At 36.1% G+C, this 124,662-nt stretch overlaps 2 protein-coding genes across 3 annotated transcripts; both read left to right on the forward strand.

The window, feature by feature from the left end:
* The first annotated feature begins 2,064 nt into the window (after nucleotides 1-2,064).
* On the forward strand, nucleotides 2,065-83,838 carry LOC149778380 (uncharacterized). The gene is made up of 21 exons (XM_089939208.1): nucleotides 2,065-2,174; nucleotides 6,266-6,298; nucleotides 8,063-8,151; nucleotides 14,004-14,075; nucleotides 33,112-33,211; nucleotides 35,208-35,315; nucleotides 39,139-39,252; nucleotides 44,067-44,177; nucleotides 45,284-45,394; nucleotides 46,887-47,000; nucleotides 48,888-49,001; nucleotides 56,052-56,165; nucleotides 57,030-57,143; nucleotides 57,582-57,695; nucleotides 59,046-59,128; nucleotides 60,227-60,298; nucleotides 69,294-69,408; nucleotides 69,906-70,019; nucleotides 72,001-72,083; nucleotides 72,540-72,602; nucleotides 83,621-83,838. Exons 1-21 carry the CDS (start codon nucleotides 2,132-2,134, stop codon nucleotides 83,735-83,737), a joined length of 1,998 nt encoding a protein of 665 aa, XP_089795334.1. The 5' UTR covers nucleotides 2,065-2,131; the 3' UTR covers nucleotides 83,738-83,838.
* Nucleotides 83,839-106,898: 23,060 nt separating this feature from the next.
* Nucleotides 106,899-119,782, forward strand: LOC149778381 (uncharacterized). Of its 2 annotated transcripts, none has more exons than XM_089939206.1 (8): nucleotides 106,899-107,118; nucleotides 108,216-108,359; nucleotides 109,741-110,020; nucleotides 112,227-112,793; nucleotides 114,076-114,170; nucleotides 115,829-116,048; nucleotides 118,050-118,142; nucleotides 118,524-119,782. In XM_089939206.1, exons 1-8 carry the CDS (start codon nucleotides 106,996-106,998, stop codon nucleotides 119,081-119,083), a joined length of 2,082 nt encoding a protein of 693 aa, XP_089795332.1. In that variant the 5' UTR covers nucleotides 106,899-106,995; the 3' UTR covers nucleotides 119,084-119,782. The 2 variants fall into 2 exon arrangements, with proteins under 2 accessions (XP_089795332.1, XP_089795333.1); XM_089939207.1 differs by having other exon boundaries at nucleotides 106,900-107,118; nucleotides 115,835-116,048.
* Nucleotides 119,783-124,662: the final 4,880 nt, after the last annotated feature.

Here is a 124,662-nt window from a genome sequence, read left to right on the forward strand (position 1 = left end):
TTGGCGTCTGCGTATGACTCTGAAAAAGGCAGTGGGAGGACTTATAAAAAAGGAAAAGGTCCTTGATTAGCCAGGCGTGTGCATTAAAGGCTCCTGAGCAGAAGTGGTCCTCAGTTGTGGCCTCGCTATAAAAGTGTTCTTACTTGCGATGAGAAAGTCAGTCATACATTTCTGAGGTGTCTTTTGTGCATGATAAACATGCATCGATGGTTCCCCGCATAATGGAAACTGGAATCGTTATCTTAGATTCAACAAGATTACTTGGAATGAAATGGGTCTCATACGTGGTGACACCCAATCATCTTTTGTATTCTGACTCATTTATTTCTGGGTGTAGCAGGAATCACGGCAACTATTATAGGTACACCAATAGGATATTGTTTCAGCCATATCAATAGCAACCTTTTTGTAACATCATCTCGTCTCGGCTGCATTCGCGAATACGTGTCTATTCTGACATTCTCTCTGTGGTAAAAATGGAGTCTCAATATAATTAATAAACTCTATGCTACGGCTATTGAGGATAAAATAATTAGGATGTGTTATGTATATTTAATTTGTATTTGTTAGTTTTTTCTTCATGATTATAGTTATATATAATTGGATTATTTTTGGACTTTACCTTGTCAGAAATCAAGTTCTTAGTCTACCGGACTATTAACCGTTATTTTGATTAAAAAATACACAGCTAATATTTTCAAAAAGTATGGGTTAAGAATTGAGATAATTATTAATAAAAATAAACATATTTCTTTGGGTCTTGGTCGTTGATAGTCCCAATAAAAACACAAAGCCTACCTGATGTTTATCACATCTTTATTATACTTGTAGTAACAGATGTTATCTTGTAAACAACTGTTCTAGAGTGGAAAAATTCATTAGGATATATTATTTCCAGAATATGCTAATTGTGACATAAGTCAGGTAGAAGGCTTTATAATTTTATTTTTCTAGAGATTGCTCATTCTTGCTACATGATCTTGACGCAGAATCATTTGTATTATTATGTCCAGTATTTTATTTGAGTAAATTTATTTATTCAGGTTATTTATTCAATGGAAATAAAAGGTGCTCATAATTAGTATTCTTGAACAGAGACAATAACTGGGTATTATAGTGAATTTAAATAAAGATATCTTGGATTATATTAATGTGATTCATCAAAAGACTGTTATCACATCATCACACTTCAGGCCGCTGGTACATTATTACATCCAAGACACATCTGATTACACGTCACATCAGCACTTTCAGTTTTGGATCTTATGTTGAACACCACTAAAATTTAATTAGAACTTAACCAATTACAGTTAGTGATATAACCTTTTGGACTATTTTGGGATTTAATTTCCATTACTGTAAGTTCTGTTTACATTTTCACTTTGTATTTTAGGGACATAAATTGTTTGTAAAACAAAAGCTGATTACGCTTTTTTCTGTTACTTAGTTTAATACTTATTTTATACAATATCGTTTTTTTTTATTGGTTACAGATCGAGTTCACAGTCTTCTAGCCCATATTGCAACCCGCTTGCCATGGCGCCTGTTGGTTACTTTCGCGGTTTATAATCTGCGATTCGCATGATATGAGGACATTGTCACGTGGAGTAGAAGGGTGACCTAGATCACTAACCAAAACTGTCTAAAACCTCTATAATAACACTACTATTGTATGCATAATTACATCAACGGGCAGTTTCTTTTGTCCTTTTACCATGCCTATTTTTAGTGTAGAAATCAAATATGCCATTTTTGTGATTGACTAGTATTTTCCCAGCATCTTTCTCAGATAATCAGTCGCTTCCCTTCCCACAACTACCCCATCACACCCATCATTCATCCATCCGCTGAGAAAGGAGTTGGAGATACATGCAGATCAAACGGGAAAATACACCTGCGCTTTACAAATCTTCTATAAGCAACATATTTCTATATGTCCAACAAGGCAGTAGGATTTGTATTGTACTAACGACCGTACGCCTGACAAGCATTTGCGTAAGGGGAAAGTTCTTGGGGTAATGGAATCTAACTCTAGTTTCTGAAGAAACCTCCAGAATAATCTGAACCATACACAGCGCTAGATAAGACACTGGGCGTAGATAACGAGACCTATATATCACGCACACATTGTATGAAAATGGATTGCAAATGGCCGACGGTGGAACTCTTGATAGGTAGGGCTGTCGTGATATTCATTTTGATCAATTTGGAACAGTGTCTTTTATGATCACGTCTTGCGTTTCCTTGAAACTTATTTATATCATGTTGTACTGTATCTTAAAATCTATCGAAAAATCAGAATATCTCGAGGGTACGTGAAGACTTCATATCCAAGATTTGATGTCTACTAATGATTATACATATATGTTATTTTCGTTCCTTACGTTAATACCGGATATATGTCATCGTATTGTATAAAAACATACCATTTTAACGCAGTGTCGAAAAAACATGTTGAAAAATATATATCTTTTTCGACTGATTAAAACATATCGATTTAAAGAAACAGAATCTTCGGGATGACCTGATCTGTTACAATAAAATACTTTTCTGACATTTGTAAATTATTTAACTAAATCCATCCACAACGCAAGTTAAAAGCAACGAAGCAGAGCACAGGTTTCTAACATTGTTAACAAAGTAGTATATGGAACATAACTTCGTAGAGAAGCAAACGTTGGCGAGTCTAATATTTTAGGAAAAATCCCAATAATAATAATAATAATAATAATAATAGTGTTTATTTTTAATACAGGCCACTGGCCGGTGATACATATCCATACTTCATGCGGTACAAAAAGATGTTATAGTGCGTAACAAAGGAACATCGTGTCTGTTGCAAGTAATACACATGAGAGTAATCATTATTGTACTTTTTTAAATTCGGTGAGATACAAGTATATACTACACAGTAATCACACATTTAAATTTCAGGGTAAACATAAAACCTGCATGTAGTTTTATGTCGCAGGAGCGGTTGATACAACGGTTTCACTCATCGTTAAGCCTACTATAATAAACCTTCTAAAAATTAGACATCAGAATTTTACTCGTATCATTGCATGTACAAGACCTAAAGTTTTCTAAAGTTGGATTTTTATATATTAAAGTGGGTACTTATGTTTTCGTATTTATCCATATAGCGGAAAATCAGTAATACAATTTTTGGAATTCATTTTCGATGTTAACGTTACAAATTTGACACAATCTTTCCTGATAGCAGATACTTTCGTATCTTCCCGTATTACCTCTGAGTGGGAAGTTCCCCCACTCTAAGCACAGTGATTATATATCTATGATGGCTACCATCCTAACAATTCTAAATATCTTCGACAAGTCATCCTGCAGCTTTTTGCCTGAACAAATCTTCACATCTCAGGCTGAACAATCTAAGAAATATATTTTCATTATATACGCACTGAGTACACCAAACATTTCCAAATCAAAATGTAAATATAAGTTTTTTTTTAACATTGTTAGCTCAGCAATCACAAACCCCTCCATCTTAACTGTAAATCGTAGCTTTGTTTGGGATATCTATCATCCGGCATTTTTATAAATCTTTGCTAGTATTTCAAAATACGTTTAATATCTTAAACACTGCGTACTAATTCTTCCTAATTCGTTATATACGAATGCATTTGGAATAGACTTAAGTGTATCAAGGATATATTGACAAAATGACAGATGAGCTTTTTCAATATTATTTTCATCATTAAACCCCCAAACCTCAGCCCCATAATTAAGTATGGGGGCTATCCTAGGGTCAGACAAACGAAGTAATCCAGTTACAGGTAATCTGCTAAATTTTGAAAGACTTTGCTTCAATAAAGGCAAAGTCTTCAGCGCCTGCAAAAATATATTTGTTTTGGCACATATACCAAGAGTCTTTTTTAAAAAGAAAACATGCATCCTAAATACTTATGATATGATTCAATCTTTACCTCTCTAGGGACATAGTAAATAATAATAATAATAAGAAGAAGAAGAAGAAGAAGAAGAAGATGAAGAAGAAGAAAAAGTTATGTGTCTGAGGGGTAATACAGTTTCGATATATTGATCTAGATAAAGAAAAACCTCATTTAACTTGCGAATCGCTTTTGGAGGCACACAAACGGCATGATGGAAAATATTTTACTATTACACGTGACAATGTAAAGCTCTAATTTTTATCAGTGTAGATATAGGAAAATAATTGAAAGTATTTCACCATCCATCTGAAATATTTCACACTTAAATGCAGAATAAATGATAATGGTGAAGCTGAAAACTATATGACACAACAACTTCAAATAGCCACATTAACATGTAACAAAAAGTTTGTTTTTATAAATTCGTGTTCATTAAACATGATACTTATGATACATCTAAGATACTACAATGTATCATTACATCTAAGATACTACAATGTATCATTCCCTGTTAGCAGTTCGTGGGATTTAGTGTTAGCAAAAGTTTTAAAGCGTTTTGTAGATAATTATCTCTTGACTGACTCTGTATAAAACTGTACTTGTGATATTGTGTATAAAGCTGCACTTGTGCTATTGTTCATAAAACTGTACTTGTGTTATTGTGTATAAAACTGTACTTGTACTATTGTGTATAAAACTGTATTTGTGCTATTGTGCATAAACTGTACTAGTACTATTGTGTATAAAACTGCTTGTGCTCTTGTGTATAAAACCGTATTTGTGCTATTGGGTATAAAACTGTGATTGTGTTATTGTGTATAAAACTGTACTTGTGCTATTGTGTATAAAAACTGTACTTGTGCTATTGTGAATAAAACTGTACTTGTGTTATTGTGCATAAAACTGTACTTGTGCTCTTGTGTATAAAACCGTGTTTGTGTTATTGTGTATAAAGCTGTAATTGTGTTATTGTGTATAAAACTGTACCTGTGCTATTGTGTATAAAGCTGTACTTGTGATATTGTGCATAAATGTTTACTTGTACTATTGTATAAAAAACTGTATTTGTGATATTGTGTATAAAACTGTACTTGTGCTATTGTGTTTAAAGCTGTACTTATGCTATTGTGTCTAAAACTGTATTTCTGCTATTGCGTATAAAACTGTACTTGTGCTATTGTGCATAAATGTTTACTTGTACTATTGTGTAAAAAACTGTACTTGTGCTATTGTGTTTAAAGCTGTACTTATGCTATTGTGTCTAAAACTGTATTTGTGCTATTGCGTATAAACTGTACTTGTGCTATTGTGCATAAAACTGTATTTGTGATATTGTGTATAAAACTGTATTTGTGATATTGTGTATAAAACTGCACTTGTGCTCTTGTGTATAAAACTGTATTTGTGTTATTGTGTTTAAAACTGTGATTGTGTTATTGTGTATAAAACTGTACTTGTGCTATTGTGTATAAAACTGTATTTGTACTATTGTATATAAAAATGTATTTGTGCTATTGTGTATAAAACTATTTGTGCTCTTGTGTATAAAACAGTATTGGTGATATTGTGTATAAAACTGATTGTGTTATTGTGTATAAAACTGTACTTGTGCTATTTTATAAAACTGTATTTATGCTATTGCGTATAAAACTGTATTTGTGCTATTGTGTGTAAAACTGTATTTGTGCTATTGTGTATAAAACTGTGTGTGTTTTGTTTTTGTGTTTTGGATTTAACCTAGCTTTAAAAACTGTTCTTGTGTTGTTATGTAAAACCTGTACTTGTGTCATTGTTTATAAAACCGTCCTTGTGATATTTTGTATAAATATTATGTAGAAAATTACATGTGCTGTTGTGAATAAATCTGTACATGTGATATTCTATATAAAAATGTACTGGTAATATTTTGCATAAGACTGTACTTGTAATTCTCAACATTTTATCCGTATTTCGAATAGGAAATCACGTTCTCTGTATTATATTGTTAGATATATGGTGGAATCTGAGGGTCGTACAAGTGTTGTTCATTCCAAAAAGAAATGTACAAAACAACAAAAGAAAGAACTTAAACAACGGGTTTCAAAACTTTTAAATGAAATGAACACAATTGTATGAGTTGTTATTTCAAACGGTGAAAACCAGTAATATTATTAAAGCACGCGCAAAACAGTGTGGGGGAATTACATTTAAGTATCTTTCTTACATTAAGACTTCAGTTAGCTTAACGTTATGACGGTGTTAGATACTGGTTCATCTCATGGGATAACAAAAACTTAGTGTACATTTTTACATATAAATCTCGAAAATATCGCGAAAATAAACCCACCTTGTAAACTTTTCTACTATATTTACAGCATCAATTGTGGCAGTAGGATTACATGTTGAAGGTAGGACATATACATTTTTCATTAGTCTCTTTCAATACATTGCAAATATAGACGTTTGGTAAGCAAATGTAAAAATGTGGTACAGTGCATCGTTTTCCCACTCCTATGCAAAGTTCTTACAAATTGTAAATAAACTTGATATGCTGTATACAGAATTTTGTGAGCGCGTATGTATGTATGCGCGAACGCGCGCGCGCGTGTGTGTGTGTGTGTGTGTGTGTGTGTGATAAAGGGAGAGCAAATGCAGCCCCGAACGCAGCAAAATGGTATTTTTTACTATTCTTCTTTCTTAATTAATTAATTAATTTTTTTCGGAGGCAGGTATTCTATTTGATTTTGCTGCAGAGCCTACTGCAACGTTAATCCGGCCTTATGTATGTATGCATGCATGTATGTATGTATGCATGTATGTATGTATGTATGTATGTATGCATGCATGCATGCATGCATGTATGTATGTATGTATGTATGTATGTATGCAAGTAGGTAGGTAGGTAGAAGAGGATGGATAGATCGTGGAGTGATCTATCGATTGTTAATTTTTAATAAATATTAAATTTGCATTGCATATTCTCTATTATCAAAATAGCAATGCAATGAACGTTATAACATTTTTTCTGATCGATGTATCTATTTATGTATCTATTATTATGAAAGTTTCAACTATTCGATATAAAGCAACAAATGCATGCAATTCTTCTTTCAATAAAGTATAAAGGTACAGCATCTTCGCTACCCAAGGTTCCGATGTGATAACCCTACCTACACCTTGGCTTATCAAGAATATATTTCTGTACTTCGGGTCTGTGAATTTCATTGGATGTGGCGGCAACTTCAATGGACAAATAAATAAGCAATTTTCCAGTGCCATTCCGTGTCTGCACAAATACTTTTCACTCAAATACACATGTAATGGCTTCACTTTGATACATATTTGTATTTTCGATGTTATCCTTGCAAAGTATCCTTTGTACGTCAATTGCCCCCTCCATTTTCGGCCGATGTACAATGCACCACGATACTGGTTAGTTGGCATTACATGCTAAGGGAGACAACTCATGAAAGCCAATCGATGCCACTGAGACCAATCACTAATATATATATTCTATCCGCCAAGGTGGAGATAGGGTTATCATATCGGAACCTTGGCTAGCGAAGATGAAAGGTATAGAGGCATTTTTAGTTTAAATAATTATTTGTATGTTTAGCTCAAAATAAGTCGAAGATTTGCCACCAAACTTGTCTTGTCGCTTCGGGGATAAAATTTATTTTTAGAAACGATTATAATGCTTTAGTCTCAATTCTGACAGTAAATTTGAGGGAAAATTTATTTATGTAGGACTTGAATACATTTACATGTATAATTAAGGTATCTGACATAACGAGACGTAGATAAGATTGTTGTTGATGTTTCTAATTTTGCCAGGTACGCGTGATCCTGGGAGTCACTATAATTAGAAATAAACCGGCTAGCAAAATTATTGTAAATTGCTTAAATCTGTCTGCGTAGTGTCAAGTTTTGTGTTAAAGTGACATGTTTGTCAAAAACCACTGCTTGTTGTAGACCATTTCACGGTTAGACGTAAAAATGACTTGACCAATGAAAAGTCACGTTTAATAGCAATAATACTGAACTTAGTTAAGCTGTTGATGTGTGTAATTAGTCTGTTCGGCCACTAAAGGGTACAAAATTATCAATTTATTATTGTTGCTAAACATACAGTAATTTGGTCATCTTCTCATGGGTTTACTTCCATCTTTAAGGTGTGATTGGAAGCCTCACCTGTTTCAACTGCGAATATCTTCAAAACTCGCACGACTGTAAAACATTCACCACCTGCTCGGATGGACAGGTAAAAAGCAAAGTAAAAAAGCAAAGCATTTGTTTATAACGGTCACCCAACTGCACAGCACAGATATAGAACTATCACTGATATATGTACAATAAACAGTGTAGAACCAACTTGCTGCACCTCATGCGGCGTCTTTTCGCAGTTTCATGAGCGTTATATATATATATATATATATATATATATATATATATATATATATATATATATATATAACAAGGGATCTGGAATAAAACACACACACACACACACACACACACACACACACATATATATATATATATATATATATATATATATATATATATATATATATATATATACACACAAGTTGGTAAAAATATTGCTAAATTGTTACCGAGTGAATATTTCCGGTTTGCATACTTTTATATATGGTCTTTTAGTGATGATGAATGTTCTCGACTACAGGTAACTACATTACAAGCTGCTATCTTCAGAGAGAGATATACATTTGGTAGTTAATATTGGTGATCAAATGAGCAAATTCCCATTGCTAAATATAGATGCGTGTGTGACAGACTGCTTTAATATATTTTCTCTTTTTTTAAAGACATCCACGATGTTCAGACATATCAATATACCATGCTACAAATACAAATAGTATACATGTAACATAAGTAGGGTACCAGTCAAATCAAGTTAATTTTTCATGTAAGATTGGTATATCAGAAACGTAACGTATGCATTTCAGAGGAAACCTACTGCGATTGAAGTGCATAAAATTAGAAAACAACTTCTTGAAAACGGATTACCTTAGTTTACAGAGCACGTTTAAGAGATTCTTAATTAGACCTTGAGTAAACCACACTCTTACAAAGTAAAACAAATAATTTCTAAGAATACATACAGATATTGACGTAAATGGTGTGCTCTAAAAAAAGAAAACACATAGATTACTAAAGCACAGCACGTTTACTCTAATACAAATGATATATTAGGTTGTTGATAAATTACGTATGATGTGTATCATTTTAAAGAGAAGACACAATTCTGTTAGGCTAAATTACAACTCCATACAAATTTACGAGTAAATTCCAAGATCTTGTCGAATATGAATGGCAAAATCTTGTTGATACAATTCTGTTAGACTAAAGTAGAACTCCATACAAATTTACGAATAAATTCCAAGACTGTGTCAAATATGAATGGCAAAATCTTGTTGACAAAATTCTGTTAGACTGAAGTAGAACTCCATACAAATTAACGAGTAAATTCCAAGATCGTGTCAAATATGAATGGCAAAATCTTGCTGACAAAATTCTGTTAGACTAAAGTAGAACTCGATATAAATTTACGAGTTAATTCCAAGATGGTGTCAAATATGGATGGTAAAATCTTGTTGACACAATTCTGTTAGGCTAAGGTAGAACTCCATACAAATTTACGAGTAAATTCCAAGATTGTGTCAAATATCAATGGCAAAATCTTGTTGTCACAATTCTGTTAGGCTAAAGTAAATCTCCACAAACATTTACGAGTAAATTTCAAGATTGTGTCAAATATGAATGGCAAAATCTCATTGACACAATTCTTTTAGGCTAAAGTACAACTCCATAAATATTGACGAGTAAATTCCAAGACTGTGTCAAATATGACTGGCAAAATCTTGTGACACAATTCGGTTAGGCTAAAGTGCAACTCCATACAATTGTACAAGTAAATTCCAAGATTGTGTCAAATATGAATGGCAAAATCTTGTTGGTACAAATCTGTTAGGCTAAAGTACAACTCCTTACAAATGTACGAGTAAATTCCAAGATTGTGTCAAATTGCAAAATCTTGTTGACACAATTCTGTTAGGGTAAGATACAACTCCATACATATTTTCGAGTAAATTCCAAGACTGTGTCAAATATGAATGGCAAAATCTTGTTGACACAGTTCTGTTAGGCTAAGTAGAACTCCATACAAATTTACGAGTAAATTTCAAGGTTGTGTCAAATATGAATGGTAAAAATCATGTTGACATACTTTTGTTAGGCTAATGTACAACTCCATACAAATTTACGAGTATGTTCCAAGATTGTGTCAAATATGAATGGCAAAATCTTGTTGACAATTCTGTTAGGCTAAGTAGAACTCCGTACAAATGTAGGCCTACGAATAAATTCCAAGATTGTGTCAAATATGAATGGCAAAATCTTGTTGACACAGCTCTGTTAGGCTAAAGTACAATTCCATACAATATAACGAGTAAATTCCATGATTGTGTCAAATATGAACCAGCAATAAATCTAATAATATACAGACATAAAAATATTAAATAGTAAGCAGGGTATACAAACCTACAAGTGGTCATACTTTGAATCTTCGGACATATAACCATTAAATTCTATAAAGATGACAGACATTTCATGGCTACAAGAATGCAGGAAAACATAAGCCAAATAACAACTGACATAAACATCTACTGTTGGTTGCATCTCATTATATTTTCATAGAGTTACTGGATGCGATTCGAAAGCATATCCTCAGCAAAATGATTTGGCAATAAATTCCAAAGCCTGGCTGCTTACTGACTTAAACAGGTCAACCCATACCTTGTAGTTTGCACCTGTTAAATAGTCACAATAATGATAGAAACCATAAATGAAACTTATGTTTTGATATTAAAAAAAACCCGGAGAGAGATTAAAGATTTTTAATACATATATGATAGGTTTCAAATGCTAACGTTTTTTTTACTAACTACATGTAGAGAAAGCACATCTGATTTGCATACCAGTTCTTCATATATTCCAAGAAAATAATTGTTTGCAAATCTCTTCCAGTTTTGTTCGATGTCGTCGTATTGAAATCAATAGGAAAATGACAACCTAACACAAATATATAGTTGAAGTTAGACATAATAAAATAACAGAACTAAATATAACCTGTTGTGTTGTTTACTTATCCCTTTTTAAGAAGTTTAAGTCGAGTGGTGTTTCTTTTGCACAAATCAAATCTATATATGTTGACCTTCAGTTAATAGTCTACTGTTGCATTTATAAGTGATACCTCTGTCTCATATTTGATTATATTACCATTCAAATTAAAGGAAATATTTGAATACGTTGATTGATATCTGAGAGAAAGAGTTTGTAAGTTCTCAGAATTGGCGTTCTTCTGATTTATTTGGAAACTAATTTTAAAAAATCAGTGATCATATGCATGGGATTTGATTACATTATCAGCCTTTGCTTCCTTGTCATGTGTAAAGTTAAGCTATCATTCTCATGTGTAAAGGAGTGCTATCCTTGTCATGTGTAAAGAAGTGCTATCATTGTCATGTGTAAAGGAGTGCTATCATTGTCACGTGTAAAGGAGTGATATCCTTGTCATGTGTAAAGGAGTGCTATCATTGTCATGTGTAAAGGAGTGATATCGTTGTCATGTGTAAATTTGATCTATCATTGTCATGTGTAAAGGAGTGCTATCCTTGTCATGTGTAAAGGAGTGCTATCATTGTCATGTGTAAAGTAGCGTCATGTGTAAAGTAGTGCTATCATGGTCATGTGTAAAGGAGTGCTATCATTGTCATGTGTACTGGAGTGCAATCATTGTCATATGTAAAGGCGTGCTATCATTGTCATGTTTAAAGGAGTGCTATCATTGTCATGTGTAAATTTGAGCTATCATTGTCATGTGTAAAGGAGTGCTATCATTGTCAATGGGTAAAGGAGTGATAATGTCATCTGGAAAGGAGTGCTATCATTGTCATGAGTAGAGGAGTGCTATCATTGTCATGTGAAAAAGATTGATATCATTGTCATGTATACAGGAATGCTATAAAAGTCATGTGTAAAGGAATGCTATCATTGCCATGTGTAAATGAGTGCTATCGTTGTCATGAGTAAAGGAATAAGATGATTGTCAAGAGTAAAGGAGTGCTAGTATTGTCAGGTGTAAAGGGATGCTATCATTGTCATGTGTGAAGGCGTGCTATCATTGTCATCAGTAAAGGAGTGCCATCATTGTCATGAAGAAATGAGTGCTATCATTGTCATGTGTGAAGGAGTGATATCATTGTCATGTGTAAAGGAGTAATATCATTGTCATGTGTAAAAGAGTGCTATCATTGTCATGAATACGTGAGTACTATCATTGTCACGTGTAAAGGAGTGCTATAAATGTCAGCAGTAAAGGGGTGCTATCATTTTCACGTGTAAAGGGGTGCTATCATTATCACGTGTAAAGGTGTGCTATCATTATCATGTGTAAAGGTGTGCTATCATTGTCATGTGTAAAGGAGTGATATCTTTGTCATGTGTAAAAAAGTGCTATCATTGTCATGTGAAAAGGAGTACTATCATTGTCATGTGTAAAAGAGTGCTATCATAGTCATGTGTAACAGTGTCCTTTCATTGTCATTTGCAACGGAGTGCTATCAATATCATCAGTAAAGGAGTGATATCATTGTCACGTGTAAAGGAGTGCTATCATCTGCAGAAATATATAATATGTTATAACAAAACAAAACAAAATCATGACTTTTATATATACATGAAATTAAACTCGTCTGGAGATATATATTTAGAGTACTACTTTGCCAATATATAAAAAAATACTATAATTGCAACCAAGTTTCAAACATTCTTTCTATTGCTATGGTAACTGTCTGCGAGTATTACTACCTCATTTTTGAGTATTAAACAAGTACTCTCAGTAAGCACATGTCACGGGACAAATAGTCGAAAGCCTTAAATTGATTATTCAAATAATGCATTTATTTTCATGAAGATCTACAAGCTATTCTCCAGCAAGTATTGGTCAACCACAACCACAAATTGATAGAACATTTCCAAAGGTTTATCACTTTAATATATGTTGCTGTTTCGAATTTTTTGTTGTTGTTGTAGGGTTTAACGCCATTTTTCAGCACACGATATGTTATACATGGCGGCCAGTATTGGTGGAGGAAGAACCCGGGAAAACCCCGGAAAGAACCACCGACCCTCGAGAAGCTACTGGCAAGCTTTCTCACATACCCACATTAGCCGAATCCGAGACTCGAACCCACACTGTTTCAAATAGTTTGGAGACTGTTGGCAGAACACTGGTTAGTCTATATTTATACACAGTACTGTTATTGTTGTTTTATTGTTCTCTGCTTGTCTAGGGCACACTGCAAAAGCTGATGTCAGAGATATCACTTACGTGTACAGAAATAGGTTTAATACTGACAGTCTTTACTAGTTTTACATATTTTGGAGAAACACTTTCCATTTATGTAGCTTTTTTGACAATTAATTTACCTATCTTTTGTTTACATTATCTTCATCTCATGGGATAAAATTTGTCTTGTTATTTGTTATAAAACATGGAAATGACAGACGAGGATGAAAGTCATATGGCTAGGAATGTAATTTGTCCAAAATGCATGCATTGAAACGAATGAAGCAGATAACAGATACACTGTAATATATGTGAATAGCAAGGGAAACATGCACAATCAAAGAATTTTATTAATTTACAAAACACAAATAAGGAAGAAGCATATATACTAAATTGCATCACTTTTGCAGAGAAATGTTTAACGGTAACTCTACCTCCTATACAGTTCTAGACACAAATCGGGCTGTATTCTTTCAGAATGAGATCTGAAGGCAATATGAAATACCTAAACAAGCATGCACAAGACAAACAACACTACTACATGAAGAGAACAACTTTAAAAGAAAAAATCTAAAAACATGTATGAACTTAGAGAGCTCAAACGTAAAATATGTTCCAGGACAACATGTCTGTATGTATACATTCATTTATAAATACAATGTACTTTCACTCATTTATTTTTACAGTTCAATTCATTATTTCGCTTAATTCAAGAGAAATATAAATTTATTGTTTTTCAGCTTTGTTATAAAGAACTTACCCTCGTAGCTTCGGGACATTACGTTCATAACAAAGGATGTACGCCAAAAGAGGTAAGTTAAATTTACTTACCCACCAGTTTGACCATCGAAACTGTGGCAAACGTCTTTTACCTCTGCGTTTTGAAGAAATTGAAGAATGGTTCTATCCATCAAAGTGTATCCTCTAGCAGTATTGATATGACTACCTTTAAATTGAAGGTTTGGGCTCACAGGAGCTGGTCGTGCTATAAGGATATGTGACATATGTTATTCGTAGCCGTTATTGTTTAAAAACACAGCAATCTGCATTAATTAAATAAAGTGTAAAACGACTAACAACTATTAGTTGATCTCTTGGTCGTGGTCGGGTTATCTGCCTATCTCCAGATTCAATTTGTGGTCAAGCAGGTATCGAGTTTCATTCTTAATTCGCTTGGTAAATAATGTTTCAAATGCCAACTAGCCAATCTGATACAAACAAGGAATAACGTTCCTTGATGGACGCCAGATTCTAGCTAAGGTCTAATCCTTTTAATATTGCGTCTCAATTTGGAACTGCCAAGTGGACCGTACCGTATGTTAGCTTTGCCGTTCTTATTGATTCTTCGCATGTTTATATGTTCTTTCCATATAGTGTTCTCAAAGTGGTATCATTGTTTGTCTTATTTAATGTCTATAAGTTTCTGTACATTTTGTATTCTATAATCAACGCCAGGACGGTTCTTCAAATATGTTGCCCTAGATAGGAGTTACTTGAATGCTTGCTCTTGTCAACTTTTTTTTTTACAATTTTATATTTTCTAAATTAGTACCCACATCAAAGACCTAGGCTATCATACGATGATTAAAGTTAACGGGCAGCTAAACGATATTATGATTTGTTCAACATTCTTTTTGTAATTAATAGCAAGAAGACAAAATATCCCCCAAAAAATGAATTACTAAAAATAATAATAAAGAAAAAGTATAAAGCTAAAATTTTACATTAAAAGTACCTTCTCTGGGCTACCTTCTCTGGGCTACCATCTCTGCGCTGCCGAATATAAGCATGGTTTATGTTCTTTTCTTAGTAACCAGCCAGGACAAACGTTATTTCCTCTAAAAACGTGTCGGGCTAAATAATTTGAACTTGGCTACCGGCTCATTGTTCTGCAACACGTCGAGCGACCGAATTGAAGGTTCATTCCTGAGTCTTTTAGTAAACTGTCAGAGCAGAGAGGGCGAATCCTACAACTTTTATAAGGTTCCAAATGCCGAACTAAGCCCTTTATGGAGGGCGAATCCTACAACTTTTAGAAGCCTCCAAACGCCGAAATGACGCTTTATGTAAACGCAATTGTCGCCGTCGTTGCTGCGTTTTGTTGTCGGCGCCCTTTCTGCTGCTTCCGTGAAAACCCAACCGAGGAAATAAATTGAAAATTACTTATACCAAATAATGGTACACTCAGAATCTTACACAGCTAGACTAGCCAGAGAGCGAGAAGAAGCACTTAAAAAATATATCCCTGTGAAGGAAAAGTTTAAAAAGGATGTGCAATCACAACAGGAAGCACAAGTTGAGTACGCAGCTGAGGCAAAAGAGTTATTTAAACCTGTCACTCCAGTTACTGAAAAAAGTTTTAACTGCTATTAGGGGACCAGAAGAAGGAAAAAGTCTTATTCAAGTATTAAGAGAAGAATCTGCTATGCAGCCTGGTAGAAAAAAAATGATTGATCTCAAAGCAAGATTTACTGAAGAGGGTATAAAAAAAATTAAGGAATTGAATTGACAGATACCCACAGTAGGTATGATTTTGGTAAGTTTGCTGCCAAAAGTTATCTGTCTAGAGGTCAATTTTTAAAACCCGGGTATGTTAAGGGTGTAAAGAAAGATACTTGGGGTGATTGGTTGTATAAAATAGCTACAGATGACTATACTATAGATAGAGAAGATGTTGGTCATACATTTTTTACTCATGGAATAATAGACTATAATGAAGAACAGCAAGAACAGCGAAAACAGCAACTGGAGGAAAAACGGGAACAGCAAAAAGTAATACGAGAACAGCAAAAAATAATACGAGAACAAAAACAAAAAGAGAAGGAAGAAAAAAAACAACAAAGAAAGAAACATCAGAAAGACCCTTCGCCGTTGCCGGAGGACCTTTCACTTCCTCCGCCGTTGCAACAGACAGAGAAAAAACGACGAGGAAGGTCCAATAAAGCACCAAAAGGAATTATAGTACCACACGTAGACGTAGCTGATCCACTTCTGTCACCGACTTCCCCTTCGGATTTCTCATATCCGGGCCCACAACAAGGACCTTCTTCGTCTCCGATTCTTTTGCCTCCCCTGCCTCCGTCTCCGACTCCTCCCATTGCTCCAACTCTGCCAAAACAACTCAGAAATATTCCAGCACACGAGTTTTTCACTAGTGACTTTCGTAAACGTGTTAATACCCATGACAAATTAGTTGAAGCGGCTGCACGTGGTTAAGACAAAAATTATCTAACCCCTGAGTACGCTGATATGATACCTTCTGATTCTTGGGTTGATATATTATATCTCGCTTCCAAGGGGCTAAGAGTAGTGGATCCCACAAAAAAACTTCCACTTATTTAAAATTTGTAGAGGATGTAAAAAAAACTATAAATCAGGCAGTGGTTTTACTTGCCCTGATAATATTTTCAATGATGTGTCGCGGTTAGAAGTTCTCATAGGAAGAAGACGTGCTGGAAACAACTCGCCAGAAATAATTAATGAAGCTGCTGATATTTGTCGGCGATTATTTCGAGGTGGTGTTATGGATGCTAACATATATCAAGAACTCGTCGATGAGCTTGTTGATTATTACAGCGATTAGATACATGACAACAAATAACATAATATGGTCATATATAACAGACATACACCTGTGCAGATCAGAGCAGTAAACTCACGATTACCAATCTATAGAGCAGCTTACGGAGACGGACTTGGTGATGTGACTCAAAGGTTATTTGCAGGGTTAGCATCAAAAGTGGGCCCTCTTGCAAAACAATTATCGATGAAAGCCATTAATGTTGTTAGTGAAAAAGCTCCTGGTGTAATTGTTAGTGCTGCTGGTAAGGCGCTCTCGGCAATCAAAGAAAGACTAGCTCGACTAATGCGCAAACCTCAGCGACCAGTGAAATTACCAAGTACTGAAATTATGCCCGCGGATGTTAGTAAGGTAATAAATCAGGCTGCAAATCAGAGACTAGCAGCGTTAGAATCTGACGCACAAAAAAAATATAACAGCAAATTTGATAGCAGGAAGTGGACTTCGTGTGCGACGACGATAATCATCCATTTGAAATTACACGCTGTAGTATAAAATGTTCAAACTTATATCCGACTCAGCATTTAACATAGATAAGCCGGTCGAGCGAGATAAATCGGTGCGTGATTATCAATGTTATTCCTATGACGCACGAGAGCCAAATCAACGAGGGCGTATCGAACTTCAAGTTCATGATACAAGTAGATATTTTCTGCCTTGTGAGGCGTTTATTGAAGTAGAAGGTGAACTTGTAAGGGCGGATAATAATAACCACGGTGTCAATGACCGAGTTGGTTTTGTCAATAACGGAATTATGTCATTGTTTAGTAGCGCCACCTACATGATTGATGGAAAAAATATCGAATCGATTCAGAATGATGTCGATGTTGCCACAACAATAGTTGGTCTAGCGAGATATTCTGACGACTTTACAAGATCATGTGGTCCATCAGTGATGTTTGCCAAAGATATTACCGATAACGCCGATCATATTCAGTATATTAAGTTGCGAACACCACACAATACTGCATCTAATCCACAACCAGCTGATTTTGAACATGAAGCTAGACCAGGTGCTGATTTTGATATTATAAAAGATGCTAGCGCGACTTACAACTTAGGATTTGCATCACGCCGAGCAATGTTGTCAGGAGATAATACAAGTTTTTCATGCGCGATTCCACTAAATCACATTTTTGGATTTTGCAGGGATTTTAGAAGGGTCATCTTTGGAGCTAAACACACAGTTGTGCTCGTAAGAAATGCTGATGACAATGATGCGATCTGGCGAAGAGGTGGCCATGCTGGTAAAGTAAACATAACAAAACTCTCACTGTGGATGCCGGTATTAACTCCATCGATCACAGAAGAGCCACGATTATTTTCTTTTATGAATCAAGGCGGTAAATCATTGTTATCGTGGTTTACAGTAACCACAGACGCTATTCAAAGTCAAGTCAGGGATGTGTTTACTTGGCATATAGCATCACAACAAGGAGTTTCTGCGGACAACGGACAACAAGAACCATCCGAAGATATATCATTAAGTTTTACAAATAATCATGTGGCGTGCGCATATCATCGTTGGCTGACATTTTTGTCGCGTAACACAAATATAGATACTGGAACGCAAATATCACAGTTTGCATTTACAAAATTGTACCCGATTTATTACTTTTAGCTGGAGCATCTTGATTTATCCAAGCAGTCTGCTGTTGATATTCACTTTCGAGCTCGTGTCGGCACCCCACCCCAAATTGCAGCTGGCCCTCTAGTTGTTTATGGTCCTTACAGAGCAATTGCGGTCATACTCAGTGACAAAGCGATGTTACTTGAAGGTATTAGTGGTCGAATGGGAATCGTTGATGGGCCAGTGGAAAACATGTAGACAATTAGATCAATCGCGTTTATTATAAAAATGTCATACAGTCACGTTAATGTCACTCTGACTCCTGGTCAGGTGAAAAATTAAAATCGAAAAACGCGAGCGCATGTGGGGCAACGATAACACTAAAAAATGATCAAATCGCTAATGGTGGTCCAAACAAGTTATCGCTGACTAAAACCCAACTAAAACATTTCAATAAAGCGAAGCAAGCGAAAACTGGAACTCAGCTTGATTTCGCTCCAAAAGCCATCAAAGATATGGTTGAAACCGGTGGTATATTTCCTCTTCTTGCCGCAATACCGGCACTGATAGTTGCTGCTGCCCCAGCCGTCGCTAAGGCCGCCGCGTTAGAAGCTGTTGGAACAGCTGCTGGAATGGCACTAAAAAAAGCCACAGGGAAAGGATACAAAAAAAGGGACGCGGGTTAAGACTTCCAGGAACTCCACCATCGTGGTACCCAAAACGGTTTTAGGTTGCACTCCAATGTCAAATTTTGACTTGCTTGACGTTGTTAAACAATTAAATATAAAAAATTTCAGAGGCGTCTTTAAGTGAGATCAATTACCACAACAACCGAATAATCCAGAAACCGGAATTATTAATCTTGATAACAGTAACTGTCCAGGAACTCATTGGGTTGCTTACGCGATCGATCCACGTGGAATCATCTATTTTGATTCGTATGGGTTAGCACCGCCAGTTGAATTTCTAAAATATACAAAAGACATCCCCCTGTCCTTGACAGGGACAAAAGTTTGGTACTCAACGCTGCCAACACAAACACTGACCGATCCTCCGATATGTGGTCGTGAAGTATTAAATGCCCTTGATGCGATATCAGCGTCAACCAAACCACCTCACAAAGTTGTGCACGAGTATACCACGGGTCGATTTAAACAGTTTCCTATTAAATAATGGTTGATATTTACGGAAGATCTCTTCTTAACAGAAAAGTGAAGCGCGCTGATATCGATTTATAAAAATATGCAACCAAAGATGAAATCGATAATCTTTTAAGTCTGACTGGGATAGACCCAGATGAGGTTGTTATTTTTCAGGACCGACACGGAAAACTAAAACCCAGCGATATTAAATGGCATGAAATAATTCGTAGGGTTATTGGAGCTACTCCTGGTAACATCCCTGTGTTCACTGACAGTAGAAAAATCAGAGATTCGCTGATATCAATCGCGGCGTTGCGAGATGATATGCAGAAAGTTGCAGTAAAAAAGACCGGTGATACAATGACAGGTGAACTCAGCATGAACGGTAACAAAATAACCGTGTTGAGAGATCCAACATCCCCGGAAGATGCCACGACGAAAAATTATGTTGACACAAGCGCTAGCGCCATTGACGGTAAATTATCCACGTTGCGGGCCGAGTATGATGTTCACGTAAATGCGTTTGCAAGACTTCGTAGAAACTTTGAAAAAACCGATGAGGCCATAGATAAGTTCTTTGGAACTCCTCCCGTCGTCGATATGAAACTTTCTGATATCAAGACCAACATTGACACCGTCAAACAAACACAGCAGGATATCGTAGCGAGGATTCCTTAGATTGTTAATAAAACCAGTTTGATTAAAATCCCATCTGGAGTAACTGCCGGGCATATTACCAACATAGTATACACAGTATCATCTGGATTTGCAACATGGTCTAAACAAAACAACACCATCAAATATACAGCAACAGTAACTGGAGTATACAGGCTTTCTGTGTTCAGTGCTGCTAAATTTGAAATCTTCACAACGTATCCCTGGCGACATTCCACCGACAAGTTTTCCGGGGTTGTAACTATCATATTAAACAAGGGAACCGAAGAAACATTTATACTGGAATCCGCCGACAAGAAATTAACCGCAACATCTTACTGGTGGTGTTTGGAATTTGTAGCTGAAACGCCTCAATTGGTTACTGCGTAAAATAATAAAATGGCATTAAAAAATAAGTCAGCATCAATGACAACACTGGATGCGCAACAATACAGATATGATCAAGTACGCGAATGGCAGTCAGAGTTAAAAAATACCATTAACTAATGCACAATAAAGGTAAAAAAATACAAGCAGCGTGTAATCATCCTAGACACAATAGTGTATTCGGTATCCGCGATAGTTACATCTACGGGGGTATTATTATCAGCGCTAACACCAGTGACAACTGCGATCGCGGTCACAATTACAGTTTCAACATCAACGACAATTGCAGGAGTTGCTAATATTATCGCGAAAAAATATCCTTATGCGCGCTAACAAAATTGCACGAGTATGAAAAGTTAAACAACGCGGCCACGAGCGCTTACTCGAAATTGTCGTCGCTGTTATCATCAAGTCTCAACGATACAACAATATCAGATTCCGAATTCGCGCAAATGGCAAAGATGTATGAAGACTACACCCAGAGTACAAAGTACTTCGATTTGAAGCAACAAAAGATAAATAACAATGTCAGCGACATCGAGGGAATTACTTTAACAGATAGCCACAAATTCAAGCCTGAATCGAACTTCAATGATAACAGTAACCTCAACTAAACCAGAATTCAGTATTAATTTTCCAACTGCGATTCCAGTAAACGAGATCGCGTTAGCACAATTGCGAGTATATCACAGTTGGCCCAATATCAGATCAAAATCGTTTGTGTTTGCACATAAAAATAAATCCGATGGCACACCAGACTGGAACGTCATTGGGTTACCAACCGGGTCTTATCAAATCGAAGAAATCAATGAGGAATTACAACGTCGAATAAAAAATATCACAACAAAGGAATCTAAGATAACAATAACCGTTCATGAGCCAACACGTCTTCTGCCATCGAAATAAGCACCCCAGACTACGCCGTGGACATATATCAAAGTACAGTCAGAACAGTGTTAGGATGGCCTCAAACTCCGCCACCAACGCCACCAATACCACCAATGCCTAAAAAGTCTGACTATGTCACTGACAATAAGTCATACCACGAAATTACTCCGTCGTATAAACAGCATCTACACGATATAAAAAATGCAACGTTGGATAGTGAGTTTAGCTTCTACAGCAAAGACTATATTCGGTGGCTTTTTATTTATGAACGAAATCCTACTAAATCTAGTATTCTTGACCTATTTCAAATTATTGAATATTTTAAAATCATTAATCAAGAACATAAAACACAACTGCAGCGACTACGGCAGCGCTTCCAAGAACATCTTTTTGATATAACAAGTTCACGCAGTGAAATCATCAAACACGTAGAAATATTAAATCAACTTGTATCCGACATGGAGTATATTAACCAGCGAGTAATTCAGGTAATAATTGATTACACTGATAACATAACAAATCCCTATAAACAAAAAGTTTTAACTACATACTCGCTGACGGAAGCCACGCTGCCAAATTTTAAATTTCCCGGGTATAATGCAACCGAGTTAAACAAATCTGTCAACGATCTAATCAATGAGTTCTTTGATGACATACTTGCACAGTACAGAAAAACACCACCGGAGCCAACTATCCTCAGACACAACAATAGCCTAACCGGAGAAGGTCGGCATGTGTCCCCGGGAATCGTAAACATAACTGAAGTGGTCGCGGTCAGTCTTGTGTGTGATGTCATTGATGGCAGTTACAGCACAGACACGACAGCATCAAATCAAGCCCAGCAAGGATTTGTTCTTTATTCATTCACCCCGAAAGAACCATCTGGATATCTAATCGTACAAGAGCCGATCAATCCAGTCTATCCACGATGTCATAATCCGTGGCTGACCAGAATAAATTTCGCGCTGACAGACCAACGTGGTCACCTTCTTGATTTACGGAATGAAACACTACATATTAATTTACTTGTAAAATCGTAAAACGATTTTCAGTCTTAGAACAGTAAAAATATTTTATTTTATATATATTTTGTACACACCGACCAATTTCTCAATTTTGATAGGGTATTTACTAGTAAAAATCACAGAAATCGTCCGATTTGCTAATTTTGATAGGGTATTTACTAGTAAAAATCACAGAAATCGTCCGATTTGCTAATTTTGATACGGTGTTTACTAGTAAAAATCACAGAAATCGTCCGATTTGCTAATTTTGATACGGTGTTTACTAGTTAAAATCATACGAATTCAACGTTTTTCAGTAAAAAGTAAAAAAATATTGAAATCTGCAGAAAAAATATATTTTTTACTGAAAAATCATGGAAGTCAAAGACTTCTACGATTTCACAATTAATCAATCGAGTATTATATAATGCACCGCGTAAAATGTTTTATACATAACAAAGAACTTCTTGATGAAGCTGTCAGTACCGGAAAGGTTACCCCGGAAAAAATAATTGTTGATAAATACGGCAATGACGATTTTATACTGACTGATACACAACTACAGCAACTAAAAAAAGATCATATTGTGATCGCGCACTGCGGTATACATCAAATTTTAGAGTATATACGTGTATTTAGATCTTAGATCTTTAAATATGTACCACCACATAAATGTTTTCGTGTATGACAAACAAGCGCTCGAGCAAACAGTTAAGGCTGCATTTGCCCAAGAAGAAATTAACGTTAAATTTATTATTGACGAATACGGAGACGAAGATTTCGTACTAACACAGCAACAGTTAGATAGTCTCAGACGCGAGCATATTATTTCAATTGTATGCGACCGAGATCAAATATTCAATTATGCTCACTCTTGCATTAAATCCAGCCGACTAAGGGAAATATTATCTAACTCGGACTGATACAAGTCTCCTTATGAGGAAGTAAAAAAATATATATCACTTTTTTTTTACTTCCTTGATTTTATCAAGGCGATTTCATTTCTAGGTATATCAAGGTGAGATATTTACTTCCTCGACTTCGTCATCCTTGACTTCGTCAAGGGACATACAATTTTTTTAGCTTTCTTACACGAGTATTTATTATCTTCCTTGTTTCATATTCTTGAGCTAATTCCAACCTAATCTTTTAAATTGCACGAGACAATGAAACAAATTCATTTATTTGTGCTTCTTCTATTGTAGCCAGCGATTTATATAAACTCGTCTGGATCCTTTGTATAAATCAGTACTGAGCAGGCAGAATATAACGCCCTGCGCATTTAGCTTCATGTAGTGTTTCAAAATCAGACATAATTGTTTCAGGATTTAGTGATATATTAAATCCGCGCTCTTCTAATTTTTTAGTAGCAACAATCACATCATTGATATTTTCGTAATTCATATATATATATATATATATATATATATATATATATATATATATATATATATATATATATATATATATTTAAAAGAAAAATATAAACAGTAGCCATTTTTAATAGCAACAATCACATCATTGATATTTTCGTAATTCATATATATACAAATATATATTTAAAGAAAAATATAAACAGTAGCCATTGATGAGAGGTTATCACCATGGGTCTTGCATTGGCCTATGAATCTCCACGAGGCCCTTACAGACTTGAGATGTTTTACTTCCTTGATTTTGTCAAAGTGATTTTTTATTTTGACTCAGTCTTACAGAGCTTTTCTGATAGCTTCTCGGCATCCTCGTGATCGGTTCTTTTAGCCACATTTTTTTGGACCCATGTGATGTAGAGCTTTATACATCCAAGGCTACTGTTTTTTTTTTTTGAGCTCCATTGTACATACCCCTCCCAAAATTGAAATCCCAGGGGTGGAAAACACACCACCACGATTCGACGTGGAGGAGATATGTACACAAGGCCCCTGCTGGAGCCCCCATTTTATTATAAAACCCCAAATGGGCACCGTCGACAATATGTCCGTGACGAGATTCGAAGTGATGGCATTTGATAAAGTCGGGACAAGAGTCAAACGCTTTACCACTGTACCACTGTCTAATCTGATAATACAGGGTTTAAAAATTATCATATAGGTAACTACTGACAGACAGTTAACAAGTTCTAAAACATTACTACTGAATTTAAATTCTGAACTGGATTTTAAATTTAATCTAAACACAGAATTCATATTATTTATGAAAAACACATGTACTCGCAAACGCGGAAGTGTTATAGACTGTAACGCAATTGTAAAAAAAAAAAAAAATTGTATACCGCTCTGGATAAATTTACCTGTATTGCACAATCTCAAGGAGTGTTGCGCAATCACCTTGACAAGGGGGAGGGAACTAATTGCATGAGATATGCTTAACGGAGTTATCTCCCATTTACATTAAAAAACTTCAATTTTAGTGAAGTAAATAATGAAAAACAATTTTTTGACTATATTTTTTTGAGAAGGCAGATTTGCATATATCTTTTGCCAGGGAGTGTATTGAGAATCTGTGAATATCTAAATACTTGCCAGCCTCGTACATTGAATGAAATATTATTTCTTCATTCATATCTAAATTTCTGGATACAACTCCCTTGGCTCTTTTATTGTTACAGCCAGTATTACCAAACCTACAATTTTGGCTTTGTGTGACAACCCTCAGATTGGATAAATTATTGTCGGTTTTCACACCGTTGATGTGATCGATCACAAGACCGTCTTGGATCACTCCGTTAAATACCTCGAACACGAAGCGATGACAGAGATAATGTTTCTTTCCAACAGTAAACATTAAATAACCAGCATTAGTAACAAAACCAACTGGTTGTTTTAACCTGCAATTTCTAATTTCACCGCCACGATTCGCTTCGTAATTCTTAATGATAGGATGTGGGACAAATTCTTGGCTCATTTATATATATAATGTATTTGTCTAATTTATAATTTGTCTGAAAATGTAGTTATATAATCGTGCTCACATTTTAGCGTTCATTGTTATTTTTTTTGTTATAATATCTTTTAAGTTCAAGGTATCTCTTTCCTGCGCAACTTGCACATAACTGTGTTTTACCCCTGACCCCAACACCACATCGCAGGCAGGGTATTGGTCATAAATTCCCCCTTCGGACGCTTTGGGAATGTTTCCCGCAGAATTCTTTTCTGCAGGATTTATTACAAACAGTTACAGATCCAACTTGAAGCCACTTGCACTGATTCATGATGTATAATATTTCTTATTTAAATGTTTGTCTTAAATATAATATGGAGGAGTTTGAGAGATTATCTGCCATCGGCACCGGGAAAGCTTCTAGATTCGATCTTGACAGACTAAACCCTGACTCGCGGAGACGAGCCCTGACTGATCTGTTTGATATTATCAGAAATGCCACAAAAGAATTTCGTAACGACGGTGCATCTCACGTATGGTCCACATTTAAAATTATACGCGACACTAACTCTGTCAAGGACGCTACAATGAATGATGCACGAGCGAAAACAATTATCGATTATCTGTTTGATAATCAGAAATATATTTTCAGAATAAAATTTATTGTGCAAGCAGATTCCGATACGTGGATAATCCGTGATAAAAATGACCCTGTCTTTGCTAATGAAAAAACTGTTCTGTTAAGTAAAGATTCCAAACCAGGAATGTTGACTGAGATTGATAAACCATATTACAATCGAGCGTATCCTGTGACCGCGGTCATTTATGGAATCTATCCGATAAGAAAACCAAAAAATCAATAAACTTACCCCAATGAGATTGACAAAGTCAAGGCTGAATTGTGTAGCCGAGCGAGTAATGGAACATTTCAAAAATGCAATGCGCGGAAACGGTCTAACTGATCTAAGACGCTCCAATATATCAGCATGGGCTGAAAAAGTCAAGGATACAGGAGCATCAATAAACGATGTTGCCGAGCTAGAAAAAGCATTAAGATTTCCCATAATCGTAACAACAATAACAGAGGAAGTATTATACAAATCGAAATATAATCGAAACGGAGCTCCAATAAATATCATTGATCATAACGCTCAAGCTTGGACTAACGCAGTTACGATATTTCCGCGGGATCGTGTTGTGAAATATTATTCGGGAAATATATTTGATTTTATTAACAGATAAGCAAGAACGACCCTGTGTCGATGTGGTTGTTTACAAGTTCCGAAGATGGTGAGTATGATCAATTTGTAAGATCTAAGGGCGAATTATACCGGACGAAATTTCTGCAACAACAAATGAAAAAACTGGCAGAGAATTATTCAGAAAACACTGAACAGTTATTAACTAATTGTTTTCCAGTTCCGTCAGTTGTCGCCCACGCTGCCAGAGAAAGAAATTCATGGAGGCCAACCCGAAGTAAGTTTCTTGAGGATATACAATTGAGTTGTGTCGAGTATGGACACGGCGGTTTGTGGAATACCAAGTATGACCACAGCGAGCTGATTTACGTCGACATGATTGCGTGTTTTCCGGGAAGCTTTCTTGGGATGGGCGAGTGTAGTGGATATTTTAAAAGATTTGGACATCCCACGCCCTCGATGACGCGAGTTGCTATAAACTGTCCTTTACCCGATTTTTCCCTGACAGCATTTGCTCGTGTGACATTGTTTGCGCTAGCTGAAAAGCTTCATCCGTGCTGTTATGTTTGGTTTGGCAGACACGTTAGTGAAAAGCGTTGGGCACCAATAGTGTTATTGCGATATATGCTTGACAACCGAATACTGGCCTCGTTGACTGTCAATGAAGCAATCATGTCATATCGACCGCAGACTTCGGTTTGGTTACCAACACCGGAGCGTATCAGTCTCGATGAAGTCATTGAAGAATATGCACGAGAGAATCCAAATACTCCCATGGATGTCATTATTAAAGAAGCTCCTAAAGTTCTTAAGATTAAAATCTGTAACAATGAAAAAACAGCAAAAGATCTTGGTAGAAGAATAATCGGTAAATTTGCTCAAGGTGGTGCATATGACCATAAACAACATCACTCACGATTGATTATGGATGATGCTGAATTAAATTTTATAATTGCTGATGCCGCTGCGAGAAATATATTTTGTAATCGAGAGGACACTTTCTTGTCCGACGGAACACGGCTGGGCACAATTGTAAGTTATATTAATGGAGAATCTACTCAATACACACATTTAAGATCTTCAATGCTGGCGTATGTTTCTATAAATTTACTATCGATGATAAATAGATTCCCCGACACTGCAATTAGAGTTGCAACGGATTCATTTTACTTGAATAAAACATATTCAGAATCACTGGCTGTAGCAACGATGAATCATGGAGTTCGTGGAGAATAAAAACGGAAATGCTACATTGTTATTGTGAATCCGCTGATGTTGCTATCAAAGATAATTATTGCAAATCAGAATTATCAGAAATGTTTTCTGCATCATCTGTGAATGATCCAATCACTAGACACAAAACCGTTTATTTGAAAGGACCAGGAGGTTCTGGTAAGACAACTCGAGCGATTGAATTATTTCGAAATTCAGATATGATTGTGCTAACACCTACACACAGACCTGCCAGGGAGATGAAACAACGAGGAGTCAATTCTTGTACTTATCACAGCTTTTTCAAATACAGCGGCGGTGTATGGACTCCAGATCGAATGGGAACAAAATATATTCCGCGGATTATAATTTGGGATGAAATAGGCACAGTGTCGTTAGATATATTAAAAACATTTCTCGATTGGCTGCTAACAAAAAATACTGCTGTGATAATGTGCTGCGATCACGGTCAGCCACCACCTTTTGTTGGTCCATCTCCGCATTTGTGGTTAAAAGATTTTGTAGATTATTATGAAGAAGTGTCTGATGATTATAGATCTCTTGATGCAACGTTGAAGGAATTTAAAACATTAATCAGATTACAACCGAATAAAATTCAATGTGAAATCATGCGCGGGGTGATTTCAGAGACTTCAATGAGCGACTTTCGGAAAACGTGGAAACCAAACGATTTGATAGTGGCAAGTAGAAAGATAGTCAGAGACACACTTCAGATGAAATTATTTTTACTGCAACGGGAGAGGTTTCCAATGTTGCCAGTGCCGTTGTGTTATAGACCAGCTGATACGCGGTTACAAAATATAGATGTTGATATTCCTGGGAACTTGACAGAGTCAAGGAAACAGAATTTATGACAGAGTCAAGGAAAGAGAATTTAGTATTAAATGATATTGTCACAGTTGATGTTAATGTTGCTGAAGATGCACTAAAAATGAACAAATCCCCGTGGACGCTAGGATACGCGATGACGATTCATTCATCTCAAGGACTGACTATCTCTGATACAGTTGTTTGGATTGTTGATGATCGAATCGAGTGGTCAAACTTGGTTTACTTGGCTGTGTCCAGAGTCAGAAGAATATCTCAGTTGCGGAGAATTGTCTTGGAAGAGTCAATGGCTGATAATAATGAAAACAACAGTGATATAATAAGAAAAAAATTAACCGGTTACAAACAGAGTAACAAAAATATAATCGCGATTTTGACCTCGATGTTGAATTTATCATGACATTGAAACAACAGCAGAATAATCACTGTGCGAGCTGTAATTGTATAATGTTGTGGCAGTATTCGAGTCCAAGACAATTCACCGTAGATAGAAAAGATAACAGTCGCGGTCATACACGACAAAATGTGATGCTGACCCGTCTTGAGTGTAATCGAAGTCGTGGTGCTGGCACCCTTGGTGCTAGTTAAGTGATTTGGGCGGTAATTGTGTGTCCTCGGGAATTACTTGTAATTGTTCATGTGTGAATCCACGTTGAGGAGCAGTTGAATCCAGCCTGTAGATTGCTGGTCTACCAGTGGATCTAGTTATGTTAGATATCTTGTGTGTGGTGATGCTCCAGATAGGATCAGTCGCTCTTATTTTACCACCTTCAAGTTCACCTGGTTCATATAAATATCTCACAGTGACATCACCCAGTATTGGTTGTGCTGAAAAATCACGTCGTACGGGTATATGTTTTTTGGTAATTGCATTAATAGGTTTCATGTTGGTTGTTCGAGCTATTTCATTATTTAATGCAGCTATCACGCTTGGTAATCTTGCAACCCATTCGCGCGATCTCTTGTCCTGAATGAACTCCTTCGCGTATTGATATCCAAATAACCGCTCAGCAAGTGTTCGATTAAATCGTTCAACAATTGCCTGATCACGATGAATTTCAGCATGTCCTCGTCTGATAGTGACATTATGTTGCTTCATCGTTGATGATACTGCACCCTGAAATTCTTTGCCAGGATCAACTTGCAATAGATTTGGCCATCGTAGACCACCTCGTTGATAAATTCGTTCAAACGCAGAAGCAACCTCAGATGCTGTTTTAGTCTTAACGGTTCTGCTTCTTTGTATTTACTTGCAACATCAACTACAGTTAACGCGTACTTGTATGTTTTGCGACGAACGGTATCATGTGGCAGAAATAATATATCAGCCTGATGAACTTCATTTGGCACACTAACATTAAAATGTGCAAAATTAATTTTTCTAGGACGCGGTAGATAAATTTGCTATATTGCTTGTTTGGATAACCAATCTACTGCAGTATCACGTGTGACTTTTGCTGCACTGGCAAGTTTACTAATTGCTGCGCTTCCTCTCCAGTATCCTCTTGGGGAATAATAAATCGACTCCATTATAATTAATTACCAGCGCCTAATACAAGCTTAGATTTCATTGCGGACTTTATTAAACAACTAGCTAACTTTTCTTTGAAAGATTTATCAGTAATAGAATTTAGCACGTGAATTAATTTCACATCCGCGAGATGCCTATCTTTTAGATTTTTACTTTTATAAGCCACATCATGCGCATGACACGCTTTATCGATAGCATTTATTGGTTCTTCTCCGGGTTTGGTCGATCTAAGGCATCAAGTCTGATATCAAGTCGGGTTCCAGGACCACAGTAATTATATCCCGGGAGATGTTTTTCTCCTGGGTATTTAGCCCACGGAGCCCCTGGTAATTTTCCTAACTTGGCTGCGATATCACCTCCTTTTTTTTTTAGCTGGCTTTGACTTTGGCTTTGGTTTTGGCGCTGACTTGCCACTGGAGATAAATTTAAATTTCTTTGTACCGCATGGTTCACACTTGCCTGTAAGCGCTTGTCGATTATTTTTTGTTGTAGTGGTTGTTATGTCTGCAGTTGGAGTACGTGCTCTACATTTCACACAATATAAATCCATATTCTTTTATAATATATCTAATGGAGATCACTGACTTTTCTGCTACAAGGAAACGAGAACCAGTTAAGCATCACGCAGCACTACTAAACTCTGTTCGTATGATTATAATTGGCCCATCTGGGAGTGGTAAGACGCAGTTGTTACTTAATTTAATAATGAAGTGGATGAAGTGGGACAAGTTGTATTTGGTAGCACCGAGTGTAGACGATCAGCGTTGTTATGATGTAATACAAGAGTTTAATGAAAGTGCAAAATCGTTAAAGGACGGTGATGATGTTTTTGAATTTATCACTGACATTGGTGAAGTACCAAGTATTGATGATATCGACGGGAAAATTAACAATTTGGTCGTGTACGACGATGTGATGTTGGATAAACAATCAAATCCTGCCAGGATATTTTCACGCGGCAGGCACAAAAACACAGATGTGATTTAGGCAACCCAACGATATACCCAAATTCCTAAAGTGATCAGGGATAACTGTAATATTCTTGCTGTGTTTAACGGAGTTGATACACACACGTTACGAAATATACATCAGACTTGGTGCAGTGGTGATATGGATATAAATAAGTTTAGAAATTTATTTAGTAAGGCTCAGTCAGCCCCGCACGGATTTATAACAATAAATTTACATGATCCTCGGACACGGTATCGAGTCGGGTTAAATAAATGTTTTTAATCGCAAGCAGCAGAGAGGGCGCCGACAACAAAACGCAGCAACTACGGCGACAATTGCGTTTACATAAAGCGTCATTTCGGCGTTTGGAGGCTTCTAAAAGTTGTAGGATTCGCCCTCCATAAAGGGCTTAGTTCGGCATTTGGAACCCTATAAAAGTTGTAGGAATCGCCCTCTCTGCTGCTGTCAGCCTACCTAATGTAAGACTGGATTCCTGGTTCTTGTCTCAGTAGTCATTATGGCTATATAATTTGTCCCAAATTACTAGGTTATTTTCTTTGTAACCTGCCGCATTACCTAATGCAAGCTGGGCTACCGGTTTGTTTTGTTGGCATTTTGTCGAGCTACTTAATTTAACCTCGGCTACGGGTTTATTTGTTAGTAACCTAGCAAGTGTAAGCCTGTGAAAAGGGTTTCTTTATTAATAACTTGCTGGACTGCCAGATGATTTTTATTGTGTCATGTGTTACATTAGCATTTGGTATAAAGCCACTTTTCACTATTTAATACATTAATTAAGAAATGTCATTTTCTTGCCATATTAAATGTTCTTCAGCCTCGATTTTACGACACCGTTTCTTTTATTAGTATTCATTTTTATCTTCTTTCGTCTGAATGTGGCAATTTCCATAAGTTTATTCACGTCCCTTATTATCTCGTTGACAATCTTAATGAATTTACTAGTAACAATGTTATCGTTTTCATACAACTCACTCTCTGCATAAATGGTTACCGTAAATATTCACTGTGTTCTTGTGGCCTATTGTACTTTTGTGGACTAGTCAAGCTTGTCAGCAAATGATAGTGAACACTTCAATTCTTCCTTTTAAAAACGAGTCTCCAGATTAAGGAAAATAGCCTGCCAGACTGTTCTCCATGTACATGGAATTACTCTTGTTGAATGTATATTTTCTTTAAAAATGAAATACATACACTATCACATCAAAAATGTAAATTTCATCGCACGATTTACTTGACAAACCTAAGTCACATAAGAAGGCATACTATTCACAAGACACCACTCCCACCACAAGAAATCAAACGTTTGTGACTTGACTGCAGTACAGTACCATACCGTACCATGAAACTCGCAACGGTTTTAATGCTGACGTTACCTGTTCATTTAAGTGAAGAAAGCACCAGGTATCGGGCATGTTTGATGATGCGTAACCACAGAGGCCATTGCGTTTAATGGGGTGCCAGTTTACATGAGGATTATATAATTTAGCTTGTAGTTCGGGTATATTGTTATGCTTCATAGATGTTTTCTTTTTCTTCACTTTTCTAAAGGATCAGCTCTTGTTTTCGCTTGTTTGTCTGTTTGTTATTTTCTGAGTAGAAGAGTATTTTCGTCCATCTGTTTTAGTCTTATGCTTGAGTTTCTTTCACAACCGGTAAATCATGACGTCATATTCTGACCACGACTTCATTCACTTCCCAGTTTAACCATACCCTTTTTCTGTATTTCGTTTCAGTCACGTGATTTATTTTTGGCAGATGGATCTGATTTGGTAAAAGACTTGCTGTTTTGCGAGAGTGTGCAGACCCGACGTCACACTTAACGATCTAGCTAATTATATGAGAAATGTAAACGAGATAAATCTTCTTTAAGTTAAATTCTCAACAGCGTCAAATTTTCCTCTAATAACAAAATTAAACAATTTACCTATTAATTCCATATTATAATATATTTACGAAAATTATCGCTTTCCTTGATATCTTCAGTTATGTGAACTCTCGGGTGCAAACATCAAAAGAAGCGGTCTTCAAGTTTGTTTTCAATGCTGCGACCATCACTTCTGCAACTTTGAAAACTGCCAGAAAGGTACAAAACGTGGATACGACATTTTCTGTTTTTCTTTACTTACTTAGTATTGTTTGTTAAATACCGTACCATGAAACTCCCAACGGTTTTAATGCTGACGTTACCTGTTCTTTCAAGTGAAGAAAGCACCAGGGATCGGGCATGTTTGATGATGCGTAACCACAGAGGCCATTGCGTTTTAACCTCAGTTCTACTAATAGACGTCCCACCTTTTTATTCTTTTATATAATCTTAAAATGTAGATTCAATAGCTATTATTTTATTATCAATTAAAAGTCAGAAGTATTACGCATCTTGTTACGTAAATATTTCTCAACACTATACTCAACTCTAATTAGATCTGCATGAGTAATGATTGGCTTTTTTTAGTATCATGTTAGGTAAGTATATTGTAATACCGTCTTACCCACCCATCCACATCCAGTATTGCGCAACTGTACTGAATTGCAAATACCATGAAAACATTACTGCTGGACAGGATATTCTTTATTTCTTACAGACTTTGATAGTAACATGTTTAGTATCTCATAAGTTTTGGGGTCGTGGATTTATTAATTTCTTCCATAAATATTCAGTTGTTCAGCATCGTATAATTTGAACTGATCGTTCTTTGGTAAGACTAAAATAACATTGTCCACTGTTAATTTAATAAAAGAGAAGGCTTGTAACTAACTACCATTAATACTACATCATTTAGGGATTTTCTACTAATTATCACTTAAGCGGCAGCTTCAGGCCAATCACCTGGTGCCATTCCTTTCCTGCAGAAAAAAGTCCGTAATTAATAATAATAATTTTGGCTCAGTCACAGGCATACGTACCTTGTCATGGTATGTTTCACAAAAACAACTTTGTTGATTCCTATCTGTATTTGTTCTCAAGATAGAGGAGACATTTTCGAAGACAACAATAAAAACAATGCACGTAAGTCTTGACTATAACAAGGGAAGACAAACCAACTTTCCTTTTCATGTAAACACGTGACGAAGTGCTCCTCAGATGGCACTCCCTCAGCTCTCGAAGGACATGTGCCTTTTTGGTGTATTTCAGTCATATCGAAACACGTCAGGATTGTTTAAGTGTGAAGTAACCTAAAAAGTAACCTCTAGTATATATATATATATATATATATATATATATATATATATATATATATATATATATATATATATATATATATATATATATATATATATCAATCTCTGCTGGATGCAGTTCACTCGAAACGACTGTTGTACGGTTACCTTTATATAAAGGTCACCTGGACACAAAGAAGATATTGAAGAGACAGTAAAGAAGACGCAGGATGCACAGAATAACATAGAATACATAGATAAAATGACATCAACATGCTGTATTCATCGATGTCATCACTATTTAACTATTCTGATACCTAATATATTGTCATAAATAATGAAAACCAAATTAATAACAAACTATTTAAGGAATAACTATAACCAAAACACATACAAATAAGACAAATTTTATGAACGCGAGTAAAATATATAAAATTTAATTTTAAACAACGGACTTTTACATGAACAATTAAAACATTTTAGCGTATAACAAATTGCAAGAAAATGAAACGTAAATAACAATGGATTATTGGAAAATAAACAGTAACTTACAAAGGGGCTGGAAGATAAAAGATTAAATTTGAAGACTCTTTTAATTTTGTCTTTTCATAAAAGAATACTGACAACTAAAATGAAAATTAAAAAAATTCTGAAGTTGATATAAATAAATGACGATGATGAAATTTGTAATTCTGCAATTGCTAGAAATTATTAATTGGATTAAAATTTGTAAGAATAAAAATGCACCATCGTATGATATTTTATTTAACTAACATATAAAATTTACTTCTGATATGCTTATGTCCTTATATTTCTTTTTTCAATATAATATTTGACACTCGTATAATCCCGGATGGTTGGCTTGTTTGTACTGGCTATTTATTTATAAGGTCTTGTTAAGAATTAAACATATTTTTCAGATTTTTGCTTGTCTAATCCGTGCAGGAATAATGCCACCTGCGTAAATATGGAGTTACATTTCAAATGCACATGCCAACCCGGTTACACTGGGGAACAGTGTACAACAGGTAAGACTTATTGCTGCTGTTGCTATTATTATTAATAATAGTAGTAGTAGAAGTGATATTATTATTATTATTATCATTATTATTATTATCTAATTTAAGTGCTGAGTTGGCTTGCTGCATCAACTGATCATTACTTCTTGATTTTCATGTACATCTGATTTCACCTTGTTGAACATCAGCTTATTATCCTGTGCTGCCATTTAAAACCCCTTTCCTTATTTAGTTCTCTGAAATGAAGCCGTCTTTAGGTGTTCCTTTGGCCTGTTGATCTGTGTTCCATACAAACAACTTGTCTGCCCACGGTTAGCTTTCTCTTACATTGTGATATTCCTCCGTTGCATATTCTTTGATTTTCATCATTATTTCATTGGTTGCCTTTGGGAAGGCCCTTTTCCAGAAGTAAATCTGAATTTACTCTAATTCATGTCATATATTTCCCTATGCTTTTGTTTTCTACTTCAGCGCGGTCTTCAACACTTTACAGGCAAATTATTCCTTAATCTTTATTGTAAGCCTACAGTCTGTTTAAATCAATCCATGGCTGATCTGCACAAAAGACTGAAATACGCGTGTAAGTTTTTCAACGTGTATTTTCTAACCCTTTTGGGTCCAAGATGACGGTTGAAATAAAAAACAACAGATGACGATAAAGAGTATTGATATAGTGTCGTTGTATAACCTATATTTTATTTTCATTTTGGAGACTATACTTCCTCACACATTAAAGTCTTTTTAATCATACTCTTCATCTCCTTAGATGTCATGCTTTAGACGTTCCAACGTATTCATGCTCTTCATCTCCTTAGATGTCATGCTTTAGACGTTCCAACGTATTCATGCTCTTCATCTCCTTAGATGTCATGCTTTAGACGTTCCAACGTATTCATGCTCTTCATCTCCTTAGATGTCATGCTTTAGACGTTCCAACGTATTGATACTCTTCATCTCCTTAGATGTCATGCTTTAGACGTTCCAACGTATTGATACTCTTCATCTCCTTAGATGTCATGCTTTAGACGTTCCAACGTATTGATACTCTTCATCTCCTTAGATGTCATGCTTTAGACGTTCCAACATATTGATACTCTTCATCTCCTTAGATGTCATGCTTTAGACGTTCCAACGTATTGATACTCTTCATCTCCTTAGATGTCATGCTTTAGACGTTCCAACGTATTGATACTCTTCATCTCCTTAGATGTCATGCTTTAGACGTTCCAACGTATTGATACTCTTCATCTCCTTAGATGTCATGCTTTAGACGTTCCAACGTATTGATACTCTTCATCTCCTTAGATGTCATGCTTTAGACGTTCCAACGTATTGATACTCTTCATCTCCTTAGATGTCATGCTTTAGACGTTCCAACGTATTCACGCTCTTCATCTCCTTAGATGTCATGCTTTAGACGTTCCAACGTATTCACGCTCTTCATCTCCTTAGATGTCATGCTTTAGACGTTCCAACGTATTGATACTCTTCATCTCCTTAGATGTCATGCTTTAGACGTTCCAACGTATTCGTGCACTTCATCTCCTTAGATGTCATGCTTTAGACGTTCCAACGTATTAATACTCTTCATCTTTCCTGGTTGTGTCAGTCTCTGGTTGACTGGCTTCAGATAAACACAGCCACTTGTCCTATATTTGGATACTGGGGGCAATAAGTTCATAAAGCTGCTGACATAAATATAAAATGAGATATTCAAGAAACATTGTTGGGGTCTTTTCTCAACAAGTTCAGAATCAGAGCTCGAAATCAGAAGTCCATACGAATAAGCTCTACTTCGTAGCCTCCAAAAGCTGAAGCACATCTTGAGTTTATTCCAGAGCTAACATTTAGCACTAAATTTAAAAAACACATTTTTTGCAAACATAATTCCAAAGAAGTAAATTAAAAATTTTATAAAAGGTTGACATGCTTGGCGTTATGCATATAATGATTGGATAGACTGTCCGCTACCATTACATTACAGGGTAAATGATGAATAATACGAAAATAAGGTTAAATACACTTGGAGTCGTCTTCCCCAATAGCGATGCCAAATTCATAAGAATGTTTTCACACAGATCACTATCTGTATTAGATTGGATATTTCGATACAATATCAACCCGCATGAGCAGCGCGAAGTTCCCGAACTTGAACTTCCTGGGAATTAACTTTTTATACGTCGAATAAAAACCTTAGAGACTGAAAGCAGACAGATTCTCTTTGGTACTATTTCTCCATCCGCCAGAAGCCAACCATTGTGACATGGGTTTGGAATGATTCGATTGGTACAATCATCTTACCACCAAATGGCCCATCAAGTCATTTTTGTCATTGCTGGCTTTGTTGTTAAAAGAGGTTCTAATATAGGTTGCTTAGGGCTTCACATTCGCCATTTTAATTGTTATAAAACTTTTCAACAAGTTGTATTTGGTTATTATAGCAGACATATATGCTTCTCTATGGTTTCTGGGAACTCAATATATTTTACTAACTCTGAAAACGATCTGATTACGTCCTCTGAATACAAGATTTCAGAATGTTAGTTTACCCTTACCGGCAATCACACCGATTATGTCACATTCAAAAAGGACAGGAAAAGCAGGAGGTGTTTGTCCTGCAAAAACCATTGTTAATTGTATATGGGATCTATTGGAATATAATGCCTAAGTTATCCAGTTCCCGAGACAATAATCGTATATTTGCATACCATTGGAATAGGTTCTGAGAGCAAACCCCAGGACATCAGAATCGGATAAATGCATTGTGAATTACTCAGTGTCTGTGTCGGAAGCATCGATTGGATGTACCACGAGTCCTCCGTATATTTCCTTCATTTGTAGGTGTGGGACTTCATAATAGTGTGACATAACGTCATTTCTAAATCTCATTACCACAGCTAAGCCTGTGACTGAACTTATTTACTATTCTCTTAGAAAACTAAAACTAGCTCCATCTTTTGTCAACGTATTTGAAATTAATTTTTGTTCTGACACATTTACACTTTTTGCAGAATCGCCAACCAAATAAGCAATCTCCGCAGTCTTATCTCGTCTTTTCTCTCTTGTAACACTTGTCATGAGCCTTTCAATTTATAGGGACCAATTATAACATGCATCTCATCATAATCTGTCATTCGGCTTTCCAACTTTGATAAACAGAATTTTCTTTATTCGAAACATGTTTTGATTGGTCTTTTTTTCTGAGAAACTTTATCCACATCATCTCTGAGATGTGTCTAGCCTCTTGGGTTGTTACAGCTTCTAACGCATGCGCAAGACATTTTGCTGGGAAAAAAAGTCTCACTGGTGAAATGACGCAGCGCAAATATATTTCAGTAAAATAATTATGTTAAAAATAAAGATGCTAAAGGTGCTTGCAAGGACATTCTCAATCTAAATATGCGACAATATATACTAATCTAGAGTTGAAAGGCGCCGCTACCAGGATCGACTTGATAAAGTAAATCTTTGGCGTACATTTATTATTATTATTATTATTATTGATTCATCTGTTAGCCGTTACATTATAATTCTTTATCTCAGTCAAAACCAAAGGTGATAAATGTGATTCTGCAATTTATGAAAATCCTGAGTTTGATAAACCGTAAGGAATTATTATGAAAACAGGTGTGGCTTTTGAAGATCCTAAAGTTATTTAATATGTATAATAGAGAATGTTGCAGTCCCTATTTTAATGGTGTCTAAAAGAGAACAGAGAAACTCGAGAATGTATCAGTTTAAAATGATTTTTTTAAAATATAAACCAACAACATAAAGTATAGCGACATAAAATATATTTGCTTGAACAATACATGACTTGGTAATATTACAGAAATTGACAACTGTGCCAGCAACCCATGTCAAAATTTTGGAACGTGTCAAAATTTTGTCAACGGTTACCGCTGCCGATGTCTGCCCGGTTTTACTGGATACAACTGCGAGACAGGTATACATTTTCTGCGATCTATTGTTTTCATGGCGATATGATATCGATCTACTCGCGATACAAATGTTATTTATGTAATTTTGTACTTTTCCGCGATATGACTGAACATTTTTTAAAGCTACGTTAAAAATCCTAATCACATACACAAACACACGTTTCCACATATTTCAAGCTATTGGATTTGTAGACCGATTACATTTGAGGGATTTTTTTAACGATGAAATAGACCATTGATAAAGCCAAACTCATCACAAACTATTTATAAGATTACATATCACAAAAAGTATCGTACGGAAACCTCTGTACCGAGATGCATATCATATCGAAACTTCTGTACCGAGATGCATATCATATGGAAACCTCTGTACCGAGATGCATATCATATGGAAACCTCTGTACCGAGATGCATATCATATCGAAACTTCTGTACCGAGGTGCATATCATATCGAAACCTCTGTACCGAGATGCATATCATATCGAAACTTCTGTACCGAGATGCGTATCATATCGAAACCTCTGTACCGAGATGCGTATCATATGGAAACCTCTGTACCGAGATGCATATCATATCGAAACTTCTGTACCGAGATGCGTATCATATCGCAACCTCTGTACCGAGATGCGTATCATATGGAAACCTCTGTACCGAGATGCATATCATATGGAAACCTCTGTACCGAGATGCGTATCATATGGAAACCTCTGTACCGAGATGCATATCATATCGAAACCTCTGTACCGAGATGCATATCATATCGAAACTTCTGTACCGAGATGCGTATCATATCGCAACCTCTGTACCGAGATGCGTATCATATGGAAACCTCTGTACCGAGATGCATATCATATCGAAACTTCTGTACCGAGATGCATATCATATGGAAACCTCTGTACCGAGATGCATATCATATGGAAACCTCTGTACCGAGATGCATATCATATCGAAACTTCTGTACCGAGGTGCATATCATATCGAAACCTCTGTACCGAGATGCATATCATATCGAAACTTCTGTACCGAGATGCGTATCATATCGAAACCTCTGTACCGAGATGCGTATCATATGGAAACCTCTGTACCGAGATGCATATCATATCGAAACTTCTGTACCGAGATGCGTATCATATCGCAACCTCTGTACCGAGATGCGTATCATATGGAAACCTCTGTACCGAGATGCATATCATATGGAAACCTCTGTACCGAGATGCGTATCATATGGAAACCTCTGTACCGAGATGCATATCATATCGAAACCTCTGTACCGAGATGCATATCATATCGAAACTTCTGTACCGAGATGCGTATCATATCGCAACCTCTGTACCGAGATGCGTATCATATGGAAACCTCTGTACCGAGATGCATATCATATCGAAACTTCTGTACCGAGATGCATATCATATGGAAACCTCTGTACCGAGATGCATATCATATGGAAACCTCTGTACCGAGATGCATATCATATCGAAACTTCTGTACCGAGATGCATATCATATGGAAACCTCTGTACCGAGATGCGTATCATATCGCAACCTCTGTACCGAGATGCATATCATATGGAAACCTCTGTACCGAGATGCATATCGTATCGAAACCTCTGTACCGAGATGCATATCTTCTCACCCATGCGACAGAGAAATCTGCTTGTTTTGCTAACCTTACTTTTCCTGTCTTAGTCTAGTCATCTCAGACCAATCGTCTCAGTCAAGGTGTCCACGCGCTCAGAACTACTTTTAAAAAAGAAACCCTTCTTGTCTTCTGCTGTGCCTGACGTAGTTGTACTAAAATCAAACAACAACAACAACAGCAACAAATATATAACAAAAATATAGTAACTTAACTTAAATCCATGTTTGAGAACACACCTTACAAAAACATTTAGAGAGAGACAAAGACTAACGCATATGATATCGAGCTTTTTGGTATTATGCTTGTTCGTTCCACACAGCATGGTCAATTCTATCCTATATGCAGTCCTAACTCAGTACAGTTTTAAATCAGCGTCATTAAATGTAGCTAAAGCTACTTAACTAATTTTAAATACTTCGTGTGAAACAAAGTATATACTGTTAGCTACATTTAATGACGCTGACCTGAAAATGACTGTGCTACAGATAGGATAAAATTCTCAATGCTGTGTGAAATGAACAATATAATAGGAAACACTGCTCGATGCATATAGACTATAGACCTATACACTTCATTGCCTCCCAACTCTCTTAACAACTACTGAAAACTTAGTAACAGCCAGAAAAGTCTTATATAAAACATGCTTTTTTTCTAATTTTGTTATGCATCTCCATTGTGCAACGGTTGAATAAAAAATATACCTACAATATTTAATGACAAATAATACATTTACCAGCCAGAAGGAATCATTTATCCGTCAGCACATAATTCCATAAGCAAATTTCATTGTAGCACTTGCCATATTTCCAGGACAGGAAAATAAATCTTCAAAGAATCCGTGAACTTGAAAGTTTAGCACATGGTTATCCGCTAGAGCCCGTTTTTGGAGGGCCTATTATTATACACAGAGGTAGTTTTACAATCAATATTTAGGACAACACAGGTATGTCACACACAGTTTCACCTACTCCAAAGAAAAGAATAGTTATATACGATAGTTTCCTATGAATAATCTAAAGAAAGCTGTTACTCTTCGTTACAGCTTGTACCAATTATAACTAGAGTAGAGCTGACTAGCCAATATCGTTTTATCATTTACAATATAACTTTTCAAAATTGGAACTGATGAAAATCAAACAGTTTCTTGTAATAAACATGAATTATTTATTGTCAGTTTCATATAACAGCCATATATTAAATGTGATAATACGTCATTATTATGTGACGTTTTATGTTTTTATTTTTCTTTGCTCACGCGTATAAACTGTGTACTTCGGACGCAACGGTCACACCACAGCCCTCATTAACATATTTATATTAATGCGCCGCATGTAAACATTGGACGTGAACACTAGTGCAGAATTCGTTTTACTTTAAAAGTAAATATTGGTTGAGAAAAATAATCTACGTTGAGGTTTGGACCGAGACAAGGAAATCTCAGTCGCGGGTTTATATTATATGTCTCCCCACTCGGGCAAGCCTCGTGGGGAGACAAATAATATAAACCCTTGACTGAGATTTCCTTGTCTCGGCCCAAACCCCAACATAGATTCTATATATATCGCAACTTCAGTACCAAGATGCATATCATATGGAAATCTCTGTACCGAGATGCATATCGTATGGAAACCTCTGTACCGAGATGCATATCATATCGCAACTTCTGTACCGATATGCATATCACATGGAAACCTCTGTACCGATATGCATATCATATGGAAACCTCTGTACCGAGATGCATATTATATGGAAACCTCTGTACTGAGATGCATATCGTATGGAAACCTCTGTACCGATATGCATATCATATCGAAACTTCTGTACCGAGATGCATATCATATGGAAACCTCTGTACCGAGATGCATATTGTATCGAAACCTCTGCACCGAGATGCATATCGTATGGAAACCTCTGTACCGAGATGCATATCATATCGCAACTTCTGTACCGAGATGCACATAACATGGAAACCTCTGTACCGAGATGCATATCATACGGAAGTTTCTGTACCGAGATGCATATCATATCGCAACCACTGTACTGAGATGCATATCATATCGCAACAACATTAGCACTGTACAGTTCTAGTTTTAATCTCCGCAGCTCACATTACAAATAAATTAATGCCCTAAATAAAATACCTACTTGACTCATGCAAGGTTTTTCTCCACTATGATAATGTTAAATGTACATTAGCATTGCGTTTCCTGCATTTGTGGTCTATTGGACGCCCTACCTTCCAGTGTCCTGTAGACCTTGACTGTTCTATACAAATCGAAGAGTGTCTAATCTGCAAAGAAAATGAAAGCCAGTTACACCTTCCCCCAGGTTTTCATGTCGTTTTTCTGCATGTTATGTCAGTGAACATACTCAAGATGCTTTACACACGGCCGTGCAGTAATTAGACACGGTAAATGGGGAATTGACGTAACCTCAGATCTCACACCAAATGTATACTGGATTCAAGGAAAGTGTCTTTAATTAGAACGCCATGTCGTTGATGTCTAAAATGGTATACCTTTTAGAGTGATTGGGGTAAGGTTAACTCATCAGAAAAAGACATGTTATACTACGGTACATAAGTGTTAATCATCGAACTTGACGAAATTACTGTTTGTTCCATTAAATACGTTAAAACTTCAACAATTTAAACAATAAATTACTGAGCTACAAATTCATATATGTATAAGTAATTGTCATATAATTTGAAATAACAGATATGAATAAGTAAAAATACAATTTTAAAACACGCAGAAGACTCTATCTTACGAAAGAGAAACAGTATATGACATACGACGTGCGGAAGTAGATCTGATGGTTTTGTTACCTCGCTTGGCAAATAAATTGAATGAAAGGGTGAAAATAACTAATAGTAATAATGCAAGAGAAACACATACAGCTAAAGTAGATATATGACATTCTTTATTATCACAAATTAGATATCTGGCATGCTTTATTATCAGAAAATAGATGTATGGCATGCTGTATTATCACAAAGTAGATATCTGGCATGCTTTATTAGCACAAAGTAGATATCTGGCATGCTGTATTATCACAAAGAAGATATCTGGCATGCTGTATTATCACAAAGAGATATCTGGCATGCTGTGTTTTCACAAACTTCATATCCAACTGAAATGATCTTGTCTGATATAATTTCTTTGTCATTATTTTACTAAGACGTGAATGAATGTCTCAACAATCCGTGTATGCATGGAAACTGTTCTGATCGGATCAATAGCTTTTCCTGCTCATGCAATCCTGGATATACCGGACACATTTGTGATATAGGTAGGTAATTTGCAATTCAGATATTCTCAAAAACTACAGAAGGTATATTTCATTAAATAAAACACCACTGACAATAATGGTCGCATAGCTTAATTATTTTAGCCAAGAAGTTTCTTATTTCTTAGAAATACGATAGGCTACAACAGTTGTGTATACAGAAAATTCATAATACATAGGCAGCATTTACTCCAAGTGACTGTAGCTAAAACTGTATTCATTTGAATGATTAAGGTGTAAACCACTGAAGGTCTTCTATAGTCAGTAACTCAACATATAAAGAAAGAAAACAGCAATCTAGTCGTCGTAATAAACACAAACAAAAATAAAGTTTAAAAAAAATGTTATTATTAAATATCATTGTCTAACTTATATTATTAAACATTATTTTCTAAATTTAATTACTAAATGTCATTGTCTAAATTACATATTGCCTGAGCAGTGTGATAACAGCTCAGAATTCCCCTTGCATATTATCAGCTGTCACAGTTCTTATATGAAGCGCTTAATTTTGAGACGAATGAGATTAAAGATCTATGGTGCGTTATAGCTTTTGCAGCAGAAGAAATAAACGGTTATTCTATTTTTCCCCTTACGTGAGGGATATGGTCTCACCATAAATCACAGTTGGAAAACAATTCCTAAGGGAGAAAACGATACTAAATTTAGAACATCACATGACGTCACATGATGTAATAAAACGTCGGTGCTTGGATATAGTGCCGCTTGGAAAGGGTATAATTTCTAATGTTAAATACTGTATACCGTTTATAAGAGGAAATTAATGCTGTCATAAAGTAGATCATTGTAGTCAACCAGTAAAACTCAAGAATGTATCATCTGATTTAGTAAAAGATACATAGTTTTAGCTGTAGATGATGAATGATTTTTTTATTATAAAAGACATGTACGTCTTTAAACATTACAACTTGTATCTCTACGTGTAAGTCACAAGACACTCTAGAAGGGAAATGTTAAAGTTTTATGCGCGCACATACGGGTGTGTTTGCGTGTGTGTTGGGGGTGGTGGTGGTGGTAAAGGAATAATCAAATGCCTCAAGCAACATCTTTTTGTGTAATATATACTAGTAAGCAGTTTATTTTCTCAGATATAAATGAGTGTTCCAGTAGCCCCTGTGTGAATGGTCGATGTGAAGACATGGTCAATACGTTCATTTGCCACTGCAATCGAGGTTACACGGGTCAACGATGTGAAAAGCGTACGTAAAACACAAACTAAACGCAATGCAATCACCGTTTTAATTACTTTTATACAGTAGATACTTAAATTTGCTGTCATATAATTCAGAGGCAGAACAGGGTCTGCATTATTCTTTTGGAAATGAATAGTCATGGCGAACATAACAGACAGAATAGTCATAGCGAACACCACAGACAGAACAGTCACAGCGAACATCACCGACAGAATAGTTACTAAGAACATCACAGACAGAATAGTCATACGATCACATACAGAATAGTCACAGCGAACATTTACAGACAGAATAGTCACAGCAAACATCACTCATAGAATAGTCCCAGCGAACTTCGCAGAAAGGAATAGTCACAGCGAACATCACAGACAGAACAGTCACAGCGAACATCACATATAGAACAGTCATTGCGAACATCACAGACATACTATTTATGGCGAACATAACCGAATAGATATGGCAAACATAACAGACAGAATAGATATGGCAAACATAACAGACAGAATTATCACAGCGAACATCACAGACAGAACAGTCACAGCGAACATCACAGACAGAACAGTTATTGTGAACATCACATACAGACTATTTATGGCGAACATAACAGACATAATAGTCACAGCGAACATCACAGACAGAACAGTCACGGCGAAAATCACAGACAGAACAGTCACAGCGAACATCAGAGACAGAATAGTCACAGCAAACTTCACAGATAGAACAGTCATTGTGAACATCACATACATAATATTTATGGCGAACATAACAGACAGAATAGTCACAGCGAACAACACAGACAGAACAGTCACATCTAAAATCACCGACAGAATAGTTACTACGAACATCACAGACAGAATAGTCAAAGCGATCACAGACAAAATATTCACAGCGATCATCAAAGACAGAATAGTTACAGTGAACATCACGGACAGAATATTCACAGCGAATATAATAGATAGAATATATATGGCGAACATCACGGACAGACATCTAATTGCCGGATCATTATACTACTTGCCATCCTGCAGATACATTAGGAGGAATGTGATTATGGATTCACAGTGGGCTGCAATAAAATACAGCTAGCTCGATGGCATTTACCTTCGGCGACTGCATTTTAAACTTATCGAGGTGTTAATCAGTGTTCATTCGACTATACATATTTTTCAGTCACAATTCTTTTATTTCCATCATTAACACGTTCTAGAAATTTAAAAGTTGTATAGAATGCAGTTATAATCCAAGTTTAATTATTTTTATATATTTTAAATTCCAAACAAAACCGGACGATTTTTGGGACTAGACTTTCTTTCGCTCCAACAATTTTGTAATGACAGCGATCCATTTCTAATCGCAATTAGCGAAGAATTATTTTGAAGCACACAGGTTGGACTTTTCTATGTCGTACAGTTATTGCATTAGCGGAATAAAAAAATATTAAAAAGTTAATTCATTGCTTACATATATGCAGGGTTAAACTCTACTCTGATTATTTTAGAGGTAGACGAATGTGCAAGTTCCCCTTGTCAACATGGGGGCGTCTGTGTTGATTTGGTTGGGGAATACGGTTGTGGCTGCAAGGCAGGGTTTAAAGGAATAAACTGCGAGACAGGTATACTCACTCTCTCTCTCTCTCTCTCTCTCATGTAATTTTCACGATTAAAACTATTCTGTCCATCAATTAATTAAATAAAACTTCGTGAGGTAAGGTCAAATGATCCATATAGAGCTAAATACAGTTATGGTGCTCGATTTCCGTTTCTCTGTTGATAATACACTGTATTACAACAACCAAACGGTACTAAAGTGCTAAGCGAAAAAAATAAACGTGTTATGCGTAATACAAATTTTCGATTAGGCGCGTCAGCTTTTGAATATAACATGCGTATCAATACACCAGATAAACTGCAAAAGAAGTTCAGATAAACCAAACGCAGTTTCAGAAACATCATCAAAAAGGTAATGAACTCCAAATAAAAATCTGAATAATTTTTATTTCTTTTCCCATCAAATTAGTGTATCACGCTGTATCTCCTTGGTATATACAGAGGAATGTACGAGTAACCCGTGCCAAAACCTTGGTATATATATATATATATATATATATATATATATATATATATATATATATATATATATATATATATATAGACGAATGTACGAGTAACCCGTGCCAAAACCTTGGTATATATAGACGAATGTACGAGTAACCCGTTGCAAAACCTTGGTACCTGCATTGACATGATCATTGGGTATGACGGCTCATGACAATATTGATTTTATGGGATTCGCTGTGAAGCAGATAAGAAATGTACTTTAAAAACATATAAATACAGAAAGTAGCAAATCAACTTCAAGGAAAACTACATGATATATAATGACAGCGATAAAATACAAACGGATTAGAACGGCCATTACAGGGTTTTACTTGTAGCCGTTGCTGGGTCACGAGAGAAGATTTGGATTCTGAAACGCTTGAAGGTAACTGTGTTTGCAAGGGTCTCCCAGCCAACGCTTTTAGCTGTTTGTTGCCGTCATATAACTGCCAAATATTTCCCTCCAAGATATTGCATAAACATTGATCATCATTAGTCAAAAAGTGTTGATGTATATAATAGTTTTTGCCTAAAGGTGTGTGTGTGTGTGTGTGCGTGTGCGTGTGTGTGCTATTTGGATTTTTAACTTAGTTTTAACAATTGTTCTGTCATATCGCTACAACGTCTGTGTTGTGGCAGTTTATAGTGATATCAAGCACTGGGGAATCATGCCGCAAACATGTTGCATCATGTTTCACCCGGTCACATTATCCTGATACTAGGCCGACCAGTCCTAACACTGACCTCTTAATGTTGAGTGTCTAGCGAGGTTTAGTTTAAAGGACTTTTAAATGGTCACATATGATAATATTAGAAACAGTATACATATCTGATCCTGATTATCAGGCTGACTCATATGACTTGGGTCTGTTCTGGTCGTAGCTGTAAAGGGAGGCATTTATACTGTTAATGAGCCATCACTTTGTCTCTGTTGTTTGGTTTTGATAAACTATCGCACTGGTGTAAAACTACCAGTCTGTTCTATGCAAAGGGCAGTCGCTTTAAGCCCTAGCTTGAGTGAATATTAAACATCTAAACCTATCTAGTTATTGCACTTTGTGTTAAAAAGATCCCGTAAGGCTCCTTATAATTGAAATTTGCAAAACCGGGTCACACCGGCCTGCTATTGAAGTATTTGAAACCACGTAATATTTCAAGTTACATGCGTTAAAACAGTTGCGAATGGTAAGATTAGATTGCTTATAGTACACAAGGAGGCAATTTGGTCTAAAATATGTTTTAAGTTATTTCTTGAAACGCCAAGTTTTTTTTATTGACAATCATAAATTCAGTAGTCCTTTGTCCATTCGGTTGCACAAACAGCACAAAAACTTAATGAACGCAAAAAAGAATCTGAATACTTTTTAATTCTTATCCAATCTAATACAGTATTTCCTTGGTAGATATAGACGAATGCTCGAGCAACCCGTGCCAAAACCATGGTATCTGTCTCGACATGATCAGTGGGTATAAATGCTCATGCCCACATGGATTTTCTGGGATTCACTGCCAAGTAGGTAAGAAAGTTATTTTAAAAATAGACTAGAAAAGAAATACAGAAAAAAATATTTTCGGGATTCACTGACAAGTTTGTAAGTTATTTTAAAAATAAACTAGAAAAGAAATATAGAAAAAAATACCAACTTCAAGGACAATTACAAGAGATGTAATAGTAGTTGTATGAGCGTATTTGGTCGCAAATGGTATTTATATATGCGTCCATAGGTTAGCACGCCAAAACCTCTATGGCCTCAGTTGGGAAATCCTATGTTAAATTAGTCCATAGGTTTAATATGAGAATGGTATTAGAGTCTCACTGTTTATAGCCTCAAACAGGAAAGAAGCATTATGTCGTAAGTCTGAGACCATAGTGCTATTTCCTATGGAGTCTAAGAATTTATGGCCTCAAACAGTTTTGTAACCTCGAATGAAATAGTAATGTGAAAATGGTTAAGGGTAAAACGGTTGATGGTTTGAAGTTATAATTGTTGTATATAACACAGACGTAAAGAAAAAGAGACAGACACATATACAAAACAGACAAGCACATATTCAAAACAGAGACAAACACATATACAAAACAGAGACAAACACATATACAAAACAGAGACAAACACATATGACAATGAATGATTAGTATCTCTCTTTTCTAGAGATATGGATAGCTCAGAAAAAGGTCCGTTTAGTTTGTTAATCAAAGTGTGTTAACATAATTGGCATCTCTCTGGTCTTCTTCTCATACTCATTCGCAGAGTGATCCATGCAGCAAGACCCTCTTCAAACAGTCCTTTTCTGTCCACAAAGATTCTTCTCTTCCACAGGGCTATGCTACCGAGTCTGGAAATGGCCCATGATGCTTTGTCATGCATCAGATGGTCCAGGTTAAATAGCATCCCCGAAGCTCGTGTTGATGCAACTATGCTATCCAGCATGGTATACATCTGACTGGTGCTGAGAACAGGTGAAACACTGGGAGAAGACACTTGCATATATAGTCTAATACCTCATCGAAAGCATTTGATATGTTTCACTAATCCAAATACGCGTTACAAAATTCAGTCACAGCGGGATCACTCTTCCAATCCAAAGAGAGCAGACGCATGACCTCAAGTTCAGTATATAGGCGGGACAGCGTTCGTACGCAATTTATCATTGCGACAGAGTTTGAGTATGTCGAAAACTAAGAAGACCTTGGATTGGGGATGAACCTGCTGTGGATACGAGAAATGACAGCATTACGCATTACGCCTACGAATGCAAATGTAGTGCTTCCCGACGAGGATGACATTCATCTGGTTTAGCTGATTTCTGTCGTCTTTGCATGAACTGTTGGCCAGTACCAGTAGTGCTACTTTCACCAACATCTCCATCGTTACCTTTGGTGGAGAATTCTAGGAAGACAATATTCTCTTTTCTGAATCATAAAGAAAATGCCATAAAACATCACAGCCGTCAATTTTCTTTCTTTCACTGTCTCTTTTTTTGAAAATCCTCTCTGGTGTATGTTTTGTTCCTCGTCTGCAGTTTCGTGCCTTCACATGTCTTGACGGGGATGAGTTCTTCAGTTTCTGATGACCTCTCGTTTGTCCTCTCTCTCTCTTCTTCTTCTTCTTCTCCTTCTTCTTCTTCTTCTTCTTCTTCTCCTCTTTGTTCTATTGTTTTAGGACACCCTGAAGACCAGCGTCCTCTCTCCTGACAATTATATCAAGCATCTATATCGTCGTCTCTCTGTTGTCCTCACTTTCCTTTGCTTTTGACGTTGTTGGCATTCTGGAGCCCAGTGTCCTTTATCTTAACAGATATAGCAGCTATCTTGGCTCTTATCTAGAAAGGAAATGTCTAAATTCTTCTTTGAAGTATGCTTTGGTATGACTCTCTGCAAATCTCTAACCAGAAAGGCGATCTGTTTAAACCAGTTCATCTTCACAGTTTGAAAGCTGATTGAATACTGTTTAATCTTAGAGGAAGAAACGTTCCCTATTTATAGGGACAGACTTGTGGGATTCCCTGTTACTGACACTGAAAAGACATTCCACGCTACAGAGGCCGATTGTTTGAGACTTTTTACATCCCTAATGATTGTGTGAAATCTTCCCTCTAAATCGAGTGTAGTACACCAGCAGAAGCAATACCTTCCATGGTCATCGACAAAATTCAACAAAGTCAACAATTCAGTGACGATCTTGGTATGACCGATGAAAAAGATATACATCATATGACCCAAATTCACCTCCGAAAGGTAGAGGGCCACGCAAAATTGTTGTTGATGACGACATTCGCAGTATCAAACGCAGGATATTTCAGCTACACAATTGACAAGACCAGAGGTGCTTAGCCGGAGCCATTGTCGTGGGTCGAGTATATGCTGGGGATAAAAAGGCAGAATGGAAAAAGAATGGGAAAGCATTCGACATTCGGACAGAGCAAAATAAACGAAGAGAAGCGGAAATCCTGTTACAACAGAAAGCCATTTCTACAGAGACTGCGTGTAGGATTCCTGAAATGCAAAAAGATTCTAGATGTCTTGGCTCTCTGCTATACGTTGAAAGAGTATCCTTAAGTGGTTCGCAGAGCTCTGGTGTTTCGAGGTTCTGGTTTCCCAGACGGAAAAAAAAAACATTCACGTGTATCATCGTCAAGATCATTTTGATGCAATTACTAGCATCACATGATTTATTAGATACAATTGTTACTGTGAGAAAGGTGACCAATGATTTTGCAGTCGGTACATTCATTGTGGACAAAGATGCTACAATGTTTATCATAGAAACCATTACTTCCCGAAGGAAAAGATCAAATTCGTTCGATACTTTCAATTGGTGGACATCAAAATGGAAACTCACGAAACACTTGGAAATCGTCTGTGAAGATTTTATCTTGGTTAATTACGAATAAGCAACGGAGATTGCACCTCCCGATGCATGTGGAAATGTCATCATTTCATCGTACATGACAGCCGATGTTCATTTAAAATTGTTCGAAACCTTGGAACTTTTAGGTGATCGAGTTCTTTACTTTGACACTGACATTGGTATATAAATCCATCGCCCTCATCAACATGACCCAGAAGTTGAAGGGGACCGCTTAGGGGCATGGACGGACAAGCATCCAGAAGATACTATCGTCAGTTGTGCTAGGGGTGGTCACAAAAGTTATAGATACCAACACCGAGTCCGACAGGGAAAATTTGTGCCATATGCAACGTCAGGGGACTGAAACTGAAATGTCGATCGAGTCAGGTGGTGAACTTTGAGGTACTGAAAGAGGCTCTAAAATCAGGAGAAGATCAAGACTTTCCAGTGATAACACTAGATCCACACAAAATTGTACGTTTAGAAAACTACCAAATCGCCAGTGCTCTTCAGAAAAAAGTCTATTAAACTGTGTTTTAGAAAAAAAAACTTCTACTTCTAGAGCACAACACTTTACCGTACGGACACATTGAGATGCACTGTAGAAAAGGTTCCAAGACAGTCGCAAAGAATGATACCGACATCAACACAGCAAGCATGCGATGAACTGCTGCCGACTCCAGGTTCAAGGAAAACAAATTTTGCGTGTTCTTGCCTGACAATTGCCATTGTGCCATTCGAATGAGCACGTGTTGAAAATGGCCCAAATATGGGAATGGATTACCCATTCCCAACTCTTTAGCTAGAACAAGATTTGTCTACTTCGGAAGGGAACCGAAGTACAGTGTTTCAGTTACTGTGTGACGATCCGTATGGACTATACAGTTCAACTATCCTGGTACAAACCAGATGGCGTCCTTTGTTTTATTTGGTCTTTCCACTGATCACAGTACGGTACCTTAAGGATGGTCCCATTCTCCAATATAAAATGAGAAAACGTCAAAGATCAACACTAGAAAGATAAATAATTCGACACAACAACAACCATGTGAGGGAACCATTATGAACTCGTTGGTTCATTTTGAGTCCAGCACATTTTCAACGATACTGAATAACTTGACACAGCAATCGAGTGAGGAGGGTTCACTAGAATGGGTCCATTCCAGTGATGAACTCCAGTGCTATGTTGCTCCTTGCGACCAGTTCTTTGACGTACCTTGCAATGTCAATGATGCAGCATGGCCTTTCCGTTCATCTGCTACCCTCCTTTGACTCCCGAAAGAAGTTCCGGTTTAGTAAAACTTTGAAGCTGGTTTTGAAATAAAGCAAGCGTTACCCTCTGCGATGGCAAATAGACAAAAGCATCAAATTTCTTAACTAAACTCCGAAAAAGAATGAAAACAAAGTCATTCATTTTTTTTCCAGCAGCAAGAATCCCAATTGCCAGTGCCGTGTAACGTTTTCAAAGAATCTTAAATGAATGTATATGGAAACATTTTACACTCAAAACAGTCTCAAAAACATCGATGTGCTACCACGTGTCGTTAAAGCGTATAATCATAAGTACGTCTTAGAATCAGATGTGCACTCGAAGAAGTAACCCTTGCAAACGACGTGTTGCATTTTGGTTAATTCTCTGGAATGTCATCTAGTGTCCTCCCCCAAGGAATGTTAAAGATGGGAGATTGAGTTTGTATTGGAAAAACAAACGCAGTTTGGACAAAGGTTGTTTACCTAACTAGACAGATGAATTCTTTCGTTTAACTCGACGCGTACGTAGCTCTGATCCTCCCATCAAAAAAATGGGAAGATGCAAATGGTGAAGTGTTCGAATGAGATTTTTACTTGCCCGAATTACAACGAGTGACCAAAAAACAAATGAAGACCATGTGTACGATATCGAATGCATTCTCGATCGAAGAAGGAAGTGAATGTGAGGTGGAAAGGATATCAACTAGTTTTGATTCTTAGATTGACGCTTCGCAAGTCTTTGACTATAAAAAGAAGAAGTAACCATCATGCCGTTAAAAAAGCACATACCTGTCCTTATCGGTGTTCTTTATTCAGGAACAATACAAACAACCCTTGTGGCTGTAGTGTGGATAACGTGTGCCTAAAACTGAATTCCCTTTGGTATATAGTATCATCGGTACAGCCATTGTCAATTAGATTTTGCAACAAGGACACAAACAATTATGGATTATTTCGATCAGCAGTTGTATTGGTTATCACGTTCCCAATCCTTCCTACGTGCAGAAACAACGGTAGCTTTGCGATCAACACCTGTCACAATTACAGCAACAACAGCCTTCATTTGGAACATCTGGAAAATCATTCCACTTTGACATCGAGTGACTCGTCGCAAACCAGAACCATCGAAAGTTATAAATAACTAATTTTATTTAACTTGACCGAGTGACAGTTCTATGAATGTGCTTTGCTATTAACTCCTTATGTTATTTCATGACCACATTAACTCAATCACATACAGTTGGATCACGAAGCTAATTGGGAAGTATCTTTGGTATAAATCATTCATTCCACGCAAGCCCGTCATGTGATTGGAAATCAATCGACTTTTACCGTTGAAATTCTTAACAAAACATTCAAGAATATCTAGCTAAAATGATCTTCCCTTTTACGAATCCACACACCATGGCAAGTCAGTTTTCATCTGAATCTCTAAATCATGGTAACTCCTGCAGGATTTTAGTTTAGCGCTTAACATCTGATCAAAATGATTGCCGCTCTTATCATTGATTAGTTTGGCAACGCCCTGGACAAAACTCGGCAAGATATGCTAATCGATTACCATAGCGTAGCTCATCGTCTCAATATTAGTGTTTCAGATGTCAAAACGCTATCAATCATTTTTCTGACAGTTTGTTTTCTATTTTGGATGGAAACATCGCTTAAGTTAATACAAAATACATCAACTACAATGAGCGATTCCTCAAGCATTTTCGTTACCCTAGTGAATTGAAGGAAGAGTTGAATTTGATGTTTGTGTACACCAATGTGATTGAGTACAGCGTGGTGGGAAACACAGCCGCACCGTTACTCAGAATCATTCCTTTCAAGCAGGATTCTGCTATCGCTGCTTACAAAGAAGGTTGAAACACGTATCACGTTCACCATGACTTTGTTCATATTCTCGGATTTCCTGTCAGTATTCGTATTTGTAGGTGAGGGGATATGGAGACCGGTCCTAGAAGAACGAAATGACCTTCCGACGCCTCAGTATCAACTGGATGAAGGTCCAGGAGATATTTAGAAAATTGAGAGATCCAGATTAGATCCCTACTGAAGAAACAGAAGAACCAATAGTCTTCACGAAGTCATCATGAAAGAAATAGTAGAAGAATTGGTGGTCAGGGACAAAGATGAAGTTAAAGAGGACAATAAAGAGCCTTTATCAGAGAAACCCATATATCTAGAAAAAAATAAATACTACTCAATGATTGCTATTTGCGTTTGTCTGTTTTCTATGTGTTTTATTTCTTTACGTCTATATTGTTTACAACATCAATAATTAAAATTTATATATACATATATACACAAAGCAACAGCAATTGTTAACTTTAGTTCCAATGTTTGTATTTGAAAGAGACAATTGTGATTTTATTTCATTTTACCAAGGCGATGATTGGGGTCGTGTATTACTGTGTTGAAGGTTGTGGTGATACCGCATGCGTAATTAAAACAAAAATGGATCACATCGGCGTGTTAAGTGAAGTATTTGTAACAAAATAATATTTCAAGTTACATACGTCAAAACAGCTGGCTATGGCCAGAATATGTGAATATATGTACATGCGATAACAGCTAAGGGCATGTAGGGCAGTCATTTACACCACCAACGACGCTTGCAATATTTACAATTAGTTTCATTCGATATAATTGGTGACTGTATGTATATAGTCTGGAAAAAATATATTTGTATGATGCACAACGAGGCAGTTTGGTCTAAAATATATTTTGAATTCCATGTCTTCAAACGCCATGTTTTTAGCGAGTATGATACCTTCCGTATACTACTGTCCATTCAGTTGCCCATCATGATGATATATTCCGCATTTCTTCATCCTTTCACTTGCCCATCACAACGATATCACAGTTTCAAATAAGAATAAAAGTTAACAAAAGCAAAAAATATAAATATTTTTTATTTATTTTCCCATTCAAGTCGCATATCACTCTGTATTTCCATGCTAGATATCGACGAATGCACGAGCAACCCGTGCCAAAACCATGGTAAGTGCGTCGACATGATCAATGGGTACAACTGCTCATGCCCACCTGGGTTTTCTGGGATTCGCTGTCAAGTAGGTAAGAAAGTTACTTTCAAAATAGATACAGCAAGACGGAAAGGAATAAATCAAACATTATGAAAACGTGCAAGAGATGTAATGACATAGATAAAATAAAAAAGAACTAAAATTATCATTATATGGTTTTACTTTTAGGCGTTGCTGGGTAAGCAGGAAAAATATATATATATATATATATATATATATATATATATATATATATATATATATATATATATATATATATATATATATATATATATATACTCTTTTTGCCAATATGTTTGATTGGGCTCATACATTACTATGTTTACTGCATGTATAATTAAAACAAAACTAGCTCACATCGGCCTGTTTATTGAATTATTTGAGACCAACCAATGTTTCAAGTTACATGCGTCATACCAAATGGCTGTGGCCAGATTAGATGAAAATTCGTGTACATGCGATAAAAAGAACGACAGGAGATTATACATGGGAAAATAGGAAGGTTATAGACATTTAAGCTTCCGATCATGCTTAGAATATTTCCAGTTAGATGGTTTTATTATGTTAGTGATTATATGGATTGAGTCTGGAACAAATTAGGTTACGTATGGTACACAAGGAGGTGATTGGTCTAAAACATATTTTGAATTCTATGGCTTAAAACGACAAAGTTTTGAACGATTTGCGCTTTACGAAGATACATCCCATAGTCTTTTCTTCAATTAGTTTCCCATCATGACGATACTTTCCGTATTCTTTTATCTATTCTATTGCCCATTACAACGATATCGGAGTTTTAAAAAAATCATAAACAGTTAATGAACGCCAATTAAAAATATTAATCATTTTTTACTCTTTCCCATGAAATGAGTGAATCACCGTATTTTCTTGCTAGATGTAAACGAATGCACGAGCAACCCGTGCCATAACAATGGTACCTGTGTCGACGGGACTAACGGGTATAACTGTTCATGCCCACCTGGATTTTCGGGGATTCACTGCCAAGTAGGTAAGAAATTTACTTTAAAGGTGGAAAATGAAAGAAGTACGAAAAGCAATAAAGCAGCTTCAAGGAAAATGACTAGAGATGTATAGACATGGATAAAATAAAAACGGGTTAGAAAGGTCATTATAGTTTTACTGACTTTTTAGCATTGCTGTGTCACAAGGTCAGAACGCGGATCTTGATGATAAATATTTTCCATGGATCTTGTGGTTAACGCCAGAAATTCCTTATGATCGATACTGGCACAGAATCAGATATCATACATATCTACAAAGCAACAACAAGAATTAGCTAGTATTCCAATATTTACATCAGAAAGAGACAGTTGCTCATTTTCTGCAATCAAGAATGGCCACTCAGTCGGTTCTGGTATCACAGTTAAATTGTGTTTTTATAGCAGCCAAAATGTACAGTTTTACAATTGAATTTTTATACTTCCAGACATAAACGAGTGTGCCAGCGATCCTTGTCAAAACGGTGGAAAATGTGTGGACAAAGTAAATGGTTATAGCTGTCTGTGTGACATGGGTTTTGAAGGAATTAATTGCGAGAGAGGTAATCATATTCCCTATATTTCGACATGAATGTGTCAGTTTATGATATTTCGATTGCTCCGTTAACGTCAATAAAGGGAAATGATATATACTCTCTTTTCAAAGGATCTAAATAGTATTTTAATTTAAATTAATTAATTCCGCATTAAATCAAGTAAATAATTATAGATTTACTATACGTAGATCCACGCAGACAACAGCTATAATAGTGTCTGCCTTTGTCAATTCTTCAATTGCAAAGTACTTACCATTAATGTAATAGTGCTTTCTCGGATATTGTTATACAGTATTGAAAACGTCACATTGATTTTACAGTATGATTGATTTTACTGTAAGTGCAATACAGTATCGTAAATGTCAGTGCTTTTTCTCAAGTGTAATACAGTGTAATAAATATCATAATGCTTTATTCCATTCCTGTAATACAGTACTGAATATATGTCACGGTGCTTTTACAGTAAGAGTAATACAGTACTATTTATGTAACAATGCTTTAACCTTAAATGTAATAAGGTACCGTAAATGTCATAATGCTTTCAATGTAATTGTGATACAGTACCTTAAATGTAACAATGATTTAACCGTAAATGTAATAAATTACCGTAAATACTAAAGTGTTTTCAGTGTACTTCTAAAGTAATAGAGAAAATATAATGAATTGGAATGCGGTAATTTAATATATTTGTCGGTCACGCATACGCTCTTGTGAACGAAAAATATCGCATGAACATTAAAGGGAATAATCTATTATAAGCACTTAAATAAACAACAAACAAACAAAAATGGAAGAATTCATTTATTATCAACATTTTGTATTCACTACGAGCATCGCTTACATGTCTACCTTTTTGTACAAAGCCAAGCGTTTGAAACTTTAACGCATTATAAATGATAGCAAAGTCAGAAGTTAATCAAACAAATCGCGTGCCTACCTACCGTTTTGTCGATATTCCATAATGCGCAGCTAAATTATATCAAGGAAGAATACGTTAATAATCGGACATAATGAATGCCTCAACTGGAAATTTACTGATTTGAAAGCTTATTTTGACAACGGAATTTTATTAAAGGCGATAAATACAAGCTAAATTATAGACAGCAATATTCTGAACTTAGCACTTACCGCTTATGTGTTTGAAAATAAGAGTATATATGAAATAAATCAGCTGTCGGGATCAAGGCAAATCAGAACATTGGACAGCCTAAACCGACTATGGACTGAATTATCAGTTATGTCAATGTGCATTTGAATAATCAAATTTCAGCTTTTGATTTTTAAAACAAATGGGGAGTGATAAAAGTTCAATATACTTAAAAAATAATATAAGCGATTTCACTCATTTTTCGCCAGAACTAGGCAGACGATGCTACACATGCGACAATGGGAGCCACGCCGGCAATTGTACTGACAAAACCATATGTAAAGCGGAAGAGGTAAAAACTGACAAATTATTAAAGGGAAAATATATAAATTCACACACACTGTGCAGTATCTATGGTCACTTTAATAATAATACTTTTGCGTACGCTGTAAAGACTAAATGATCCTAGCTAGCCGTTAGGACCATAGAAGTTACGGTCTTCATCGAGACACATTATTTACCTCGACTGCACCATTTTACAAGCAGACATTTACATATGAGGCTTGCTGACCCATCCATTTGGTACGAAGTTACACTTTCAGTTACTTCACTGAACCTTATCAACTTATACAAACATAGTTCCATGCAAAATCTGTGGATTTCGTTAATTTACACAAGCGGCCACGCAGAACCCGATTGTAGTATTATGGATTCTTCTACCTTCCTTGATTGTTATCATGGAGTCTTGTAACTACTTTTACGAAAGGCTTTGATAAACCTTTCACCTTTGCGTGTGATATGAACTCATTATTGTCTGATTGAGCGCAATCATAGTCTAGCTATTGTAACGAACAAGGTTCTTGGACGTTCTTGTTTCAAAGTAAGTAATAACGGCTGATTAGTATTAAAACATTTGCTGATGATGAAAAACAAAACCATTAAAACCATTTCTTGGAACGGACTTTTTGGATTACTGAAACTTATTTTATGGTAGAATCTTCAAGAAATTCTTAGGATATGCGAAGTCATTTTACCAGAAAGTGTGGAGATACAATTCAATACAGTAATGACCTACATACATCCATGCTAATAAATGACAGGCAATGCAATACAATTGAATATAAAATATAGTAAGTAAGTTGTTAATGTAATGTTGAGAGAGAAAAAAAGACATAACCTTGACCCTAAGAATTCTTGCAGATTCTTAGGAGGAATGAAAATATTAAATACACAAATTGAAAACAAATTAAAATAAACGAAAATTGTTATGAGTACTCTGCCTTGTTCCTTTTTAAGTTATACATGTATTGCATTTGATTTTCCATTTATAGTCATTTGTTTTGTTTCAAATAAACCATTGACTTCGATTTTCTTTGATCACGTATTTGCTTTGTTGATTAGGTCATGTTTTTGAACATCTGTTGAATGAAAGCTTGTTCTTGATTTTCAGAAATGTTATATCCAACACGAACTTATATCGGCTGGAGTATTCAGTTTCAATCTGGGATGTGTTCCAAAAACTGTGAGCAAATATTCTTTGCATTTCGTCAGATTCTTGATTAGTATTTCTGTGATATACTCATGATTTTATTAATGCCCACCCTTTTTTCTCCTCTAGGCCCACACTATTGGAAATAGTTTATGATAGTGCTATTTTATCTAACACCGTGACAGTATTACATACGCGAATTTGAAGAGATGTTACATGATGTATCCAAATACAGTTAGTCCTTATCCCCTATTCAATAATAGTAGTCTGAAATCCCATACACATTGAACCGAAGATTAAGGGTGTAGAGGGTTAAAGACGGTTATAACAAGCCATTCACTCAGGTAAAATAACATTGAATGAAGGCATTACCTCTTACACATTACACAGTTATTCTTTGACAGAATAACACACACATACATCTTCGATGCTATTTTTAGATAGGAAGACGGTTGTTTGCGAACAGAACGCAAGTTGTAACAGTTACCTCCCATGGACAAATAAGCATAAACAGATCACGCAGAACGACTGGTGGTTGTTGTTGTTGTTGTTGTTGTGGGGTTTAACGCCATTTTTCAGCACGATAGGCTATACATGGCGGCCAGTATTAATGGTGGAGGAAGAAACCGGAAAACCCCGGAAAGAACCACCGACCCACGAGAAGCTACTGGCAGGCTTTCTAACATGCCCACATTGGCTGAATCTTAGACTCGAACCGCCGCAGACAGAGGTGAGATGGCAGTGATCCGTAACGAAGAGCGCTTTAGACCACTCGGCCACTCGGGGCCCCACGACTGGTGGTATTGTTTGATTACAAAAAAGATCTTTCTTGTGGGAAATAGTTTCGATTATAGTAAAACACTGCTCCCTATATTTATCATGCATAGGGTGATTTTATGTTGATAAAAAAAACCTCTCAGGTTATAAATAAACAGAATTATTAATGCAGGTTGTCCGATTGGTGTGTGTGTGTATATATATATATATATATATATATATATATATATATATATATATAGAGAGAGAGAGAGAGAGAGAGAGAGAGAGACAGACAGACAGACAGACAGACAGACAGACAGAATGGATCTGACATGGGTTTGTATCTCAAATAATGTTAACATAAATAGTCGAAATAATTTTGCGTTAGAGAGCATCAGCTTCAGGGCATTAGACTGGTTTAACAATTTCCTTTGGAATAATCACACATATAAATTATAGGCATCACGTGAAGAAAAACAACTGATTTATTAAAGGTTGAAATGATTTGGATAAATATTCAGAAGCCTTGGCCATTACGCTTTTACCCGACATATTGTCATGAAGTCTATTTCATCAGATATGATTCACTTTCAAAATAAACGCCAGCGCCATATTTTCACGTTAAGATATGTTGTGTGTTTTTTTTACAGTAGTAACGAAAGAAAAGTGAAACACAGTCTGTTCTATGACACCTGATTGCAATATGCAGGTGATTGTCTCAGTACCAAACAAATCTTGCTAAAAGCAGCATGCATTGGAGGTACACGGACGCGAAGTGTCCGGTACAGTAAATTATGACGAAGCTGGGTTCCAACATGTAACTAATGCAGTCTGAATGTTAAATGCCAAGATATGCATGAAAAACACCCAAATAATGTACAAGTATCCAGTGTTAATGAATATAAGAAGTGCATAGAATCAGCAATGCAATTTACAAATAAGCAGTGTGAATGAATGATAAGAGGTGTATACAAACACCTAAACAATGTACAAATAAGCAGTGTGAATGAATGATAAGAGGTGTATACAAACACCTAAACAATGTACAAATAAGCAGTGTAAATGAATGATAAGAGGTATATACAAACACCTAAACAATGTACAAATAAGCAGTGTGAATGAATGATAAGAGGTGTATACAAACACCTAAACAATGTACAAATAAGCAGTGTAAATGAATGATAAGAGGTGTATACAAACACCTAAACAATGTACAAATAAGCAGTGTAAATGAATGATAAGAGGTGTATACAAACACCTAAACAATGTACAAATAAGCAGTGTAAATGAATGATAAGAGGTGTATACAAACACCTAAACAATGTACAAATACACTGGCGATGTATATGGGAATTAAATAGTAAGCACAAACATGACCACAAGAGATAAAACATACAAGAAAAATGCGACTTTAAGATTAATTCACAATGCTATAAAAAGAATTATTACAAGCATTGAGGCACATCTAAAATTAGATTTCTGTCATATATTTTCCTAGTAGATGCATATTTTGGCTGAGAAAGTTCATACGTAATGACTGTTTTAGCGACTTTCCTCTTGTAAAACTCTTTGCCTATAAGAGTGTCTATTTCTTGGTTTTCGCTCTTTGAAGACTCTTTTCAAAGTATTATACATATAATGTATTGTTCACATTTTCAAATTGCAAGCCGTTTGATAAGAAATATGTTCTAGCCTGCTTATGGAATTTGTTCGTAAACTTGTTCAGTTCACCAGTCTTCAAATTCAGTATTATTCTCCCGTTTAGTTTATTTACACAATTGAATCATATTTGTGTAAGCAACTGAACATTCAGGATCTTAAATACCGTTCTTTGCTAGTAATTTAAAACGACATCAAAGCAAATATAATCAATCAATCCTCTCTGCGCCGTCTGGTAATTGAGGCGACAGCAAGGGAGCACCATTTTGGTCTGTCGGCTGCTGTTATGGGGGCGGTCTGCAGGGTGAGGCCTCTGGTCTTGAGTTCTCGTTCCACGGTTCGGCGCCAGGTCTCTTTGGGTCTGCCACGGTTCCTTTTCCCCTGTGGAGTCCATCTCAGTGCCACCCTTGGTAGTGAGTCAGGGGGCATTCTGCAGACGTGGCCGAGCCATCTCCATCGACGAGTTGCAATGGTCTCAGCAATGGTGCTTGTGCCCGCTCTGTGCCGGAGTTCCTCGTTCGAGATCATGTTTGGCCAGAAGATCCTCATGATCCGTCGCAGGCACTTGGTCTGAAAGACTTCGAACTTGCGTTATATGTTAGCAGTGGTCTTCCAACACTCTGACCCGTACAAAAGGACGCTCAGCACGTTGCTCTTGAAGATACGGATCTTCGTGTGGGCGCTGAGGTTTGTTGTCCTCCAGATGGGCTTCAGCATTGCGAAGGCCTGGTTGGCCTTGCTGATTCTTGTGGTGACTTCCCTTGTGCAATCTCCATCCGTGGCGACCTTGCTGCCCATGTACGTGAATTCGTCTACTTCTTGCAGAGGCTGGTCGTTGATGGTGATTGGGTCGCCCACTCTAGTGTTCTTTCTCAAGACTTGTGTCTTCCCTATGTTGATTCGAAGACCTATGGTGCTTGCTGTCTGTACCAATTGTTGTGTCTTCTGTTGGATATCCTGGTGTCTGCTTGCCAGCAACCCGATGTCGTCGGCATAATCCAGGTCATCCAGCACTGAGGTCAGCGTCCACTGTATTCCTTGCCTCCTGCCCTCTGTGGTACTGCGCATGATCCAGTCAATGGCCAGTGAGAAGAGGATCGGCGAAAGAATGCATCCTTGCTTCACTCCGTTTTCCACCTTGAATGGTTCAGTGAGTAGGTTGTTGTGGATGACTCTGCACTCAAAGTTCTCGTACAGGGGCCTGATGACGTTGACAAGTTTCTGGGGGATGCCGTAGTGTCGTAGGATCTTCCACAGAGAGGCTCGGTGCAGGCTGTAGAAGACCTTCTCAAAGTCCACAAAGACAAATATAGAATAGATTATAATTGATTAACTGTCTTTGAGTTTTGTCAATAACCAACATGACATCCATTTACAACAGGCAACATTACATTCATTTACAACAGGAATCTTTATTCTTAACCATCTGGAACATGTTTTCAGTCATTTCATGCATATGAATTATTTATTATTTATATTCAAATTTGCAATTCCCATATTCAAATCTGCTACAGCTGGTCCATATTATCAATATGCGATGTTTGGAATCTGACTTTCTCTTTTATACGTTATATCTCGAATCTGTTGAATCTTTTTGTAAACTGACCTTGCAAAGACTACGATATCTTCCAACTGTAATGGTAATTTTGCTGAACAAGAAGGATGCATTTGCAGGCCTCAAATACATAATTTATTGGGTACGGCCCTATTTATAACATCATATTTTTATGGTTTATGCTGCTTATCTCAACAGTATCGTCAAAAGCAAATGCAATCTTTAAGGCTGTATTTTTTCCCGAAACACTGATGTGTATTGTGTTTGGTATTTGAAATAAAGAACAATAAGATTTTCATATTGTTTAATATTATGCTCAAACGCATCACTTTGGCTACGCTTGTTTCCCGTCCCAGCTTGTAAACAAATAAGCTTAAACTCAAGATACCAACACTGTTAAACTCGTGAAGGACCTCGATAACCTCTCTGATAAACGTTTAAAACAAAAGAGTGTAACTTTGTGTCATTATTTATGATGTACAAATTAATGCTATTATTTTATGATCGTTAAACTTCTTCATAATTTGATTGGTCTATTAATTTTTATTTATGCATTATGCCATTGAGTCTGAACATTCCAGTTAATGTAGAGTATTTAGAAAATGTACAGAACTGGAATTTAAAATTCTAGGAATTTTTCTATATATTTAAGTATTTACGCGTTGACAAGCCTACGAGATAAACGATCATACTGATTTAAATTTCACAATGACTCAGCATTTTTAATGTACATAATTACCGCCATGTCGGCTAATTCTGCGCGTCGGGTAATTCTGCGCAACGATACGTCATTTCTGTAAACATTGGATCACGTGCTATTATGGGTAAAAAATCCATGTTGTATCCAGAAAGAACATCCGTATATTAATTAAGAAATGTGATATTCATAAAGTGTACAAAAATATCCCACATTTAGACTCGAAATGCACATAAAAATGTCATTTCTAAATGGCAACGTGAAGACCCACTCCATGCCCTTCTTGAACCTGTAACCCAGAAAATTCGATTTACTATGCATCTTTTAGAACAATACAAATAAATACATTATATAAAAGATGGAAATGTGTACCTTAAAACAAAACTGTATTTTAATCCAAGTTTCCAATTTTGCAAGAAGTTGTCCCACACGTACAAAATCGTCTGCTACCCAACGTGTCTACTTGCCGCTATAACATAAATTATCAACAGTCCTCGGCGTATAGTCCGTTTCTAACTTCTGTAGTAATTTTTCATCATCAACAAGACGTTGTAATCACATTACATCCTATTCATTGTTGTTTCTTTTCCACGTAACAGCGTATTTTTCATAAAATGTTGAACTTTGCTAACTTTTTTACAACATCGGTTTAGTTTGCTTAATACCTCTTGTCATTTATTAGCATTTTTACGTTGAATTTTGTAAAACTAGCTATAAACCTGACCTAATTACTCGACTGAACTGCTGACAGAAACAGTCCAAAGTAATATATTTCATTTCTGTAGCCCACATTGATAAACATGACATCTTTTCAAAGCTATGCGCAGAATAGGCCGACATATCGCGAGTCAGGAAAACAGGGGGGTGGTATCCTCTGTGTCCAAAATTAATATTATTTTGAACAGAATATTCTGGTGACCATTGCATCTTTTCAAATGGTAAGCATTGCTGTATCTTATTTTTGTCAATCGCTCGAATTCCGTATGCGTTTTGCTTCAGTATTGGAAACGAAAACCTTAGGTGCGCAGAAATGCCCACAGCAGTGTACTTATATTTATTAAATCTCTCAAAAGTGTTGTAAGAGTGATTCCTTCTCCCACCCCACCCCAATAATAAAAGGAGTTTCACTGGTCTCAGATTTCACATTATTCTCTTTACCATCTGATATATGCAAAGGGCATTGTCCTTTACCAATGGAAAACTGAAAGTGTCGTCTGCATTATCGAACAACCTCATCCATAGCTCGATAACACTCTTTTATATATATAGACGTAGCACTATGCATGAGAGGTGTGTGACCATGTTAAAATATACTCCAAAAGACCACATGTATTCGCAATGAGAGATGATGGACAAGGTTCAAATTCGAATGCTTCTTTCTTATCTACCGGAAATGTATTAGTTATGTGTTAGTTTACCGGAGTGTGCTGAATGTTATGATAGCCTTCTAAGGGTGTATCGGCTTAAATAGTCACAACATTGCGTACGCTCTTTTAAGTTAACATTCAATTTATTTATTACCTCATAAATCTTACATAAATTTAACTTATGAACATTTTTAAGATTATCTTAGCTGCCCTAGTTGACTGTGCAGACGATTTTATTAAAACAGCGCGACAGCTTTAACAGTTACCTCCCTTTGTAGCGAAAACGTATAGATTGCAGAGTGATGAGTAAAATATTGTTTCACTGATGTAAAGCTTTTGTTTTAAAAATAATCCTCACTGATAAATAAGCCAAATAGTAACTCACTTCTTAATCCATAAAATCATTTAAATTTTGGAGTATAAATTAAAAATGTGCATTTTATCTTTAAAGAAGAGATTGTCCGCCGTTCTTTTTTTTAACGCAGTTATATAAAACAAGTTGTCATTTCACATCATCGCGCTTCACATGATCCAAATATGGCAATGTTATAGTTCGACTCTACACGAGAATTATTTTTTTTTATAGAAACATCGGAGGATTTTATAACTTAGTAGATCAATCATATTCCACGAAATGTGTTTACGATGTAATAAGTTCATACCTATGGTATAACTTGATAGTCAATACCGTGCGAGCGGATTTTAAATTCTTAAAGGTTGATTCTTTTATCTATTATATGTAGAGGTGTCGACGACGAAAACATGCACAGTTTATGATTCGAATTCAATTAATGGTCTTTAATTATTAAAGTTCAGTGAGGCTTGAAGCGAAAGACAAAAAGTGATATACAACTAGTATAAAATATATCTTTTATCGTATACAAATGCAATTATAATGGCTAACAATATCTATAATTTGCAAACAGGCAAACAAAAGAAAAAACATGTTCATCATAAGTGCTACTAAACTAGTTTGTGACAGTACCTTTGAGGTTTACTTTGACGATCTTCCTCCATTTTTGCTGTGCCATATACTGGTTCCCTAATTATCAATCACTCCACAATAAAGTTCCACGATAGTGTGAGCAAATGATATATCATGGAACCAGTCTAAGAAGAATAAAAATTGTTCAATGATGGCTGATTGTCATTGTAAAGCCTTGTAGAGACTATCAAACAATATCTAGTTGCACAATGATAACATATACATGTTAATTTTTCATTTGCGAGTAGACAATGGTATCCAATTTTATAGATGTATTATGTTTTAAAGATGTTTAATACTTCATTCATTAGCATGTGTATGAAACTATTGCTCACGGTGGATAAATACACAATTTATTAAAATGCAAAATCATTTCCTATTTGTTTACGTATGTCGAAATTAATGAATAGCTCCTAATGATTCACTATGTATGGTTACTTAAACATATCTAGGCATATTCTTAGCAGGTCTTCACACACGCACACACACAGAGAGAGAGAGAGAGAGAGAGAGAGAGAGAGAGAGAGAGAGAGAGAGGCGGAGAGCAGAGTGAACGAGTAACGATTGTGTTTTAGATCTGAGCAAAAAGTTCCACTCTAGCATTTCGAATTTTTATAAAAGGGCTCAACATTTGAACAAAAGGTATTCCCTGATTTCATCCACTTTAATTTCTGTTATGAAAAGAGAAATTAGTTTATTCTAGGATAGGTTAAAGAACCTGAACTTATATTTAGTTTTATATGTGAACGATTGTGGTTGAGTTGGAATAATAGTACATGGCTAAGAATTGCTTCTGATGCACATTTCATAGTTGATTGCTACCTCTTTTTGAAATATGTGCGCTTTCAGAAAATAGGAAAAGTTCGTGTACGTATTTAAAGTAAGGGCGAATTTACTGCACTCTATGTTAATTCATGGACAACTTCCCTGCATTTCACCTACATACATCAGCAGTAATTTCATCATTTATCTGCTTTAGAAAGTATATAGTTTTCCTAACAGTGATAAGAATTCAATGCTAGTCAAAGTAGGGAGTTAGTAAGCTAGTTCTTTTCGTCCCGTCTGGGACATAAGGTTGCACCTATCTTCCGCCATTTAGGTCAGTCTTGAGCAATGACTTGTACATCTGCCCCAGGAAAGTCTCATTTCTTCCAGCTCGGTCATCAATGTCCTTCGCCAAGTTATCTTTGGCCGTCCGCATCTGGTGTCCATCTGAGGAATAACTTGGGTATCTGTTCTTGGGGCATCTTCATTACGTGGTGGAGCCATTTGACCCTACGCATCTTCATCTCCAGTGAAATATTGTTACATACCGTCTTTTTAAATAGATTTACAATGGAGATCTTGTTTGGCCAAATTGATGTTACCGATTTTACGGAGGGAGCTATTGTGAAATCAGTTTATTCTGCTCATGTCCGTCTTCTCTACTCTCCAACACTCTGATCCGTACAGTACCGTCTTTACGTTGCTGCGCAGATAAGTATCCTGGGTTGGAACAAGCAATAAGAACCAATTAAATGTAAAAGTAGCCTATTTGCTGCAAAGCAGACAGGGTGTATATACTTTCCAACTAGGTTCAAACTGACACGACTCGAAGCAACGGAGACACTTGGAGTAAAAGGGGCCATTCAATGATCAGCAGGGTACACGGGGAAAGTTTGGAAGGTCATTGTGTGGACAGTGTAAGTTATGAGTGGTCGAACACGACGACGGAGTAAAAAAATTACGATGGAATCGCAAACAGATTTTCACCAGAGGGAGTTAGTCATCCTGAGTTAACATGTAGAAGTGGAGTTGGTATTGTTGATATTTTGTTTGCATTTATTACTCCCAGAAGCGTTTGAATTTGATATTTGAGAGTGTATTTATGATTCTAAATCTGGCACTATCATGACCTATCCCACCGTACCGCCCGTGGCTGCCTTGTTTAACTACACCTATTTTTCTGAATTTCAAAAGTTTTACTTTTATAAAAGAAGAATTATGTTCATCTCTGTTGTCTCTAGCTCTGTTCAATGATGGAAACGCTCGGCGGAAAAAGGTCCTTACATTCGATTCAGCTATGCTACGAGTGCTGTGATAAGAACGATTGTAATAGATATGCATGTGCCAATTCTCAATGTAAGTATTTGGTAGTGTTACCTTTTATTCATTACCACATGTAGTTGCAGGTGTCTACCTTTACTACTTTTGCATTAGTTATGTAACCAGGAATTTTGATCAAACTTAGATGGAAATACTGAAACAGTTGGTAAGATATGGAATATCATTTTAGAACTTGGTGTGGTTTTAATTTTTCATGCAGAAAATGTACAGTTAGTTTTTAATGACTTAACCTTATCTACTGATTCTTGCAAAATGCGCACACTGAGTCTGCGGAGTCTGTAGTACTCGTATAAAATATATAAGGCAACAATACAACATAATTATAAACTAGTAAAGCATATGTACATCACTGTGATCGTCCACTAAAACTATTAATACTGCTGCTAGCATTACTACTGCCACAACCACCTCCATTACCAAATAATAATAATAATAATAATAATAATAATAATAATAATAATAATAATAATAATAAGTACTACTAGTATTATTTTATACTCTTTGATTTACAGTTGCAGAGGAATGTTTTGAGCACCATTGTCTACATAATGGGACTTGTATAGCCCGGAACGGAAAGCCATCTTGTAAATGTCCGGACGGTTTTAGGGGTGAACACTGTGAGATAGGTATGAAGGCTGACAAACCTGAAACAAACGGAAACATGTTTTATAACGTTAAAACAATTTCTTTATCTTTAGAATCTTTCTTCTGTCCTTGCACAACGAACTCAAGCTGCTTTAGCCAACAATGCATTATACAGCACATCTGCTGACAAAGGACTATATTAATATTAAAAATGTATGTCGAATTAGTAACCCCTTCATTCAATTCCTCTTGCAAATTAAACCTCTATATTAAAGATATAGATTCATAAAGGTCAAATCATTGTCGTCTTTCTGTCAAACAGTTTAAGATAGATATTACGTTTTATAAGAAAAATTAAGTTCGAAGCTTTTCTTGTAATATGTTTATGCGCTTGCTGAAAAGTCGTTTGGTTTGTACATTTACGAACAAATTCATGAAGAGCATTTCAAAGTGGTTTAAATACCACTCACAAATCCTCGCATTGACGCATCGTTTTGTTTTCTTATTGAAGTTGTATACAATTGTCAGCAAACAAATATGTTCTAGCCTCTCGTTGATATTCTGAATAGAAATACTTCAAACAAATGTACACTTGAATTAAATATAGGTAAAATACAGATGTCTCAGAATTTGCATGATGCAATGTTCACTGTTTTTGGCATTCGTTGACTATGGCTAAATGACCAAAGTAAGCATGGTGATTATACCATTCTAAAGTCATTGTTATCCATCTTTGGACGATAACGATGGTAATTCTATCCAACAATTAATAGCCACGTTTTAGTTATGTTTCACAAGAAACGGAATAACATGTATGCATCAAAACCAGGCAGAGTGGTTACTGATAGGTTCCACTGGTCAATTTTGACAGGTCATCGCAACAAAGATCGATTCTTATCTTACACGACCTTTGCTAAATATATATATATATATATATATATATATATATATATATATATATATATATATATATATATATATATATATATATATATATATATCTGTGTGTATCTGTGTCTGTGTGAGAGCCTTAATCTTGAGAATTATCTTTCGTGAATATGCATTGTAATGGTTATTTAGTTAATATTTTAAATACTGGCTTTCCAAATGAATGGTTTTGTGCTATTTAATGAGTCATTCTAATAGTGCGTAGTCCATTCATAAGTTCCAAGGCAGAATCCAGGTGAACATCACGTGGTGTAAATGGAGGTCGTAGGTTTTTCTACTGACTTAAAAAGTCTAAAATTGATTAGCTACTGTAACCCACGTGACCTGTTTACTGACTCGATGTGCAATGCATGTGAGTCATTGAAACATCTTTACGTTATAGCAACTACGTTTTAGCACTCTAAATAAGAGAATCAATACTTAGAATTTGCAAGTTTAGTAGTATCAGCACTCTTGGAAGCTATTCTGTTAGACTGAGAAGAATTCATTTATTTAATTCAATCATTCCTTGGAATTAATTGCTCAAAATACTTCAGATAAAGTGGATTAACAGTTGTATAGATTTACTGTGAATTCATTTAAAGAGTATTGAGATTTATAGCTATCACGGGATTATTGTGAATTCGTTTAATTATAGTGATTCTTCTATAATGTTGATAAATCATAGATTACATTCAGAATACAAATGGAACCCAACTGGATTACTCGGTATGTTTGGAATTAATAGAGCATTTAGGACTTTATGATTTCATGCGCCATACTGTATTACTTCTTGGTTTCCAGTCTTCTCTTGTGCACAAACAGGACGATTGGCCAAGTATAAACCAGAATCCTATCATGGGGGAAAATCTAAAGAAAATACGCTCATTCATCACGTGAGCTATGACATTGCCAGTTAATCGTGTGATGTATAGCCACTAAAAGAAGATATGTGCATCACGTGACGTTCCAACAATATATGCTGATCGGGTGTTATATAAACTTTCAAGAAAATTAATATAAGGCAAATGTGCGATATATTCATACAACTATATTAATAAAGTTATTTATATGAATATTCAAAATTCCTTACAGATACACCATTAATCTGTTACGGCTGTGCATACACTGCAAACCATGCGTCATGTAATTTTCTAAGGAGTTGTCTATGGGGATCAGTGAGTATATATTTTATTCCAGTATGAAACAGCCCTTAAATTGGTTTTCCATTGTTTAATATATTATTGTAAACAGCATCCATATGTTGCCCAAATTGTTGTTCATGTTTAAAATTTACATGGAAAACTCAGAAGTAATGATTATTAAAATAGCTGCTGATTTGGCTTAGCCTGTTTATCAATAGCGGCATAGTTTACCAATCATAACATGGATACAGTTTTAATAATAACTTAAAATAACTGACCAAATATGGAACCAATTTTATTGATGTTTGGAAATCTTGCATGAGGATAGTCTGAACTTCATCGGACAAAATGTATTTGTGATGACGTATGAAAGTTACATTATGTATCTGCAATAATATTTTACAGCATTGGGTATATATATATATATATATATATATATATATATATATATATATATATATATATATATATATATATATATCTTTTAAGGCATGTTTCATTGGGAGAATCCATGGTAGTCGTGTCATTAACATGGGATGCATGGAGGAACAGGTAAAAGTTTTCTTTCACAATACTGGAACCAGAGTTTGATAATTTGAAAGTTTTCCTTGAATATGGTGGTATATAGCTGAGTCAATGAGTACATTTGTTTGACGACTAGGCCACATCTTCACATCTTAGGGTGGAATAAGTTTCGTTTATCTAGTTTTTAACTGGGTCGATGATCCAGTGCTAATCCACTTGTGAAACGAGGGTTGAGATGTTCGAATTATAGGTCACACCTGCCTAACTTTGAATGCCCTAATTTGAAATTGGCTTACTCTCCTTGTTGCAAAATGCTAGCGGCTAAAGTTCGTTTGATGTCATAAGCAAAACCTGCACAACATGTCTGGTCTTTCGGATGAAGGAAATTGTTACTAGCTTCCTGTCACTTTTTCTATGTTTTTGTCTTTATGAACTTTTCTCAGCTACACGTTTTCTTCTTCTTCTTCTTCTTTCATTTTTGCGCTTTACTGCATACATTACTGAATATTATATTAACATGTAATACACGTTCCAGAAATTGCTTATGAACAGGTCTATTCAAATTCCGCTCTGTAACATGACCGCTAAACAAGCGTCTCTGCTATCTGGCGATATGCTATCCAGTTTTAGGCATTATCCCTTAGCAGTCCAGCTCGACATACACGAATATGTTAAAAATGTATCAAATTAGTTCCAAATACCCAGCCTTTTTTACTTGTTTGGTGATGACTTGCTAAGATTAGTCTTTATTGTAATTCTGAAGTAAGTAAAATTCTTCACAAAAATGTGTTAAAGTATTTTTCAACACGTCCACATTGTTCATGGAGGCCCAGTGTTGTCGAGTGGTCTAAAGCGTTCGCCTTTACCGATCACTGCCATCTCACCACTGTCTGCGCGGGTTCGAGTCCTGGGCTCGGCCAAAGTGGGTATACGAGAGTTTGCCAGTAGCTTCCAGTGGGTCGAAGGTTCTTGCCGTGGTTTTCCCGGGTTGGTCCTCGACCAGTTATACTGGTCGTCATATATAGCCTATTGAGTGCAGAAAAATGGTGTTTAGCCCCAAACAAAAAAACAACAACAACGTTATTTTTTCAAGCTCATTGGAGAACTGCAGTCAGTCTTTAGTTTCGGAGATGTGGCGTTTTTGCTTGTTGTCGAGCTCTTCAGTAAATGCTGTATGTATTCCAATACCAAAATCAATGTGATCGGTTTTGAAAACACCTAAAATTAAAAATTTTGTTCTGATTCATGCTATGATAAACCATTTGTTGGTTTTACAATATAAATTTAAAGTGCAAGTCTTGCGATGGAACTACTAGCGTCCCTTTTATCAACGCATCGCCTCTACCTCAAAAAAGTTCATTCAAACATACGTTAAATCCACATTTCAGCTGGACAACTTAGCCTTACAAATCAGGAAATTAATTGATTTCACATCACTTATATTGTTAGATATTACCAAATAATCATACTTGTGATATCTTTCAATTAGCAGTCAATCTTTCACAATTCATCGGTATTTCTTCTTCAGCTGAAAAGTAGTGTTATGTAAGCAGGCCTAACAAAGAAGATATCAATCATGTTCAAAATGAATTGTTTTCGACAAAAATATGTGCTATATGAACTTTGACATTTGATAAACATGTATATGCTAGTATCTACAAACTCAGTTAAAATTAATAGAAAAGTTAGCAATACCAGACAAGCGAAGGAGAAATAGAAATTATACATGAATGCTTGTGAAAGAAAGTGACGAATAAGGAGTCTCGGATTCAGCCAATGTGGGTATGTGAGAAAGCTTGCCAGTAGCTTCTCGTAGGTCGGTGGTTCTTTCTGGGGTTTTCCTGGGTTTTTCCTCCACCAATAATACTGGCCTCCATGTATAACCTATCGTGTGCTGAAAAATGGCGTTTCACTCCACAACAACAACTTCACAATAGCTGGGTAAAGATTTACGATGAATTTACTATTGATTCTCATCGTCTTGTCGGGGTACAAATTTACAACGAATTTAGTATCGATACTCGTAATTTATCTGGGTAGAGAATCATGGTAAATTTAGCATTGATACAAACATTCCTTCGTGTCAGTAACTTCAGCTTCCTCTCCCATGTCCTCGAGCTATTCTAACAGCTGTTCGTCTGTCATTGTCTTGTGAGGTCCGATGGTCTCTAATCCTCCGATGTCCAGAGATCCTATGTTTGTAGCTTTTGGGCCTGTTCCATGGCCAGATATCCTTTATTTTGCAGTTGTAGGGCCCCTTCCATGTCAGCGATTTTTTGTTTAGCAGCTGTTGGGGCGGTTCCAAGATTCTTTTGACAAATGGGCTGTCCTTGAAATTCATTTTCAGCTCATTAAGATGTTCGTGACATGTCGACGAGCCAATTTTCTCGGAGTTCAAATTAAGACTTTGTAGGCCATGTTCTTCGCTACTCCATTAGAATTAATGTTCACTTCCTACTGGTCTGCTTGTTCATCTCATCAAACTCTTTCTGTAATTTGTTGGGTATCAAGGAATGTAAACTCTCTCTCTCTCTCTCTCTCTCTCTCTCTCTCTCTCTCTCTGTTTCATCTACCTCCGTTATTTCTTTCAGGATATTTGTTTTTGCCTGTTCAAGCTGTTCCTACGCGCGATATTTGTTCACACAGTGGATGGAAGTCTTAGTGATATACTGCAATAGTATTTCGTATTCCTTTGGGACCGTGTACTTTATCTACGTGTCTTGTCGGATCTTTTAAAGTGGCTTAGAGAGCTCCATCAAACCCGCAAGTTTTCCAGAGCACATTTTATTCTTCAGCAAATCTTGGCTTTGCGTACAGTTTTGGTCTGTGTGTTTTGTCAAGTAGTTTCCGGTGAAGAACGCGTGACCATGATCTTTGCACCAAAACAGACCTCTGAGTGTAGCATCATAGGATAAGAGCGTTTGTGTCTTGTGTTTGTGTTGGTGTCCGCGTTCAATCAATGCTTTTACTCATTTATCTGTTTTATCCTGATTTTTCATTTCTTTTTTATCGCTGTCTATCACAATAGGCCTATCTGTCAAGACGCATTGCACACGAGAAACACATTTTGTACAGAGATCACGCTCATGCATTTTTAAAAGTATTATTGACACGTGTTCAGCATATTAAATCTTAAAACGATTGAGAGTATTTATACAAATGTTTTCAATATATTTATAATAAATGTTAGGTTCAGTAGCAGAAAGGTATGTTAAATATTGTTGTTAAAAACAAACAATGAAAAGTATGAAAGTGGGTTGTGATGTATCTATTATTCATTGGCTTGTGAGTGTATGAGTGGTGCTGGTAGATGGTATCTCAACCCTGACCAAACTCCTGCCACCCCAACCCCCAAGCGGGGCTTCTCCCCAGGACCCTAATCCCACTCCTGACACTTAAGAACCTTTGCCACCTCCGACTCGTTGATATAATACTTGGTCTAGCTCTCAAGTACGTCTGGCACTTTCATGTTCTGTGTTGATTTTGACTGAGTTTCAAATACTAGTGTAGGCTATATACATGCTTAACAAATGCCGTATCACACATAGCATATCACTTAGGCAGCGAAGCATTTATTTTCAACAGAACGATAGTTTTTATCGTTAAGTATATCTATAGATCATTAATTGTTCAATATGAAAAATAAACTGAATTTTACAATGTGCCCCTTGGTAATACATTCTCATAGAATAGTGTATATATAGAAACATGCAATAGATATACGAATTATTTTATACCGAATATGGGTCCTGGGCGGCTGAGTGGTCTAAGGCCCTGGGTGGCTGAGTTGTCTAATGCGCTCTCCTTTTCAGACTGTAATAGTGCACTAAGTTTTTAGAGATGATTTCACTGTACATTCTGTTATGGTAAACGTGACACGTAAACATTAAGCTTGACATCTTGTTTAGACTCGCTATAAATTGTTGACTGCGAGGGATGGAATCTGTTCTTGTTGGAAAATAATTGAATTTTTAATTAGGACTCACTCGAGTAACGGTTAGAGATAGAGTGCAATGTGAACGCAAGGGCAATAGCGTAAAATGACAAAAGTTGAGACGAACATCAGGAACATTTTAGGAAGTCGGGGGTCATATGAAATAGGTGTCATAAAATGATATTTCCTAGAATAATTATTAACAAATTCGGACTAGAGAATATTCTTCTGACTTCAATGGAAGAAATACAATTTTTGGCGGGTAAAATTGTAATCATGATTGGCTAAGGTAAACGTGACAGGGGGTGTTCCCAGATGGAATTCAGGGGTTTAAAATAATCTCCCTCGCAATATTAGTCAGTCCAAGCTTTTCTAACGAGGGAGAAAGCCTGAAGGGTTTCGAGTTCATCAGAGAGTACTCTTCTCGTTAAATAATTCATCATAGGGACAATGGGCTCTGGAAATTTGTGAGAACGAAACCAGAGAAGAGAGTTCATTCTCTGGTGATAAGGGACTGAGGGTCGGGTAGGCAAGGTTAGTCTCAATTATATACGATGCGTTCATGGATGTAATTTTGTAATTATTGTTGAATTTATTCATTCTAAATTTACACTTCAATATTTCCTTGAGTTCAGAAATAATCATGCATGTTATACGATTCATATATTGTAAGATGGTCATACCATATATCGTTATATGAATGAGCTCGGAATTAGTTGCAATCGCATGTAACAGAAATCATATTGTGTAAGATTCCATGCATTTCTTGTAATACAAATTTTGTGCATATGTAAGTTATCTATCTTAAATGATATTTATGCTGAGGATTGATTTTTCCCCTGTCTGAAAATGTATGTCAATGAATCGCTAATTAGAACAGTAACATAGTTAGGACAAGGGGTGAAGTCTATTAATTCGTGTACAATTAAGTTATGAATTCTCTTAAACCGAAATTGAGGAATGTGTTCCGAATGGACTAGTTCATATGGCAAATTTGTAGCCACAGCAATGAAATAATAGTTTCTGAGAGGTTTAAGTTTGTCATGGCCTCAGTTGGAATCTCAGAGCAACTATAACGGGATATAAATTCACGGTAATAAGGCGTGAGTGTATATTTGGTGCGAAATTAGTATGGCTAGTTCTGTTGAATTTCGATTGGCAATATCTGACGCGAAAAGAGTGGGAATATCGGTTGATCCCAGGAGAAGACAACAAACCTGACATGTATTTAGGTTTGATACTATTTTCTATATTTGAAGGAAAATACTCCATACATTTATAGCACAGTGAGAATAGAGCACAGTCTGAAACCAGGAGGTTGATGAAGAAGCTAAAGAGAGAGAGAGAGAGAGAGAGAGAATGCAAGACATACGGAAACCCCGATCTATCGCAAGCAGTGATTTGGTAAAGACCGGGAGCACCAGGTAATACTGACATGCCGGCAATATGGGTTCGATCGGTCACTCGATAATATTGTAAGGCCATTTTTGGTCATTAAGAGTGCTACATAGTTTTGTACATAGGAACTGATAGTGTTATGTTAGAAAAGGTCAAAAGCTTGGGGTTGGGGCGATGGAAGAGAGGTTATATCATCAACATAAAATCAAGAACAATTTGACAATGTTTAATGAACTGTGAAAATAAATAAATAAATAAGAGCTATAGTTATGGTGTGTACAGCCTGTTTTTGTTGGAATAAATATGTTACTCTTGTTTATTCGATATTGTAAAACGTGCTATTTTTAAAGATCCAAAATGTACTAACTTGACACTTTGCTTTTTCGTTTTGTCACTTTGGATTTTTGCGCCGACTGTACTCGTCAGTTGTCTGGCCAACAATGACAGCGCTCCCCTATTTATAATCTTCCCCCAGACACCGCATGACACAATTCAACCAGTCGCTGAATGCACGGCAAGCCATGTAACCAATCAGTGTCTTGTATGGTGTGCCGTGTATTGCATTGTAAACAATAGTTTTTGCATGGTATACCATGTCAACATTATAAATACATAAATTACATAACAAGAAGTATTTGAATACTCTATGACTTGTCTATGAAATGAATAACAACATTTTATGAGATCAAGTTTATGTGAAATTAAACTTTATGATGATAACTTAAGTCTTGAATAATGGAATCGATTCATGTAGACGCTGGTTCTGCACTTCATGCAGACGACCGCTACTGTCACATCAAAACATGAATTGCATACATCCGTGCAACTGTATTGCAATGATGTTATCACTAAAACCTAAAAATTACCTTCTTACAGTACCCTACTATCATTAGAGAGAATAATTGCGAATGCGGACGTATAGAATCTCTAAATACGAAACACTCATGCTAATCCAAAATGGCGGACATCGTGATGCAAGGATATACATGGACTTTTCTAGTCATGATTTTGTAGGTATTTTACATAGATTACAAATAGTAATAGCATAAGAGCATACTATTTGTAGCAGATAAACTAAACAGTACACTCTGAAAACTTTATGACAGACTTTCAAAGACGTTTTACCGAAAGAACCTCTACCTCGAAAATAGGTTACACATGTTAAGATTGGTTGCCAGGATTGGCTGCTAGTTTGACAATCCATAGATACCAAAGATAAATATAATTGCTATTCTTTGTAAGTGGAACATTCTAATTCATATGCATATTCATATTCACTATATTTATAAAAAGAAACTTAATAGAAGCAAAGACTGAAAATAGTATCCATGTCATTGTGACTCTAGCCATAGTCAATACAATATGATGAAATATTTATATCAGAACGGCTAATTGAATCTCGCATACTTTTAGAACGCTTTTTCTGAAAGTAAATCATTCACATGCAATGTTCAATTTCATTTTGTTCATGTAATTGATTTAATTGTTATATTTTATATACTGGGGTTCGTGTTGTTCTATTCTATATCTCTGCTCAGATCTCTTGTAATCTATCCATTAATTTATATTTTATTGCATTGTTTACTCGATCTGGGCAATAACACCGTGGTCGATAATCTTCTAGATAACGATAACTAAAAACTATAAGGAGTGGGGGAGATAACTCATCATCACCTCCTCCTGACAGACAACTCAAACATCCCACTTCTGTCAGCTTAAGTTCGGGTCTCGGCTCGACCAACGTGGGTATGTGAGAAAGCTTGCCAGTAGTTTCATTTTGGTCGGTGGTTCTTTTCGGGTTCTTCCTCCAAACACATGCACTTGCCGACATATAAAAATCTTATAATGTGTTCAAAATAGACGTTAAACCCCATACAACTTATCACACACAATAATATTAGCGATGTGAAATCGATTCATTCTCTGACGTTTATACAGAAAGACTGTCCGGCTGATTTTAGATGCATGTTTATCGCACCCGTCAGTGAACTCCTCTGTGGTTGAAACTCTAAGGTGCCTCGTTGTTAGAATAAAATTTGTAAATGCAGTGTAAACCTCAATCGATCTCGATCTCATTCGAAAGAGAACGAGAGAGAGAAGGAAAGAAAGATGCAGCTAAGTGCGATGACTGATAGTGGCCAACATATTTACAGTACAAACTATGTTTAAAAAAAAACATTACGTGTACACATCTTTCTACAACGTGTCAATGACGGCCGAAAACTACAAAGTAACACAAATGTTGTGTATGTACACATCTGAGTAAAATGCGTACAGGTCCAGATTTGTCTTACTTTAATTGCTACCGATATATAGTCATGAGGGGTCACAACTAACACTAATTAGCATTCATTTCACAATAATACATTAAAAAGAACAGTAGTGATCTCTTGTGTTCTTTATACGTTGGTCTGGATCAGTTAGAAGAGCATTAGGAAAGAAAGCGATGGATAACAGGTGGCGCAAGTAGTATTAGCAACATTGAAAAAATCAGCAGTTTGAACTAAATGTGAGCCCCCCCCCCCATCTATCTCCTTCTTGTACACCTTATACTTTGTATTGACACACCGCTTTAACAATATATTTATTTACATATATTTTCGTTAAAAAATACTGACTATATTTGCTATTAACTTGATTTTTGCAATCCATGTCCTTAAAATTACTTACTATTAAATACCATATATCTTACATAATTTACACTAGCTTTAGTTACACGTCACACATGCAACTTAAAATGACAGGAACAGTAAATGGCTTATTTATTATAGGAAAAGCTATATAAACTTTGTATGTTATATACTCTGTTTAATATTTATTCTTCACATCTTTGAATTTTGTTCTGCACTACCCTGATTAAAACGGAATGTAGAAGGAAATATCGACATTGTTATGTATATTTGATTTAATTGATTTAATTTTATTTATTTAAATTGTAGTTTCAAAATCTTACAGACAGGAAATACTTAGTCTGGCCCTGAAACTCCCTTGGCTGATCATTTAGGGATTAATAAAACTTACCACAAGATCTTGACTCACTTTAATTGGCCAAAAATCAAAAGTGATGTTTGTAAATTCTGTAGATCATATCATACTTGTCAAATGGTAGTAAAACCCAATCAGAAGATAACCAAGGCTGATCTGCAACCTATTCCTGTATTTGACGAACCATTTAGCAGGATAATGGTAGACTGTGTTGTTCCCTTACCAAGGACCATGTTATGTAACCAATAATTGTTGACCATAATGTGTGCATCAACAAGGTTGTCAGAGACAATTCCTTTGAGGAATATTGAATCTAAAACAATAGTAAAAGCTTTGATAAGTTTTTTTAAACTCAATTTGGCCTTCTTACATCTGTCCAATCGGGTCAAGGGTAAATGCTTAGGTCTGGAAATTTCCAGCTGATTATGCTTGAATTAGGTATCCAGCAATTCAAGTCAACAGTGAAATCATGGTTTGACAGAAGTACAATGGAGAGACATTTTGAGTCTGGTAATAGAGTTCTGTCTCTCTTGCTCATTCTTAAAAGTTTTCTTCAGATTAGGTATTACGGCTCTTACAAAGTTAAAAAGAAAATGAATGTGTCAAATTATAATGATAGTAGTCCTGGGATCCAAATAAATTAAAGGAGTACCAGTATATTGAGAGAGATAGCCAGGTTAAACATTCAATTAATTTAGTTGAGCCTGTCCCAGACATTGAAGATTTAAGTGAATGAATACCATCTGACTCTACTCATTTGGAATGACAAATCTTCAGAATTCAGAAATTATGAATGATCTGGACCAGAAGCTTTTATATTTGCAACAGCAGAAAGGAATAAATTTAAAGAGTTATTATTTGAATATGAGCTCTTATTTCCAGATGTTCCTACAAGAACAAACAAAATTTTCCATGACATTGAAATTGTCAATTCATAACCTGTGAAAAAACACACGTACGGGATGAACCCTCTCAAACAGGAATACTTGAAAGAAAGAAGTTCATTATTTGCTGGAGAATGATTTCCTATTACCCAGTAAAAGTGATAGGAGTTCACCATGTATACTTGTTCCGAAACCAGATAAAACTTTCCGGGATGTGTGCTGATTACAGAAAGGTTAAAAGTGTGACTAAAACAGATTCATTTCCATTACCAAAAATTGATGACTGCATTGATAAAATCGGAAATGCCAAGTATATCACCAAATTTGACCTTCTAAAAGGATTTTGGCAGATACCACTGAGGAAAGGAGCAAATGAAATTTCGGCATTCGTGACTCCAGATGGACCTCATCAATATAAATTGATGCCGTTTTGGATGAAAGGTTCGCCAAGTACTTTTCAACGTCTCATGATTAAGATCACCTCTCGTCTAGATAATTGTGATGCTTGCATCGATGATGTCATTATCTACAATGATATCTGGAAAGAACATTTAGCGATAATTCGGAAATTCTTTGACAAACTCACTGATGCAAGTTTAACAATTAATATTTCAAAACTTTTGCTCCAATTTTGTTATAATTGCTGAACCCCTGACATATTTATTGAGTAAGAAAACCATGATTCAAAAAGACGAAAATCTTGTGTGTCGTCTAGTGTGCTGTTGTTTCTAATAAATTAAATAAGTACCAAAGAAATTACTCACCATATGAGAAAATGTTTGGCTTTGATAGTGGCACTACAACATTTTAAAGTTTACATTAGTTCATATATATATATATATATATATATATATATATATATATATATATATATATATATATATATATATATATATATATAATACCTTTCCCTCAAATATAACTATAATGGCTTCCCTCTAGTACGTAGTAATACTTTTTGATGTTAATCTTACAATTTAAGTCAATTGGCCATAGAACACAATTAATTTTACTATATGTTCTCTACATTTGTTTCTCAATACTGACCTTTCCACTGTGTGACAATCAATACAAATCGTATGTTAATCTAAAATACCTTCAAAGATGACTTCACGGTGAAGTTCTTGTCAAAAGTTGACCTGCATGATTTTGAGAGGCTGGACTGTCAACAAAGCAGCATGTAAACAGAACACAGATGTTACTTCCGGATCATCACCAAGGCCTTATTACTCACTGTGCACTGTCGCAGAAATACACACGGAACATCACACTCTGAGCTCATATTCTCAAGAATAATCAATTACCTTGAAATCCCTACCAAAAATGCTTAAATATAACTCATCTATCACCACCAAAATGAGAGGAAAAAATGTTCTAAAAATTGACTAGAACTACATTCGTGGGTACTGAACTGGAAGTACTAATTGTGACCTGATTCCAATTGCCTCCAGCATTTCCGGCCAATGTATAATGCACCGCTGTTACACGCTATTGGTTAGTTGGCATATCATGCTAAGGGAGGCAACTAATGAAATCCAATAGATTTCGCTAGGACAAAGTACTACATATCTTTTCGATCCGCCAAGGTGTAGATAGGGTTATCATATCGGAACCTTGGCTAGCGAAGATGTATAGATACATGATACTTTCAGAAACAAAACAGGGAAGAACCTACCTCCCCCTCCATACAACACATTTCATAGTCTATGTATCAAATATCATGGGTCAAAGTATACGTAATTTTTAAACTAACATCCATAATTTCATTTCAAACTAGCAATTTCAAAATCACCCTTCATCTTTCCATTTTTCTCCGCTAATTTTGTTTTCATTTTTTAATACAGGCTTGTTATGACGCCGACAAGGCAACTCATGAGGGCAAACTGTACACGAGTCATGGGACAGATTTTGAATTAGCCACCTGCTGCACAGATAACAAATGCAATTCTCATTTGGTTTGATCGGCAAGTTTTTAAATTTCTTTCGCTCTGATATGTAGATTATGGGGTAATCCTAAACTAAGCGTAGTCACTTCCAGAGAATAATATACAATCTCAGAGAATAAAAATCATTCTGATTGCCAATATTTCTGTTTTATTTTTCTGACTGTATGTCACACTAATGCTACGTGCGACATAAATAATATTCCTTGTCAATAACATATATGCCTTAGACATGTAATTCCTATCATCATGCAACAGACTGACAATTATTTTGCAATGAAACGCATGAACTGTTGTTCTGTGTAATATAACTATTTAAGGAATCATACCAGTAATTCTAAATTATGCAGATACCAGAAGGTTTACGGTGGTGATCACTGGAGACCGTATTTAATACTTGGATATCGTATCACGTTTCTTGTTTTGAGTTTTCGTGGACTTTTATCAGTGCTTTTAACTTCTAGTAAGATTTTGTCTGTGAATCTATACCACTTCGATTTTTTTTTCCGGCAGGCTAAACTTTAATTTGCGTACTCGGTGCTAATCTGATTATTACGGTAGCTTATATCGGTACCTCGTTTAAGGGACATATCTCTCACGAAAAATGCAACGAAAGCACGTCATTTTGATTGATCATAACGTTTGCGTGTACGTCAACCAATAAGTGCATATTTTGTATACCGGGTTATCTGGTGCACCAAATAGTTTTATTTTACAAGAGTATACATTGATTATCTGCAGAACGTGAATACGTGGTGTGATCCCTTAACAAAGATAGACAAGCATTACTTCATGTATCGAGATAGTCTAAAGATTCGTATTTGTAATCAAAAGATAAAAGTATACAAAAATTGGGGTCGGTGGGTAGGGGTGTATTTCATGCATACTATCAATTAGCTGTAGGGCAACAATTTTGAATGAAGTCAGAGATATGGTTGAAGTACTCTGCGAAGGCTGACACGTGAAGAATATTGATGACAACGTGTTACGTATGAAAACTCGCACACATGTGGATATGTAAGAAAGCATGTCAGTAACATCACGTGGGTTGGTGGTTTTGCTCGGGCTCTTCCCGGGTTCTTCCTCCAACAAATATACCGGCCGCCATGTATGGCCTGTCCAGTGCTATAAAAGGTCAAATATCACAAGTCCAGATCTGGTCTGGTGCTAGTGGCCAAATATAAGTCTTTCACATAACCATTAATATGACATACTTTTGCTAGTAATGAGTTACTCTCTTGGTAATATAGCAATCATTTTTATGACTACGTAACAGTTTCAGAGATACAGATTCTGGTACAAAAACACAACATTGACGCATGGTAAAACATCATCTGAAAAAGTAATACGATTTGATGTCGAAATCAAGGGTTAAGCCCGTGAGTTTATAGTGTTGCATATAGTTTCCGTCTTAACGCGGGCTTATGAAAAAGATGATATCGCATGAACAATGTTTGTGTTTCCATTGACTGACTAGATGAATTTTTAGGGACTGAACATGTTTTGTCTTGGAAACAGGATACACTATTTTACTAGGGGAGTTCTACCTAGTTACAGCAAGCCTTATTACGATGTGTCAACGTTATATAACGTCACAGAAGTTGAAGTATTGCACTAAATCGATGACTGTCTTGAGGGCCGTAGAGAGCGATCACTTGCCTTGGGGTAAGAAACACCCGGGCCTCTCCGTGTTCTTGTTCAAACAAAATGTTTCTTTTATAAAATTAGTTTTGTTTGGCCCGGGTTGTCCCCTCTCCCACCCCACCCTTGTCGGTCCTAACTGTCTTCTCCTTTGGGAACTATTCTCTTGCAGTGATATCCGGTGGATATACTGCCCATTGCATTCGGCTACGACACAATACCCAACGGACAACTGTGTAGGAAAACAGTCCCGAACAAAAAAGGCAAAACTAAATTTAGTATATTAACTTCAGTACAATACGAGGTGACAGATGAATTTGCATGACGTCCTGCAGTATCAGACGGCTGTTGAATTTGCATGATGTTCTGCAATATCAGACGACGGTTGACTTTGCATGATGTCCTGCAATACCAGACGACGGTTGACTTTGCATGATGTCCTGCAATACCAGACGACGGATGACTTTACATGATATCCTGCAATATCAGACGACACTTGAGTTTTCATGATGTCCTTCAATACGGCTGGAGTGCTGAAGATTTTCAGTTCCTCAGTATGATTTATTGAAAACATTATTTCATAGACACATTATGCTGATATCAGTTTTCCTGGAAGGTACTTACTCGTGTATTGTTTTTAATGCACGTTTCCATATACTATTGTTCAACCAAAGAAAACCGGATGTTGGTCTTTTATAAAATATCACTCGGTATTGAAGTCCACTTGACAAATAGGTGTTTTACATTATTTGTTTCATTAATTGTAACAGACAGACATGGAAGGTACAGGGACACTGCTATATCTGTTTTTCATGTGGACCTAATTCTTTCTAATTGTCTAAAGAAAGATTAAAGGATAAGGTAAGTCTGCCAGAGTTATTAATCGCTCAGTAGTTTTACGCTGGAAACAAAGACATTGCTAAAAGCGCAGTAAATATATTTCAACCCCGGCAGTAAGTTTTTCAAAACATTTCCACGATTTTACCTTGAATTGATAATACTCATGGAAACATGGGGTCTCGTAGCGAGTTTACGTTTTCAGATGGGCCATTATTTCATATGAACGGTGGGTCAGTTTTTAAACAAGGCGTCCATGCATGTCTTTACGCTGAATTTATAGTGTCCAAAACCTTTGGGGAGGACATGCCGCCCTATTTACTCGTAAATTTGATTTGAATAATGTAGATTCTTAAAACTCTCAGGACCCTCTTAACATTTGGACCTTTATTAGTATATACAATTTTAATGCGTAGATACAGTGAAAAAATAACCTCTGATGGTGGTTTTGTTAACTGAATTTGTGAATTTCGTGCTAAAAACGTTCATAGAATGCATTTCGTTTCTGTTATGCAATAGATTTGGAGTAAAATTGACACCTGTTCCATTCTTCGGAGAAAAATATTTTCGTTTATCGTTTAGAAACTTTAGACCATACATGTTAGCTATTGATAGATGTGTCGTCTAGTGAATGTATGTTTGATATCTGATCGCTAGGTATCTTATTATGACTGCACGATTTTCCAATCTGATCCACAGGTGAGTATGGTGACTATTCACGATTTTGCTATCTGATCCACAGGTGAGTATGGTGAATGTTCACGATTTTGCTATCTGATTCACGGGTGAGTATGGTGAATGTTCACGATTTTGCTATCTGATTCACGGGTGAGTATGGTGAATGTTCACGATTTTGCTATCTGATTCACGGGTGAATATGGTGAATGTTCACGAATTAGCTATCTGATCCACAGGTGAATATGGTGAATGTTCACGATTTTGCTATCTGATTCACGGGTGAATATGGTGAATGTTCACGAATTTGCTATCGGATCCACAGGTGAGTATGGTGAATGTTCACGATTTTGCTATCTGATCCACAGATGAGTATGGTGAATGTTCACGATTTTGCCATCAGATCTTCAGGTGCCATACAATGAATGCACATCCTTTTGTCCATATAGTTATGTATGATTGATTTAATTATATCTAATTTAATATGTATTTATTTCATTTTAATTGTTTGTCAGTTTGAATTTTTTTCATTACATCTCTATTTTAACTAGAGATGATACTTTTTCAGAAATTAATTTGACCGTGACTGTTTGTTTTATAAATAACAATAATAATAATAATAATAATAATAATAATAATAATAATAATAATGAGGACTTTGTATAGCGCCTAATCTTTAGAAGCTCTAAGCGCTTTACAACATTAAACAACACCTATAAGATAAGAAACATAATAAAATTATTACAAAAACAAACAACACGAAATTAGAAAAACATTAAAAAATAAAAAACATGCTGAGAATGTTTCAGGTAGGAAACATTATTAGGTATTTAAGTTTGTTCTTGCAGCCGAAATAAGTGAGTTTTGAGAGCCCTCTTGAATGTGATCACTGTGTCTTTGTGTCTAAGTTCAGTGGGCAATTCATTCAACGTTGCTGGGCCCTGGTATGCAAAAGAACGCTGTCCATATGACTTCGTTTTCATAGTGGGAATAATGAGTATACGATTGTCAGAAGAGGAGCGTAAGTATCTTGCTGGTGTGTACACATGGGTGAGGTCAGATAGGTATGCTGGACTTGAGTCCGACAGTGAAATGTTGCACAGAGAACTAATTTTGTGTTTGATTCTGGATCGAATGGATAGCCAGTGTAGGGTACAGAGCAGCGGGGAGGTGTGCTCTGATCGTGCTACTCTAAGTATGATCCGAGCAGCTCTGTTTTGAACGTTTTGAAGTTTCTGGAGTAGATATTGAGATGAACCAGACAAAACTGAGTTACAATAGTCCAGTCTTGAAAGTACTAATGAACACAGAAGTGTTTTAGTGGCATCAACTGAAAGATATTTGCGAATTGAGCTGATGCGTCTCAGCTCAAGATATGCAGCCTTGCATATGTTCATGACATGTTGGTGCAATGTGAGAGTACTGTCCAGAGTAACACCTAGGTTTCGTACTGATTGTGTGAATTTAATGTTCGCGTTGCTGATATTTATTGTTTGAGGTAAAGGATGTGAATGAGAAAGTCTTTGTGTTGTGATCAGAATGGCCGCAGTTTTATCATCATTCATCTGCAGCTTGTTACAAGACATCCATGATTTCACATCAGAAATGCACCTCTCTACACCTTGGATGGTAGCATCAACTTCAGTTGGGTGGCTAGATTTGTATATTTGGGTGTCATCAGCGTACAATTGGTGAGACACTGGATGATGATCTATGACACTTGAGAGGGACTGAGTGTACAGAATGAAGAGAACATGTCCAAGAACAGACCCCTCAATATAGATCAACTGGGCTGGAGTGTATTCCATTTGCAGATGGAGTGTATTCCATTTGCCGATACAATTTGTGTGCTGTTGACCAAGTAGGACTTGAACCACAGTAAGGCTGCATCATGAATGCAAAATACATGCTGGAGACAGTGAAGTAATATATCATGGTCTATTGTGTCAAATGCTCAGACAAATCAAGGAGGGTGAGGAGAGAATGTCATTAACTACTTTTAGAAGAGTTGTTTCAGTACTGCGGTAAGGGCGATATGCAGATTGTACATTGCTAAAAAGACTATTTGAATTTAGATGAGATACAAGCTGGGATAGAACAACCTTTTCTAAGATTTTTTATATGAATGGGAGATTAGAAACTGGGCGGTAGTTCTTTAAATCATTATGGTCTAGTGTTGGTTTCTTCAGCAGAGGCTTTACAATGGCAGCTTTGAAAAATGATGGTAATTCCCCAGATGAGAGAGAGGTATTAATAACATCAGTTAGTGAAGGCAATACTGGATCTAAGCACTCAAGCAGCAGTGATGTTGAAATTGGATCAAGTTCACATGACTTTGGTGCACTCTTCATCACGATTGTACGTACGAAATCCATAGAGACAGGTTCAAATGCTGCTAATGGTTGCCGCTCAAATTCTGTATCCCAACTGTATGGTGACGAGTCAGTTGAAATTGTGGTGTCAAGCTTATCTCTAATGGTTTGTACTTTGTCACGGAAGAAATTTGCAAACATGTCCGGAAGGTCGACTGGAGAGAAGGTAGTTGGAAGTGGTGTTGATTTGTTCCTTGACATTAGTTTGTTAGTAATGTCGAAGAGCTCTTTGCAGCTGGAACTTTCTATGATCTTAGTAGTGTAGTGGGCTGATTTCGCTGCATGGACTATATTTGTGACATTCTTCTTAGCGACTTCATAGATTTGCTTATGAATAGTGAGTCTGGTGGAAAGCCAGAGCCTCTCAGCTTTACGGCGGTCTCTTTTAGCAGTGCGAAGCTGGTCCCTAACACTGCTATACCAAGGAGAACGCTTTTGAATTGATACTCTGCACTTGGTGGCTGGGGCATGTTTGCCAAGTAATGAACGCAGACAGTTATCGAGTTGTTCTGCGGTAGGAGGTAAGCAAGTTGTTAGGTTAGCTTGGATGTCGTGCATTAGTTTGGTTCTATGTATCATACAGAGGTTTCTCTTAGTAGCAGATAAAGGTGGCGGGTTAGGGACTGATACGTCAATATGGCATATAATGCAGAGGTGATCTGATGCAAGGTCATGGGATACCAGGGAGGACCGTAGAATGTTATCATCAGGTCTATGAAGAATCCAGTCTAAAATGTGACCATGGTTATGGGTGGGTTGGTTAACTGACTGTTTGAGGTTGAAAACATTAATGGAATCTATAAGTTTTGATGTATTTGAGTTTCCGGGACAGACAAAGTGAAGGTTGAAATCTCCAAGAATAATCAGGTTGCCACCTATCGAATTTCCGTAGTCCAGGAGATTCGGAAACTGCTCTAAAAAGAGAGAGTCAGCCAGCTTGTTTTTTCTACTACGAGGAGGGCGGTATAGGCAGAAAAAATGGACTGATCTTTGCTCCAGTATGAGTGTGGCTTGGACTAGTTCAAACGATGTGTGGTCGAAATTGAATGTTGTGGTATAGTTAAGATGTTTTATCAAGGAGTTCTTTGTGATGACTGCAATTCCACCTCCGCGAGAATTACGGGGGCACAAATGTTGACGAATTAATTGGGATTTGAATTAGGTTATCTAAATTAACGGTCGAAATTTTTTTAAATGGTTGTGCCATAATAAGGGAGATAACTGGAATTCTTCTTCCTGTTCTACGCCGGCCAGCTTTGAAACAACGTTTCTGTTTTCGCTTCTGTTTACATTTAGGTAATGATGAATGTAGTCCCAGTTCGTTTAGTCTATAGCACAATGTAGTGTGGAGATCCAAGGAGTGAACATTTAAAGCAATTAATGAGGGTCCATCGTAGCATAAACGGGCTGACTGGCGAGTATCACGTGATGGCGGTTTGCTCAAAAACATTGGAGCAAGACAGCTGAGAAAAAGTCTAATTATTCTCGTTTCCAAAACAAGGAGATGACGAAATACATACGAATTTAACAGCCAATACATAATGAACACAATAACGAAGATGAAAACAGGCAACAAGCACAAATATCATGAAAACGGCAATAAAAAATGGAAAAGCTGCTTCAAGCCGGTTAAGCGATAGCGGCCATCTAGTTATCAATACCAGGTGTTGATCTAAATCCTGACCTTGTTTCAAAATGTGTAGCAACCACGTAAACACGTTCTATTTTATTTTAAAATGATTGGTTGTTGTCGAGGTCATGATAGGACTTCGTCTTTAAGATGTAAACATTTTTATTTTATTTTTTATTTCTTAGAGTAAAATGATTGGTTTTCGTCAGGGTCACACTGGTTGTACGTCACCTTTAACAAGTACATAATTCTATAAACTTCCAGAAGATGATCACGTGACCCCTTGTTTACCTTTAGAAGACGATATAACCTCTGTTTTGGAGAGTTATTCTCAGTAGAAGCTGGGCTGTTAAATTGGAAGTTGTGTGTTATGCTATTTGGAGCTATTTCAAATTACTTGGATTGGAATTATTTCAAATTGCTTGGATTCAAAAGGATTAATTATGTTATTTTTCTGGAAAATACGTGTGTTTTTGTGAGATTCTTAATCAAGAACAGTTCTTCTAAGAAATTTGTTTTGATTTCCAAAACCGGAGTGATCATTCTTGTTTCTACAAGGAACTATAGACTTCAAAACTACAGGTTACATCATACGTCATTGTCTTCCATCTTGGATTCTTCGTCGGGATTCGAACTTGAAATCAGTAGAACATTTTGTTATTATGACTACTAAAATTTTGTTCGTGGATTATTCTTGGATTATTTATTTGATTCTATAAAACCGTAAGTTCATATTTTTTTTTGATTTAACAGAATTTTTCCAGGGAAATAAATTATTGTATTTTTCAAAGCTTGTTGTTTTCACTCTTTCTTGTGTTACTGTTTATTTGAGCCTAAACACGTGACATAAAATATATTTATGCAAATGTTTATGCAAAGATTATTATTATTGTTCCACCTCATTGGTTAGCGTACCAGATTCGGGATGGAAAGTTTGCGGGTTCGAATCCTGCCATCAGATCAGCCAGGGTCTGCTATCATGGTGTGTCCTTGGTCAGTGAACTTTACGCCAATTGTTGATGATCGATGGAACTATCCGCTGTAGTGTCATATTACTAATACTGATTTTATTTCATTTAATTTACTATAGTATACTCTGACGCCCTCTGCGACTTGTACCGCTCTCTAAAGCATACTTAATCAATGCACGTAGTGGTAAAATATGCATGAAATTAATCATCATCATCATCATCAGTCTCATGACCTAGTGTGGTCGTTGAGGCACTGTGTTGCTGAACATCTGACCAGTTCCCTCCACTTGTCTCGATCATGTGCCAATGCCTGTGTCTCCGCAAAACTTTTCCTGGTCCATTCTGTGATGTTGTCAGTCCACTTTTTTCTATGTCTACCTCTCCTTCTGCCACCCTGGACGCTGCCCTGCAGGACTGTTGTGGATAGACTGTTGGCTCTAGTGACATGGCCATACCATTTCAGCTTTCTCTTTCTGACGGTGGTGAGGAGGTCCTCATATTGGCCTTCTTCGCGCCTGATGGTGTTACGCACTTCTTCATTTGTGATGTGGTCCATGTAAGAGATGCCAAGGATGGTTCTGTAGCATCTCATTTCAAGTGACTGGATTCTTCGTTGTAATTCTGCTGTCAGGGTCCATGTCTCACATGAGTACAAAAAGACTGAGATGACTAGAGCTCGCAATAATCTGATCTTAGTTTTCAGACAGATATTCTTGTCTCTCCAGATGGGTCTTAGCTTTGACAAAGCTGCCATTGTTTGTGCTGCTCTTGACAAAATTTCTGCTCTTGATCCCTCTTCATTGATTATGGAACCAAGATATTTGAACTGGCTCACTGTTTCCAGTTCATGTCCTCTGACTTTAATCTTGGCTGAGATTTGTTTGCCACTATTTGTCATCAGTTTTGTCTTCTCAGCGCTTATCTCCATGTCAAATCTGGAAGATGTTTCATCCAGGTTCTTCACTAAGGTGGCTAGCTCGTCTTCACTGCCTGCCAGCCCATCAATGTCGTCTGCAAAGCGGAGGTTGGTGATGTTACGCCCTCCAATGCTGGCTGTCCCACAGTGGTTTGCCAGGGCTTCGCTCCTGATGCGCTCTAAGTAGATGTTGAAAAGCGTGGGTGACAGGAGACAGCCTTGACGCATTCCCACTGTTGTCTGGAACCAGTCCCCCACAGCACCTTGGGCAATTACTGCACTGGTATGAAATTAATAATCTCTTTCAAATATTTTGAATTCTTAAACAACTTTTCGCATTTCCGTCTTGGAACTACTGTGTCCATTTCCATTCCAGGTGAACGGCATAGCTAATGTTAATCCTACGATATATTTATCTATATTTTTTGGGGACAAAACCCATATATCCGGATGCATTTTTATCTACATGTGTTTCATACATGTATTTGTATTTCAACATTAAAGAATCCGGCGCTAATTTCAGTTACGAGTGTCCCAAATTCTGGTCAGTAAATGGACTAACATTCCATCAGTAAATCATTGTCTCTCTTCGTTTAAGTTACAAATAGAATAAGCTCTTAAACGATTCTTTTTACAAAAAATTTAATTTTCAATATCAACCAACAATGGCCCTCCAAACCCATATATACTCTACTTTATGTCCACCCATTTATCGACTGGCTCCTCTTTTTCCATAATCAGTACCGGAAGTCCTGTATGTTTGAGCTGTTTCATAGTCTTCGGTCACTTTCGGATAATTCTCGATGTCTCAGACATTGCATCATGCAGTGTCGTGCAATTGGATGTACAGGTACATCAACGTCTTAAAGAATATTTCACCATTTAGACGAACCTATCCCATGCCATTCGTATCTACTGAGACTCTGGCAATTTTCTTGTTCTAATCGTGTCCAGAGTCGTCGATCGAATTAAAACCATATTTTGCGTTACGACATGAAGATTCTTTTTTAAAGTGGTCTACGCATTGAGTGATTCTAATATAAATTCCTTTTAGTTGTATGCATCAAAATTAAATAGCGGATTATGTAACTTTTCCAGATCTTAGGAAAAGTTCAGTTGCAGTATGTATTAGGAAAGTCAAACTGGGCAAATATGGACAAAAATAGATTATTATTTATCTAGAATACGGTATGTTTACCCTTCTATCTTTATTACTTTGATCAGTTCTGCTAAAGTTAGTCCGGACCTCGTGAAATCCATGAGTCATTGCAGAGGATGATGATGAAATCATTAGTGCTATGCTATATTCGATCGAATTACCTTAATTTGGTCTATATTAGTTTGATTTATAGGAATTGTGGATGCATTTCTAAATACAATTTCTCATGCAAGTATAATTTTCAAAGAATTGAGATGAAATAGCTAAAATATATTAATTCAATGAATCAGTGCCAATTGATCTGCTTTGCCGTTCAAATGTTGCAGTAATGAGACCTTAAATCGACTACCTATAGAAAGTCACTCATAATTTGGGTTTTGTCGAATAGAAATACAGATGAGCACGAGTGTGCCATTGTAATGTAGGGTGAATCTTTAATGTTCATGGAAACGTTTATAAAAATGAGAGCACGAATTTTGTAATGACTAGGTCTTTGCTTTTGATATCACATCGATTTTATCGAAACCAGCATGCACTATTTCATGTTCTGTACCAAGTACAGTAGACAACGAAATGAGTTGATGAGAAATTTACTTTCAGTGCCATACGCAACTATTAACTTAAACTTACTGCTTTGGAAAAAGGGTGATGTGAATGAAAAATATAGAATTTTACATCAGGTATGCAAACCGCTACTGGACGATTTCAATAGCTTACTCAAATCGTAATTACTGTCATTATGCCTCTCGCGAATCGTTCACTCTGATCCCCGCCTCTCTCTCTCTCTCTCATTTTTCATTATTATAATCTGATGTTGATCTTCCAATACTTGTATCACATAGATAGAGGGCTATTTCGGTTGTTAGAACTTGTGTCTACTCCCATTGTAACCTACTGTGACAATACAATATGTTTAAATAAATAAACAAATATTGATTTTCTGGATAGCTCGAGAGGTGTTGCCAGTTGCCAACTGCATGAATAAAGACACAACTTGATATTCCGTCATCTTTGCTGGTTAAGGAAGCACGTTTACGCTGGAATGCCGTTTCTAAAACCATGGTCTGGCAGAACTGGCATCCGATTCACAGATTTTAATATTTTGTCATTTTATTTTCATTCTGTGAATTTTAGTTTTTGTCCAAATAACTTTCCATTTTACAGATTGATCTTTTGTCGGTATCCGTGTTAATTTTGTTTATAATATGAGAAAAGGAATTATTATCCTCAGCAAAAGTTTATGCGGAATCATCCAAATCAATACAGCTTCAGATACTCCTTTTAAAGGTTAAATTCATTGAAGCTGTCGGATTCAGCTTTGAAATTTTCACAGAGTCGTATTATGGAATAAGGTAGTATGTACCTTTCTTGACAAACATAGATATATACATTCATACATACATTATACAGGGGTTGTTAGGAGCTCCAAAAGAGTAGGCCTATATCAGGACAAATTTCGTCTTATCTAAAATGTTGAGCGAAGATCCGTTGAGGCTAGTAGGACCTCTTATTTATTGCAAGATGACCCGTAGCAATGATAGTACAATTGGAAATGTGTGTCTTACATTTGTTAACAAGTGTCCTTAGATTTTTGGATTTCATAATGAAAGTGACACTACGGCAAGCAATACGGAATAGACGATACTGACTGGTTGGAGGGTTTTTACGACACCTTCAGCATTTCACTTTTCATTGTTATTTTTTTTTTTTTTTTTTTTTTAAATCTTAAAGACAAGCTAGACATACGATAACCATTTAAGACTTTTCCTTCCCACCCCAATCAACCCCCATACAAATACACGCATGGAACTGCGTAGTGTGTGTGTGTGTGTGTGTGTGTGTGTGTGTGTGTGTGTGTGTGTGTGACATGGATTTTTTAAAAAGTAGCTTTAACAATTGATTCAGTCATATAGCTACGATGTCTGCAGTGTGGCGATTTAAAGTACTAGGTCATCATGCCGCAGACACGAATCATCATGTCCATTCCAATCACATTATCCTGATACCAGACCGACCAGTCCTAATACTAATTTCTTAATGCTGTTGATGATCGATGGAAGTATCATCTACCATATATTACAGAGTTATGGTCCCTGCAAGGCTATTTATTGGCTTGTGCAAATTATTATTCACAGATCTGAGTTCGGTTATAATATTTGTAAACCTTAATATTTAGCAAGATGACATCAATGTCAAGAAAGATTATATCCATACTTCCCTGAAGTTTTCAATGTGATTTACGTGCTACTTCACCCATTTCAGATTGGGCAAATGTTTTAGCAACGTGCGGCTTTGGAATAATGATCATTTTCATGCCTACGTATTCCTTATACAACACTAACTGCACCATTGTCTATGTATTACCATATCCCTAAAAAATGCTCAAATGCATAACTTCCAGTACAAAATGTTGCGTGCTGTTGGAGCACAATCACTTATGGAATAAGACACCAATTTTGTAAAAACTCTCTCTCTCTCTCTCTCTCTCTCTCTCTCACACACACACACACACACATGTTTACACGTCTTCCTAGAAGATCTGAAAGATTTGTTAATTACCAACCCACAAAGAAGCTCAGTGTGAATGCATGTACATACTTCTTAGGAATGGATTGGTACTCTTGCAAAGCTGCGGCTAAAAAAAGGAGCGATATGTAGGTAAAACTTATAAGTAAGTTAATCTGATTGGCACTGTGGAATTATATTCAGAAACACGTCTACGTCAGTCTGCATAGATTATTTTTAGATACCCAGTGCAACGAGGTGAATATGTATTGTTTTGCAGTAAAACTCCAACACATTAAATATAACAATCTTTATCAGCCTCAGAGCACGCGCGTCCTGAAGTATACTTCGCACGTTCTTGTCGATCCTTCACAAATGATTTTAATAACCCGAGAATATTTTCAGAGACACCCTGAGTTACGTTAGTGCGTTCGGAATTCTGCAGAACAAAGAAAAGAAGAAAAATTAAATATCTTTACTGAAACCTAGTCAAATGAAGTCATTTTGTTTACCTCGTTGCGTGTTTTTCTTGAGCATTATCATCACTAGGTTTCTTTTCTGGAAATCCATGTCATTGTTCATAAAATATTGTGATTCTTGAACTCTTTAACAAGAGGTTCCCTAATGTTTCCAATGGTAATGCAGATAATGCATGTTAATAAAATAGATCTATCATGAAATGTTTTGTATTTTCCCCTTTCTTAAGACAGAGAAGATTCCAGATAGATTGTAATTCTCTAGTATCGGTGTACTTTTGGAACAAACTTTGCCAATTCTATCTGTACTATTTCATATGCGTCTCATCTAGTTATATCGTGCTACTTTTATTAGGATTTCGTTTCTGTAGCTGGTTGTTAACTGCCAAAGATCCAAGGGAGACCAATCTTCGTTCTTAATTGTTTGTTCTAATTGATTCCCTTATATATGGCTATTTAAATTTCTCATAAGGGGGTATGGGCCAGTTTTTACGTACAAATTTAATGCCTAGTATTAAAAAAAAAATCGAATACACAAGTGAGGTCAAAAAGGTCCATATTTTTTGACACCTATATTAAAACAAAGACGTTAATTTCAGTTCATAGTAGAAGAAGTTTATGCACCCCAACCCCAAATTTCTATCTGCAATTTTCATGTCCGAAGGTCATTTTTGACACCATGTGATGCTCACAGTGCAAACAAGCCCTTTTCCTAGATGACAATTCTGCAAAACAGTGTGTACTAAACAGGCTGATGAAACTGAAAATAGTTGTCATCCAAGCCGTTTTTGAGATATTCTACTTCCCCCAACCCCACGTGTTTACTGCTATGGGAGGCTAGCTCTTCTTCCTAACCGACTATTGGTATTTCACTATCAACATACTACAGAGTAATTATGGAAGATGTACATGTCTGACATCAATTTTAAGAACATAACAAGCACAAAACACCTAGTTCACAAATACATCCATATTTTTAAATAGTAAACAATAAAAGCTGAAAAAGTCACACCATAGCCTTAAGTTAGGAAATTTGCCTGGGGCCAATTTACGAAACTGGACCCTACCACCTAAGATCATCGACAATAGCACTTCATGATATTAACAGCTTTTCTGCGTTGTTTTAGCTGCGTACATATAGCTTTATTTTTGTATGGTGGTAGGATCGCATCGCAAATACTGATTCCTAGGTTTATGATAATTGTATTGAAGAATGTTGGATTAGTAATAAATATCTGATCCGTAATGTTAAGCTCCATTAGGAACTGCAGTCTTTTACTCTGGATTAAAGTCATTGAACGTTGCCTTTTCATTGCCACGGAAAGCAGTCTATTTACATCCTGACTTACAGTGGTGAAATCCAGATTAGGCAGTTTGAAGTTTACAATATGTGGCAATTACGGTTCGTCAAAGCTTGTAGGATCATATTTGCGTTGATTGTAACAAGCCCCAGTCAATCTGGTATTCGAGTTCTAGTTGTTTTCTGTGAATTGATTTAAGTGATATGTTTGTCCTCTGTCATTTTGTTGCTTCTGGTTTAATTGGAGTTTGAGATCAGATTTGGAGATTTACTTGTGTCAGGGTTTATTATGCTAGGTAGTGATGATTTATTGTCAAGGTTGGTATGCTAGGTAGTGGTGATTTATTGTGTCAAGGTTGGTATGCTAGGTAGTGGTGATTTATTGTGTCAAGGTTGGCATGCTAGATAGTGGTGATTTATTGTGTCAAGGTTGGTATGCTAGGTAGTGGTGATTTATTGTGTCAAGGTTGGTATGTTAGGTAGTGGTGATTTATAGTCAAGGTTGGTATGCTAGGTAATGGTGATTTATTGTGTCAAGGTTGGTATGCTAGGTAGTGGTGATTTATTGTATCAAGGTTGGTATGCTAGGTAGTGGTGATTTATTGTGTCAAGGTTTGGTATGCTAGATAGTGGTGATTTATTGTGTCAAGGCTGGTATGCTAGTTAGTGGTGATTTATTGTGTCAAGGTCGGTATGCTAGTTAGTGGTGATTCATTGTGTCAAGGTTTGGTATGCGAGGTTGTGATGATTTATTGTGTGAAGGTTTGGTATGCGAGGTTGTGATGATTTATTGTGTGAAGGTTTTGTATGCGAGGTAGTGGTGATTTATTTTGTCAATGTCGGTATGCTAAGTTGTGGTGATTTATTGTGTCAAGGTTGGTATGCTAGTTAGTGGTGATTTATTGTGTCAAGGTTTGGTATGCTAGGTAGCAGTGATCTACCTGTGTCAAGGTTTTCATATGCTAGGTACATACGAGATGAAGAAATAAAGTATTGCAACCCGTTGTAGTCCAATATTCTCTGAAATAAGATATTGTTGTCTGAAATCGGATAAGATAGCGTAGCCAATCTTTTATGGGTTGTATACAAGTGCACTGGCCAAACTATCGCACCAGATTACCTTACGGGTGAATAATTTTACCTTGAACACCGGTATGCAAAACTTGATCTTCTGCGTACATGGACACGATTCACACGGCTAAACACAAATAAATAGAGCGGAGTTCTGAAAATATCGACTGGATGGATTGGTTATGATAAATCATCGAAACTTGTAATTTTCAGTTCTTAATTATGGAACACTATGTATTTTAAATCTACTAAATTCTATTCAAAATTTCAGTAGTTCGTATCAGGTAAATTTTCTGATCAATCCAACAATAACGCTTATTTATGTGAAAGACATAGTTTCTTTTACATAAGTTTGCAATTGATATTCGACCAGATCTTTTTTTTTTTATGCTTACATTTAGCCTATTTTCCGTTCTATACATATTCGCTAACAATCGCTTTATATTTCTGGAGCCGATAAATGTGCAAATATACCGCCATCTTCGAACAAAGCTAATCCTTCACTGTTTCCCCATAATTCACCGCATAGCGTTGTTTGGATGGAAGCTTCTCTAGATTTATTAACCTCAACGACGATTTCATAATCATGAAACAAAATGCTTTATAATCTAAACATGCTAAACAGGAAACACAGTCGCATATCGGCAATACGTATTTTTATAAATCCAAGATATTTGAGGGAGGTTTTTCCCCGCGGAATAGTACTTTGATTAAAGACCTTCGTCTGGTCTAAAATGAAAGTAGTTCGTCACCGGTTGCAGCGATGAAAGTTAAATAACCAATCCAAGCGTCTTTGATACAAGTGATGCAAACTCTTATGTGTTAATATCCATTGTATATTGACGTCACTCGATAAATAATCGAATACAGAGATATTAGGAGTTATTGGCCTTTGATGTTGGCTTTATGTTTCTCATTCATGCGACAAAGAAATGTAGCTGCTTAGCTAACCTTACTTTTCTTATCTCGGTCTGGCTACCTCAGCCTGTTTGTTTTAGTTATAATGTCTACGGGCTAGGAACTACTTTAAACAAGGGAAGTAACCCTTGTTGCCTTCTGCTTGTTTAAAAATCAAACACACACGGATAACTTTAACACAAGTATCAAACTAGTTTCGATGGGACAAATAAACATCTTCACCACCACCACCTCTAAAAACGAAAACTACAACAACAACAAGAATAACCCTACAATAATAACAGAAAAGTAAGAATAAATAAGCTAGATCACATCTTGTCAAATAAGGTAGGAGAGTAAATTCGTAAATGTTATCCACCCACTTGGTACCTATTCCATGTATACAGTACATTGGTTTTATTATGAAACTTTCTAACATTTTCTGAAACATAGCCAAGTATGAGACAGAAGACCTTTCCTTTCTTTTTGATGGCTGGGACACAAAATGAAATACACGCGTATCTGAAACCCAATAACTTGCAGCAATGGAAATAACAAAGCTGGGAGAGGGGAAAAAAGACGTGAAACGGTGATAGAGAGACGATTTACCAAAGTGGACGAAGAATATGCAGCAAATTGTGTTCTAGAGTATGAACAAGTGATTACCAAATGTTAAACAGTGAGACACATAAAGCTTTTCGAAGAATAGCTCAAAAAAGAAACAACGAGGGACGCTCAATGCACGAATTGCCAGCACGTGCCTTCACAAATATTGTTTCAAGAGTTTTCCTTTCCGTTTGTCAAAATGATGAATGTGAATGCAAGCCTACAACACCAACGGGAAAAAAATGAATATGTATTTACTATTATTACAAATACTTAATTTAAATGATAATGGATGATCAAATCAAATTATGCTTTACACATTTTAGATAACTTCAGTTTATTGAACGGGACATGAATGTGTGAATTAGCAAATGTATGAATCAAATAATGAACTGGTTACCATAATGTATAATGTAATGCACAAGACACTTACTCACATAACTTTAAAACGTTTATTTGTATAATGTAATGTACAAGACACTTACTCACATAACTTTAAAATGTTAATTTGTATAATGTAATGTACAAGACACTTACTCACATAACTTTAAAACGTTAATTTTGTTATATAATGAACTGGTTACCATACTGTATAATGTAATGTACAAGACACATACTCACATAACTTTAAAACGTTAATTTGTATAATGTAATGTACAAGACACTTACTCACATAACATTAAAACGTTAATTTTGTTATATAATGAACTGGTTACCATACTGTATAATGTAATGTATAAGACACATACTCACATAACTTTAAAACGTTAATTTGTATAATGTAATGTACAAGACACTTACTCACATAACATTAAAACGTTAATTTCGTTATATAATGAACTGGTTACCATACTGTATAATATAATGTACAAGACACTTACTCACATAACTTGAAAACGTTAATTCCGTTATATAATAAAGATCTTGACTACTACGCAAGTTATGGTCTCTCCAACGTAGATAATACATTATACAACACATGTGTGTGTGTGTGTGTGTGTGTGTGTCTAACTATTACCCCTAGCAACAGTACTTCTACGTTGTTATGTAATAGGTATGACGGTCGATTTGAGATGACACATACAATTTTAGTTTGGTCCATGGCCCTGAATTTTGCAAAACCAAGAGTGGCTCTAAAAAGTAAACAGATATACCTGACGAAGAAAGGGTACCCCCAAAAAACAAAAAACAAACAAACAACAAATTCATAACTGCTCACACCACCAGTGATGATGAATGACATCGATAAACTGTTTGAATCGTCGCTTTGGGACCCCAGCACAGCATCAAACGTATTGAACACTTCATTGTTTAATCATACGTTTAACTTCGGGATACGGGAAGGGATGAAGCAGCCACGGCCCTAGGATGTGCGGGGCCCAAGGCAGCATGCGGGGGTCAAGGCAACAAACGATGAGCGCGGGGCCCTTTGCAAAAAAATTGCATTGCCTGAAAGCGCGGGGCCCAAGGCGGTTGCCTCGTTCGCCTTGTCTAAGAGCCAGGCCTGGGATGAAGAACACAAAAGCATCAAGTGGGGAGATAACTCTTTAAAGCAAGATAGTGAACTTAATTTATATTATTGAGACTTTAACGAGGGACAGACGAAGACAAGGGGAGAAGAGGACTTAAGCAAAGCAAGCACCCCCAGCCCCCCAAAAAACCCAGGACGAACGCTAACCCTCTTTCCAGATAGGTGTCCTGGATGTGTCTACAACCATCTCTTAGATTTTTTGGATCTTCCATTCTACTTTGCCCCTGTAGCTCATGTGAATTCTAAATGAGCAATGATTATGGGTTACCAGTTGGAATAAGAAATTTAGTACCCTCAATTAAAGAATGGCAGTGAAACCAATCATGCCCGAGTTGGTTTCTAAACGCATTACAAACTCAAGCGTGAGACATTATTTGTCTAAACTAACTGAGAACAATGTTGCAAACACATAGGATATACACATCACTGGCCACAAATATCATCATCATCATCATCATCATCTCTCTCTCTCTCTCTCTCTCTCTCTCTCTCTCTCTCTCTCTCTCTCAACAATTACATCAAACGTAGTAGCATTTGTTGTGAAACCGGAAAATTTAATTGTCACAATATTCGCGACGCCTTTTAAAAAGCGACAAGATAGCAACTTTTAAAGAGACATTCGCTGTATTTTATATTCACTATTACATATGGATGAGGACCGCTCCGGTGGTCTAGTGGTTAGAGTGTCCACCTCGGATGCGGGAGGTCGTGGGTTCGATCCCCGGCCGAGTCATACCAAAGACTTATAAAAAATGATGCTAACAGCTGCCTCGCTTGGCAGTCAGCATTAAGAGGTTAGTGTTAGGACTGGTCGGCCTGGTGTCAGGTTAATGTGGCTGGGTGGGGGACATCATGCTACATATCTGCGGCATGATGGACTATTAATTTTATGTTCTCTACATTTGTTTCTCAGTACTGACCTTTCCACTGTGTGACAATCAATACAAATCACATGTTAATTTAAAATACCTTCAAAGATGACTTCACGGTGAAGTTCTTTCAAATGTTGACCTGCAATTTTTGAAAGTCTGGACTGTCAACAGAGCAGCATGTAAACAGAACACATATTTTACTTCCGGATCATCACTAAGGCCTTATTACTCACTGTGCACTGTCGCCGAAATACACACGCAAAACCACACCCTGAGCTCATATTCTCAAGAATATACAAATACCTTTAAATCCCTACCAAAAATGCATAAATATAACACTTCTATGACCACCAAAATAAGAGAGGAAATAATGTTCTAAAAATAGACTAGAACTACAGTGGGTACTGAACTGGAAGTACTAATTGTGACCCGATTCCTGATACCCCAGTGCTAGACATCACTATAAACTGCCACACTGCGATATGACTGAAAAATTGTTAAAGGCTACGTTAAAAATCCAAATGACACACACATACACACACACGCGCGCGCGCGCGCATATGAGTGACCTTGAGGTATGCCCTTTCATTAGTATATCCACAACGGCAGATGCATCATGCGTGTATAGTAGCGGCAGAATCGCATTACGTAAACCATGCACGGCGCATGCTCATCGATGTTCCTGTTTATCGAGTCGACCAGGCCCTAGTGACTATACCAATGAAAGGTACAAACAGATATGTACAATAATGCTGACCGGCAATACTACTACATGGAGAAAACTGCAAGTTCTTCCTCTGAATCGTCACAAGAAAACCAGTACTAGAAAATGGGCATCCAATTCCAATTTTGCGGTTTATCGGTTTATCACAACCATAATCTTCATTCCTAAAAAGTCCTTGTATTTATTTACTCTAGCAATCATATATACCCACCCAAAAATATCAACCCAACCCCCCCACCGCGCAAATTAATGCGTTGTTATGGCAACAAAGTGAACACTTTACAAGTCATGCAGATATTAGGTTCGGACCCAATCTTCTATTTACTTATCAAAGGTATCATGTACTTTGGTAATTTTCTGCCCTGTCCCTGTTTTAAAAAAACAAAAATTCTCTCAGGCGGCGTACATGTATCAGGTCTACTCATCGCTCATTTCGTTCTCGTAGTCATGCGGACCGATAACGTAAAGCTTATCGTCCATCGCTCATCTCACAGTTCTAACCATGCGAACTGATAACCCGAGGTTTTGTGCGCGGCGGCAGAATAATATTGTTTGTATATTTAATTTAGATTGTGTTCTTTATCCTTGACCCTGATTTTGGCATACATGACTATTGTAATGTAATATCTACATGAGTTTTAACGTATTAATATGTAGTAGACAAGATGTTTACTAACACTTACATTCAAGGCTTGACCTTGTGTACGAATAAATGAAGTTTACCATTAGAAATTACCCACATCCAGGGCATTCTACTGCTTGATAGGTGCGGTGCAAGTTTGATTATAAATAGAGGTTGTATAAAAAGGCTTCATTCTTCATTCGGTCTGTAGAATCACTTATTGCCGTGTTAAGATGTAATTTGAGTGGAATTATTGATTAAATTATTCAGTGTAATTACAAAGTGTTTTCTGACTTTTTGGACTAAAACACTACTTTGGAATTATTGAGGACTCATTAAAAGACCTTCTGGATTATATCACTGTAGTACATCAGGACATTCAAGATTTGTAATTTAGTCCGAACATTCTATACTTTTGGACTTATTATAGAACATTTATGATTATTGGGGATTTAATTCGCAATATTGAACGTTGCCCTTCAATTACATTTGTAACTTTGAGAAATAAATTTATTTGTTGATTTTACTAAACTTGTTGTTTTTGCTTCATTCTGTTATAGAGCTTAAGACCTAAGGTCCGAACAATATCCTCTGGGAAGGTAAAAAAACAAAAACTTACATTTTACGAGAAGAACATTTTTAAATGAATTTTCATCCACTTCTTTTAGCTAAAATGTTAGCATTTTTTTCAAAGCATTATAAGTTAATGACCTTAACAGCAATTAACAGTATCCAACCGACAAGTCATTATGATATAATCAAAATCTCGTTTGAAAAGCTTCTGAGGTGTGAGACTTTCACTGAAGGTAGTATAAAATATTGACAAGCCTGGGAGACGGGAGATATCTCTACCGTGGGTGTAGAGCAACCTCTGTACTATCAGTACGAAAACGGAAGTCTAAATCAGATTGTTATCAACGTAGAGGAGGTAAGAACCAACGCTTGGGAGCTAATATTTCTGCATTGTATGCGTCTAGTCATTCCGTAAAAAAAATAAAAAAAATATACAAATGATCAAGACTTATCATTATTGAACTCTTCACCTGTTACTTTAAACCGTGACAAATGAACACGTACAGATGTTTCTTCAACCGTTTCTTGCTATTTGGTGATAATATGTAGCGGTAAAAATAATTCCATATGTGGTAGTTAACGGTATGAGTCGAGAGAAGAAACATGTTCACACCGCTTCTACTGACCTAAAGGTCAAGAGCTCTTCGAATACGCAGGATGTCCTATCTTTCCAGTATTCAAATAAAGGGGGGGGGGGGGGGTCATTTTAAACGTATAGAAAACTATGAACAACAATGCATCGATGGTGGTTAAAGATTGATTTAAATTATAATGTTGAAGCTATTCTAATTGAATTGTAAGTTGATTTATTGTACTATATAATATAAATCGACGTACTATATAGGTGCTTCTTTTCAAGGAACACGAGACAGAATAGCTATCAAATTAAAGTGTTACTGAATTTATTTTACAAGTGTAACAACTAATTGGACTGAATTATATGCATATAAAGAATTTTAAAGTCAGGATTTTGCCGGTTACCATTTTTGTGCTAAATAAGTCAGTTAAGAGATAGTTGACCCAGATTATACTGCGTCCTCTGGACATGTATACGTTATACTGCATCCTCCGGACACACATACGTTATACTGCATCCTCCGGACATGTATGCGTTATAATGCATTCTCCGGACATGCATACGTTATACTGCATCCTCCGGTCATGTATACGTTATACTGCATCCTCCAGACACACATACGTTATACTGCATCCTCCGGACATGTATGCGTTATACTGCATTCTCCGGACATGCATACGTTATACTGCATCCTCCGGTCATGTATACGTTATACTGCATCCTTCGGACATGTATGCGCTATACTGCATCCTCCGGACATGCATACGTTATACTGCATCCTCCGGTCATGTATACGTTATACTGCATCCTTAGGACATGTATACGTTATACTGCATCCTTAGGACATGTATACGTTATACTGCATCCTTAGGACATGTATACGTTATACTGCATCCTTAGGACATGTATACGTTATACTGCATCCTTCGGACACGCATACGCTATACTGCATCCTCCGGACATGCATACGTTATACTGCATCCTCCGGAAAGAATGCGTTATGATGTGAACGACTCAAATTTTGGAAGAAGGATAATCTTAAAGCTAACTGATTAATATGGAAAGTGACGTCTACAGGCTACTAAATGCAAGCTGAGCTTATCGGTTTCTTTCACATTTTGATATTGTTCGAACCCTGTCATAAGATTAAAAGTGTACCGTGCCATTCAAGTGTGTGGTGAATAATATGCAATCATTTCATTTAATCTTATCTTGTCTGGGCCAAATGACAAAATTCCCAGGCCCATTACGCAGACACTATTTTTGCATACTAGAACTTCACACGAACAAAGAGATCTGTTTTTAAGGAAACTTTGACGTGATGCCTTTGAATAGATTTTTGTCTATTTTCTACACAGCATGTGTCTTGTTTGCATGGAGAGTATTCCTAACTCGCGGGGAATTCGTCGACTTGACACTGAATGAAAATCAATCTGGCGTCGAGGTAAGGTACCGCAAAATTCATGTAAAACACTGTCTGGTCCATTGATGTCGCACTGGTAATATTTTTGTTTCCTGTGAGGGCAGCAATCGCTACCCGGTATTTTCATCCACTATGGTTACCTAATGCTACACGGTCTCTTCCAGCACTATAAGGATACCCGTCGCTAACTGGTTTCTTACTGCGCGATTACGGCTGACATCCCGTATCTGAGATCCTGATCCCAGATTCAATCGCCAGTGTAATCATATTCCTCGAACTGAGAATTTCCAGTATCGTTTTTATTGCCTGATTGGCGAAAATTAACTTTTAGCAGGTACCAATAATCAAAAATCAGTCTAAATATCACACGTCCTTATAGAAGAGCTTGAAGCTACTAATATAGAATGCCTCCAGACATGTATACGTTATACTGCATCCTCCGGACATGTATACGTTATACTGCATCCTCCGAACATGCATACGTTATACTGCATCCTCCGAACATGCATACGTTATACTGCATCCTCCTGACATGCATTCGTTATACTGCATCATTCGGACATGCATACGTTATACTGCATCCTCCTGACATGCATACGTTATACTGCATCCTCCGGACATGTATACGTTATATTGCATCCTCGGACATGCATACGTTATACTGCATCCTCCTGACATGCATACGTTATACTGCATCCTCCCGACATGCATACTGCATCCTCCGGACATGTATACCGGAGAATACAGCGACTTTGTAAGGCTTCTTAGGTTGATCTGTTTGCATGAACTAAAGGGGAAACACCAAGAATTCCTTTATTTTTCTTTGTAAGATTTTTCTTCCCTTGAAAAGAAATCACAGTTCCATCGGTACTTAAATCCTTCTTTTGGGCAAGGTGTCCTATTGCTCCAACGCTGATTGTTCGTTGTGTCCTTGATTCCATTGTTGGTAGTAACCGCGAAATCCACAAACTTGGTACCTCGAGTAAAACAGTGAATTTACAAATGTTTATAATTTTTATGGTATTGTTACTAAGTTAGTATTTTTGTTAATTCCTTTTATTAAATTATTATTTTTATAATGTTTGAAATTTGTTCACTTTTCTCTTTTTAATCCATAGGTAGTTGAGACTGTAGCAACTCTCATCCGGGAAACGTGCATCCTTGATGATCATTTGTTTCTGAGACGCATGGCTGCCATAGAGACGCATAACGGTCTTGACCCAGCAACATTTCGTACAGGATACAATGGCGGGATATGGAATGTATGCATATTCGTTTGTTGTTGTGTTTTTTTTTTTTTTTTCTTCTCTTCATATAATAAGAAAATTAACAGGAAAACTTTGAATTTTGAATACATGTAGACCCATATATAAAATAAGTAAGGTTATGTGAAATGGCAGGAACAGCACAAAATGTAGGAAAGAATAACAAAATCACTGCTAAAATGCGGAAGACTCTTTAATTACTAGTTTGAATGTCACACCTCTCTATGTACAAAGAAACTGTCTCATGATGAAAGTATAAAATAACTGAAGAGATTTATTCTAATAAATATACATAATACATGTAGCTAATTAAGATGGATCAATGAATGGTAAACATTGCTTTTATTTACATGTAAAGCGAATACGGCGTGCTTTAAAACCCGTTGACAAAACGTTTCATAATGTATTTTATGAAAGGTCAGTGGTCATACGTACACATATCATCTGCATTTGCTGCCTCATTACATACAACACACTGATTTTCAACTTTAGAGCATTCGCACAATTATATCGCGCGCTGTGAAATAGATATTTCGCAAACAACATATGGTTGTTCACGAAAGAAGTTTTCAACCCTTACTAGGCCGGAGTTAAACATCTGTATCTGTAACGGATCAATATTTGGTTGCAATCTCTTTCCAGCCATATTGCTTTCTACACCGCGTTAAACATATGTAACTGTAACGGATCAATATTTGGTTACAACCTCTTTCCGGATTTATTGCTTTCTACACTGTGTTAAACATCTATATCTGCAATGGATCAATATTTGGCTACAACCTCTTTCTGAGGCTTTATTTATTTATACACCGTGTTATTCACCTATATTTGTAACGGATCAGTATTTGGTTACAATATTGTTCTGAGGCTATATTTGTTTCTACGCCGTGTTCAGCATCTCTGTCACGGATCAATATTTGCTTACAGTCTCTTTCCGAGGATATTTTGCTTTCTACACCATGTTAAACAGCTGTATCTGTAACGGACCAATATTTGGTTACAATCTCTTTCTTCGGCTATGTTGTTTTCTACACGTTTAATATATGGTCTGCTTGCGTGTCACAGCAAACGGATGAACGTGCAGAATGACAAAGCCACCTAGTCGTTTGAAAAAAAAGCAAACAACATAAAATGTTAAAACTCAAATTGGTCGATAACTCTAAAGCTGGAAATAATATCAGTGAATATCATACAGTATAAATAATACTGAAAAGTTATTCTGCTAAAAGGAACTGCAAAACACACGATAATCATACAGAATAAACGTGGTTTTTCGTACTTGCTCGAAGGAATTGTCTAACATATTCCATGAAACATGTAGCTTACATTCATTTTTGCACGATATCTTCTCTCAACATCTATTTCTACTAAACAACAGGTTGATGAAAGAATGTTCAACGAGACAAAGTACTCTAATGGCTCTTTGAAATCTTTCCACGACCTTATACGTCATACTCTAAATATCGACTGGTCCCGTGTCACGTGGTCAGATCTCCGGAAGCCACTTTACTCTGGACTTGCTGCCTCTCTCTATATCATAAAACAGACGAACAATGCAGTTCCAATACAGCTGGAGAATCAGGCTAACATATGGAGTAGAATCGGTTCCCCAAGATCTGCACATGACTTTTTCCTTGTTGGAGCCAATGTCACGAAAGGTTTTCAATTTCTCTTTTAATTTTGCGTTCTAGTACCTATATAAAATACCTATTGAATTTAATTTCGTACAATATATTATTTCTTCACAGTTCCTTCGATGCCGTGGGGATGATGCGCTAGCTCACTTATATGCGCCATCGGATGCGTTTGTGGTGGTCCGATCTCATGAACATTTTCTGTCAGATTTCGTGACTTAAAATATGTTCTTGCTTACATTCAAAAACAACATTTTTTGTTCAATGAAACATAAAAAATCAGAAATTTGTTTTCAATTGAAACTAATTCTATATCAATTCAAACAAAAGCATGTTTTATATTAACTTTATTTTCTGTTTCATTGATAAAGTTCCCCATAGCGACATGAAGTTTACTCATTTATAGAGATGCGCACTAATCAATCATCTTGCCAAGTTTTCAAATGTGATGGTAAGACCCAGTTAAACATTGGTTTAAACAGCAACGCCACACCATATTTCAAAATCAAGGATAAGACCCGGTTATACGTTGGTCCAAATAGCGGCGTTACGCATTTATAACAAATTCGACAAACATATCAGAAAAAATGATCAATTGTTTCATGGTCAGAACATAGCTGAGCTCCATTTTACCTCTGTCAACATCTGGGTTTTTGCAATGATCTACGAAATGTAATGTGAAATATTCACGGAGTTGTAAACTGTAGATTTTAGATCACCTAGGTCTGTCATGTTGTATATGTGTAGTCATGTTGTATATGTGTAGTCATGTTGTATATGTCTAGTCATGTTGTATATGTATAGTCATGTTGCATATGTGTAGTCATGTTGTATATGTGTAGTCATGTTGTATATATATAGTCATATTGGACATGTGTATGTCATGTTGTATATGTGTAGTCATGTTGTATATGTGTAGTCATGTTGTATATGTGTAGTCATATTCTATATGTCTAGTCATGTTGTATATGTATAGTCATGTTGCATATGTGTAGTCATTTTGTATATGTGAGGTCATGTTCTATATATGTAGTCATGTTGCATATGTGTAGTCATGTTGTATATGTGTAGTCATGTTGTATATGTGTAGTCATGTTGTATATTGGTAGTCATGTTGTATATGTATAGTCATATTGTATATGTGTAGTCATGTTGTATATGTGTAGTCATGTTCTATATGTGTAGTCATGTTGCATATGTTTAGTCATGTTGCATATGTGTAGTCATGTTCTATATGTGTAGTCATGTTGCATATGTGTAGTCATGTTGTATATGTGTAGCCATGTTGTATATGTGTAGTCATGTTGTTTATGTGTAATCATGTTGTATGTTTGTAGTCATGTTCTATATGTGTAGTCATGTTGTATATGTATAGTCATATTGGATATGTGTATGTCATGTTGTATATGTGTAGTCATGTTGTATATGTGTAGTCATGTTGTATATGTGTAGTCATGTTGTATATGTGTAGTCATGTTCTATATGTGTAGTCATGTTGTATATTTGTAATCATGTTTTATATGTGAAGTCATGTTCTGTATGTGTAGTCATGTTCTGTATGTGTAGTCATGTTGTATATTTGTAGTCATGTTTTATATGTGAAGTCATGTTCTATATTGCATCAAAAATCAAAAATTAGATTATGCGCCAGAAAAAGACAACAGTAAATAGAGTGGAGGGAAATGAACTCGGAATAGACTACATGGGCAGAGGGACCCCTTCTCTTACTTGGGAACATTATCTATATATGGAATCTGGATTACATTTAAAATAGTGAGTTAATGCTTTAAGAGTTGGAATGGTATGAAATTTGATAGTCACACACAATTACAGCTATATATAAAGATGTTTTGTTTTGATAGGCCATTATAAATGTTATTTAAATGCTATGTTCCAGTGCAGAGTTCCTTGTAACACTATTTGCTATGTAAAAACATTATATATGTTCTAAATGTAATTGTACATAGTATGTTATGTATTGGCAATAAAATATGCATTACAAATTATTGGTTGAACTCATTGTCAAATAATAGGGAGGAAATTGCTCAAGGAGAAGAATCTTCTTTTGCTAAAATATTAATAATTCCCATATTGTGGTTAATATTAGAAACAGACGGACGTCCCTCTGGGATATTCAAATTGCTGTGTAATCAAGTAGAAGCACAATTATGTAATTGGTTTCGTTTAAGGCTATGTAAATATTGCTTTGACTGCCATAAATGCATTTCAGGATGCAATCTGGATAAAGAATTGGACGTGGTTATCGCCCTTGACTTTGCACATATCGACCCTTTTGATCTGGTTCGCCTACAATTCGCACTTAGAGATATGCTTACTGGTTTTCATAAGAACCAAGGACAAACACGTGTAGGAATAGTCGCTAGAAGAGGTATCCCAAACGTAACTTGGTACTTGAACAGCCAGGTTCCTGGATATGACGTTACACATCTTCTTAACGCGCTCAAATACACGCCTGGTTCAACAGGAGCCGAAGAGATTTTACAATTTACAAACGACATTATGTTCACATCCGAGAAAGGAATGAGATCCGGATCTTCCAAGGCTGTCGTCTTGATAACAGATGGTCAGTTGACCAATCTAATTAAAACAGACGCGGAGGCGACTCGATTGAGAGCAAAAGGAATTAGTCTACTTATCATAGGCGTTGGGAATACATTCGATACCAGAACGTTTCGCCAATTAGCAAGTCAACCGCTATGCTCAAATTTCAAACATGTAAATGACTTTGTGGAGTTAGATTCTTTGGCCTTCGAACTACAAGATGCCTTGTGTAGGGGTAAGCCGCTTTAACTATCTATATTAATACGGTATTTTGTTTATGTAAAATGTTTCACAGGACTTAGTTGTTTTAAGTGCATCAGCCCTGCCCAAACAATCTGAATTCAGGCAAGAATCTCCTTCGCATGGGCAGAAACATGTTTTTCATCACGCACGGTATATGTCTTTTTCTGAATCATGTGTCACCGACTGTATTAGCTTTATCATGTCACCTTTTAAGGCAGTCATTGGGCAAACGAACAGGTATATTAGTTTTGTTTCTTGCTAAATTCGAAATAAAATTTAAAAGTGATATCAGTTTCAGTAGATAAACACATATTTTCAAAACAGGCATAATTGTTTGTTACCAAATCCCCTTGAACTTCTGTCTTCGATAATTACGGTAATATGTAAAACGGAGTCCAGTATTTGTGTTCTGAAATATATAAATCCATCTAAGACATGACCTTTAAACAAATTCCATCATCACATTTTCTAACTATATGACAAGTAAAATTTTATAATGGTTCTACGTTTTGGGGCGGGTGGTGAATCTACGATTATAGCCGCGGTTTCTAAGTTGTTTGAGCCTCGGGCTCCATGGTACTCGGGTTCAATACCTGCCCAGGACAGTCCAGATCGTCAATGTGTCTTTGGGAGCGGCTCTAGCTCCCTATTCACCGGCATGATACAGTCAGTAACTTGTGAAAAGTGCCGTTAAAAGAAATCAACCACAAACCAACCAACCAACCATCAAATAAAACAATTATAAACTGTTCAATTTGAATTAAAGTTGAGAGAATCTAAGAAACAAATATCACCGTAATGTTTTGCTATGACAAGTGTTAATTGTTATCTAAACGCGGAGGTGATTTGTTTTCTAAGTTAAAAAGATTAAAGTTGTCCTCCTTGCTGATGTAAAACAGTTTGAAAGCAAATCGTCCGAGATCCAAGCCAAGTTACACTTGAATCCATGATTGAAATAAATAGCTTTTAAGTATAGATTTTTTTTAAAAAAATATTATTTACTTTTTGCGCTGGTGGGGTTTTAATCTTGAAACGATAGTTCCTCCTGGCGCATTTCAGATAACAACGTTTTTTCTATGTAAAATACTACAGTATTAAATATTAAAAATTTATATTGGCTTAATTGCATGTAAAAACAATTTACAATTTACGGAAAACTATTTTAAACGTTTTCATTTCTTGGTTCCACAACTGAAATTACTTTTTGGGTAATCAGTTTATATTTCAAAAAATACCTCACGTTCAAACTTAAGTATTATCTTTCTTTCTTCTAGTTCCTGCTCTTTTAACTGATGGAATATATTCGTACCCGTGTAGCAGAGTGGTTCACCTGATAATCGGAGACACTTCGAAAGGACAGAGTGTAAAGGTATTTGACAGGACGCGTTTTACAGTCTGACAGAACGCGTTTGACAGTATCATGTTTGAAGTCTGTACGGAATAGCATCTCTATTCGTTCCTCACAACAAATGCTCCTCCGTATAACGCGACTCATTGTAATACGCCACCACTGACACATTAATTCCTCATCCCTCCGTATACCACATCTCCTAAAACAACAAATTGTACAGTAACGCGCCACAAATATTACATTGGTTCCTTAGAACAAATGCCACTCCATATACCACAGCTCTTTTGCAACAAATTGTTTTGCAATACGCCACCACCTATATGGTGATTCCTCACTTTAATATCCCTTCTGTACACCGCATCTCCTAAAACAATAAACTGTGTTGTAAAACATCGTCACTTACACAATGGTTCCGTATTACAATCAACCCTCCGTATATCACAGATTCTAATATAATACATTAATATTTATATATCACCACCACGTGTACCGTGATCATAATCATTATAATCACCTCTCCGGAGACCGCGTTCACTAATATAACACATTATATCACGTATATCAACATCATGTATACAGTGGTTCCTCACTAGATTTCACCCCTCCGCATAGTGCATGTCCAAGTTCAACAAATTGTATGACATAACATCAGAACTTATACAACTGTTCCTTACAATATGAACCCCCGTCGGTACACATCAGTTCCTTACACAACCAACTGGGTGGCACAGCACTAGAACTTACACCGTAGTTCATCACTATTTGTCACTCTCAGCGTACCACGGTTCCTAATGCTACAAATTATGTAGTATAGCGCCACCACTTACACAGTGCTTCCTCACTATATTCACCCTGTCTGGTATAGCACCACCACAAATACAGTGGCGTTTCTCTATAATCACCCCTCCGGCCCAAAATTGTTGACGCTCTCCTTAGGAACACAACGAATTGTATAATTTACTCTTATATACAAACAGGAACATTTAAATATGAATTCGGAACAACTGATTAGCCATTGCAACGTTTACCGATTATATTCTAAAACTTCTGACATCTCTAACATAAGGTCGAAGTAATTGGGTTAAAATAAAAATCATTGTAACTATGTGTTTTCAGTCCATTTTAAAAATGAAACATAATTTTTCTGTTGTGACAAGATTTTTTTTATAAAGCCATGCCTGAAGTTTAAAGCGTCCCTTCATCCTGCATCAGCACCATTAGTTTTACGTCTGCCTCACTCGATGAAAAGATATTTTTTCTTCTTTTTTGGGAGGGTGGCAGTAAGATGTTCTATTATTTGAAATGTACGTTCAGTAGGTTTCTATTTGTACACATTAGGATACTGTAGTCACTTTTGTATTCAGAAATGCATAACCTTTGTTAAATAACCGTCTTTACATCATTTTTTGATCCCGAGTCGATATCCAGTTCCTGTATATGTAAGGGTAACGGAAGCTCCCATCCAACGTAGGTGATTTTCTTCGTGTTTGATGATTTCCTCCACCCAATATATCAATTTGCGTTTGAGCCTTAAAGAGGAGAGAAATTTTTTGTGCAAGCAAAGTAGATCAAGTTAATGTTCAAAAGTATCTCGAAAGTGAAAGTCCACGTAAAATTTGCACTTTCTGTATGTAAGTGTTATATGAATGCATTAATCTATTCTACTTTTTTCCCAATTTGAGGTGACACCAGCGACAGAAGAGATGGCAATTTATACTTCATTCGTATATCAGACCCCTGATAATATCTTGCATGACGTAAAGTTCACTTCAAACTCAACTGTAAACCAAGTGCTGTTTCTCAGAGGCTCTGACAATATGTACGTAACTGTCAAGGGGGGAAACTCGTGCACCGGAAGTTTCACAGTCGAACTTCGGAGTGGAGATATTTTTAACAGTAAGATGCTTTACCATTTTTAAACGTTTTGTGAATAACTTTTACAATAGCAAACAATTTACTTTTTGCGTACAATATTTGGCACCCAGTGCAAATCAGCATACTTTCAGGACTTTTTTTCTTAAATTAAAATTCTATCCAAATGCATGACCTAATAATCCTCTTTTAGTGTAATTCAATTTTCACGAATGCCTTAAGCTGCGCATATTGGCGTCTGAACATTTTCGCATATTATTGACCGTCCATGTTGTTGTATATACTAAACTTTACCAAAAACAATCACGAATTGAGTTTCTGCGAATTCCTACATTGTTGTGATATATTTTCTTTTATGATACTGTTTCTTAATGATTCATACTGCATTTTGATGGTGATTATTTGTATAGAAATGTATAAAACAATCCATTTAATAAGGATCCGGATTATTTGAGGTTTGGCACTAGGCCTATTACTTGTTATTTTGGAATTTTTAGTTCCTTATCTAATATTATGTGTTTCTTTGTTTCACACATTTTGGGAAGAAAACACAGGCAGTTGGAATAAAAAGTTAAGCAACACATTAGAGAATCTAAAAACGTAATTGCTTGATAATTTGACGCTTCATTTTTATATTACATGGCTAATTTAGATAACTAAAACTGATTATTTTTACCTACATCTAGTACGCAATATGTAAATGAAGGACTTTAACGTTTTACCTACATGTAGTACCCAATATATAAACATAATTTTATTTCCTTTTCCTTTCATCTTGTATCCAATATATAAATAATGGGTTATATGCTGTTCCCTACATCTTCCCTAACCAAGGTTCCGATATATTAACCCTATTTACACCCTAGCGGATCGAGCAAATATTTTAAAGCTTTGTCCTAGCGACATCTATTGGATTTCATTAGTTGCCTCCCTTAGTATGTAATGCCAACTAGCCAAAAGCAGGTAACAGCTGTGCATTAAATATCGGCCGACAATGTTGGAGTCTATTGACTTCAAAAGGATACATTGTAAGTTTAACATGGAAAGTATGAATACGTACCAGAGAGAAGCCATTAAAGGTGCATTTGCTTATTTATGAGACAATTCAAGTTACGTGTTCCCTTTGTCTTAATCATGTACGGACAGTGTTTAGATCTGTACAACTTAATTTTGACTGGATGCAGTGGCTTGCCGCAACCAATGAAATTCACAGATCCGAACATGATAAATATTTGCCTGATTCACCAAGGTGTACATAGGGTTATCATATCGGAACCTTGGCTAGCGAAGATGCTTACAGCTAGTTCCCAAAATGTAAATGAAGGGTTTTATCCATAACTAACATCTAGTACGAAACATATAAATGAAGGTTTTCTTTTTCCAAAGATAACATCTAGTACCCAGCACGTAAATGAGAGGTTTTATCCATTACTAGCATCTAGTACCCAACAAATAAATGAAAAAATCTTTCATTTATTTATCCATAGCTAACATCTAGTACCCAACATGTAAATGAAAGGTTTTATCCATAACTAACATCTAGCACCCAACACGTCAATGAAGGGTTTTATCCATAACTAACATCTAGTATCCAAGACGTAAATGAAGGGTTTTATCCATAACTAACATCTAGTACCCAATAAGTAAATGAAGGGTTTTATCCATAACTAACATCTAGTATCCTTAACGTAAATGAAAGGTTTTATCCATAACTAACATCTAATACCCAACAAATAAATGAAAGGTTTTATCCTTTTCCCTACATCTAGTATCCAAGACGTAAATGAAGGGTTTTATCCATAACTAACATCTAGTACCCAATAAGTAAATGAAGGGTTTTATCCTTTTCTCTACATCTAGTACCCAACACGTAAATGAAGGGTTTTATCTATAACTAACATCCCCCTGAATTCAAAGACTATCCATATTCATGATATTCGTGCAAAAGGTTGTATGTATAATGCAGTTTTCCGTTAGTTAGATGAATGGTATTTGAATACTAAATCAAAGTTCCTTTTACTTTAGGTTCCACAGGAAAATGCATAGTTGGGAGCACTGTCCGTGATTGTACATCACTCGAAATGAATCTGGTCCTAAAGGACACACTATTGATTCCAGGTATGAGAATGATAATGAGAACGATTATTATTATTATTATTATTATTATTATTATTATCATTATTATTATTATTATTATTATTATTATTATTATTATTATTATTATTATTATTATTATTATTATTATTATTATTATTTTACTGCTGCTACTACTACCGGTATTAGTACTATCTCATCTAATTCCACAGAGATTATTCGCAACAGCAAGATTATTGCTAACTATCCTCATTTTCACTGGATGGGATTTCGGAAACCATTTAACTGTATTGCTCCAAATTTAAATAATGACTATATAAAATTGCATTTAAATATAGCCATCTGAATTAGTCCATACGTTTTGAACACTATGTACTCAATGCAACGTTTGTTGTTCTTTTTCAGATCGAAAATCTCCCAATATATGCGGAGGTCCCTCCGCACAACCGAGATTTTATCCTAAAGTAAATGACAGTACTAAGTTTCTAATTTGCGACCGAAAAGGGGATTTATACCTGGGATTGTGCCCCTTGAGTTCGAAATGCGTACTGTTCAGTACAGAATGTAAAAACACGAATCCCTGCACGAGCGAGTTAATAATGAGTGGTGTCCAATTTCATCAAGAGCAATGTGGCGATACATCAAATTACATTAAGTGTAATCAGTATGGAGTGGCCGAAGTTACACCCTGTCCACTTGGTCTCGTCTGGGATCAAGTTTCGAGAAGATGCATTTTCAGATTCGTACACAGCGTAATTTCCGGTACAGACAACACAAATATAACAAATCCATGCACGCATGCCCAAGGAGAACACATTTACTACCCGTATCCAAATAACCCATCAAAGTACATATTCTGTGATGGCAACGGAAATGGTTTTGAGAGTAATTGCCCTCCCCAGACGCTGTGGAACCAAATGATAAAATCATGTGTCAATCCGGAACCACTTTTGATTGGCCGTTAATTGCAACAATTAGGGCTAATACGTTGCTGTATATATTGACACCTAGTTTTCAGGTCTCACTGGACAGTTTATCTGGTGAATTTTCATCCAACAATGACCAATTACAGAAAAATGAGAATAATTTTACACTGAAGATACAAATAAAAACAAACTAATGATTTTTGTAGAAAGCATACATGTGAGATTTTGACTGCAGTAATCAGGTTAATTCCTGATGCAACTGGTGTTTTTTATACTGAACCAGCGGTGCCACCAACCCCTAAATTTTACATTCGTACATTCATTTTTGACAAGAAATAGCTATTCTGAATATTTTCCTGTGACAAGGCAGCTAAAAGAATCAGTATGTGCCTTATGCATGAATAAAGTTCACTAGTACTATAACAAATTAGCATACTTTTCATCACCCCTCAACCATCTAGATTTTTAGATATTTACCTCTGTAGCGGACACACATAAATACGTAAGCCAAGTCGGCAGCTCATTTGCAGCCCAAGTTACGCATTTGATCTCCAATGCTCATCTAACTGTGACAGGCAGTCACCAACAAGCCAACCTATTTCCAAGCCTAACTCAAAGTAAATCTAAACCACATTACATATTTAGCTTATGTGTGAATTTATAAATGCTAGGCTTGTAATAATTAGGTTCATGCCTTCTACCTTAAAAATTGGGGGGGGGGGGGTCAAAATACAAAACTATCCAGTGAGACCTCAAAAACCTATCGTCTGCTTTAGTCGGGAACAGAGTTAATTAATTTGTATGTATTTATAACATATTAAATAAATTCTGATGAATACCCTTTGAGTGTGATTCATTTGTATTCCGAATGACCTCTGGGCTGAACGTAACTTGAATATCTGCGTTTAGCTGATGTTTACAAATTAATTCATTGATATTCCTCATATTGCTGTCACAGACCTGTCTGTATTATTGTTCACCACAATAGTAGATATTCCATCAAACCACATGATGTCAAAATTATCAGTGACAGTCAGAAGATATTCGATCAAACCATGTGATGTCAAAATTGTCTGGATGTATACAGTGCTTGACCTGCCTTTATTACTGCCAACCGAAACAGTTACCAGATATTATGTTGAGCCATATGGCATCACATTTTTCTGGATATAAATACTGTCAGTTAATCTTAGATTTCCTGGACAAACTCGTACTGAATGATACAACTAAAGCATGTCGTAACATAAAAGCAATTAACTTTTTCATTTTTCATCGTGAATGATTTAGATTCCGTTTACGATCTATAGTTTCTTATTTTTCACAATGTTCGCTATTTATAGAAAAAGAATTTCCCAGAATTTAGCAACGGTCAGATTATTTTTTTTTAAAGAAGGACTGTTAAAGGAACTTTCCTTTAGTTTTTTTATGTATGATTGATGGGTCCTTTTCACTTTTCTGGATTTTGGAGATAAATCTCAAACACCTTCATTTAGTTTATTTTTATTTCTTATTTCATTTATTGCACCTTCAGAAGATAGCAGCATCTACTCTTACAAAATCCAGTAACTTTATTTTAGAAACTGTTAAATTTAGTTAACTTTGGATGTGTTCAGTATCATTTATCTAGTACATGGGATCAGGCATTTTGATCAGCTGTCTTTCTTAAGTTGTTTCCTATTACCACATATAAATAAACATTGTGCTTAGTGCAATGCGCACAGCGTCATATTAGACATGCCCTCCTTCAGAAGCATCCGATATATGTGGAGTGGAACTCATTCCGTTATATTGTCCCATATTCTATGCAACATAAATTCTTCTTACTAAAATTTAAAAGTATTGCTGCAGTTTTTTTTCACAATTCTTTTCTTTCTAACGTCCTTCTAACAGTTAACGATATTTATAACTAAATATTATGCACTGCTTTAAAGAATAATTATTTGTGTGATTAAAAAAAAACTAATATAATACCATCACTTTTATATCCACGTTGATGATTTTGTAAATACGTTATTTATAGCGTTCATAAACAGCCTAGAAATAAATGAAAAAGAAAGACAGACAACAAGGTTCAACAGTGACGTCACATTTGTTTATCTGAAGCTAACTGCATATGAAACTTTGCAGAAACTCGTTATCACGATTTTATCTGCCCTGAAAAATGTCATTCAGTACAGGTTTTGATAATGTGGCCTCTGATGTTTTATGACAAATTTTTATCAGTTAAAATAACCTGATGAAGGGCTATTAGCTCTACAGTGTCATGCAGCAAAGATCAATCTGTCTTCCAAATTTTGACCAATTGTACGTACGAGTCTCGGGCAATACAATGGATGCATTAATACATTTTAACAGTGGAAATGTGTTCTGTGCGTGCAGTTGTTAGTCCTTTGTTGCTTTAATTTTAGAAGTTTATTCAATCCAATCTTAGGTTCAAATGTTACAATCGACACGCCTTCATTGATGCTACTACTAGTACCGCTGCGCAGTTAATGTCATAGCAACCATTGCTAGTTTTACTACTACTGCTGCCGCGATAAGTATTTTCACCACCAATGTCACCACCTTCCAATATCTTTACTACTACTACTACTACTACTGTTTACACTATTTCTTAACAAAAAAAGCAATATAAGTAACAATAACAACAACAACAACAACAACAACAACTATTTCTACGACCGCACTGTTAATTTCAAAGCAATTACTAATTCTACTACTGGTATTACTACTACTACTACTATTGAAATCGTTACTACTACTACTATTATTGAAATCGTTACTACTACTACTACTATTATTGAAATCGTTACCACTACTACTACTACTATTGAAATCGTTACTACTGCTACTATTATTGAAATCTTTACTACTACTTATATTATTGAAATCTTTGTTACTACTACTACTACTGCTATTGAAATCGTTACTACTAGTGTTATTACTGAAATCTTTACTGCTGCTAATATTATTTAAATCTTTACCACTGCTACGTCCACTATTTCTTAATAAAACAGCAACAACCACTAGAGCAACAAGAACTACTACTATTCGAACCATTTTCACAACTGCTACAAATAGTGTTACTACTAATACTACTACTACGACGACGACAACTACTACTACTTGCTGTAATTATGTAATGATGTTATAATACTCTAAATAGGAACATTACAACTTTGACATTAAATTTATCATTTTTCTTCTCTCTCTCTCTCTCTCTCTGTATTGCTTGCACTGTTGAATCGAATAGCGTTCCTTTGCGTGACAGACAACAGTCACTGTACTAAATTAGCTTTCTCTCTCTCTCTCTCTAACGCACACACACACACGCACGCACGCACGCACACACACACACACACGCGCACACACAAAAGTGGGTTACGATAAATACAATTAATAGAACACCCCTCCAGTTAGAATGTGCTCACTGATACAAAATGACTGAAAAAATACACCTACACCATATATGAGATAATGTGTTGATGTGTATATAGGAATTAAACATATGCTCCACCCCTGCTGGTGGGGTGGGTTTGCAGACAGAAGAGGAATCATACTAAATGAAACTAAATACTTACACAATTTCGGGACATGCTTGTTAGCGACATATTGCATTTTTTTTATTATTTACTTCATAATTAGATATTGAAATATATTAGTGTGAGAAAGTTATATCGTCACAGTGGCGATACAACTTTTAACGCCACAGTGGCGATATCACATTTGGAAGTACTTCATTTATCCATTTAGGAAGTATATATGCTCTAGTGTATGCTATTCAGACCTGTATTTCCATATTTAGGCCGATCTGAATTTGTTCTTCTTTTCCTTGTCTCTCTCTCTCAGTCAAGATGAATAAATTTTGTTTTATGGCAAGACTGTTGACCTTCTAGGATGTACTGATATATAATCGATTTAAGAGCGCCAAAACAAACGCTTAAAAATAAACCCATAACAACAATAGGTATGTTTAAAGTGCTAACTTTTAGAAGTAGTTTTCCACTTGAATCATGGGAATTGTCACACGACCTATCGATATCAATATTCTATGTGATCCAGTCATTATCGCATACCGGTTATACTCAACTCAAACGGTACACAGTTTTAAGAGACTTGACAAAATATAGTAATCAAATTTTTTAAGTTACAATTTTAACTGTCATTACAATCATAATCATGCGTGAAAACGATAGAGAAATTATGTACTGTCGATTAAAAAAAATATATGACAATCAAAATTTGGGTGCTGTGTCTCTTACCGAAATACAATGCAATCTAGCCAATAAATACAAATTCACTATGCAATCCAAAAAAGGAAAGAAAAAAAAAAGAAAGAAAAGTAACAACAACAAAACGCTAAAAATAAACGGACAAAACCCAAACTAAAAAAAAATCAAAAATATTGACAATCAAAAAGTAATAACTATCAAAAGAAGTTGTTTGATGATGTTACACTTTAAAGTCTGTTGGATCGTTTTGTCATTTCCACTGTATCAATCCGCGCAAGAAATGTGCTAACGCAAATAAAATTCTCTAAATTTTCATAGGAGAACAGTCATTAATTTGTCAAAATACACAGTCTGATGCAATATATTTACAATCTAAATTTGTAACGAAAGTCGTGTGCCAAATTTATTTCAATATTTCGGAAATTCATATTTTCGAATTAGTACTGAGGTCATTAGTAACAGTGACGCAAAATGGAGAAACAAATCTATGTAAATAGAAGGTTTTATCCAAACAACAAAAAGATAATCTACGGTTTTGTAATATATATATATATATATATATATATATATATATATATATATATATATATATATATATATATATAAGAAAATATTTAGAGACATGGCAACTCGTGAAAATACAAAGCCTCAACTTCACTCTTGAAATATTTTTTACATCTGCACAAAAAGTAGATAGGTTCTATATATATTTTGTTTTAATCTGTATAATGTAAATAACCCTGCCAGACAAAGCTGAAATTATAGTTATCATGATTGTCTGTTCACGTGTATGTCTTGCTGAGAACTGCACTGAAGGCAAGGAAAGGCGGATAATTATGGGGTTTCTTTGTTGAACCAAGCATAACTTTACAACAGTCTGAAGTAAATTCAATCAAAATGTCTTTATTAATGCAAGGTATAAGTGTGAAAAGTTATTAACCATGTTTTTATTTATCATTATGAGAGATTGCTAATTAATACAATTGAGCTTTCACTCTGTAGAGATCACTGGATTTAAGTAAACAAAGCATTTATTTTCGTCTAAAACTGCTTTCATATTTTCAATGATTCATTTTACCATATAAAATTAATCGCAAACATAATGTCAGGAGATAGAACGATGCAGGTGTATTTTGTTTGAGCATAACATTTTTGCTACGTAGTCCATGAATTTTCTGACTGATGAACAGTAATGGAGTAATCAAGTATTACTATCGGTTTCTTCACTTGTCACCCCGTTGCTTGCCTAAATCTATGTTCTGGAAGCAAGCACAACAAAACAAACAAACAAGCCAAAGAGAATCACAAAAAACAACAAGCAAGCAATAACAACAACAATAACAACAACAACAAAACAATATCGAGACCAAACCACTTCTATTTCAG

The sequence above is a fragment of the Sinohyriopsis cumingii genome, chromosome 17, assembly GCF_028554795.1.
Source record: "Sinohyriopsis cumingii isolate HCF-2022 chromosome 17, ASM2855479v2, whole genome shotgun sequence".
NCBI lineage: Eukaryota > Metazoa > Mollusca > Bivalvia > Unionida > Unionidae > Sinohyriopsis > Sinohyriopsis cumingii.

What these genes read in the sequence shown, in the direction of transcription:
- LOC149778381 (XM_089939206.1), top strand. Translation starts at nt 106,996, where the DNA reads ATGCCTTTGAATAGATTTTTGTCTATTTTCTACACAGCATGTGTCTTG. An exon ending in ACAATGGCGGGATATGGAAT is followed by an intron (nt 108,360 to 109,740) that starts GTATGCATATTC and finishes ACTAAACAACAG; the next exon opens with GTTGATGAAAGAATGTTCAA. An exon ending in ACAAGATGCCTTGTGTAGGG is followed by an intron (nt 112,794 to 114,075) that starts GTAAGCCGCTTT and finishes TCTTTCTTCTAG; the next exon opens with TTCCTGCTCTTTTAACTGAT.
- LOC149778380 (XM_089939208.1), top strand. Translation starts at nt 2,132, where the DNA reads ATGAAAATGGATTGCAAATGGCCGACGGTGGAACTCTTGATAG. An exon ending in AGTAGGATTACATGTTGAAG is followed by an intron (nt 6,299 to 8,062) that starts GTAGGACATATA and finishes TCCATCTTTAAG; the next exon opens with GTGTGATTGGAAGCCTCACC. An exon ending in TGGGGAACAGTGTACAACAG is followed by an intron (nt 35,316 to 39,138) that starts GTAAGACTTATT and finishes GTAATATTACAG; the next exon opens with AAATTGACAACTGTGCCAGC.